This window comes from Pleurodeles waltl, chromosome 3_1, assembly GCF_031143425.1.
Source record: "Pleurodeles waltl isolate 20211129_DDA chromosome 3_1, aPleWal1.hap1.20221129, whole genome shotgun sequence".
NCBI classification, from domain to species: domain Eukaryota; kingdom Metazoa; phylum Chordata; class Amphibia; order Caudata; family Salamandridae; genus Pleurodeles; species Pleurodeles waltl.
In genome coordinates, this window is record NC_090440.1 from 1,255,117,271 (window position 1) to 1,255,261,449 (window position 144,179).

Below are 144,179 nucleotides of genomic sequence, written 5' to 3' on the forward strand. Positions count from 1 at the left end.
GACAGCCTAAGCTGCTAGACACTGCCTACATTTCACTAAGGTGGATCACTGGTCCTGGTATAAGGTGTAAGTACCTCTGGTACCCACTACAAACCAGGGCAGCTTCTCACAACCACTACTCTGAATTAGACACGTGAGGGGTGAGGAAATTCGATTTTTAATACGATCGTATCGACCCGCCATTTTGTGGCCCGCCGCCATTTTATGTTGCCTTCACTCAGGCAGCACAGCGAACGAAGTCCATTCTGCCTTTTCTGCTTATTCTGCAACATGGTGTTCAAAACAGCCTTCTGCCTCTATCTTTACAAGGCTGGTATTAAGGTCTGACCGAGTACACTAATCCCTGTCTGGTTTTCTAATCCTTGTTTCAACTATCTGTAGGCTCACACTATTCTCCGCCGATCTTATCTTATCGTCTGGCCTTCGCTGTCCTTTGCTAGTATTCTCTCATTTCACAACTGTCCTCCAAACGCACACAAACTTATCGCACCACATGCAACTTCGTTGTGGATCGGTTAATGAATTAGTTCAAGGGAGGGGTGACAAACACAGCTGGAGGGGAGGCAACCTTAAGTCACTTGATACTTTGTGCTGTCTTGTTTTCCGACATTTCTATTGGCTCTGTTCTATCTTTACATTATTCTTACTAGCTCCTTTCTATGTGTTCTGAGAGTGTATGTAGTTAATAAATGGTTTTTATACGGTATATAAGATTGTGCGCCACAAAGTAAAGTGGCAGTCTCCTGAGAACATACCTTGTGTACTTCTTGGACAACTGTACTAGCTGCAGCTAATAAAATCTGATCTTTTACGCCTGACAGAGTGTCCCGTGTCTCTGTTAGTTGAGGCAGGTGAATCCAAGGAGATTTCAGGCTTACCCTGCGCCGCCAGGCCCATAAGGTTCTGGTTCTTCAACTGGCGCCCAACGTGGGGCGGCTTCAGCGGTACCGGTTCTGCCTGAAGGTCGTGAGTAACCCCGCAAGAAAATTCTGGAGGAATCGCGAGCCACGTCAAGCGACCCCTGTATGTCGAAGTGGTCCGAAGGTCTTTTTCAGCGCGGTTACTCCTTCCTGACGGCTACTGACGACTGCTGCCCTGACTGCCGCCCTGCCTTGGCCCTTTCTTTGATGATGTATGGTAAAGCGAGACGATAGACGGGCCTCTGTTGGTGTAAGAAGACATCCTTAGTTAAGTATTTGGTGGGTCGCGCCCACAAATTTTGGTCTTTGTTTTGTCCTTAGGTCCTTAGATTTGGCCATTGCAGTGGCCAAAGCCGAGGGGTAAGTGCATTTGTGCTGTGTAAACTGAAAGTTTTACCCCCTTGATGTTTGTGAACAGCCAGTAAAAATCGTGAGATGTCTGGTCTGACTAAGTTTGGAAAACTTTGTTGCTTTGGTTGTAATAGGGACTCCCAGCTTGAGGACTCCTGTCCGATTCCTTCGGTTGGAACTCCCACATATGAGCTCTATTCTAAACATGGTGTTGGTCCTATTGCCTTTAATAAGACATGGTCCCGATATACAAAGAAAGATGGTGTTTTAAAATGGCCAGAAAATGGTAGTTTCGAAACTGATGTGCTAGATAATTTAGAAGCAACGTTATTTAAAAGAAAAGCCCGGCCGGCAATGTTTGACTCTTTTCGCCTTTGGCGTAAGGAAGCCAAACAGAGAGAAATTAAACAAGCGAAACGAGATAGGAAAACACAGGGAATGACGATTATACAGGCTGCTCAGCAATTCAAAGATGATGAAATAGATAATGCAATGGAAATTTCAGACAGACAGCATCGAATGGCAATAGATAAATGCTATCCGACGTTGCCTATCTCTTCCCTTGATAAGAGAAAAGATTTTGAGGAAGATTCCTTAATGTCCCACTTATTGAAATTGCCTCCGCCCTATGTACAAGGTGCTAATGCACCCCCGATGTTACAGCCTGTTCAGCCGCCAGTTGTGCTTCCGCCTGCTCCAGCTTTTCCACATTTGCCTCCTCAAGTATTGCCTATGCCAGCTTTGCCTTTAACTCCTTTGCCTTCTGCTCCTTTGGCAATTCCTAATGCTCCTTTAGTTAATTCACCTAATACCTTGTCCCCTATCCTTATGTCAAATTCTCCATCTATGCGTAAACGATTTGCAGATACTGTCTCTGGTCTCTTATCACCTTTCTTTGAAGCTTTAAATGTGTCTCCAGCTTTTTCTCGAAGACAGTCTCGTAGTCAATTCCCAGACTCCGAAGAGCGAGAAAAATTGGACTCACTTGCTTGTAGATGGATCAAGAAGGGTCCCCAATATAGTACGTCTGATATTATGTCCACCTTTCTGCAATGGAATGCACCTACGCAGAGATATGTTTTTAAAGTTATGTGCGATACTCTCGCTAAAGAATGGGAGGATATGAATTTGGGTTCGGTCCCACAGGATCTGTTAGATGTTCAGGCTGACTTTGACAAAGGACTTATTGTGGGTCCTAAGGTTGAAAACGCTGTCAGAACACTTATTTCTTTCAGATCCCTATTGTTCTCACAGACTTTTCCTGATTCTGATCCTTCAGATAGGACAGCACTGAAAAACTATCCCATGAGAGAGGTTTCTCCAATATGGAAGGAAGAAGTTGCAGCAGCAGGTGCTAATCCAGCTATTCCTGCGCATTTTCAGCGCATATGGATACATGTCCCCTGGAAAAGGTCTGAAGTTTTAGCACTTAAACAGTCACTACCAGATCCACGCAAAAATCCTGCTGGTTACTATAAAGAGTTGTCGCAAACAGTTGATGCATGTACTATGAATCTAGCAGATATTGACATGTTGATGGGAAATGTAGTTCCACAGACAATATGGGCTAAAATTCGTAGAGAGGATTACGCTCAAGAATTAGGCGGCGATTGGAACGCTATTATTGCCGCAGATAGAGGTCAAGTAGGTGGTGCAAAGCCCGATGCTTTGATCTCAGAACTCCCTGGTAGGATTATTACATTAATGAAAACAATGATGCCTGCTTTGAGAGTTAATTGGGATAAGCTAGCAGTATGTAAACAAAAGAAAGATGAAAGTGTTTCCGATTTCTTTACCCGATTCGAGGAGACATTCATTGATCACAGTGGTCAAGATATGGCTACAGAAGGGGGACAGCGATTATTTGTGGATAAGTTCGTATATAACTTGCTTCCTGAACTATCACACAAGCTAAAAGACTCCGAGAGTTCATGGGCAGTTTCTTCTTCCGCCCAGATATTGGCTACTGCACAATATTATGAAAATAGAGACAAAGAAGAAAGGGAAAAACAAGAGAAAAAGACGAAAGAATTAAAAACTAAAGTTCTCTTGCAACAGGCTTATCCTCCTCGTTATGTTCAGCCTCAGTTTCAACAGCCTCCGCAGTTTCAGAGGTTGTATCAAAAGCCTGAACCATTCATTCCAAGACCTTTGCTAGGTCCCAATCAATGTGCTTATTGTAGGGAGGAAGGTCATTTTAAGAACAATTGTCCGGCATTGTTGCAGCGTAATGGAGCAACATCTGCTTCACGAGGTCGTGGTGGTCTTCAGTCAGCAAATAGAGGTAGAGGTCGAGGTGTGTTAACCCAAGGGCAGCGTTCTTTTGTTCCTCCAAATTCCGGAAATTACTTTGACCAGCAAAATGTTAGGTCTACACAGTATTACAGTGAGGATCAGTATATTGAAGGAGGGAATGAAAGTCTTCATTTTGAATAGGACAGCCATGGACAAAGTAAGGGGGTTACGTCAATTCCAGTGGATCAGAATGGACCTTATGTTAATGTCACTACAATGGGTGTTTCAGAGCCATTTCTTTTAGATACTGGTGCCATGAGAAGCTCTATCATTCATTCTAAACTCCCTGGCGCACCTTTGTCTGGCTTAACGAATGTATCTGTAGGATTTTCTGGCGCCCCTGTTCGCAATCCAGTTTCTTGCCCTTTGCCTGTTTCAATAGGCCCTTATGATTTAAAAGCTCCGCTTCTTCTGACGAATGGTTGTGGTGAAAATCTGTTGGGTTTAGATCTATTAAAAAGAATGCATGCTACGATATATTGTTCACCTTCTGGTGTATACCTCACTCTAGGACAGAAAATGACTAGTCCAATGTACTTATCAAAAGATCAATTCCCACCTGAATTGCTTTCTCTTCCCGAAACGCTTTGGGCTACGGGTCCGAATGACGTTGGTTGTCTTGAGATCCCACCTTATGTTGTTACTCTTAAGCCCAATGCTGAAATGCCACGTATTCCGCAATACAGAATCTCTACTGAAGGTGAGAAAGCACTTCTGGAAATTGTCCATGATTTGATTCAGAAGGGTGTGGTTGAGGAAACGAGAGGAAATACATGTAACAGTCCTGTTCTTCCGGTTCTTAAACGCACTGATCCTTCTCAGCCTCCTGTTTATCGTTTTGTAATTGATCTTCGGGAGGTAAACAAGATTGTCGTACCGCAGTTTCCTGTAGTCCCAGATATCACTGCTCTGTTGACGATGATACCTTCTACAGCGACTTGGTTTTCAGTTATTGATTTAAAGAATGCTTTCTTTAGTATTCCCATCGCCGAAGAGAGTAGAGATATTTTTGGTTTTTCCCTCGGAGGCCGAAGCTTCCGGTTTAAACGCGCACCTCAAGGTTATTGTGAAAGTCCCTCTATTTACAGTCAAGCTCTAAAATGTCATCTTGATGCCTTTTCCTTACCGTCCGGTGCCGCTCTCATTCAGTACATGGATGACTTATTAGTTGCCGCTGATTCAGAGGAGATTTGCAAAAACGTGACCGTTGCACTGTTGCGTCATTTGTTTGATCTGAATCACAAGGTTTCTCCTTCTAAATTACAATATGTCTGTCGCGAGGTGACTTATTTGGGTCATCTCTTGTCAAAGGAGGGACGACGATTGACCCCCGAACGAATTCAGGCAATTGCACAAATGTCAGTGCCACCCACACAAAGAGAGGTACGTGCCTTTTTGGGCATTACTTCTTATTGTAGACAGTGGATTCCGAGTTTCTCTTTATTGGCTAAACCGCTGTTGGCACTAACTTTAAAAGATACGCCTCAGCCTCTTCCGTGGACTGACGAGTGTCAGAAGAGTTTTACTGATTTGCGTATTGCTTTGTGTTCTGCTCCTGTATTGGGTACTCCTGATTACAGTAAGCCCTTTACGCTCTATGTCCACGAAAGAGAGGGTTGTGCATTGTCAGTCTTAACGCAGCGTTTTGGAGATCAACAGCGACCATGCGCATATTTCTCAGCTACGTTAGATCCAGTAGCTAAAGCATTGCCTAGTTGTCTTAAGGCGACAGCGGCAGCAGCAATTTCTATTCGACAGTCTGCTGGAGTAGTGCTAGATAATACTCTCATTGTTATGGTGCCACATGCAGTGGATACTTTACTAAATAGGACAAAAACGCAGCATCTTACGAGTGCTCGGTTGTCCGGATATGAGCTGACGCTTTTGGCTAGTCACATACACATCAAACGATGTAATACCCTGAATCCAGCTACTTTGTTGCCTCTTCCAGAAGAGAGAGATGTCTCTGAACAGCATGATTGTTTTCTCCGTACTGAAGAAGAGACTAAGGGTAGAATTGACCTAAAAGACACGCCATTAGTGAATCCAGATGGAACACTATGGGTAGATGGTTCTTGTTTCAAGCTCCCGAATGGAGATACAGTTTCAGCCTACGCTATTACTACTTTGCATACGATTGTGGAGACAGCACGCATTAGACATAATTCAGCTCAGGCAGCTGAATTGATAGCCTTAACTAGAGCGTGTGTGTTATCCAAAGGAAAAAGAGTAAACGTGTACACTGATAGCCAATACGCTTTTGGTGTAGCGTTTAACTTTGGGCGTTTATGGAAGGAAAGAGGATTCTTTACTTCCCATGGTACTAAGATACAACATGGTCAATTAGTGACTGAACTTCTTGAGTCACTTACAATGCCTACTCAGATAGCGATCGTGAAGTGTAGTGCACACAAAAAGATTGTGGACGATGTTGGTCGAGGAAATGCATTTGCAGATGAGGTAGCGAAAAAGACAGCCAGAGACAACACAAGTCGAATGTATGTTGCAAGTCCCGCAAACTGCGTAAGAGAAAAGGGAATGTGTGAAGATACAGTAGAGAGTGTGAAATCAATTCAAGGAGAGGCTACGGAGAATGAGTTGAGAAAGTGGAAGGAAAGTACAGGAATGTTAGATGAGATGGGATGTTGGGTTGAATTATCAGAACATCAACGTTGGCTGTTACCAGATGCTTATGTACTACCTGTAGTTACTATGGCACATGGTCCAGCTCACCTAAGTGCAAAAGGAATCTGTAAACTTCTGGCTCCAGTGTGGCAAAATGAGGGGATCCCAAAGTGTGCAAATAATGTAGTAAAACATTGTATTGCTTGCTTGATGTACAATCCGGGAAAGGGAACCCCAACTCCAGCAGGTCATTTTGCTCCTCCAACATATCCATTTGAGGTGTTGCAGATCGATTATATTCACATGGAACGATGCAACAACCTCAAATATGTTCTGGTGGTAGTATGTGCTTTTTCTAGATGGGTAGAAGCCTACCCTCTGAAGGACAATACTGCTTTATCAACTGCCAAAATACTTCTGAAAGAATTCTTCCCTAGGTTTGGTTTGCCGCGCATTGTCTGGAGTGACAATGGGAGCGAATTTGTGGGTCAAGTCATGCAAAAAGTTTGTGCAGGTCTTGGCATAAAACAGAAGTTCCACGCGGCGAATCACCCACAGTCGGCTGGTTTAGTAGAATGCTACAATGGAACCTTGAAGCTTAAAATTGCTAAGGTGCAAGCTAGCACAGGACTTAATTGGCCTGATGCTTTACCATTGGCTCTTCTGTCCACCAGAACAGCAGTACACTCTCGTTTGGGGCTTAGCCCTTACGAAGTGATATTTGGTCGCCCAGCTAATGTATGGGGAGTTCCTCGCCCTAAGAAATACTCAGACTTGCCATACCCGATGTTGATTGACTACTTGCATGACCTTACAACTAAATTGCGTGTTCTTCATCAACAGGTTCAGAGTGCTCTACCAGAGGCTTCCACAGACCCAGGTCATTCCATCCGACCAGGTGACTGGGTCTGCACGAAAAATTTCCAACGACAGAGAAATTTGGAACCCAGATGGAGAGAGCCACGCCTGGTTCTTTTGACCACAAGAACAGCAGTTAAAGTCGAAGGAAAGAAAAACTGGGTGCATGCCGTGCACTGCAAGAAAGTGCCTTTGCCCTTGCCTTTCGATCAGTGGGTCCGTAGAGGCATCAGTGACTCTGAAAGTGAGAAAGTTCCGCAATTTGTACCATTCAGTGATGCGCATCTAATTGGAACACTTTCTGAGAAAGAGGACGACGACATCCTTCAAGAAGCAATACCATCGCATCGTCGCTTGAACACGACAAATCCAGGAACATTGTTTCAAAACCAGACTGCCTCTGGACAGGAACGCTATAATTTGAGACCAAGACCAAAGAACTTGTAAATTTCTCTCCTATGTAGTACTCTATCCCGGTTGCAGGGTCACGGTAGGAGTCTTAGTTACGACCTGAGTAAGTGGCAATAGGCCTGCAGGACCTCACAGTGTCATAGGACGGTAGATAATCGTGACTACAGTGATTGAGGAAGATTGCCGTGAGCATCCACTTAGAAAGATGGAGGCTACATTAGATAAAAGAGAAAGTAAAAATGTAAAGAATAATTGTAAACAAATATATAGTCGTTGTAGTATTGCTCTATGCGTCATTATATTGTCGTGTATTCTTTTGGCATCTGTAAACTGGATCATTATTACTCTGCAGCAAAAAGTTGTCTCTTCTCCTACCTCTACATCTTCTTCTACTATCTCTCCGCACCTATTTCACACTCTTCCCCAGCATGAACTCATCAGAAGAACTGAATACTTTAACAATTCCTTCGTCCAGTTGTTACATCAACATCAGTTAGTGATCAATACAACTGACTGTTGGGTGTGTGGACTCATACCACATACGGTAGAAAAAGGAATGCCATATTTAGTTCTTCCATTCTCCTATGAAGGTTCCGCTTGGGCTTATTTTGTCATTTTCAATAATGCATATCAAAGTAAAATTAAACAACCTGTCAGTTCACATAGTGTTGGTTCAGATTTCAGTCATAGTTTATTGATAAAGGGAATGGTAGCTATGGCTAAAATCATGGAAAAAAGTGAAGCTTCCATAGATGAAAGAAAAGCATATACCAATTGGAACATAACTAATTACATTTCCAGCCTCAATGATAAGGTTAAGCAAGGAAAATCTCCTCCGATACGGGTCATACCCCAACAAGGAAATTTCTGTCTGCAAATAAATGGTAGAACTCCAAACACCGGACAAAGAGAAAGTTTATGTTCCCATACATATGTTTATTCAGCCCTGAATTCACTGCTGTTAGTACCATCTCAAGGTACATACTTCGTTTGCCACGATAGGGCTTATACATGGTTGCCAGCTGATTTCTCTGGTACTTGTTATATAGCCTTTCTTCTTCCCCCTACATACACCGCTCCTGCGAACCATCATAAAAATAGATATGGCAGAGGGATTGTGGATTCGAAAGACACAGCAGGACAAGAGGGAGGAGATTTCCTCAAAGGATTTCTTCCCTTCTGGGGTCCAATGGCCAACAGCAGAAATATAAGGCAATTGGTTCGTGTCGTAGAAACCACCATAGACATCACTGTAGGAGCTTTAAGTAACATTACAGCTGAACTACAGGCTGATCGTCTTATGACCTTGCAGAACCGTGTTGCCTTAGACTTTGTTCTTGCGGACCGTGGTGGAGTATGCAAATTGATCGGATCAAGTTGCTGTATTTTCATACCTAATGACGCTCCGACAGTATACCAAGCTATCTCTAAGTTACACATAATCTCCGAGTCGATTCATCAGGACGAAGGAGATTGGTCCTTTTCAGAGTGGTTTTGGGGATTACTGTCCAAATGGGGTTGGAAGGTATTGACATTCTTTGGAGTAATTTTAGCTTTTATATTCTCTTGTTGTCTTTGTATGCACTGCGGTCCTGCCATCTGCAACCTATGTGCTACTGCATGTATTCCCAAACCCAAGTCACAAAGAGCAGAGAATATCAAAATGATGGTACAGCAACAGCTTGATGACCTCATGGCCATAGACATCGACTCAGATTAACATGAGTTTGTGTATCTTGCCTGAGTTCTGGCAAAAGGAGGGTCTGAGGAAATTTGATTTTTAATACGATCGTATCGACCCGCCATTTTGTGGCCCGCCGCCATTTTATGTTGCCTTCACTCAGGCAGCACAGCGAACGAAGTCCATTCTGCCTTTTCTGCTTATTCTGCAACATGGTGTTCAAAACAGCCTTCTGCCTCTATCTTTACAAGGCTGGTATTAAGGTCTGACCGAGTACACTAATCCCTGTCTGGTTTTCTAATCCTTGTTTCAACTATCTGTAGGCTCACACTATTCTCCGCCGATCTTATCTTATCGTCTGGCCTTCGCTGTCCTTTGCTAGTATTCTCTCATTTCACAACTGTCCTCCAAACGCACACAAACTTATCGCACCACATGCAACTTCGTTGTGGATCGGTTAATGAATTAGTTCAAGGGAGGGGTGACAAACACAGCTGGAGGGGAGGCAACCTTAAGTCACTTGATACTTTGTGCTGTCTTGTTTTCCGACATTTCTATTGGCTCTGTTCTATCTTTACATTATTCTTACTAGCTCCTTTCTATGTGTTCTGAGAGTGTATGTAGTTAATAAATGGTTTTTATACGGTATATAAGATTGTGCACCACAAAGTAAAGTGGCAGTCTCCTGAGAACATACCTTGTGTACTTCTTGGACAACTGTACTAGCTGCAGCTAATAAAATCTGATCTTTTACGCCTGACAGAGTGTCCCGTGTCTCTGTTAGTTGAGGCAGGTGAATCCAAGGAGATTTCAGGCGTACCCTGCGCCGCCAGGCCCATAAGGTTCTGGTTCTTCAGGGGTCTGTGGTCTGTCTGAACCTGGACGTGAGCACCAAATAGGCATGGTCTCAGCTTTTTCAGTGCCCAGACCACTTTGAAGACTTTCCTCTCTCTTACACTCCAACTCTGTTCCCTAGGAAATAACCCCCTACTGATGAAGGCAGGAAGAAGAACCACCCGATGGCATGTTGCGTGGTGCCATCCGTTCTGATTGTACAGTGCGGAACACTCTCCCAGCACTAAAAATCATTGCAAGTAGCGCAACATACCTAAATTCAGCCACTCGCAGAACTCCATGGAATCTTAAGGATTTTTTCAGGTAATCCCACAGAATTCCACAGAGTGAAACTGAGTGAGTTTGGTAAAGGCCTAGTGCCATGCCTATTAGTGAATCTTCTGTAGTAGTGGGTGAAGATTAGGAAGGCTCTCACCTTTGGCTGAGTCTTGAGGGTTCCCACGCCAGAATTGTTTCGACCTTGGCCTTGAGCGGCTGCACCTTGCTTACTCCCACTTGGTGTCCCAAGTAGATTACGGAACCCTACCCTAAGTGGTACTTACTGGCCTTGATAGTCAGGACTGCCCTCTGCAGAGCCAGAAGCACTTGCACAAGTGGTCCTCCCAGCTAGAACTGACGACCACAATGTTGTCTTGTTAGGCAGTACTGAAGTTCTGTAATCCAACCAGAACCTGGTTGATCGACCTCTGGAAGGTGGCAGAGGTGTTCTTCAACCCGAAAGGCATTATCTGTAACTGGAAGTGTCCATCTGGGATAGGGAACACAGACCTCTCTTTGCCCCCATTTGTTCAAAGCAATCAGCCAGTTCCCAGGCATCAGACCAAATGTACTGAGGAACATAGCAGTTCCCAATCAATCTATGAGAGGATCAATTTCGAGGATGAGGTGTACATCAGTCTTAGTGACTTCATTGATCGCTCAGTAACCCACCCAGAACCTCAGTTCAGGGGTGGTAACTGGAGGGGTTGCATTTGGGACCAGCACTGCTGGGCTGGAGCAAGGATGTTTGAGGGCTTAATGATCTCCTAGATCCAGCATTTTGAAAATGTCCTGCTTTATGAGAAAGCCTGTAGATTTTACTCTTCACAAGCACATTATGCCCAGTATCAGCATCATAGGTGTACCAAAATAGTGAGCCGTGGGGTAAGAAAGAAAAGAGAGGCAAACTACGGTAACAATTAGTGGCAGTCCCTCTGTTGCTCTATGTTCAGGGTAGGTGAGAAGCTGACAATTTCCAACAATCAATTGTTTGACATTTTTCCTTATGCAGGTTCATCCCCAGTCTTTTTGCCTCCTTCCTCCTAATATTTTTTACCTCTCCATGTTGGTTCTAGGACTCCGAGCACTTAATCACTGCTGATCAGTGCTAAAGTGCAAGTGTTCTCCCATCTAAAGTTGGTATGATTGGCTTATACCTAATTGGCATATTTAACTTACCTGTAAGTCCCTTTTACAGGGGTATCTCTATACCTAGGGCCTGTAAATTAAATACTACTAGTGGGCCTGCAGTGCTGCTTGCGCCATACACTGAAGTAAACTTTCAAACCTGTCTCAGGCCTGCTATCACAGGGCCTGTGTGTACAGTTGTCTACCACAGGGACCTGTCATCTAAATGTATTTGCCAGGCCCAGATCTCCCCTTTTACTACATGTAAGTCACCCCTAAGGTACGCCCTAGCTAGCCCTATGGGTAAGGTGCCATGTATGTAGAAGGCAGGACATGTGCCAGTTTGCGTGGCCTGTCCTGGTAGTGTTAAACAGCCTAACTTGGTGTCTCACTGCTGTGAGTGCTGCCTTCTCATAGGATTGCATTAGAAATGCCCTGCGTTGTGTGTAAGGGGTATTGTCTGATTTATGAGGGGTAGCGTAGGCGTGTTTGGTATGGTTGTGATGGTGATAATGAATACTGCTTACTGGTGTAGGTGTATTTTTTATTACTATTACAGAAATGCTGCTTCTAGAAAGTGCGCATTTCTCTGTGCTTATGACTCTGGTGTTTTGCAGCTTGACTCCAATTCACGTCTGGGAAGAGTGACAGTTGGGGCTTTGTGCATACTTTTCAGACAGCCTGTACACAGGGAGGGCGGAGGTGTCACAGAGGTGCATCTGCATACTGAATAGTCTTTCTGGGCCGAGAGAAGGGAGAGGCAGGGCACCCCTATATTTGTAAAGGCTGTGCCCTGGCCTCACACAATATGGTTGTTTACCCCCCACTGATGTTTGGAACCTGTGCTAAAGGAGAGTGGGGGCACCCTCAGAACCAGTTGTAACTGGTTGGAACCTCCTCTCCCCACCATTGTAAAACACTGCAAGGACTGAATATAAGTACAGTGGGAAATTTCCCCACAATTTGTAGAGTCTTGGAATCATCATGGAACTGGACACAAAGGACTGGAAGGACTCACCAGGGACCGCCAAGGACTGCTGCTGTTGTGTTGACCTGTGACCTGCTCGGTCAACGTAAGGGACTTGCCACCTGCTCACATCCTCTGTGCTGTCCTGTTGCTGGGTGCCTCCCCTTTTGGGCCTTTTTCCTAAGACTTTTGTCCCCTCAGGGGCAGGGTCCTGTGGCCCCTGACAACTGCGACGATCTGCAGACACCAGGAGTTTTTCTCCCGATATCTGGAAGTGGCGCTGTGGAGGGCGTTGCTGTTATAATATTGGTAGCGCCTTATAGAGCGCTCTTTCTGATTTGTCGCATGGGTAAATCACCGCTGCAACCCGGGCTTCACTTGCTGTCCAAGCCCTTTTGAGAAAGCGTGTTGAGGTGCTGGGAATCACCGCCGCAGCCCGGGGAGGCTGTTTCATCCAAGCGCGAGTGGAGCGCACTTCCGGGTGCCCCCGGGGCACGAAGAAAACCTTTTCTTGCAGAAACCAGAGCAAGTGTGCTCCTATGGTTGTCCCCGGGGCAAGGTCCGCTCTGTAGAGCACACCCAGGGCACCAGAAGGCCCTGCTTTGGGCCGGAACGTTGACAAAGGCAGGAAGGAGAGGAGGACTCCGCTCCTTCGCCTGCTGATCCCCAGAGGGCTCCTGTTTGATCTGTGGGCGGGTGGCTGCCTCACCGGAGGCTTGCCCACGCCGGAGACCCCACGTTGGCCCTTCGTGGGCCAGTGCCAGTATTGTGGCCACCCTGCTGACTCGGAGGGCCGGTGCAGGCCCGGGGGGACCCCAAGCAATCATGGGCCCCAGGAGGAGCCTGTCACCAAATAGAGGGGGTACGTGGCGCCCCCCTCCTCCTATGCTATTTTGGAGGACTTTGGCCCCCCCTAAGGACAGAGGCTTGAGGCCTGGGGGGGCCAGTAATCGCAGGCCCCTGGAGGGGCCCATCAATAGCATAAAGGAGGCGCGTGCTGCCTTCCTCGACCTCAAAGTACCAGAGACCCCTGTTTGGTGCGGAGGAGAGCCAGAGGCTTCGCACTGGAGGTGCCTTTATCATCAGAACAGGTACTACCTAAAGGGATAATATATATGGGGTTCTTGCTACAGACTTTGTGGATACCCATATTGCTTACCTTCTTTGGATGTGTTTATATGTGTATGAACATGATCCTATTATGGGCACACCATACTAATATGTTTTATGATTTGCCATATGGTTTATAATGTTCCTACTATGGGCGTTTATGATATTCTTATGACAAGTGTTTTGGTGTAGTAACGTGTTTCCTGACTACTACTTATGTTGCAGAATACTGAGTAACCTGTGTGTTATATGTGACTACTGTTAGTTTGCAGAGTAACTAATGTGTAATGTTCTGACAACTGCTAAGGTAGCAGGATACTACTGATATGTGATGTTTGGCCTAATAATTGCGTTGTGTACAATACAGTATATTTTCGTATAACTTGGTGTTGTGTTTCCTTTGAGGTGGGGATATTGCATCACGTGTGTTGTGTGTGTTGTGCAAATGCTTTACACATTGCCTCTGGGATAGGTCTGACTGCTCATGCCAAGCTACAAAGGGGGTGAGCAGGGTTATCTTAGACTTGTAACTCCCTTGCCCTGACTAGAGTGGGTGGGTTCTGTCTGGCTGAGGTGCATACCCTAGCCAACCAGAAACCCCATTTCTAACACCTATCCTGCTACTTGGAAGAAAAGAGGTTGGGGACAGGTTCAGTCTCCTCCAGTCCATCATCCGTGACTAGGAGCATGGATATCTCAGACTTCTCAAAGTAGTGTTTGAGGCAACTGACATGTAAAACTCTTAAAGAGTACCTGGGAGTCTTGAGGTCCACCATGTAGATGAGCTCAATGTTACATTCTTTCACCTCATAGGGCCCAGACCATTGATCTTGTAGACCGGGAGCTCTAGAGGTTCCATCAGACACACTTTAAAGCCAGACTGAAACTCAATCAGAGTGGTCTTCTGGTCATACACTTATTTCATGACCTCCAGGTTGGCTTCTACATTCTCTTTGACCTTCTTTTTAAAGGATTTCATCTGGGTGTAGAGTGCCAGCATTTAGCTGACCACGTGCTAGGGGGCTTTTCTGGGATCTTACTCCAACTCTCCATTACCAGACTAAGAAGTCTTCAAACAAGCTGCCTGCATAGAAGCTCAATGGGCCAAATATAACCCCTTTCTGTGGTACATCCCTGTATGCAAACAACAGACATGGCAAGAGGACATCCCACTTCCTCCTCAAGGGCTCTGGTGGGCCCATGATCATTCCTTTCAAGGTCTTGTTGAACCTTTCATCAAACCTGTTCCTTTTGGGGTGGTAGGTAGGGTGTGTTAAACTTGTGGGTTACTCCATGCACCTTCCACATGGACTTCCTGTATGCACAAATAAAGTTGGTATCCCAGTCAGACACTCCCACCTTGGGGAACCCCAGTTGGGTAAAGATCCCCATCAGTGCCCTGGCCACAGTGGGCACAGTCCCTGTCTGCCAATGACAAGAAATGGCTATAGGAGAGCCTTGTGTTTCTGTCTTGATTTACCACTAGCCTGAGAGGTAGTGCATGACCTGCAGAACACTTCTGAGGCCTTCCTCATCCGGAGGAAATAGAAGTGGGTGACAAGACTTTCAAAGGCATTGTCCTGCCCTAGATGACCTGCCAGGGAAACATTATGAGCCAGCTCCAGTCGGAAGGCCCTGTAGCACATTGGATTTAGATGCCTTAGTCTCACCACACAGGAGCCCATTCTCCCAATAGATCAGGTGATCACCAGAGGTTCTGCCAGCTGCCTTGGCCTCTGCCTGCTGCCAAAGTTCCTTAAGAATAGGGCACTCCATCTAAGTTCTGAAGAACTCCTCCCTTGTAGGATCCACTTCCTTTTATCAGTTTGTCTGTTCAAGAAGGTTACCCTGGGGGGGCAATGTCCTCCCCTGTAGGGTCTGGGACATCACTTTCAGGCTTACCATCCTCCCAGACAGTGGGAGTTTTCAAGGAGTGGGTTTCCAGCACCCCTTGCCCTTTTTGTTTTTGACAGGCACCTGGGCCATTCTTCCATGCTCTGGGTCCTCCTGACTACCCTCCCAAACGTCCATGGAACATTTGGTCAGGCACTCCCACTCCAGCTGTGACCTCAGATCCACCTCTTTCTAGATGGTGTGCTTTTGGTTCATTGCCAAACAGACTATTCACATGCATGGATAAACTCAGAGCTACCCTTAAGGATTCTGAGACCACACCCTCCCACTGAAAGGGAACCACAGCCACTGGAAAGTGACTCTCATTGGTGGAATTCTAATAGGGACTATCTGCTCTGATGTCACCAGATGACACCTGATCATTATCATGCTGACTCCAGTATCTCTCAGAAACTCCACTTGCTGCTCATTTATGATGACCCACTGATAACACTTATTAGTATTACTAGAAATGTCAGTCTTTGGAACCATCTCTCTGTCACCAGAGACACTCTAGAAAACTGCACTATGCCCATAATATCTGGTGCAATATACTACCCAAGCGCTACACTAGCCAGCCCCTGTGTCTGCCCACCAGTGGGGGGCTATATCCTCTTTGGCCTCTTGACATTGTCTTTGAAAAGCCCAACCTGCTGGCACTCATAACACTTAGGGGGTATATTCCCTGAGGACATGTCATCAGGCAACTATTTATTTTTCTTCCCAGGTGGGAATTGGGAGTCCTGACACTTTTAAATACTTTTGTAACTTTTAGAGTACACCTTATTTTTATGTCTATCTCCCTCTCCTTCTTCTGGTGGGTACTGTGTCCACCCTTGTGGTGACACCCCACAAACCGTCTTGTGGACCCTGGTGATGAGCCAGTAGTCTGCCTCCTTAGCAGGCCCCCTGGGGTCAGTGAGCTCCCTATCAATCAGTTGCTGGTGCAGATATGCAAAACAAAGACTGAACATGTGCTCTCTTGCAATCACATTATATAGCCCCTGATAATCCCTTACTTCACTGCCTTTCAGTCAACCATCCAGTGCTTTGGAAAAGGAATTCAACCAATTCACCTAGGACTTATGGGACGGCTTTTGGCTGTCCCTAAACTTGTGCCTATACTTCTCTGAGGTTAGACCTTATTTCCTGACAAGGGTTTCCTTCATTGGGCATACCTCATCCTATCCCCCTTCTCTAGGGACAGTATGGCATCCATACTCTCACTGGGAATATTCTTCTAGAGGCTAGCACAACAATCCTCCTCAGGTATCCTAGGCATGAGCTAAGCTACCTCACAAGCTTCAAACCATTTGTCAATATTGTCCCCAGAACAAAGTCGGGCACCAGACCTTTGGGACCATCTTATTCCCGGAGGGCACTGTAGGTATCCTTCCACCATCACAGCTGGAACCTGCCTGCCTTGCCTTCAGGTCCAGCCCTTCAAGGCTCCTCTCATGGGTCAACCTCTCCAAAGTAATTCTTTTTCCAAGGGCAGTTTCTTTTCCTACATCTGTAACTAGGCTTTCTGAAGCCTAAGCTCCCTTTCAGCATCCTGTCTGCCAGATCCTCTAAGGATACACTGCTCTCTGGCAGGGATTTCCAACTCAGGAGGCAAATCACCCTCCTAAGCTGGAGACTTCATCTCATGATGGTCATCTCCTTGCCTTTCCACCTCGTCATCCCCTTCTGTGACTCTACCCAGTGATTGGTGGACTGCCACCTAGGCACTCAGCGCCTTTTGGAATTCCACTTTCTGGGATTGCTCTTGCCTGGAAGTCCTCTCTTCTTTCAGAACTCCTTCAACTGGGCCACAGTGTAGGCTTCCATGTTGGCCAGCTCAAACTCCATCCTTGTGGGTTGGTTTCAGGCACAACAGTCAAATAACATGAGTCGGAATTTGGAATAAGAAAAATTGGCCAATAAAGGAGAAATGTAAACTTGAATTGGTCCTAGATTTTTTACCTGGGATTTTCAGTGTATTGCAAAGTCACTGTATGGCACTGCACAAACACAAGTCCAAATCCTCACCGCTGATCACCAATATGAGAAAATGGGTTACTGGTTGGGGGGGTGAAACCCTACTGAAGCTGCGACCGCAATCCTTGCCAGAGTGAAGTCACAAGCAAACCACAAATGAACCAATGCTTAACCCACTGGTAGCTTGGCACAGAGAAGTCAGGCTTAACTTAGAGGCAATGTGTAAAGTATTTGTGCAACTCTTCAAGCAGTGGACACAAATTACAAAACAATTTACTCCAATTTAGAAAAATACAGTAAATTGTAATCAGTAAATCAAGAACAACACAAAAACAAAAACAATCAGTATGACTGGAGATATGCAGTTTCAATGATTTAGGTGAAAATTGCTAAAAAAAAACACAAAGAGCCAACTATGAGTATCTGGTCGCACAAGAACGGAACAAAGTCACACATTTACTCTGACTGAAAAGGACTGCCCACCTGCTACAGGGACCCAGTTAGGCCCGCTGAACAAGAGTACCTTAAAACCTGGTTGCAGTGCGTTGTGGAGTCCAGCGTTGAGGATGCGCTGTGCAGCAGACATTACAAGGAAGCTGCGAAGCAAGGGCCTGCATCATCATTGACGATAGCATCAACGAGGGGCTTGTGATGCGAAGTGCTGCGTTGAGATGTGTTGCAATCCAGCTGGCTACTAGAAAGTTGCGGGGCTTATGATGAGGAGTCATGCGTCATCGTTGAGGATGCCATCGATGAGGGGCTTGTGATGCGAAGGCCTGCATTGAAGATGCTTTGCATAGCAGCAGTTTCTGGACGGCTAAAGTCAGCGATACGAACTCCAACATTGAGGAAATCCATGCAGCTGAGGTGATGCCTCAATTCTGTTGAAAGCACTGATGGGCTGGCAGAGCACCTTTAGGTCCACTTCCAAGGGTCCAAGACTGGGGTGGCACCACTAGGCAAGGTAGGATGTACAGATAGCAAAGTCTAGGTGTTGATGTCTAAGTTTTTGGAGCCTTCTGTGCTTGAGGCTCTAGTCAGGTGGCCAGCCAACTAACCACTGGAGTCACTCTTTGGTCCTGAGTTCAACAAATGCAGGGTCAGTCCTTATTACTCTGCCAAGAGTACAACAGGTCAGCACAGCAGAACAGCAGTTCCTCAGAGCAGCAGTCCAGCATAGTGGCAGGCCCTTCAACAGAAAAGCAGTCAAGGTTCAGAAGTGTACTGTGGAGTAGAGGTCTGATGCCCAATATTTATACCTGGTGGCCACTTTGAACTGCAAATGTGCACAGGCATGGCCTTTGTAATGTGCAAGTGTGGTAGGTGAGAGCTCCTCCCTCGTTAACGCAGAGTATTCCATCCTGCTGGCACCTATCTTCCCTTTGTCTCACTGGCTGGGAGCAATACACAAGAATCAACTGTCAGCTACATCTAGTCATGTGGCACAGAATAAGGCTGAAGACAACAATTGTTTAGGACAAGAAGATGGCAACTTTCTATGACTGCATTTTCAGAACTGTGATTACAAATCCAACTTTACCATTAAAGAGTGATTTTAATTACAATTCTTTAGACACTTGCTTCCAATTGAAAGTTACAGCTTATAAACTATAATAAGGTGGTATTCCAATGTTATCCTATTGGAGACATAGGCCTTGCAATAGTGAAAAACAACTTTAGTAGTTTTTCACTACCAGAACTTGTCAAACTTAAAAGTACAGATCCTAGTTTTTAAACACACTGCATCCTGCTCTCTGTGCTGTCCAGGACCTAGCCTAAGGATAACTTATATGTATTAAATTAAATATATGTATATTATATACTAAAAGGAAGTTTTATGAATGACAAAAAGTGTAATTTTCCAAAATGGTACTTAAAAATGGCACACGGAAGCTGAGACGCGTTTCAATGGCTACATAGTGGCACAGTCAGTGCTGCAGGGCCACTAGTAGCATTTATTTTATAAGCACTGGGCATGTGTAGTGGCACTTTATTAGGAACTTACAAGTAAATTAAATACACCAAATACGCCAATTCTGCCATGTTTTAAGGAGCGAGCACAAGCACTCTAGCACTGGTTAGCAGAGGAAAAGGGTGCAGAATCCAGAAGTCAGCAACGCAGGAGAGTTGAAGACCAGATGTTAGGGGAAAACCATGCCACTGATGCCAGGTCTAACATCAACTAATGGATTCCAATCTTCAGAAAAGTCTCTATTTTGAAAGGCAAAATGTAAGAGCAGGAATAGATGAAAAAGGTGTCCAAGGTTGACTCAACCTTGGCTGTTACAATTGCAAAGTTTGTTTCAATGGGAACTGTTTATTGTATAACTTGGAGCACTAAGAGAAAAATACCAAGGCCCTCATTCCAAGGGACAGTGCAAATCCCGATTCCTGCACAAACTCCATTTTGCACTGAATCATAATTTTGAACCTGACTTCAATTGTGCACTCCATTGTTGAATAAGTATGTCGTGCCTGCGCAATTAGCAACTGGTATTACACGTTCTTGCGAATGACGTTCTAATTGCAATAGTAAACACTTTATCAAGGCAAATAGCTAGCTCGCCTTGGAAAGTGCAGTGCCCTATTCCACCTCATAGAATTCCTGCAAATCCTTAGCGCTAAAACATTTAGTTACGAGGAGACAAAATCATAATGCACGTGATGCCACCACATAATATATGTACATTTAGAACGTTTATAGCCATGTGTCTCGTACAAATTAGTAAAACAGAGCTGTCCTCTCCTGAATATTACGTCTGGTAATGTGAAAGAGTGCGTGCAGCTTTGTATGAAGCTTCAAATCTCAGCATTCATGCAAATTTGTTTAGGAACAATGCTCTTTTGAAAATGTATACTTTCCTTTTGAAAGTAGTTAAATAGCAGCTATCGCTTCCGTTTTCAGATGACTGGCTGAAGGATAAGTGTCCAACGACTAGGTAAACGTACTGTTGTACTGTGTGAAAACGTTCTATTTCTCATTCTCGCTGTAAGTGGAAGCTCAAGAGACCCGCCTTTTCAAGGCACGAGGCTCTCCACTTAGCTGGGTTAAAGTCCCTTGCCCAGCGGCGACCGTTCGGCTTTCTCGAAGGCCTTCTCTTAAAGTTGGAGTCAACTCTTCGCAGTCACAGCAAAGGGTTTCTCTTTTTTTCGACCCAATTGCTTCAGTAAAGCGGTGAGTGATTTTCCCAGCGTGGCTTTCATCTAGCGACCAATTTCCGCTCAGTTCGTAGGTTTTAAAAATTCAGCCGCAGAGAGGGCGAACGTTGTGATAAAAGGTTCCAATTTAGCGAAGCAGGAAGAGTTCCTAATCTTCAAGATCACGATTGCCGGAGGTGGCCCGAGATCTGTGCACACTGGCCATGCAGCGTTCATGAGCGAGGCTCGTTTACTCCGCACCATAATAAGATGATTTGTCAGCTTGTTTTAGTGATTATAGCTTTAATTCCTACCGCGATACACTGCAAGGATTTATAGATTCAGCACTTCCTAGGCATCCTTCCTCGTGTTATCTGCTAAGGACAGAAGGTAGACTGAAGTGAGCGTGTTAACTCCTGCATCCTGCTCAGGAGTTACAGCAGCCCTAAATTATACTAGAGGTGGACTGAACTAGAAGTAACTAATTATTATTATAATTATAATAATAATAATTATTATTATTATTACTCTTATGACTAGTATTATTATTCGTTCGAGTTATTAAGATTTTTTGTAAAGCGTTATAATCGTTATACAGATATAAATTGGAGAAAACAAGTCCTTTAAATCAAGCAGGGTGGGATAAACATATCTCTGGCATTCTTCATTTAGGACTCTGGATGATTAAGATGATGATGATTATTATTATTACTACTACTGCAACTATTACTATTACTACTAACATAATAACGATTATCATCAAAAGCAAAGTTTTTGTGGCGCACCTCGTGCCTTATCTCTCTTGCTCTGCAATAGCACATGTCACTATTACACTAATTAGCCCCCAAAACACTTCCATCCTGTGACGTTTACATGAATATGGAAGATTTCAAGTTCACTTTCTTAGGAATGCCAAATGCCACTAGAATGTATGGGGTAATGGTGGGGATGTTCATCACCATCATCTCCATCATTTATTGATAGTTTGAGACATCGGTCTCATCATCAACATACTTTAGCGAAATGTACAAAAACACACTGTAAAAACATTAAAAGCAATGGAACAGCAATACATATTTATAAAAGACATAAGACATCATCACATGATCAAGAGCAACACAAGTTAAAAGAAGATGCATGGATCAGTTTGAGACAAGCCTGCTTATGCCGATCCTAGGCCCATATTCATACTTTTTGCTGCAAAACTGCTCAAACACAGTTTTTTGGCAAAAAGTATAGCAAAAAGTATAGCGCCGGCTTGCACCATTCCACAGTGGCAGCCGGGCACTGTATTTATGTAATGGCGCAAGCCAGCACTAAACTTGGGCTAGAGTCTTAGTTGAAGATAGTAGCCGGGTGGGGGTGGTATTAGGGAAGGAGGGGGTTGTGCGCCAGAAAATGGAGCTAGCCTGGTTTGAGGCAAAAAAAGGCCTCTAACCAGTTCCTGGTGCACAACCACCAAAAACATGACTCCTATCTTAGAAATGATAGGAGTCACGCCCACCACCCCAATGGCCAGCACAGGGGACAAGTGTCTACTGGGCATGGCCATTGCACCCTGTGCCAAGCAGGGGCCGCAAGTTGGGCCCCCGATGGCACTTGAATTAAAAACAAAATAATTTCCAATACTTACCCTACTTGCCTGGGATAGGGTCCCCTATCCTCCAGTGTCCCTCTGGTGTGGGTGGGGGTGTTCCTGGGGCTTGCGGAGGGCACCAGTGGACCCATTCCATGGTGTCTGACCATGGAAATGGGTCCACAGGTCCCCTAACGCCTGGTCTGATCCAGACGTTAAATAATGATGCAAAGCAAGCTTTGCACCATTGTTTAGCCCCTCCTCCCAACCATATGTCATTTTAGCATGGGGATATAAAATGGGGCTATGGGGTAGCACCATTTTTTAGATGGGAACACCTACCTTGCATCTCATTAAAGCAAAAATGAAAATGAAAAAATGATGCAAACTCCAATATTTTTATGTTAGGCAGGTTTAACATCAAAATATAAATATGGAGTTAGTTTTGTGCCGAATTTGCATTAAAAAAATGATGCAAATTCAGTTCAAATGCAGTATGAATATGCACCCTAGTGCTTTAGGGCCAGATGTACAATGCTTTTTCCTGGTCGCAAATGGCCAGATTTGCATATTCAGGCCATTTGCGACCAGAGAAAAGCATTTCTGGAGGTGCGGAACCCATTTTGTTATTCGGTAATCCATTATCAAATCGCAAAATGATTTTGCGAGCTGCTATTACGAAGGGGCATGCCAAGGGCGTTCCTTCATACTAGCAAGCCACAGGGCCATGTAAGATTGTTTTACGACTGTGAATGCAGTTGCAAAACAATCACAGTTACCACCAACTTCAAGTTGGTGGTAACCCATTTGCAAATGTGAATGGTCCCCCACGGGACCCCTTCTCCTTTGTGAATGCAAGCGAAAATATTTTTTACGACAGGTAGTAGTCGCACGAACCACTGCCTACTCTGAAAAAATGAAAAGAAAACTTTTCGTTTTTTTTGTTTGAAATGCATTCCCATTTTCCTCCAAAGAAAATGGGCTGCATTTAAAAGAAAACTGCTTCATTTAAAAACCAGTCTCAGACATGGGTGTCTGCTAGTGCAACAGGCCACCATCCTTGTGCGTGCGGCCATTCCCAATGGGGTCGCAAATTGCGACCTACCTCATGAAATCCTCTGCCTTGGGTACATATTTGTGGAGGAGGGAGGCGCTAGTTAAGGGGTCTAGGGTGGGTGAATGGTCTCTACTTCTAAAAATGCTCTCCTGGGCCAGCGTTTTAGCTTTTAAAGAGTCTCCCAAGAGAAATAACTGGGGCTCAGACCAAAATTTCTCTAGCCCCAGCTTGATCCAGGCACTTTTGAGTGACCCCAGTAATCGAACCTTTCACACCCCATTGTACCCAATAACATCCTGGATGCCCTCCCTGAGATGGCTCAATTCACGTGTACTCTAGATGTGAACCCAAAACAATAGAGGTCTTAATGCTACATGCACCAAAACCTCATTACTCTCCAAATGAAGCCGAAGAGGTACCAATGGTGTTCCTTTCCCTAAGCCCAAAAGGCATCTAGGGAAATAGTTTTCTGATGTGCTCAGAACGCTCATGTTTCAGTAGCCCCAGATTTACACCCCATAAAGCGCAGCCTCCCTTATTTGTGCTTTGAAGACTTCAAGTGCTGGTCAGTCGGGTATCCAGGCTGCTCTTTTGGCAAATTTAGGTATGGGTGCAGATCGATGTTTCACAATTAAGGTACTCTTAGCAATCTACAGGTCCCATGACCCAGTATCGTCCATCCTGATACCTAGATAAACAAAATACCAGACACTTTCCTAGTACTTCAGAGCCCACCTTCATAACCCCTCTTGCTCTGGCCTGCATGGTAAAAATCATATATTTGGTATTGGAAGTATTAATTTTGAGACCAAAGTTGTCACAGAATTGATTGAAGCTATCAATCAAATTTTGGAGGCCCTTTCTAGTGTTAACGCGTCCCTTTATGTTAATTTATTACACATTAGGACTCGTTTTAGGCCAATGAAACTTTTGACCCAGTTGAGAGACATCGTAGGACGAGATAGCTGATCAATATATCAATCAATATATCAACAATGTCATCAATATCTGTCACAACAATACATTTCACTTTAGTCAAAGTAATTAATCAATTGAACGACGCTATCATGGCCTTTCAACCATGAATAACCACACCAGTTTAATAGAATTTTATGAATTTTATTCCCTATTGGTTACAATCTACGAGCAAAAGAGTTAATCTCAAAACCAAGAAGCATAATAGCATAGTCACGATATAGCAGCTGTGATAAGATTTCATTAACACGAGAATCACAAACATCAGAACATAGCACGGCGCAAACATAAATCAAGAATAGCAGAGTTTCAAATACGCGTCAGTTCAACACAGCATAATGTCAGTCGTTTGTCTATTTGCGTCAGTTTTAGTGAACCCCTGCCCTAACCACTGATTAGCATTTGCAAGTTGGGCTTCATGCAAAACAATTTAGAACACCAATTTGGAAAACATCTAGCTATGGTCTCTGTCAAAACAAGCAGTTGGTACCTAGAAAGGAAAAGCAAACAGACAAATTACAATTGCATTGTCATAATTACCCTCCAAAGAATAGGTCAGCGCACAGGATCAGTCTTCGTCTTCAGGACATCAGTCAAAATGCCATCTGTCAGGATTCAACTAAAGGGCAAAAGGGCACTTCCCTCATAAGGAGGAAAGGTGTAAATGGGCAATCTATGGGTGAGGATGGTTTTTTAATAAGTCTCAAGTCACCAATCAGAGTGACAAAGTTTCTGGATAAAATCAATAGCATTCCCTAACTCGCTCTCTTGACCTCTTTGTGACGTGGGTTTTTATCCCTTTTTCATAGTACATTACCCCAAAATTCTATCGGACATTTGCTATACCCCACTATCTTTAACCTATTAAATTTGACATTAGGTAATCTCAATCTTCACCCCATATTATTTTACAAGCTTTTGATTGGTCTTCGGAATTGATGTTGTTACTTCATTTTTGGCAATTCTTTGTACATCTTTTGGTCAGTAGTTCTTTGTCGTCCCCGGTTTGAATTACCTTGTATATTACATTAATCTACACTTGTTTCCATATATTATAGCATTCATTCCAGAGCACCGAAGATGTGCCTGGGAACGGATTTAACATGGTTACATTCATTTTTCAAGCTTGAAGGAAAAGAACATTGCAGGGTCATGGCCCCTTGTGAGTCAGCACACTGAAAAACAGAAAAATGCATTTAATATGAAAGCCGAGCAACTAAGCTGCAGCTCATGCTAACTTAAGGCCTATGAATATATTCAATACGGTTTTAATAACGCAAATGTCAATACAAGCTTAACTGATCATAAGAAAAACATTTCATTCACCATTATAAGTTTTCTTATACATTGGTGGCCACTCATCGTGGTCATAATTCAAGTGCACGTTTAAGCAATATCGCTATTATTATAGTTGCTATGCGGCATCATTACATATTAATATATAAATGTCTCATGTTAATATAGGTTATATAAGCTACGCTCTCTCAGTCCCTCCTCTGATGACGCACGTCATCACAGAAACCTTCCTCTTTGACCTTTCACTTAATTTGTCACTTTACGCATAATGCGCATTTCAACATCTTGTCCCTCGTGTGAACTTTCCCAGATTTCATTAAACATTTTCTCCCTTTCACTTTCTTAATTCCTCCTGGGTCTTTTTGTCCAATTTCTTTTAATTTTATCATTAATTTTGCATGCTCCTCACAGTCCTAATAGACAGGCCAGAACAATTAATAGACCCATTAATATTTTTGCAAGTACCCCATTCCAAATGTTGGTAAACCAGCTCCCTACTCTGGCAATTCCTTTTCCAAATTTCTCCCATTCTCCAGGTTCCTTCAAATCTTTCAAATCTGTACTATCTCTAGTTAGGTTCGTAAGCATACCTCTAATCTTTTTACTATTATCTGGAATGAATGAGCAACAATGACGCTCGTTGAGCATCTTGCAGACCCCTCCACTTTTTGCTAAAAGAATGTCTAAAGCAAGCCGATTTTGAAGATTCATAGCTCTTTCCGCAGCAAGTTCAGTATCCATCAGGAGTATTGCTCCTGTAAAATTTGTCAGCATGTTATCCACAATAGTAGACAACCTTTGAATTTTCATTGAGTTCAATATAACCCCTACTGAAGGCATTATGGCTCCAAATATATCACCAATGACAGCCGCCACTGATTCTCTTTTCTGTCTAATATGTTGTAATTCAGACGTTTTAGGTATTTGCTTTAAGTCATCAATCTGGTAAATCTTTGGAAAAACTATTCCCAAAATAACATGTCCCATATCATCCCTTAGGGAGACGGTAATAAGCATTAAGCCCACAGATGTAATAGATCCCAGAGATCGCTTGATCCTGTCCATTCAACATAAATGTCCATTTACTCTGAAACAAAAACACATCTGCATTCACTCGTTCCCACAAACAAATTGTCCTGCTCAGATTTAGGCCTATATACACAAAGCCTCCCTACATGTAATGCATCTATAGCTAATTTGCCTTGTGTCTTGATTGCGGTATAAGCATAATCATTTGCGTATGTGCGTTTTTCTAACCCCTTTTCTAATCTTTCCTTTAATGCTTTGCGTCTATCATTAGTGTGATCTAAGAAGCTTTTCTCTACAGGTGACAATAAACAAGTCAGATTGTTGCGGTGTGCATAAGCTGTCCCAAATGTAAGCGTCGGTTCAAAGAAACCTCTAACTATTTTTATATTTTGCTCTTTAGCTAGCTTGTTCAAAAACTCAATCACAGGCACAAAAGAAAACACAACATCCAGATTTGAATAAAAGTATTGCACATGCTCTTGATTATAGAATCGTGTTAGTAGCAAGCTACAGCTTATTCCGTGAGTTAACGGAAGGCTGTGATAGGTGACCCATTCTTGCACTGATGAAGGAATCTTTGTACACACATAACAGTCTTTTGCATCCATGGTCTCAACATACTCATTCAGCAAGCGATAGAAGACATTAGTAGAAAGCTCCCCTTTTGAATTAGTTCCCTTATGCAAGTGTCTTGCATCCTGCTCAAACCTTTCCCACGGTGTTAATGTAGTAGTCTCAGGCTTTGAAACAGCATTAGTTGCTTTCTTATCTAACCACGGCATTCCCACAATCACTCTCACAATTATTACTGCACACACAATACCTATTATAAGGCTTAACCAACCACACACCTTACCCTCTAGGACAATATAAAACTTTTTCTTCTTTCTCTCTTTCTGCGTGTATTTATAGCATTTTCATTCACTCTAGGACCCCTTTGTCAAATCAGGTTAGCAGCTTGTCATAATCAGGTTTCTCAAAGTCAAAACAGGTTTTCAGTGTCTCTTCCGGTAGTTTATAAGTCTCTTGTCTTCCGTTTTTCAATTTTTTTTCAATGTTAACAAAGTCTTTTCTCTGAGTTATTTTCTGGTACTGTAGTATTGGCCTGGTACTTCTCGATCAAAACAGAACGCTAAGCATTCTTGTTGCCATTCGGATGTTGTTGCATACGCCCACTCAGGACCTGTGTACCTTCTATTTGCGATTCTTTTTCTTTTCAATCTGCATTCACCTTGCAATTCTCCTTCACTTAGATCTTCTATTCGGGATGTATCAGTCTCTTCTGTTATTGTTTCACCTGGTATGCTTCTTACCCTTGCGACCGGTTTCTCTGGCCAGTTGTCACCTTTGTGCGTCTTCTTCCGACTTGCCTTTTCTGGACGCTGAACAGCACCCTCCTCTTTTAATATGGTGTTTTTGCTTGATGGACCTGCAACTGGCTCAGGGGATGCCGGTACACTTTGGTCTCTTTCTATTATTTCCCCTTCCTCTTCTTCTTCTTCTTGATCTGTAACGGGTTCAAGATCTAACCCGTATCCGTTTACTTCTGGGAGAACCTCTCCTTGATTTAGTTCTCCTGCTGCCTCTACTGAGATAGGCACACTGTCACCTTTCTAAACTCGTTCACTGTTTGAGGGACTAGGCTGTTCTCAGTGGGCTCTCCTGCAGTCTCAGTTCTCTCTTGGCTGTTTTCTGGCCCTGAGACTTCCCTTTCTGGAATTGTTGTGCCGGAAACTTCAAGTTCCTCATCAGTTGGACATGCTACCTGTTTTGTGTGACTGGCATGTATCCAATTCGGAACGCCTGCACATTTCACAGCAGTAGTCGTTGTCAAGATTACTTGATATGGCCCCTTCCAGCGCGGCTCCAAACATGACTTTCTCACGTGCTTCTTGACAACCACCCAGTCACCGGCTTGTAGGGTGTGACCTGGATCCCCAATTGGTGGCATGTGTTAGCTTCTACCTGGTGAGAGAAAGAGCGAATCACGTCAGCCAAACCCTTGCAGTAGTCCAACACCATATCATTCGTGATATTCACTAGAGCATTTGCAGGTACTGCAGGTAATCTCATAGCTCTGCCCATGAGTATCTCATGGGGTGATAGTCCTGTCTTCTTATCAGGGGTGTTTCTCATCGACATCAGCACTAAGGGTAATGCATCTGGCCATTTCATATTGGTAGCTGCGCACATCTTTGCCATTCTCGATTTCAAGGTACCATTCGTTTGCTCAACTAGTCCTGATGCTTCAGGGTGGTAGCTACAATGCAGCTTTTGTTCAATGTCTAATGCGGCACACAGGAGTTTAATCACCTCATTGTCGAAGCGTCTGCCCCTATCTGATTCTATAGAGACTGGAAACCCGAACCTGGGTATTAGTTCCCTAAGCAACAACTTGGCAACTGTGAGACTGTCATTTCTACGTGTGGGGTAGGCTTCGATCCAGTGACTGAAAACACACACAATCACCAACACGTACTTCAATCCTCCACAAATAGGCATCTCAATGAAATCCATTTGCATTTTGCTAAATGGACCACCAGCTCTCCCAATGTGACTCAAAGTTACCACAGTCCCTTTTCCTGCATTCATCTGTTGACAGATGGTGCACCCATGACAGGTAACCTCTGCGGCATGTCTAAATTTTGGGTTGAACCAATCAATTTTGAATGACCTGATCATTGCATCCCTTCCAAGGTGAGCCTGTCCATGATACAGCCTAGCGAACTAGAAGACTGTTTGTCAGAACTAATTTCCCCTCCTCTGAGACCCACAAGTTGTCAGCTCTCTGTACGCACTGCATTCTTTGCCAGGAGCGTTTTTCTTCTTTGCTAGCACGACCCTGTAGTATCTTTAGCTCATCTAGGGTATCAACTACCCTTAATGCAAGGTTCAAGCATGTGTCATTTTCAGTTTGTGGTAACAACTCCCACTGATCCTTGAATGATATACAGTTCAATGCGCAAAACCTTGCGACTTGATCTGCATAGCCGTTTCCCATAGATACAAAGTCTTGTGACTTAACGTGAGCATTGCATTTCACCACGGCAATTTCAAGAGGTAACTGAATTGCATGTAACAAGTCTTTGATTTGTTCACCATTTTTCACAGGAGAACCAGAAGAGGTCATGAAACCTCTCTGCGACCACAATTTCCCAGAATCATGTACAATTCCAAATCCGTATCTGCTGTAAGTATAGATAGTGACTCTAAGATTTACAGCCGCGTGGCATGCCTTGGTAAGGGCAATTAACTCTGCCACTTGTGCAGAAAACACTCTCTCGAGCCAGGAGGCTTCGATGATACCGGCTATGGTACATACAGCGTAACCGGCTCTCAGTTTCCGATGGAATCTCTCAAACAGGACTCATCAACAAACATAATGCAGTCATTTTCTTTCAGCTGTGTGTCTTGAATATCTGGTCGTGGCTTGGTACATAATTCCGTTACCTCAAGACAGTCATGCTCAACCTCTTCCTCATTGTTAACTTCAGTATTTTCAGCAGGAAGTAAAGTTGCTGGGTTCAACACAGTGCATCGTTTCAGCGAAACATTAGGTGACCCCAGTATGATTGTCTCATATTTGGTAAGTCGAGCATTTGTCATGTGCTGTGTTTTGGTTCGAGTCAACAAAATTTCTACTGAATGCGGAACCATTACTGTTAGGGGGTATCCCATGACTATGCCTTCACACTGCGTAAGGCTCTGACCAACTGCTGCAACTGCGCACAAACAACCCGGTAAGGCTGCTGCGACGGGGTCCAAAGTAGCTGAAAAATATGCTACAGGGCGATTTGCACCTCCATGGACCTGTGTCAAGACAGACAAAAAACAAGCATTACGTTCATGACAAAACAGTAGAGAAGGCTTTGTGTAATCAGGCATACCTAAAGCTGGTGCCCTGCACATGCACTCTCTTAGCTCCATAAATGACTCAAGCGCTTCTTTGGACAAAGCTATGGTATATGGCTCATCTTTGATCTCTTTACCTGTCAGCTTTATCAATGGTTTTGATATAATCGAGAAGTTGGGTATCCACTGGCGACAGTAGCCCACCATTCCAAAAAACATCCTGACATCTCTCTTCGTTGTTGGGGGGTTAATTTGCAAAATGGCTGTTATTCTTTCCTTCGATATTCTCCTAGACCCTCTTTCACTCAAATGCCCTAGATATTTCACTTCTTTCTGGCAGTACTGCAGCTTCTTGGGTAACACCTTATGTCAGTTCTTTCCCAAACGATTCAGTAAGGCAATTGTGTCATAATTACAGTTGTCCCTGCTCTTGGATGCGATCAGCAAATCGTCAATGTACTGCACTAGAGTCAAATTAAAAGGCAGTACTAAGGATTCTAAATCCTTTTTCAATATCTGATTAAAGATGGACGGTGACTCAGAAAACCCTTGTGGAATTCTGCACCAACTGTACACCTTATCCAGGAATTTGAAACTGAACAAAAACTGGCTATCCTCGTGAAGAGGTATTGAAAAGAAGGCTTGTGACAGGTCTACAACGGTGAACCACAATCTCATTTATCTTCCTCAAATCCTGCACTATTAGAACCTTCCCACAAGGCTTTTTCAGACCCATTATCGGTGAATTACATGGACTGCTCAACACTTCCTTCAGGACTCCCTGTTTCATAAAGTCTGCAATTATTTGTGACACTTCAATAAGAACATCTTGTGCCATATGATATTGCAGCACCTGGGGAAACACTACATTTGACTTCACTTGTACTTTTACTGGTTCTACACCTTTTATCAGTCCCACTTCTTTTCCTGTCAGATCCCACACTTTCTCTGTCACTGTTCCTTGTAATTCGGCAGGTAGGTCAATTACTGTAAGCACAGGGAATAATGTAATCAAGGGGTAATCCCCATTTGTAATTCCTGTTTCTAATTCCGAGAATTTACCTTCATCCCCTTCATCATCACTGTTTGTTTGTACTTCGATTCCATCATTGGTACATGTAATTGAACATTTTGTCTTGCACAGTAAGTCACTTCCCAGTGGGGATACCGGACACGAATCACAGACTACAAACTTGTGCAGCCCCTGGAAGTTGCCGATCTCAACCTGTACTGGATCTGTAATAGGGTTTGTCAGGTACTGATTTGCTACTCCGACCACCCTTATGGTACGCCCCGAAAGTGGTAATTTCGGAACCTCTGCACTTCTGACTGTAGATCGTGTAGCTCCGGTATCAACCAGGAATGAAACCTTGTGACCCATTACCTTTCACTCTACATAGGGTCCATCCTGATCTACTTCTAAGGACGCTGCAAGCTTGCACTCTTCGCTATCTGAGCTGTCATCTGACCACTCCTCATTCATTCCATCTCCACCTCGCAATGGGAATTGTTGTACTGTGTTATTTTGACTCATTACCTGACCAGTGACCTGCTTCGGAAGCATTACCTGTTGCTGTCCCATTGGAGCCATTGGTAATTGCATTTGCTGTCTAGGTACCACGGGAACCTGCTGTTGTACTTGTTGCATTTGTTCTGGCTGAACACGTGGAATTTGTATCTGTTGCACGGGCTGTACCCCTTGCATTTGTACCATGTTATTTTGAAAATTCGGGTTTTGGTTTCTCATTCGGTTCTCTCATATTTTGGAATGTACCGACATTAGTGCTTTGTTGAACGACACCATCCTGCACCACATTCGGGCACTCCCGTTTCCAATGCCCAACGCCCCCTCACGCGTGACATGGTGACATCTTTTTCATCCCTTGCGTATCGTTTTGGACCACAACAGTATTTAAGCCTGGACCGCGATTCACAAAACCTCGACCTCGGCCTCTCGGTTGCGCATGAAAGACACCATTCATTTGCGGTTGCTGCTGTATCATCTGTTGAACTCCATTTCCCTGTATTCCTGCCTGTGTAGCCCTTATCTGCATCACCATCACTTTCTCTTTCAACTTTTTCTGCTTCAACTCAATTTCGTCGCTACAGTATTTCGCATACTGCAACACCTCATCAATCGGCTTTGCTTGCCAACAAAGCAAATGATTCTTAATCATCTGGCTAACCTCTGGTCTCAGCCTTTCGACAAATTTGAATACAAGATGGTTCATATCTTTCGACTCAATGGTCTCAGTACCACTGTATTGTTTGAATGCCTTTAACAACCTTTCATAGTAAGCATGTATTGATTCCTTAACCTCTTGCGAGGTCCGGTCGATTTTCTGCCAGTCGGTCACTTTCGGTGACACTTTCTGCTTCAAAAACTCAATCACCTTATGATAATACTTCATCACCTCCTCGGAGGGTGCTCCAGTCACCTTATCCCTTGCGGGCTCCTTCGTCGGCCAATCTACCCCTCTCTTGCACTCGAGCCACAAATCAGGCGGAACAATGATCTCAAACAAAGTATTCAAGTCTTCCCAGAGACATTTTGCAAGTTTCACAAACCTATCTGTTTGTTGGTACCACTCGATCGGTTTCTCCCTCAACCTGGGATAATCATTTGTAAAAGATAGGATGTCTCCTCTGGACCACGGCACATGAATCAAAACACCACCAGCTGTTTCTCTCATGGGTAGTATTTTTACCGATTCTATATCGGGTGAAGTTTTAGTCTGACTCGACCCTGGACTGTCTACTTTCTCCTTATCTCTTTTCTTTGCCCATCTGCATTCCCATTTTTCTAGCGCGCCCCAGATTTGTGCGCTTTTCAGTATTTCTTTTAAATGCGCTTTCATTCCAGCTGACCTCATGTGTTCAAAGTCTTTTGAATCAAAGTCTAATCTGTAACTTCTTTTCAAATGTTTGGTGTTCTCAATATCAATGTTGTACTTATCTGCTAAATTCGCTAATCTCTGATGCACCTTGCCCACCTCTTTAGTAATTTTAGGACACAGGTACCTCAGTTCTGCTTCTGTGTAAGACTCTAATCGGTTCACCCCCATTGTTCCGTCCACTAATTCAGCAGCTTCTACTCCCAATCTCATGAAATTCGGGTAGTCATCTTGCCCTATCTTTTCCTGTTCCACAGCAGTCACTGTAGTCTTATGTGAAGCATTGGTCTTTTCCAGCCACTCATTCAACTGTTGTACTGTAAAACCTTGCAGTGAAATGTTCCCTGCACGCATCATTGGTGACTGTGAAGCATTCGTACTTATCGTCTGAGGGGTTAATACCCCTAGCCCTGCCTGATGCATTGCCTCTAATGGTGCTTCTACTGGACTAAGATATATTAAAGATCTCGGCTTTTCAACTGCTTGCTCTCCTGGGGCCATTAACTGGGGAGTTCTTATGGACCCTCCTCTTATTGCATCTTGGGTCATTACTCCCTGATCACACACGCCAGATTTGCCTTGTGCATACAATGGCACCGGTGGACCAACAGTAATTGGTAACGATATTGCAGCAGGTGTCTGACCTGGTCCCAAACTTTGTGGAGCAGTAACTCCACAGGTCTGTTCTAAAGTACCCGGGACAGGTACTAATGGAGGACCAGCTACTGGGTTATATCCTGGTATCAGTTGTGGCTGCGGCTGGGACAGTAATTTCGGTGTCGACTCAATCTGCACTAGCCTCGATTTTGTATATATTGGGTCTGGCGGTACAATCAGATTTGTAGTAGTCTCAGGTACTGGGACATCTGGATAGATTCTCTGTATCTGCGGTGGAGGTTGCAACTGTATCTGCATGTCTGGCGCAGTGGGTACACTGACACCATTCTGTATCGAAGCCGTATCACTGGTCTGAACCGTATCAGTAACTCTCTTCTCCTGCGTCTGGTTCCCAGGACCCATACTAGTGCTCGGAATATTGTCACTCACCGCATAAGGTGGCGGGCGATCATGTAATATTCGGTCCATTAATTCCTCGTCATCTGAATTGTCTTCCTCTTCCCAAGGTCTCTTAGTTTCCTTAGGCTTACCTGAGTCTTTGTCTGTTTTACAGGAGGCTTTCTTTCCCTGCGTCTCTTCTCCCTGTGTTATTGCTGGGAACAATTTTAATCCGTCAACCATTCCCTGTCTCCACATTTTGTTCTCATTATCCCATCTGGCTTCTGCATAAGACTTTTCTGCTCTTTTTAGTCTCCTTTGGAATCTCTCTTGTCTATGTTTAAGGGCCATTAAATCCCAAATCGCTAAAGCCTCGTACTGAGCTGGCCTCGGAGGTGGTTTTTGTGTACTTAACATCCACCTTAAGTTCTCTAGCACCTTCGGATTGAACGTCCCATGTTCTGGGAACGCTAGACATCCCTCTTTCTCTGTTAACTTGCGCCATTGTTTCATCCATAGACAAGGCGTGACACCTTTTTCCTCAATAACCATATAGGCTGGAGTACCTTCAGGCGGTGTAGGCTCCCCTTCAGTCGCCATAATGTATACATCTCCTTTCAGAGCACTCTTAAAAGCTTTGACAAAATTCATCTTTGTGTTTTCTCTTATTTGTATTTTAATCAAAAAATGACTTTAGTTCCCAGGACACTCTTCACCCACCTTTCTCAACCTATTGCCTCTCATGGACGGCAGCCAATCCGTGCGCGACCCCTCTCGACAACTGACCTATCTCAGCGCAGCACCACTGATGTCACACTCACACACTGCAGCTGACAAAGTCTTGCGGCGCATCCGCCCCTCACTGAATTCACACAAACTAATGCAAAATTTACTGCGAGCACCTTTAACAACAACACAAATCTGTTGGTTTACTACAGGAAGGTTAGTACATTCGCTTCAGAACTTTACAGAGATTTCACTTGAAGCCTCGGCCGCTACTCTCTCTTTCTCAGTCCTCGCATACGCAAGCAGAATTCGACCCGCAAATCCTACTCTAGACTTGTCAATGGTTCGTCCTAGTGCACTTTAGAACTTGCCAAATCGCCATCGAAGGTTTCACACATACATTTTGACTCAAACTCGACTTGTCAACCACGCCCGATTGACCTATTAAACCGCACAGATTACAACATAAACCCAAGTGTCTTCTACACTTGTCAATATACTCCAGAGTCTTAGACCACGACGGGTCCGTACAAAACAACCAACCACGTGGATAATTTTTGAGCACAAAGCGCCACACTCATATGAAGTACGCCTACGTCCCTACTCTCAAACTGCGGAGTACGTCCACTCCTTCTAAAACAACATTTACCTGACCTGAATACACACAGTTTTCACAATCACCTGCAAAAAGGCATTAGCTGAGCAAGCGCAAAACCCTATACCACACACATTATGATGCCGAGAACATTCCCAACTCACTTAGGCAGGCTCCGAGATCCCGGGAATGTCATGGTGAATTTAGAAACACATCATACTTCCAATTTGCATTATCTCAAAAAAACAAATTAAACAACAATTCTCCGTCCTAGGGCCCCAAAGGGCCAAACCGTCTCTCTGCTACCAGAACTGTTAACGCGTCCCTTTATGTTAATTTATTACACATTAGGACTCGTTTTAGGCCAATGAAACTTTTGACTCAGTTGAGAGACACCGTAGGACGAGATAGCTGATCAATATATCAACAATGTCATCAATATCACAACAATGCATTTCACTTTAGTCAAAGTCATTAATCAATTCAACAACGCTATCATGGCCTTTCAACCATGAATAACCACACCAGTTTAATAGAATTTTATGAATTTTATTCCCTATTGGTTACAATGTACGAACAAAAGAGTTATTCTCAAAACCAAGAAGCATAATAGCATAGTCACGATATGGCAGCTGTGATAAGATTTCATTAACGCGAGAATCACAAACATCAGAACATAGCACGGCGCAAACATAAATCAAGAATAGCAGAGTGTCAAATACACGTCAATTCAACACAGCATAATGTCAGTCCTTTGTCTATTTGCGTCAGTTTTAGTGAACCCCTGTCCTAACCACTGATTAGCATTCGCATGTTGGGCTTCATGCAAAACAATTTAGAACACCAATTTGGAAAACATCTAGCTATGGTCTCTGTCAAAACAAGCAGTTGGTACCTAGAAAGGAAAAGCAAACAGACAAATTACAATCGCATTGTCATAATTACCCTCCAAAGAATAGGTCAGCGCACAGGATCAGTCTTCGTCTTCAGGACATCAGTCAAAACGCCATCTGTCAGGATTCAACTAAAGGGCAAAGGGGCACTTCCCTCATAAGGAGGAAAGGTGTAAATGGGCAGTCTATGGGTGAGGATGGTTTTTTAATAAGTCTCAAGTCACCAATCAGAGTGACAACGTTTCTGGATAAAATCAATAGCATTACCTAACTCGCTCTCTTGACCTCTTTGTGACATGGGTTTTTATCCCTTTTTCATAGTACATTCCCCCAAAATTCTATTGGATGTTTGCTATACCCCACTATCTTTAACCTATTAAATTTGACAAATAGGTAATCTCAATCGTCACCCCATATAATTTTACAAGCTTTTGACTGACTGGTCTTCGTAATTGACGTCTTCAGAGGTGGCACATCCGGCGTTACTTCATTTCTTGGCAATTCTTTGTACATCTTTTGGTCAGCAGTTCTTTGTCGTCCCCGGTTTGAATGACCTTGTATATTACATAAATCTACACGTGTTTCAATATATTATAACATTCATTCCAGAGCACCAAAGATGTGCCTGGGAACGGATTTAACATGGTTACATTCATTTTTCAAGCTTGAAGGAAAAGAACATTGCAGGGTCATGGCCCCTTGTGAGTCAGCACACTGAAAAACAGAAAAATGCATTTAATATGAAAGCCGAGCAACTAAGCTGCAGCTCACGCTAACTTAAGGCCTCTGAATATGTTCAATACGGTTTTAATAACGCAAATGTTAATACAAGCTTAACTGATCATAATAAAAACATTTCATTCACCATTATTAGTTTGCGTATACATTGGTGGCCACTCATCGTGGTCATAATTCAAGTGCACATTTAAGCAATATCGCTATTATTATAGTTTCTATGTGGCATCATTACATATTAATATATAAACGTCTCATGTTAATATAGATTATATAAGCTACGCTCTCTCACTAGTTTTGGACAGCAACAAGGTGCCACCATTGAAAAGGAGCACTGGTAGCTTTTCCCCTGCCAAAGATGGAGAATCATTGGCACAGTAGAATAAATAGGCCATACAGTTGTTGATATATAGGAGGAATAGAGCTGGGGCAAGGACACATCCCTGAAGCATGCCTTGATTTACGGGGAATGCCTGGGTTAATTCTCCCTGCGCTCCGCATCTTACTTGTGCATAGATCCCCTCATTGAGCACCTAGGTCAATTGTAGGAGATCAATAGGGTCTCTATCCTCCATAGCAACTCCTGTAACCTCCCTCTGGGCACAAGATCAAATGCAGCACAGAGGTCACTGAATGCCAAGTAAACATCACCCGTGGACAAATCTGAGTCTTCCACTTTAACAGAAGAAAGTGGAAGTTCTGGTCTACTGCACTGGTCTTAAAACTAAAACCTGCTTGCAGGCCTGAAAGAATGTTGTTTTCCTCGCACCAATCTAATTGCCCTAGCACCTGTTTGCAAAGATTTCTTGCAAGGTATCAATCAAGCTGATAGTTGAAGGGCAAACTGGGATCCCCTTTTTTAAAGATGGGCATAATCTCTGCCCCTTCCACGATTGAGGGATCATCCCCTCCTTTGTGATAGCATTGGAGACCACATTAATCTAGGCAAGCCACACTACAAGATTGAACTTGAACACACCAGCAGGAATTTTGTTGAGACCCTGACCTTTCCTTGGCTTCAATACAGCCACAGCTTGCTCAGTTTCCTCCAGAGTGAAAAGTACTTGGGGGATATATTGTGGATTGGCTTTGTCGTAACCCACACAGGGAGGGCCAGACACAGAGGTGTGGGTAGTAGGGTACAGGCACCTAAAGTGGGTGATCCAGTCACAGGGTAGAATGGTCGTTTCAGCAGGGCTGCCGTTCCTCCCATTGGCCTTACTGACCAGTGCCCAAAGTTTTCTTTGGTCAGGAGCTATAGCAGCATCCAGTAGATCGGACCAGATGCTGTCTTCCCAGGCACCTTTAGCTTCTCTTAAAGTGGCCCGATAGATTGCCCTGTTTTTCCTTATAACCTGCCTATCTCCCTCTCTAATGGATTGGAGCAAGTTTGCCTTGGCATTATTGCACTGACCATTGAACCAGCCCTTAGACTACTTTATGTTTGGGCATGACATTGACACCTTGGTAAGAAGATTCCTCAGCTTGGCAAATACCATAATTTGCTCTGCCAATGTCACTTTACTGTCCCCAAAACTAGCGTTGATATCACCCATATGCGTGGCCAGGACTGCATATAAGTCTCTAATTCCCTTGGGTAAGGAACACATTGTTTTCCGTTTCATGCTCTTCCTGTTGTTAGTTGCCATAAAATGGATGTGCACAGGCTCAGAGACTACCAAGTAATTTCTTGGATTCTTTGAGTCTTAAAACCAGGGGGTTATGGTCACTTTCCTCTCGCTCCACTATCATTGTGTCATCTAGCTTGCTCCAACACCTTACATCCAAGAAAAAGTAGTTGATTGTACTCAGGTATAGACCTCTTCTGAATGTTAGTGCAAGCTGTTTGTCGGAAGGGGATTGCCCATTGCAGGGCCAAATTCCGCATGATAGGGTAAGATCCACCACCTGGAGTGCCTCTCTGGAAAGGTGACTTCTCACAGGGCAGACAAGGTCCTGGATGTCTCAGGAAGAGTTTTCATATCTAAACAAGTCACATCCCAGGTTATGCAGCTCAAATAAGACTGAAATCCCCTTCTATGGGTACATGGTGAATATTGGAGGGGTCACCTACCATGCTCTCCAATAAGTGCAGCATTTTTAATTCCTGCTTAACCCCTTCTGTGCCTTGGACGAGATGATCTCGTCCATGGCACAGGGGAACTTGGGGGCGCGCTAGCGCGCCCCCCGTGCACCCCCCTTCCCCCCCAAGTCGGGATGGAAGGGGAAGACCTTCCCCTTCCACCCCCGACCCCCCCCCCCCTGTGACGTCAGCGCGCGAGCGCGGGCTGATTTGTCACAGGGGCCTCCCTAGTTGCGCTGGAAGCTCTGCTTCCAGCGCGATTGAAAAAGAAATGCAAAATCATTTCTTTTTCAATCACTTGGGAGGCCCGGAGGGGCTTCAAAGGGAAGGAAAAGTATTTCCTTCCCTTTGAAGTCCCTCCGAGGGTTTCAAAAGTCGGATTGCTTGCAATCCGGCTTTTGAAACCCCACTAGACACCAGGGATTTTTTTTTTTTTTTATTGAAACAGACAAAAGGGAGCGACCCCTTGGGCAAGGGTCGCTCCCAGGGGGGGCATTTTTTTGAGAAGGCCTTTTCTGCCCCCCCTGGGGGCAGAAACCTCTAGGCACCAGGGACCATTTTTTTTTTTTTTTTTTTTTAATGTTTCATTTCTTTTTTTTTTTGGTGGGGAGCGACCCCTTAGGCAAGGGTCGCTCCCCTTGGGGGCAAATTATATTTTGGCCATTTCTGCCCCCCTTGGGGGCAGATTGGCCTATTTTTGATGAGGCCAATCTGCCCCCAAGGGGGGTAGAAACCACTAGACACCAGGGAATTTTTTATTTGCGTGAATTTCACGCAAAGGGAGCGACCCCTTAGGCAAGGGTCGCTCCCTGGGGGGGAGGGCAATTTATTTTAGGCCATTTCTGCCCCCCCTGGGGGCAGATCGGCCTATTATTAGGCCGATCTGCCCCCAGGGGGGGCAGAAACCTGTAGGCGGCAGGGCAAATTTTTTTTTGTGTTTTTTTTTTTTGTTGTTTCTTTTTTTAGAGATGGGGAGCGACCCATCAGGCAAGGGTCGCTCCCCTGGGGGGCAAATTGTATTTAGACCATTTCTGCCCCCCTGGGGGCAGATTGGCCGATTTTAGGTCAATCTGCCCCCAAGGGGGCAGAAACCACTAGGCACCGGGGATTTGTTTTGTGGCGCCAATGTCACGTAGGGGGAGCGACCCCGTAGGCAAGGTTCGCTCCCGGGTGGGGTGGGGGCTGGGGGGGGCAAATTTATTTTAGGCCATTTCTGCCCCCCCGGGGGCAGATCGGCCTAATATTAGGCTGATCTGCCCCCGGGGGGGGGGCAGAAACCTCTAGGCGCCAGGGCAATTTTTTTTTTGTTTGTTTGTTTGTTTTTTTAGAGATGGGGAGCGACCCATCAGGCAAGGGTCGCTCCCCTTGAGGGGCAAATTGTATTTAGGCCATTTCTGCCCCCCTGGGGGGAGATTGGCCGATTTAGGTCAATCTTCCCCCAAGGGGGCAGAAACCACTAGGCACCGGGGATTTGTTTTTTGGCGCCAATGTCACGCAGGGGGAGCGACCCCGTAGGCAAGGGTCGCTCCTGGGGGGGGTCTGGGGGGGGGACAAATTTATTTTAGGCCATTTCTGCCCCCCCTGTGGGCAGATCGGCCTATTATTAGGCCGAACTGCCCCCAGGGGGGGCAGAACCCTCTAGGCACCAGGGAAACATTTTTTGTTGTGTTTTTTTTTTTTGTTTGTTTGTTTTTTTCGAGATGGGGAGCGACCCATCAGGCAAGGGTCGCTCCCCTGGGGGGCAAATTGTATTTAGGCCATTTCTGCCCCCCTACGGGGCAGATTGGCCGATTTTAGGTCAATCTGCCCCCAAGGGGGCAGAAACCACTAGGCACCTGGGATTTGATTTTTGGCACCAATGTCACACAGGGGGAGCGACCCCGTAGGCAAGGGTCGCTCCTGGGGAGGGTCTGGGGGGGGGGGAAATTTATTTTAGGCCATTTCTGCCCCCCCTGAGGGCAGATCGGCCTATTATTAGGCCGAACTGCCCCCGGGGGGGGCAGAACCCTCAGGGCACCAGGGAAATTTTTTTTGTTGTGTTTTTTTTTTTGTTTGTTTGTTTTTTTCGAGATGGGGAGCGACCCATCAGGCAAGGGTCGCTCCCCTGGGGGGCAAATTGTATTTAGGCCATTTCTGCCCCCCTACGGGGCAGATTGGCCGATTTTAGGTCAATCTGCCCCCAAGGGGGCAGAAACCACTAGGCACCGGGGATTTGTTTTTTGGCGCCAATGTCACGCAGGGGGAGCGACCCCGTAGGCAAGGGTCGCTCCCGGGGGGGTGGGGGCTGGGGGGGGACAAATTTATTTTAGGCCATTTCTGCCCCCTCTGGGGGCAGATCGGCCTATTGTTAGGCCGAACTGCCCCCGGGGGGGGGGGCAGAACCCTCAGGGCACCAGGGAAATTTTTTTTGTTGCGTTTTTTTGTTTTTGTTTTTCGAGATGGGGAGCGACCCATCAGGCAAGGGTCGCTCCCCTGGGGGGCAAATTGTATTTAGGCCATTTCTGCCCCCCTTGGGGGCAGATTGGCAGATTTTAGGTCAATCTGCCCCCAAGGGGGCAGAAACCACTAGGCACCTGGGATTTGATTTTTGGCACCAATGTCACACAGGGGGAGCGACCCCGTAGGCAAGGGTCGCTCCCGGGGGGGGTGGGGGCTGGGGGGGCAAATTTATTTTAGGCCATTTCTGCCCCCCCTGAGGGCAGATCGGCCTATTATTAGGCCGAACTGCCCCCGGGGGGGGCAGAACCCTCAGGGCACCAGGGCAAATTTTTTTGTTGTGTTTTTTTTTTTGTTTGTTTGTTTTTTTCGAGATGGGGAGCGACCCATCAGGCAAGGGTCGCTCCCCTGGGGGGCAAATTGTATTTAGGCCATTTCTGCCCCCCTTGGGGGCAGATTGGCAGATTTTAGGTCAATCTGCCCCCAAGGGGGCAGAAACCACTAGGCACCTGGGATTTGTTTTTTGGCGCCAATGTCACGCAGGGGGAGCGACCCCTTAGGCAAGGGTCGCTCCCGGGGGGGTGGGGGCTGGGGGGGGCAAATATATTTTAGGGCATTTCTGCCCCCCCCCTCCCGGGGCCGGCTGAGCTAGAGGCCAAACTCCACAGGTAGGCACTTTGCAAAAAACACCTCTGTTTTCTGTGAAAAAATATGTTCTGTCCAGGTTGTGTTTTGGGCCATTTCCTTTCGTGGGCGCTAGGCCTACCCACAGAAGTGAGGTACCATTTTTATTGAGAGACTTAGGGGAATGCTGGGTGGAAGGAAATTTGTGGCTCCTCTCAGATTCCAGAACTTTCTGCCACAGAAATGTGAGGAACATGTGTTTTTTTAGCCACATTTTGAGGTTTGCAAAGGATTCTGGGTAACAGAACCTGGTCCGAGCCCCGCAAGTCACCCCATCTTGGATTCCCCTAGGTCTCTATTTTTCAGAAATGCACAGGTTTGGTAGGTTTCCCTAGGTGCCGGGTGAGCTACAGGCCAAAATCCACAGGTAGGCACTATTTTCTTCCAAAAAATGGGATGTGTCCACGTTGCGTTTTGGGGCGTTTCCTGTTGCGGGCGCTAGGCCTACCCACGCAAGTGAGGTATCATTTTTATCGGGAGACTTGGGGGAACGCTGGGTGGAAGGAAATTTGTAGCTCCTCTCAGATTCCAGAACTTTCTGCCACAAAAATGTGAGGAGCATGTGTTTTTTTAGCCAAATTTTGAGGTTTGCAAAGGATTCTGGGTAACAGAACCTGGTCCGAGCCCCGCAAGTCACCCCTCCTTGGATTCCCCTAGGTCTCTAGTTTTCAGAAATGCACAGGTTTGGTAGGTTTCCCTAGGTGCCGGCTGAGCTAGAGGCCAAAATCTACAGGTAGGCACTTTGCTAAAAACACCTCTGTTTTCTCCCAAAATTTAGGATGTGTCCACGTTGCGCTTTGGGGTGTTTCCTGTCGCCGGCGCTAGGCCTACCCACGCAAATGAGGTATCATTTTTATCGGGAGACTTGGGGGAACGCTGGGTGGAAGGAAATTTGTAGCTCCTCTCAGATTCCAGAACTTTCTGCCACAGAAATGTGAGGAACATGTGTTTTTTTAGCCAAATTTTGAGGTTTGCAAAGGATTCTGGGTAACAGAACCTGGTCCGAGCCCCGCAAGTCACCCCTCCTTGGATTCCCCTAGGTCTCTAGTTTTCAGAAATGCACAGGTTTGGTAGGTTTCCCTAGGTGCCGGCTGAGCTAGAGGCCAAAATCTACAGGTAGGCACTTCGCAAAAAACACCTCTGTTTTTTTTCAAAATTTAGGATGTGTCCACGTTGCGCTTTGGGGTGTTTCCTGTCGCCAGCGCTAGGCCTACCCACGCAAGTGAGGTATCATTTTTATTGGGAGACTTGGGGGAACGCTGGGTGGAAGGAAATTTGTAGCTCCTCTCAGATTCCAGAACTTTCTGCCACAGAAATGTGAGGAACATGTGTTTTTTTAGCCAAATTTTGAGGTTTGCAAAGGATTCTGGGTAACAGAACCTGGTCCGATCCCCGCAAGTCACCCCTCCTTGGATTCCCCTAGGTCTCTAGTTTTCAGAAATGCACAGGTTTGGTAGGTTTCCCTAGGTACCGGCTGAGCTAGAGGCCAAAATCTACAGGTAGGCACTTCGCAAAAAACACCTCTGTTTTCTCCCAAAATTTAGGATGTGTCCACGTTGCTCTTTGGGGTGTTTCCTGTCGCCGGCGCTAGGCCTACCCACGCAAGTGAGGTATCATTTTTATCGGGAGACTTGGGGGAACGCTGGGTCGAAGGAAATTTGTAGCTCCTCTCAGATTCCAGAACTTTCTGCCACAGAAATGTGAGGAACATGTGTTTTTTTAGCCAAATTTTGAGGTTTGCAAAGGATTCTGGGTAACAGAACCTGGTCCGAGCCCCGCAAGTCACTCCTCCTTGGATTCCCCTAGGTCTCTAGTTTTCAGAAATGCACAGGTTTGGTAGGTTTCCCTAGGTGCCGGCTGAGCTAGAGGCCAAAATCTACAGGTAGGCACTTCGCAAAAAACACCTCTGTTTTCTCCCAAAATTTAGGATGTGTCCATGTTGCGCTTTGGGGTGTTTCCTGTCGCCGGCGCTAGGCCTACCCACGCAAGTGAGGTATCATTTTTATCGGGAGACTTGGGGGAACGCTGGGTGGAAGGAAATTTGTAGCTCCTCTCAGATTCCAGAACTTTCTGCCACAGAAATGTGAGGAACATGTGTTTTTTTGCCAAATTTTGAGGTTTGCAAAGGATTCTGGGTAACAGAACCTGGTCCGAGCCCCGCAAGTCACCCCTCCTTGGATTCCCCTAGGTCCATAGTTTTCAGAAATGCACAGGTTTGGTAGGTTTCCCTAGGTGCCGGCTGAGCTAGAGGCCAAAATCTACAGGTAGGCACTTCGCAAAAAACACCTGTTTTTTTCCAAAATTTAGGATGTGTCCACGTTGTGCTTTGGGGTGTTTCCTGTCGCCGGCGCTAGGCCTACCCACGCAAGTGAGGTATCATTTTTATCGGGAGACTTGGGGGAACGCTGGGTGGAAGGAAATTTGTGGCTCCTCTCAGATTCCAGAACTTTCTGCCACAGAAATGTGAGGAACATGTTTTTTTTTAGCCAAATTTTGAGGTTTGCAAAGGATTCTGGGTAACAGAACCTGGTCCGAGCCCCGCAAGTCACCCCTCCTTGGATTCCCCTAGGTCTCTAGTTTTCAGAAATGCACAGGTTTGGTAGGTTTCCCTAGGTGCCGGCTGAGCAAGAGGCCAAAATCTACAGGTAGGCACTTCGCAAAAAACACCTCTGTTTTCTCCCAAAATTTTGGATGTGTCCACGTTGCGCTTTGGGGCGTTTCCTGTCGCGGGCGCTAGGCCTACCCACACAAGTGAGGTATCATTTTTATCGGGAGACTTGGGGGAACATAGATTAGCAAAACAAGTGCTATTGCCCCTTGTCTTTCTCTACATTTTTTCCTTCCAAATAAAGGAGAGTGTGTAAAAAAGACATCTATTTGAGAAATTCCCTATAATTCACATGCTTGTATGGTCACCCCGGAATTCAGAGATGTGCAAATAACCACTGCTCCTCAGCACCTTATCTTGTGCCCTTTTTGGAAATGCAAAGGTTTTCTTGATAACAATTTTTTACTCTTTATATTTCAGCAAATAAATTGCTGTATACCCGGTATAGAATGAAAACGCACTGCAGGGTGCAGCTCATTTATTGACTCTGGGTTCCTCGGGTTCTTGATGAACCTACAAGCCCTATATATCCCCGCAACCAGAGGAGTCCAGCAGACGTAACAGTATATTGCTTTCCATAATCTAACATTGCAGGGAAAAGTTACAGAGTAAAACGTAGAGAAAAATTGATGTTTTTTTCACCTCAATTTCAATATTTTTCTTTTTCAGCTGTTATTTTCTGTAGGAAACCCTTGTAGGATCTACACAAATGACCCCTTGCTGAATTCAGAATTTTGTCTACTTTTCAGAAATAGTTAGGTTTCTGGGATCCAGCATTGGTTTCATGCCCATTCCTGTCACTGACTGGAAGGAGGCTGAAAGCACAAAAAATTGCAAAAATGGGGTATGCCCCAGTAAAATGCCAAAATTGTGTTGAAAAATTGGGTTTTCTGATTCAAGTCTGCCTGTTCCTGAAAGCTAGGAAGCTGCTGAGTTTAGCACTGCAAACCCTTTGTTGATGCCATTTTCAGGGGGAAATCCACAAGCCTTCTTCTGCAGCCACTTTTTCCAATTTTTTTGAAAAAAATGAAATTTTCACTGTATTTTGGCCAATTTCTTGGCCTCCTTCAAGGGAACCCACAAAGTCTGGGTACCTCTAGAATCCCTAGGATGTTGGAAAAAAAGGACGCAAATTTGGCTTGGTTAGCTTATGTGGACAAAAAGTTATGAGGGCCTAAGCGCGAACTGCCCCAAATAGGCAAAAAAAGGCCTGGCACAGGAGGGGGAAAAGGCCTGGCTAACCTCTGGTCTCAGCCCTTCGACAAATCTGAATACAAGATGGTTCACATCTTTCGGCTCAATGGTCTCAGTACCACTGTATTGTTTAAATGCCTTTAACAACCTTTCATAGTAAGCATGTATTGATTCCTTAACCTCTTGCGAGGTCCGGTCGATTTTCTGCCAGTCGGTCACTTTCGGTGACACTTTCTGCTTCAAAAACTCAATCACCTTATGATAATACTTCATCACCTCCTCGGAGGGTGCTCCAGTCACCTTATCCCTTGCGGGCTCCTTCGTCGGCCAATCTACCCCTCTCTTGCACTCGAGCCACAAATCAGGCGGAACAATGATCTCAAACAAAGTATTTAAGTCTTCCCAGAGACATTTTGCAAGTTTCACAAACCTATCTGTTTCTTGGTACCACTCGATCGGTTTCTCCCTCAACCTGGGATAATCATTTGTAAAAGATAGGATGTCTCCTCTGGACCACGGCACATGAATCAAAACACCACCAGCTGTTTCTCTCATGGATAGTATTTTTACCGATTCTATATCAGGTGAAGTTTTAGTCTGACTCGACCCTGGACTGTCTCCTTTCTCCTTATCTCTTTTCTTTGCCCATCTGCATTCCTATTTTTCTAGCGCGCCCCAGATTTGTGCGCTTTTCAGTATTTCTTTTAAATGCGCTTTCATTCCAGCTGACCTCATGTGTTCAAAGTCTTTTGAATCAAAGTCTAATCTGTAACTTCTTTTCAAATGTTTGGTGTTCTCAATATCAATGTTGTACTTATCTGCTAAATTCGCTAATCTCTGATGCACCTTGCCCACCTCTTTAGTAATTTTAGGACACAGGTACCTCAGTTCTGCTTCTGTGTAAGACTCTAATCGGTTCACCCCCATTGTTCCGTCCACTAATTCAGCAGCTTCTACTCCCAATCTCATGAAATTCGGGTACTCATCTTGCCCTATCTTTTCCTGTTCCACGGCAGTCACTGTAGTCTTATGTGAAGCATTGGTCTTTTCCAGCCACTCATTCAACTGTTGTACTGTAAAACCTTGCAGTGAAATGTTCCCTGCACGCATCATTGGTGACTGTGAAGCATTCGTACTTATCGTCTGAGGGGTTAATACCCCTAGCCCTGCCTGATGCATTGCCTCTAATGGTGCTTCTACTGGACTAAGATATATTAAAGATCTCGGCTTTTCAACTGCTTGCTCTCCTGGGGCCATTAACTGGGGAGTTCTTATGGACCCTCCTCTTATTGCATCTTGGGTCATTACTCCCTGATCACACATGCCAGATTTGCCTTGTGCATACAATGGCACCGGTGGACCAACAGTAATTGGTAACGATATTGCAGCAGGTGTCTGACCTGGTCCCAAACTTTGTGGAGCAGTAACTCCACAGGTCTGTTCTAAAGTACCCGGGACAGGTACTAATGGAGGACCAGCTACTGGGTTATATCCTGGTATCAGTTGTGGCTGCGGCTGGGACAGTAATTTCGGTGTCGACTCAATCTGCACTAGCCTCGATTTTGTATATATTGGGTCTGGCGGTACAATCAGATTTGTAGTAGTCTCAGGTACTGGGACATCTGGATAGATTGTCTGTATCTGCGGTGGAGGTTGCAACTGTATCTGCATGTCTGGCGCAGTGGGTACACTGACACCATTCTGTATCGAAGCCGTATCACTAGTCTGAACCGTATCAGTAACTCTCTTCTCCTGCGTCTGGTTCCCAGGACCCATACTAGTGCTCGGAATATTGTCACTCACCGCATAAGGTGGCGGGCGATCATGTAATATTCGGTCCATTAATTCCTCGTCATCTGAATTGTCTTCCTCTTCCCAAGGTCTCTTAGTTTCCTTAGGCTTACCTGAGTCTTTGTCTGTTTTACAGGAGGCTTTCTTTCCCTGCGTCTCTTCTCCCTGTGTTATTGCTGGGAACAATTTTAATCCGTCAACCATTCCCTGTCTCCACATTTTGTTCTCATTATCCCATCTGGCTTCTGCATAAGACTTTTCTGCTCTTTTTAGTCTCCTTTGGAATCTCTCTTGTCTATGTTTAAGGGCCATTAAATCCCAAATCGCTAAAGCCTCGTACTGAGCTGGCCTCGTAGGTGGTTTTTGTGTACTTAACATCCACCTTAAGTTCTCTAGCACCTTCGGATTGAACGTCCCATGTTCTGGGAATGCTAGACATCCCTCTTTCTCTGTTAACTTGCGCCATTGTTTCATCCATAGACAAGGCGTGACACCTTTTTCCTCAATAACCATATAGGCTGGAGTACCTTCAGGCGGTGTAGGCTCCCCTTCAGTCGCCATAATGTATACATCTCCTTTCAGAGCACTCTTAAAAGCTTTGACAAAATTCATCTTTGTGTTTTCTCTTATTTGTATTTTAATCAAAAAATTACTTTAGTTCCCAGGACACTCTTCACCCACCTTTCTCAACCTATTGCCTCTCATGGACGGCAGCCAATCCGTGCGCGACCCCTCTCGACAACTGACCTATCTCAGCTCAGCACCACTGATGTCACACTCACACACTGCAGCTGACAAAGTCTTGCGGCGCGTCCGCCCCTCACTGAATTCACACAAACTAATGCAAAATTTACTGCGAGCACCTTTAACAACAACACAAATCTGTTGGTTTACTACAGGAAGGTTAGTACATTCGCTTCAGAACTTTACAGAGATTTCACTTGAAGCCTCGGCCGCTACTCTCTCTTTCTCAGTCCCCGCATATGCAAGCAGAATTCGACCCGCAAATCCTACTCTAGACTTGTCAATGGTTCGTCCTAGTGCACTTTAGAACTTGCCAAATCGCCATCGAAGGTTTCACACATACATTTTGACTCAAACTCGACTTGTCAAATACGCCCGATTGACCTATTAAACCGCACAGATTACAACATAAACCCAAGTGTCTTCTACACTTGTCAATATACTCCAGAGTCTTAGACCACGACGGGTCCGTACAAAACAACCAACCACGTGGATAATTTTTGAGCACAAAGCGCCACACTCATATGAAGTACGCCTACTTCCCTACTCTCATACTGCGGAGTACGTCCACTCCTTCTAAAACAACATTTACCTGACCTGAATACACACAGTTTTCACAATCACCTTCAAAAAGGCATTAGCTGAGCAAGCGCAAAACCCTATACCACACACATTATGATGCCGAGAACATTCCCAACTCACTTAGGCAGGCTCCGAGATCCCGGGAAAGTCATGGTGAATTTAGAAACACATCATACTTCCAATTTGCATTATCTCAAAAAAACAAATTAAACAACAATTCTCCGTCCTAGGGCCCCAAAGGGCCAAACCGTCGCTCTGCTACCAGAACTGTTAACGCGTCCCTTTATGTTAATTTATTACACATTAGGACTCGTTTTAGGCCAATGAATCTTTTGACTCAGTTGAGAGACACCGTAGGACGAGATAGCTGATCAATATATCAATCAATATATCAACAATGTCATCAATATCACAACAATGCATTTCACTTTAGTCAAAGTCATTAATCAATTCAACGACGCTATCATGGCCTTTCAACCATGAATAACCACACCAATTTAATAGAATTTTATGAATTTTATTCCCTATTGGTTACAATGTACGAACAAAAGAGTTAATCTCAAAACCAAGAAGCATAATAGCATAGTCACGATATGGCAGCTGTGATAAGATTTCATTAACGCGAGAATCACAAACATCAGAACATAGCACGGCGCAAACATAAAACAAGAATAGCAGAGTGTCAAATACACGTCAATTCAACACAGCATAATGTCAGTCCTTTGTCTATTTGCGTCAGTTTTAGTGAACCCCTGTCCTAACCACTGATTAGCATTCGCATGTTGGGCTTCATGCAAAACAATTTAGAACACCAATTTGGAAAACATCTAGCTATGGTCTCTGTCAAAACAAGCAGTTGGTACCTAGAAAGGAAAAGCAAACAGACAAATTACAATCGCATTGTCATAATTACCCTCCAAAGAATAGGTCAGCGCACAGGATCAGTCTTCGTCTTCAGGACATCAGTCAAAACGCCATCTGTCAGCATTCAACTAAAGGGCAAAGGGGCACTTCCCTCAGAAGGAGGAAAGGTGTAAATGGGCAGTCTGTGGGTGAGGATGGTTTTTTAATAAGTCTCAAGTCACCAATCAGAGTGACAACGTTTCTGGATAAAATCAATAGCATTACCTAACTCGCTCTCTTGACCTCTTTGTGACATGGGTTTTTATCCCCTTTTCATAGTACATTCCCCCAAAATTCTATTGGATGTTTGCTATACCCCACTATCTTTAACCTATTAAATTTGACAAATAGGTAATCTCAATCGTCACCCCATATAATTTTACAAGCTTTTGACTGACTGGTCTTCGTAATTGACGTCTTCAGAGGTGGCACATCCGGCGTTACTTCATTTCTTGGCAATTCTTTGTACATCTTTTGGTCAGCAGTTCTTTGTCGTCCCCGGTTTGAATGACCTTGTATATTACATAAATCTACACGTGTTTCAATATATTATAACATTCATTCCAGAGCACCAAAGATGTGCCTGGGAACGGATTTAACATGGTTACATTCATTTTTCAAGCTTGAAGGAAAAGAACATTGCAGGGTCATGGCCCCTTGTGAGTCAGCACACTGAAAAACAGAAAAATGCATTTAATATGAAAGCCGAGCAACTAAGCTGCAGCTCACGCTAACTTAAGGCCTCTGAATATGTTCAATACGGTTTTAATAACGCAAATGTTAATACAAGCTTAACTGATCATAATAAAAACATTTCATTCACCATTATTAGTTTGCGTATACATTGGTGGCCACTCATCGTGGTCATAATTCAAGTGCACATTTAAGCAATATCGCTATTATTATAGTTTATATGTGGCATCATTACATATTAATATATAAACGTCTCATGTTAATATAGATTATATAAGCTACGCTCTCTCACTAGTTTTGGACAGCAACAAGGTGCCACCATTGAAAAGGAGCACTGGTAGCTTTTCCCCTGCCAAAGATGGAGAATCATTGGCACAGTAGAATAAATAGGCCATACAGTTGTTGATATATAGGAGGAATAGAGCTGGGGCAAGGACACATCCCTGAAGCATGCCTTGATTTACGGGGAATGCCTGGGTTAATTCTCCCTGCGCTCCGCATCTTACTTGTGCATAGATCCCCTCATTGAGCACCTAGGTCAATTGTAGGAGATCAATAGGGTCTCTATCCTCCATAGCCACTCCTGTAACCTCCCTCTGGGCACAAGATCAAATGCAGCACAGAGGTCACTGAATGCCAAGTAAACATCACCCGTGGACAAATCTGAGTCTTCCACTTTAACAGAAGAAAGTGGAAGTTCTGGTCTACTGCACTGGTCTTAAAACTAAAACCTGCTTGCAGGCCTGAAAGAATGTTGTTTTCCTCGCACCAATCTAATTGCCCTAGCACCTGTTTGCAAAGATTTCTTGCAAGGTATCAATCAAGCTGATAGTTGAAGGGCAAACTGGGATCCCCTTTTTTAAAGATGGGCATAATCTCTGCCCCTTCCACGATTGAGGGATCATCCCCTCCTTTGTGATAGCTTTGGAGACCACATTAATCTAGGCAAGCCACACTACAAGATTGAACTTGAACACACCAGCAGGAATTTTGTTGAGACCCAGACTTTTCCTGGGCTTCAATACAGCCACAGCTTGCTCAGTTTCCTCCAGAGTGAAAAGTACTTGGGGGATATATTGTGGATTGGCTTTGTCGTAACCCACACAGGGAGGGCCAGACACAGAGGTGTGGGTAGTAGGGTACAGGCACCTAAAGTGGGTGATCCAGTCACAGGGTAGAATGGTCGTTTCAGCAGGGCTGCCTTTCCTCCCATTAGCCTTACTGACCAGTGCCCAAAGTTTTCTTTGGTCAGGAGCTATAGCGGCATCCAGTAGATCGGACCAGATGCTGTCTTCCCAGGCACCTTTAGCTTCTCTTAAAGTGGCCCGATAGATTGCCCTGTTTTTCCTTATAACCTGCCTATCTCCCTCTGTACTGGATTGGAGCAAGTTTGCCTTGGCATTATTGCACTGACCATTGAACCAGCCCTTAGACTACTTTATGTTTGGGCATGACATTGACACCTTGGTAAGAAGATTCCTCAGCTTGGCAAATACCATATTTTGCTCTGCCAATGTCACTTTACTGTCCCCAAAACTAGCGTTGATATCACCCATATGCGTGGCCAGGACTGCATATAAGTCTCTAATTCCCTTGGGTAAGGAACCCATTGTTTTCCGTTTCATGCTCTTCCTGTTGTTAGTTGCCATAAAATGGATGTGCACAGGCTCAGAGACTACCAAGTAATTTCTTGGATTCTTTGAGTCTTAAATCCAGGGGGTTATGGTCACTTTCCTCTCGCTCCACTATCATCATGTCATCTAGCTTGCTCCAACACCTTACATCCAAGAAAAAGTAGTTGATTGTACTCAGGTATAGACCTCTTCTGAATGTTAGTGCAAGCTGTTTGTCGGAAGGGGATTGCCCATTGCAGGGCCAAATTCCGCATGATAGGGTAAGATCCACCACCTGGAGTGCCTCTCTGGAAAGGTGACTTCTCACAGGGCAGACAAGGTCCTGGATGTCTCAGGAAGAGTTTTCATATCTAAACAAGTCACATCCCAGGTTATTCAGCTCAAATAAGACTGAAATCCCCTTCTATGGGTACATGGTGAATATTGGAGGGGTCACCTACCATGCTCTCCAATAAGTGCAGCATTTTAAATTCCTGCTTAAAGCTTCTACTATGATTGTAGATTTTAATTATCATAAGGGCCTGGGATTTGGGGTGGGAAGTTATTCTACAAACATCTTGGAAATACATGCAAAAGGACCTAACAGATAGGCTATGGTGGAGCAGGCCAATATCACTAATTCACCCGAAGGGCAACCAGGTGGGGAGGTTTGTTTCCTTTGTGAATACAATTTTGAGCTCAGCCTGCATTTGTATTTTGTTTATTTCATGAATAATCCCTAATAGTTTTGTCTGTATAAAGTGGTATTGATATGCAGTTGTGGTGGAACATATTCAGCTTCTTCTACATCACCATCCTCCTCTTGTGTGCCTTGTCTCATATTAATTGGGCGTTGGTATACAAAATCTTACCACTCACTTTATCTGACTTGTAAATGCTTCACTAGTGTAGTGGTGAGACCAGAAACGGAAATTCAGTAGTACACATACAACCATTATGGTGTTTTGGGTTATGAAGTGTGCCCTTTTGTGTGTTTGCTCCTCCGCAGTAGTAGGTGTCTTCAAAGGGTTATAAGCCATGGCATCAGAGGAAATCTTGTGCTGCACAAAAAGTACGACTCTGATGTATAGGATGTATTTGATTTCTTTTTGTAACTTCCAATGTGCTTGTACATACAAAAGAACTAAAGTATATATTTGAACACATTTTTTTTTAATTTCTTTTTATTGAGTTTTTATGAGGATCCACCATAATAACAAGAAAGAAAAATACATTGCAGTTCCAAACTTTATCTTAAAAAATTTCCCCAGCAATTCCCAGAAAAACAAAGCACTCTAAGCACAAACACTGAGATTAGGTAGCTATGCAAATTCATTCAATAGGTGACTCAAGAGCAAATTTCTCCACAATTGTCTAAAAAGAATTTGCCCCAAATCGAGAAAAACCTTTTACCACTTCCTATTCTACTTGCATATCTCATTTCCTGATTTCTGACTAGCACCATTTTGCTCCACCATTCTTGAAGGGTGGGAGATAACTGAGATCGCCAGTTTCTTAACAAGAGAGATCTGGCAACCACAGTGGTGATAAAAATGAGTTTCTCCCACCTGGAAGGGAGTCTTGCCTCAGAGATGAAGCCTAGGCACAACAGCCGGATACTGGGAGTTATAGTAGCCTGAGCCATATTTGTTAACATCTTGAATATTCCCTCCCAGTAGTCCTGTATACATTGACATGTCTCAATCACATGTATCCAACCCACCACCCCTACTGCCTTACAGCAAAAACAGAGATGAGGACAGCTGCGGAGACACGGGACAAGGCTTGCGGAGTTCGATATAATAGCCATTTACTGAAACATATAATTCAATGCCAATTCGCGCCCCTGAGATCTGAGGAATTTAGATGGTTAATTCTCTCCCCACACTCACTTGAGAGTTCAAAGTCCCCCTGACGAGCCCATTTTTTTTTGCCTTTGCCTCCAGTTCGTCCTTATCCCTGTCCATCAATAGCCTTCTCCTTATTCCAGGAAGATCGACCAATTCTGAGACTAACGCCTGGGCATTAATGATTAAATTGATATCCAGATCCTTTAGACTGTTTAGCATAATATTATAGGAACCCACCAAAATAAAATCATTTTTGACAACCATCTGGATCTTTAAGGGAGTTTCCCAATTGTCATTGATACGGAAATCCCCGATTTGACTAAATCCTGCATGCCCCCACATCTCTACTAAGTCTGCATTGAGCTGAGCACCAGAGCGTGACATGAACTGTGTAAGGGGGGTGTTGAAATTCAGATATGGGACTGAATATTTTCTGAAAAAATCTGACTTTCTCTTAAAGAGCCATTTAAGAATCTTATAACAATATTTTTTGGGAGATTTCGCCAAAAGTGCTGGATTCCGAATGTCGTGCTCCCTACATGTTAACTCACGAAAGTCGTTAGGGAATGTTGAACCTACTAATTATTCTGCTTTAAAACTAGTGAGATAATACGCAAAAAAGGCAAAGTAATAGTCTTTAAAATTGGGCAAAGCTACCCCCCCTTTTCTTTATCCCCATATAATGTGCTTAATGCGGCTCAAGCATAGACTCCAGTTTTTGGAAAAAGTTTTGTGTTAAAACACATGGGATGGCCGAAAACAGAAAATTAAATAATGATAAAACTGACATTTTAATAAATGCAATTTGGCCTAGTATAGAGAGGGTGAGAGACCACCATCGGGCAAGTAAAGCCTGAGTTTTAGTGAGCAGCGGAACGTAATTAAGGTTATACAAGTCCCATATATCGGCTGAAAAATAAACCCCAAGATATCACTTTGGCCTGGTACTTACACAGTGTTGTAATTCAGGGAGGAGATTAATAGAAGAGGTACCACACAAAATAATATCGGTCTTGCTCATATTAATCTTGTAGCCACCAATTTGCTCAAATTCGGCAAAAGCACTAAAAGCCGCTGTCTACGAAGTTTGTTCTTCATCCAAAAACATAATAATATCGTCAGCGTAGAGTTTAATCTTTCCCATTGATTTTAAAGGGGGTTGAATCTGACTATTTTGTCTAAATTTAATGGCTAAAGGCTCAATGAAAAGAGCAAAAAGTATAGGAGATAAAGGGCAATCCTGCCGAGTCCCTCGTGGTACTTGAAGTTGACCAACACACACGGAATTAATAATAATATTAGCTTCAGAGTTTGAATACAACCTTTGAATTAGTCCAGAGACCTGAGAGGGCACCTTATAGCTAGCCAACACTGCGAAGAGTGTATCCCATATAACCAAATCAAATGCTTTTTGCGCATCTAATAAAAGAACAATAGCAGAGTCTTATTAGAGGCAAAATATTCAAGAGCCTCGGCCAAAAAATGCATATTAGTTGCAAGCTGCTGACCAGTTATGAACCCATTTTGATTGGGATGCACCAGTTTGTTAACAACCCCATTGAGCCTATTAGCCAAGGGTTTTGTGATAATTTTATAATCTGTATTTAACAAAGAGATTGGACGATAGGCTTTAGGATCTTCCCTGTCCTTATTCGGTTTGGGAAAATTGACCACATTCCCTGAGTGCCAAGAATTGGGAGTCTGTTCACCCCTGAGTAGGCCATTAATCAAAGAGAGAAAGTAATCAATGAATATCTTAATAAAAGTTTTATAAAATTCAGCCGGAAAGCCATCAGGTGCACAAGCCTTCCCCGTAGGGAGGTTTTTAACAACCTCAAGGAGTTCTGACTTTGAAAACGGCTGTATTAGAACATCACTGTCCTCTTCTGTAAGACTAGGAATATCCAATTTCCCCAATAATTCCTTAATTGACCTAGGGTCAATATCCGGAGCATGGCTGTAAATTTGTCTATAATACTCTAACATAATTTCGTCCACGGCTCTGGGGTCAGTATGTCTAACCCCAGTGATAGGGCATCTCAGGGCATGTATGATATTACCCGCTATTCGATCCCTAGCCTGCCATGCCAAAGATTTGCCAGTAAAATTACTCTCCTCATATACCTTTTGTTTATAAGTCTGAAATCCTATATCAACCTTCTTAAGGAAATTGTCGGCCAATGCCTTTTTAGCTAATTCAAAAGACTGTCTATTATTTTCCAAAGGAGCCTGTGGATAGGCAACTAAACACCTTTGCACTGCCTCTTCCAGGTCCCTAGTTTGTTGTCTCTGACAAAATTTGTCTGCTGCCTCAGCAATTACCAAGCCCCGGAAGAAGGCCTTAAACAAATCCCAAATTAAGGCTGGAGTTGAAGATCCCTGATTGCGTTTGAAAAATTCACTAATTTCATTCTTAGAGATCTGGATCCATCCCTCGTCCTGAAGAAGCTGCTGATTGAAAACACACCTTTTAGTTTGAAACTTGGGGACTTCTGAATAAAGAGACACTTCTAGCACCAGGGAGGCATAGTCAGATAAGCCAGAGTGCCGCACGGACTGAGCCTTAAAGCGCAATGTTTTAGATATCAGAAAAAAATCAATGTGAGAGGCACTTTGAACCGGGTCAAGATGCATGTATACTCTCTCTCATGGGGGGGCATTCGTTCTCCAAGGATCACAAAGCATCAACACTTTAACATGGTCTTTAAAGTTTTTTTTTAGTTTTTTGCCCCTAACGGTGGTATCCGAAATTGGATTGTGAAGAAAATTAAAATCTCCAATAATAATTTTACCTGATAATTGCAAAAGGGATTGGAACATTCCTATATAGGGAGCAGGATCATCTAACAAGGGTGCATAAAAACTCACGAAAACAAATCATTCTTTAGCAATTAAACAGTGCACCCAACACCATCATCCTTCGGAATCGCAGCCAAAGTCAAGCGGCCGTGCATTGAGACCTCGCGCTAGAAAGACCGCAACGCCTTTATGGGTTGCTGAGGCTGTGGCAACCACCTTGAAATCAGAGATTTCTTTAAACATATGAAAGCCCGCAATTTTTTTGACTGGCATATGAGTTTCCTGCAAAAGAATAACCAAGGAATTTAGGGCAGCTACCCTTTCTTCGGTTGCAGACCTTTTCCTGCAGTTATTTAACCCATTCACATTCCAGGAAACTATTCTGAATGAGCGATTCAAGCTTGCCATTGAGTTCTCAAGAGAATTGCCAAAAAAATACCTGATCTGAACCTAGTCCAATTAAGATCACTCCCTCTATAACCTTTTCCATTCTGAAATGCACATAGCTACTACTTAGTGTGAAAGTCCAGGATCCTACGTCCCTTACTAACCCTCCCAACACCCAACCCCAACCCACACCCCCACCCTTCGGTGGCCAGAGCCAGGGGCCCTCCCTCCTGAGCAATCTGGGGCCACCCCCCCAACCTTCTTTAATCAGGTGCCTTGACATTGCGCCCTTCACCGTAGACTCGGAAAGGACTACAGTATAAGTACGATAAAGACATTTGATTTTCGCTGAATGAAGGCCACCTTTCTGAAGGAGAAATTCCCCCCCAGTGTCAGGTCCGTCCTCCTATCCCCCCTCTCAATCATCTCCCCCCGTCTCCCCACCCTCTGCCCCGACTGCTTCTGAATTGAATGCAACAAAGTCTTAGCAGCATCAACTGTATGAATTAAATTAGAATGTCCCTGATAAAACACTTTAAGTTTGGATTGCTGTACAAGTCCTGCAGGAGCACCAGCTTTTTTGAAAGTTGGAATCATCCCTTTCAATTCTCTCCTTCGATGTGCAGCCGCCACAGACATATCAGAAAAAAATGTAAAGGCGAAATCGCCAGAAACCTGATATATTTTACTCTTAATTGCTTGTTGAAGAATACGTTCCTTGACCCGAAAATCACCAAAATTAACGAGGATAGTTTGAGGATACTTTGCTTGGGATGACTGCACTGCTGGAACCCGATTGGTCCGCATGATCGTACGATCCAAAGGTTTATCGCCTGGTTCACAGAGAACATGCTTCAGAATAAGGTCAGTGATTAAGTTTGTGACAGTCTGTCCATTTTCTCGCCCTTCAGGAATTCTCGTAAATCTCAAGTTTGATCTGTTTGAGCGATTCTCAGCATCATCTAGCTGGATCTGTAAGTCTAACAAATCAGCTTGACATTTTGCCACTGATGGTTCCTCCGAGATGCGAGCATCCTCCAGGTCGGATACTCGCTGTTCAATCTCCTTGACGCGTGAGTTAAATTGCTGTATATTACGTGAAATTAAATTGAGTTGTGATTCCATTTTCTGATTTGCCTCATTTTGTGAGATTTTAAAGGCTTGTAACTCAGACAAGATCTGATGAAGCAGATTTTCCGAAAGAAAATCGGAGCTTGCCTTGACTCTAGATGCGTGAGAAAACAAGCCCATTTGAGAGTTCAGCTGATCCTAGACCGATTCAGAAGTTCCATCAACGGAGGGGTTCGGAGGGGGCCCACCTGTAACACTTATCCCTGACGCAGCAACTGAGTCACATGACTCGCGAGAGAGATCAAGTAGAGAGCTGGTAGCTTGAAGAGCAGAGGCTGAGTTTGGGTGAGTAGTCAATGCGAGAGCGTCATCTTTTTGACCCTTCACTAGTCCAGAGAACAGAGGATAGAGTATTTTTGAGCCTACGCCCATATCCAGAGCCTGACTGAAAGTGGCATCGACGCTACAGCTTAAGGCCGATTGATTCAGAGGCGGGCTAGCCTTATTCATTGATTGTGAATTTAAATCTGAATCCAGTCCGAGCTCCTAGCCTCTGCCAGAGGAGAATCTGAACCAGCATTTTGCGAGCTAGTCATAGAGGGCGGTAAGCTGTGAGGAGAAGTATTGCTACAATGTAATATGACAGTTGGTGGAGGAACAATATTAGAAGACAAATCCATGTTGAGGTGATTGTCGAGAGTGGCTGGGTGCATTGGTTTAGCAGTGCAGGCGGCTTTAGGAGCCCTAGAAGCAGGGCGTCCTATCCCCTGGAGAGAGTGCAGAGAACGGGGCATTATACAGAGCTGTTCCTTTCCCTTATACACATCCTGCTGCCCCCTTCCTCTCCCTACTAGCGCAACAGGTTTTGGGAAAAAAAGGGAGAAGCAAAAAAGGGATAACAGCCTCGTACCAATTAGTACTTCCTTCCAACCAGCCCCTTTTCCAGTGCAAAAATATACAAAAATGTACTACACCAACACCAAACAGTGCTCACATCCCCGTAGCCTATTCCGTGTCCAATTTAAGAGAGGGAAAACCTCCCTCAGTGGTGGGAAGTCATGCCCTCTATGGGCTCACCTCCATTTCCAGCTCCTCTTTTCCTGAGAGAAGAAAAGTACGACCATGCAGTCTCAGGCCTCTTCAGGACTGCAGCCGAGCTCCCTTGACTGCCAGCTAAGCCCAAGGAGAAATTCCTAAAAAAAAACGACTCAGAAGCAGCAAAAACAGTAAACACGGCAAGCGGTGAGAAACAGGGGGAGCAGGGACCCAGACTGTCTTTTCCCGTGTTGCAGTGGTAAACACGGCAAACACGGCAAGCAGTAATCAGCTGGGGGAGCAGGAATCTGAGTTATCTTTTTTCCGCGCTGTAGCAGACCGACGCCGGCATTAATGCATCTGCCTGCGCACAAGTGTACTTCCGAGCCGGTGTTTCAGCCGCGGGGCATGACGTTAGCTCCTACGCAGCCGACGTCCTATCTTTGAACACATTTAACTTGGAATGCATTACTAAGAAAAGGGAACTGCCATTTCATCAATTACATATTAAAGACATTCACCACACACTTGTGAACATCATACAAATGCACTTCTCAATTTTGTGACATATGACATGCAACAATTGGATTGATAATGGTCATTGTGGGATGTAGTGTTCATCAAAAAGTGATGCACAGAGCAGGTGATGTGTCTCCATAATCTACACTAGTGAGCTGTTTGTGAGAAATATATATATTCTTTGCTGTAATCTCTGCCCTCTCTGCACAGCTCTACCCCAAAACAGCACATTCTGACCTCCAGGGTGTAAGAGAAGATCCATGGGTCTCTTGGACTGAATGATGGGAGGGCTCTTCTAAGTCCCTCTCTTTTAAATGAAAGACGTGTCATGAAACCTATGGGCGAATAAATGTGGTCTAAAATCTGTCTGCACGGACAGGAAAGTGATTGCATTGAGCTAGTGTCTGTTGGTGCCTCAGAAGTGAGGAGAAAAAGACAACCATTACCTCAAACCACAGAACGCTCTCAACGTTTCAGTAGCATTATGAAAAATGTACATAAAAACCTTTTGCATTGCAGGTGACTCAAATAAAATGTGGCCAATGATTTATTTAAGTCTGAGTTTAGCCAAGACCTTTTGATTTTACTAAAATGTATGTATAATTTACCTACTTAAAGGGACTTTCAACTGCCTCTCTTCATCTATTAGTGTGTTCTAGTGTCATTCCCAATTTGCTTCCTACCACTACAGCATACAGTATGAGGCAGTGGGTCAGCCTACTTTTGCCACTGGCTAACTTCACTTTGAATGACTGCTTTTAGCAAACCTGGACACAAGATAGTTCCCGTCAGTGGCAGTGTTTTCATTTTTAATTTATTATTAGTTTAGTGATGCCTTTGTTTGTAGAGTCTGATGTGATAGGAGGAATTTCTATCAGATGAAAGCACATGGCACATTTTGGGCCATATTTATACTTTTTGACGCAAAACTGCGCCGCCGCAGTTTTGCGCCCAAAATGTTACCGCCGGCTAATGCCATTTCGTAGCGCCGTGCGGGCGTCAAATTTATACTTTGACGCACGGCGGCGCAATCAACAGGTGGGAGTCATTTTTTTTTACGCACATCGCGGTGTCAAGCCGTAAAGGAAAACGACGTTAACGCGGCGTAAATGACTGTGGGTCAATTTACGACACCGCAACCCGGATATGCGCCGTTTTTTTTTACGCAATAGCGTCAAAAATACCCGCAAACACTGCCCTTTCAGCAGAGGAGAGCCAAAATGGATCCCAGATGCCACTACCGACCCCAGGAAGATGACAGCAGACCAGGAACCAGCCAGGACGATCCATACAAGAACCAGGACATATATATAAAAAAAAGAAAGTGTCACTTCAGTGCAGAGGAGCAGGAAATCCTGGTTAAAGAGGTGACGGAACACCAGCACCAACTGTTTATCACCTCTAAGTTGCCAATCAGTAGGAGAGAGGCTATATGGCAACAAATTGTTGACAAGATAAACAGTGTGGCTGAAGTACGCATAACAGTCACCGAGTGTAAGAAACGCTGGCATGACTGCAAACATAGGACAAAGGAAAAAATGGCCAGAAACAGGAAGGCAGCACTGCAGACTGGAGGTGGGAGTCCAGCACACCAGGAGGCCCTGGACCACATGGAGGAGATGGTTGCAGCCGTCATCCCCGAGGAGATCGTCACAGGGATTCAAGGACAGGACAGTGCAGACTACCACGAGACAACGCACATGCAGGGTAAGTCGCATGGAGATTAAAAATGTTGACTGTAAGCAGGGGGGGAAATACCTACTACACATTGCATGTAAGTCATCATATACATGGAGTGGCATGGGTAAAGGGGCACGGCAGGGGGGCATGGCGTGCACAAACATAAGCTGGGGCACAACATTACACTACACCAACAACAGTCCCATGGGGGCATCCTGTCATGCCAACAATGGAGCAAAGGGAAAGCCTCGACAGGAGGGAAGGCCACTACGTCAAACTTACATCCTGGCACTCGTCAGCCAAAATATCTCCTACATTAACTAGGGCCCTATCAGCAATCCTCTAGCCAAAACAACAACTGCAATGTAACTGCAACAACAGTTGACACTACCACCTCTGATCTCTGTGCAGCTATAGTAGACAATGGCAGTAACCTCCCCATGGAACATACATACCTAAATTAGGGGGTGAGGATGACATTTGCAACAATCCCCTGAAACAAGACAAAGGCCCCAGTACACTCAAATGTCAATGCCCATAGTTGTCACATACATCAGCCAAACTAAACAGCAATAGGAGCGAAACAGCACTAAGGACACACCCATGCTGCATATGTCAGGATCCTTCCCGTACCTGGCAAACAAGGCAACATCACACAATGTCATACTGCTCAGACAACAGCATTGAGGAAGGGACACATGCAACTGGTCACTGAAATACACATGCACAGTCAGAGGGGGAAATAGGACACTGATACGATAATCAGGGCAATCCAATGTAACACACATTACCCAACATCAGCAGGACACATTAACAATGTCAACATTCGTATCACATCATAACATTGCCATGCATAGGAAATGCCACATGTCAATTACATTTAAGTCAATGTGAACAATCAGGGATTGGGGCAGGTCCTGAGAGGCAATTGTGCTGCCAGGACCATCAGAACACCCACAGCCAGTGAAAGGTCTCACCATGAGAATGGATATACACGGGGGGTGAGTAGGACAAAAAGCTGGCTATTCTCTATTTGGTATAAAGCAACACCTAGAGGCAAGTAGGCAGACAAGTCTGATAACTCAATATCATACATGTGACACACAGGTGGGCCATAGGCCTATAACAATGCCCATATGAAGGACAGCAGATACCAATACCAAACAAGATCACAAAGTGAATTCATCAAAAGGCAGGCATGTTACGTCAAAATTGTCACAACACAGACACACTTATTGTACCCTGTTTCATTGCAGAGGAAGATGGATCTCCTGCCGATATGCCTGTCCCAGATTTCCCTGATGACATGGATGACGAGCCCATAAACATTCCCCAGGAGACCATCCAAAAGGTCCTTGAAACCCTCCAGACCCCACCTTCAGTCACAAGGAGGAGCACAGAACAAGCAGCCATCACAGAAGAACCACCCACCACCCCAATTGCAAGACCTGCCAGCTCCTACACAGCTGAGGACTCTGACGACACTGGCACCAGCTTTGAAAGAACTGTAGTTGGAGTACAGCGGGAGCTGGCCAAGGAGGTGCGGGTGGAGATGCAAAATATGGCAGCCAGCTTTGAGGGGGTGCGCTCGTGCATGATGTCATCTGCAGATCAGGCAGCAGCTATGCAAGCCCTAACATCCATACTGCAAGGACTACAAGAAACGGTCAAGGAATTCACCACTGCAGTAAGGGAGTTGCCACAACATCTCACACCCCAAACTTTCCACTGCATGCACAAATGCAATCATGACTCCCTCAGGGCTGACCTGGCTCCCTACCATCGTGATGTAGCTGCTATTCTCAAAAACCAGCAGGCCCTCCTTGCTGCAGTACTGCCCTTAAGACCTTCACAGGGAGCAGCCAGCGGGATGTCTGACTCCACGTCTTCTAACACTGAGGTGTGTGTTGCCCCTTCACAACCAACAACAACAAGGACAAAGCAGGCAACACACACATCAGAAGAAGACATGGAACAGATCACATTCACACGGAAGAGTACCCGGAAGCACTAGTCCCTGCACCATGGCCTACTTTGACCAAGGTCCTACGTTTTGTCAATTGCCAGTCTCACTACAACTATATTCAATGATTGTTCTGCTAACCACTGTATAACTTGTCAGCATTGCCAGTGAATGTCTCTCTCCTACTAATTAGCAAATCCTGTCCCTCTGCACTGTCGATAACATCACCCCAGCATGTCAGGAGCATCATCCACACCCCTTCTGTAGGATCACCATGTAAGATTTCACTAGAACGGACTCAGCAAACCTGGACAATGTACATATTGCACTACAGCACCTATCAGTAAATAGCATTTGCACACCTAATATGTCTCTGTGTAATTGACACTTCAACTGTGCAGTAGATAACTCAAAAGTGCCTGTGTGACAACCATGTAGCTTGTCAATACAACTGTCCTGACATCATGTAGTCTGATACATCTGCACAGTGGCCAGGATTGCATCATAGCCTGCCCATCCTGAGGAGAATAACTGATGAAGGGAGAAACCACACACAATCATGCTGTGTTGGACAGAATAATGCTCCATCGATAGAAATCAAAGTCAACTAATGGTGGCTGATAAATGTGGTCACCATGCAATACTAATACATTGAATTATGCAGTCTAATCTAAGCAAACACAACTAAACACAGCATCAATCAACCTTTCTGAGTAAACTTCCAAATAGGTACTCATGCTGATTTTTTACACACATGATCTATGTCAGTAATGAAGACAAGAGTGTTAACAACACCTCATCTTCAAAGATGTCCCTGAACATCACACTGCAGTCCGACCTAAAAAATTCCCCACAATACCAAGTCTGGAAGCACACTTTGTGATGTAGAAAACATACTCATCAACACAAATCCTTTGTGATCCATGTAAACTCCAAATGGTGGTTCTAGAAAATGGTGGATACTTACCAAGTTAGCCCAGGTGTAGCTGGCATTTTAAACCTCTTATTTCTTTGGTTTGTAGCATAGGACACAAATGTCATAGAACAACAATCACCTACACTGATGGCAAGGCCATAATCAAGTAGCAGTTAACACATAATGCAAAGGGTTAACCTCTTAGCTGCTGGGCCTTTTCCCCCCCAGTGCTGAGCCCTTTTTTGGCTATTTGGGGTAGTTCGCGCTTAGGGCTTCATAACTTTTTGTCCACATAAGCTAACCACGCCAAATTTGCGTCCTTTTTTTCCAACATCCTAGGGATTCTAATGGTACCCAGAGTTGGTGGTTTCCCCTGGAGGAGACCAAGAAAATAGCCAAAATACAGTGAAAATTTTGTTTTTTCCAAAAAAATGGGAAAAAAGGGCTGCCGAAGAAGGCTTGTGGTTTTTTCCCTGAAAATGCCATCAACCAAGGGTTTCTGGTGCTGAAATCACTATCTTCCCACCTTTCAGGAACGGGCAGACTTGAATCAGAAAACCGAATTTTTCAACACAAATTTGGCATTTTACTGGGACATACCCCATTTCTACTATATTTGGTGCTTTCAGCCTCCTTCCAGTTAGTGACAGGAATGGGTGTGAAACCAATGCTGGATCCCGGAATGCTAAACATTTCTGAAAACTAGACAAAATTCTGAATTCAGCAAGGGGTCATTTGTGTAGATCCTACAAGGTTTTCCTACAGAAAATAACAGCTGAAATAAAAAAATATTGAAATTGAGCTGAAAACAACAGCCATTTTTCTTTATGTTTTACTCTGTAACTTTTTCCTGCGATGTCAGATTTCTGAAAGCAATATACCGTTTTGTCTGCTGGACTCTTCTGGTTGCAGGGATATAAAGGGCTTGTAGGTTCATCAAGAACCCTAGGTACCCAGAGCCAATAAATAAGCTGCACCCTGCAGTTGGTTTTCATTCTATACTGGGTATACAGCAATTCATTTGCTGAAATATGAAGAGTGAAAAAGAGGTATCAAGAAAACCTTTGCATTTCCAAAATGGGATCAAGATAAGGTTTTGAGGAGCAGTGGTTATTTGCACATCGCTGAATTCCGAGGTGCCCATACTAGCATGTGAATTGCAGGGCATTTCTCAAATAGACGTCTTTTTTACACACTCTCTTATATTTGGAAGGAAAAAATGTAGAGAAAGATAAGGGGCAATAACACTTGTTTTGCTATTCTGTGTTCCCCCAAGTCTCCCGATAAAAATGATACCTCACTTGTGTGGGTAGGCCTAGTGCCCGCGACAGGAAATGCCCCAAAACACAACATGGACACATCCTATTTTTTTTATAGAAAACACAGCTGTTTTTTCCAAAGTGCCTACCTGTAGATTTTGGCCTCTAGCTCAGCCGGCACATAGGGAAACCTACCAAACCTGTGCATTTCTGAAAACTAGAGACCTAGGGGAATCCAAGGAGGGGTGACTTGCGGGGCTCGGACCAGGTTCTGTTACCCAGAATCCTTTGCAAACCTCAAAAAGTGGCTAAAAAAACAAGTTTTCCTCAGATTTCGGTGACAGAAAGTTCTGGAATCTGAGAGGAGCCACAAATTTCCTTCCACCCGGCGTTCCCCCAAGTCTCCCGATAAAAATGATACCTCACTTGTGTGGGTAGGCCTAGCGCCCGCGACAGGAAACGCCCCAAAGCGCAACGTGGACACATCAAAATTTTTGGAAGAAAACAGAGGTGTTTTTTGAGAAGTGCCTACCTGTAGATTTTGGCCTCTAGCTCAGCCGGCACCTAGGGAAACCTACCAAACCTGTGCATTTCTGAAAACTAGAGACCTAGGGCAATCCAAGGAGGGGTGACTCGCGGGGCTCGGACCAGGTTCTGTTACCCAGAATCCTTTGCAAACCTCAAAAAGTGGCTAAAAAAACAAGTTTTCCTCAGATTTCGGTGACAGAAAGTTCTGGAATCTGAGAGGAGCCACAAATTTCCTTCCACCCGGCGTTCCCCCAAGTCTCCCGATAAAAATGATACCTCACTTGTGTGGGTAGGCCTAGCGCCCGCGACAGGAAACGCCCCAAAGCGCAACGTGGACACATCAAAATTTTTGGAAGAAAACAGAGGTGTTTTTTGAGAAGTGCCTACCTGTAGATTTTGGCCTCTAGCTCAGCCGGCACCTAGGGAAACCTACCAAACCTGTGCATTTCTGAAAACTAGAGACCTAGGGCAATACAAGGAGGGGTGACTCGCGGGGCTCGGACCAGGTTCTGTTACCCAGAATCCTTTGCAAACCTCAAAAAGTGGCTAAAAAAACAAGTTTTCCTCAGATTTCGGTGACAGAAAGTTCTGGAATCTGAGAGGAGCCACAAATTTCCTTCCACCCGGCGTTCCCCCAAGTCTCCCGATAAAAATGATACCTCACTTGTGTGGGTAGGCCTAGCGCCCGCGACAGGAAACGCCCCAAAGCGCAACGTGGACACATAAAATTTTTTGGAAGAAAACAGAGGTGTTTTTTGAGAAGTGCCTACCTGTAGATTTTGGCCTCTAGCTCAGCCGGCACCTAGGGAAACCTACCAAACCTGTGCATTTCTGAAAACTAGAGACCTAGGGCAATACAAGGAGGGGTGACTCGCGGGGCTCGGACCAGGTTCTGTTACCCAGAATCCTTTGCAAACCTCAAAAAGTGGCTAAAAAAACAAGTTTTCCTCAGATTTCGGTGACAGAAAGTTCTGGAATCTGAGAGGAGCCACAAATTTCCTTCCACCCGGCGTTCCCCCAAGTCTCCCGATAAAAATGATACCTCACTTGTGTGGGTAGGCCTAGCGCCCGCGACAGGAAACGCCCCAAAGCGCAACGTGGACACATCAAAATTTTTGGAAGAAAACAGAGGTGTTTTTTGAGAAGTGCCTACCTGTAGATTTTGGCCTCTAGCTCAGCCGGCACCTAGGGAAACCTACCAAACCTGTGCATTTCTGAAAACTAGAGACCTAGGGCAATACAAGGAGGGGTGACTCGCGGGGCTCGGACCAGGTTCTGTTACCCAGAATCCTTTGCAAACCTCAAAAAGTGGCTAAAAAAACAAGTTTTCCTCAGATTTCGGTGACAGAAAGTTCTGGAATCTGAGAGGAGCCACAAATTTCCTTCCACCCGGCGTTCCCCCAAGTCTCCCGATAAAAATGATACCTCACTTGTGTGGGTAGGCCTAGCGCCCGCGACAGGAAACGCCCCAAAGCGCAACGTGGACACATCAAAATTTTTGGAAGAAAACAGAGGTGTTTTTTGAGAAGTGCCTACCTGTAGATTTTGGCCTCTAGCTCAGCCGGCACCTAGGGAAACCTACCAAACCTGTGCATTTCTGAAAACTAGAGACCTAGGGCAATACAAGGAGGGGTGACTCGCGGGGCTCGGACCAGGTTCTGTTACCCACAATCCTTTGCAAACCTCAAAAAGTGGCTAAAAAAACAAGTTTTCCTCACATTTCGGTGACAGAAAGTTCTGGAATCTGAGAGGAGCCACAAATTTCCTTCCACCCGGCGTTCCCCTAAGTCTCCCGATAAAAATGATACCTCACTTGTGTGGGTAGGCCTAGCGCCCGCGACAGGAAATGCCCCAAAACAGAACGTGGACACATCACATTTTTTCATAGAAAACAGTGCCTACCTGTGGATTTTGGCCTCTAGCTCAGCCGGCACCTGGGGAAACCTAGCAAACCAGCACATTTTTGTAAACTAGAAACCCAGGGGAATCCAAGATGAGGTGACTTGTGGGGCTCGGACCAGGTTCTGTTACCCAGAATCCTTTGCAAACCTCAAAATGTGGCTAAAATACCACGTTTTCCACACATTTCGGTGACAGAAAGTTCTGGAATCTGAGGGGAGCCACAAATTTCCTTCCACCCAGCGTTCCCCCAAGTCTCCCGATAAATATGATACCTCACTTGTGTGGTTAGGCCTGGTGCCTGCGATAGGAATAGATCACACAACGGTCAATGTTGGTCCTTACGTGAGGCAGCTGTTGACCCTGGGGTGATCCATTCCTGACACAGGCACTAGGTGTAGGCACTCAAGTGGGGTAGTGTTTTTATCAGGACAGGTGAGGAGTCACTGGGTGGTAGGAATGTTGTGGATCCCAGCATATTCCTGTAGTTTGTGTGACAGAAATGCGAGAAAAATAGAGTTTTTTCTCAACATTTCAGCTTTGCAGGGTATTCTGGGTAAGAAAACTTTGGGGAATCCACACAAGTCACACCTCTGTGGACTCCCCCGAATGTCTAGTTTCCAGAAATGTTTGGGTTTAGTGTGTTTCTCTATATGGCCGCCGAATCCAGGACCAAAAACACAGGTGCCTGCCTTACAAAACCAGTTTGTTTTGCCATAGACAATTTTGATGTCTCCACAATATGATTTGGGTGGTGGAATTTGGGGCTGAACTAAATTGGTGAGCTCCCAAGAGAGCACTCTCTCTCTGCTTGCCGCCGCATTCACCTGCTCTCTGGGTTGGCCTAACCCACTATTACCCAGTTGCACGAACAGCTTGCGAAGGGACAGCAGGACTGTCCTCATCACCTCCCTCATAATGTACTGGAAGAGGAGTTTTCGAATGGGACTCCTCTGACTGAAAAATCACTCCCAGAGTCTGCGCCATTGTCCTATCCCTCAGATGCTGCCTCAGTATCTGATGTCTCAGTCTCTGATCCTATGTCAGAGCGGTCCTCTATAACCCGAGTGCAGGCAGCAGTCATCCATCAAGATGCCATCTCTGCTATTGGCTAAACTGTTGCTCTAAAACACTAGCCTACGTAGACAGTCACAAAATCGATGGTGTGTGTGAGATACGTGCAACAGTAGAGGCCACCTTACCTGCGCTTCTTCCCTCAATCAGCACGTACTTTCAAGACACTCAAAAAACACCTTGTCACATACCATTCGTCACAGTCTTTAGCACCTCCTGCGCCCAGTCCAACAATCATTATTGGTGCTCCCACTCCCTCCTCCTCGGATTCCCTCATTACCACCCAGCAAAAGTGCCCTTCATCTCTCCATAGACTTTACTAATGTACTCAGCTATTTACATAAAATACAGATGTGCTCTTTGCAGTAGGCATATAAACCTTCTGCGCTTCTTTATGGCACTAAAACTGCCACTAGACAAGTCGGACCCTTTTCCCCCCAGGGAAACCACACACATATTGACAAAAGTGATGTATATATGACAGCCAACCACCTGAAACTCAACTCAAGCAAAACCGAAATAATCCTCTTTGGCCCTCACCAAAAAAACCTGGGACCCCCCATGGTGGCCCACCACGCTAGGCCCTGCACCCACCCCCGCCAACTACGCACGCAACCTCAGCATCATCCTAGACTCCTCCCTCTCTATGACCCAACAAATCAACGCTCTTACCTCCTCATGCTTCAACAAACTCCGTATACTGAAAAACATTCAAATGGATCCCCACAGAGACCAGAAAAACTGTCACTCACGCACTCATCAGCAGCAGGCTTGATTACAGAAACGCCCTCTACGCCGGCACCACTCTAAAACTCAAGTGCAAACTACACGCATCCAGAACTCAGCAGCACGACTCATCCTCGACCTCCACCGACACGAACACATCTCTCCACACCTCAAATCCCTCCACTGGCTCCCCATTGACAAAAGGATCACCTTCAAGATCCTCATCCTCACACACAAATCACTCCACAACACAGGCCCTGCCTACCTCAACGAGAGTCACCTTCCACACCCCCACACGAAACGTCCGTTCAGCTGACCTCTCTCTCGCCTCTGACCCCCGCATCAAACACACCACCACCGGGGCAGATCCTTCTCCTACATTGCACCCAAAACATGGAACGCACTCACAACCCACATTCGCAAGACCCAAAACCTACTTCTTTTCAGGAAGGGCCTCAAAACCTGGCTTTTTGAACAGTGAACCTCCTAGCCCCTTTCCCTCCCCCCCGTCCCCCCCCAGCGCCTTGAGACCCTCACAGGTGAGTAGCGCGCTTTATAAATCTCTTTGATACAGATCTACCTATATATATATATATAAATATATATCTACATAGATATATCTATAGATATATCCATGTACCTAGATATATCTATCTACATAGATATATATATATATAGATATATACATATATTTTTTTTTAGTTGTTGTATGGTTTCCTTGGGGGCCAAAATGGCCCCCAGGGAAACCCTACAACATCTAAAAAAAAAATTGCCCCCACAGGGGGTCACCCTGCCCACGGGCGACCCCCTGTCATTTCATTTTATTTTTTATTTTTATTTTTATTTTATTTTTTTAAAAAATCCCCTGGGGGGGGGGGGGGGGGGGGCGCGATCGCGCCGCCCCCCCTCCCCAGGGGGCACCTACCTTTTTATTTTTTTAGGAAAATTATCCGGGGGGGGGGCGGCCCGTTTTCCGGGGGGGGGGGCTGCCCCCCAAAAGTGAAATCCCTGGTGTCTAGTGGGGTTTCCTGGCCCCCGATCGCAGCTGTGCTGCGATCGGGGGCCAGGAAACCGTTTCAGAAGGCCTCGTAAGAAAGGGGAGAGTCTCCCCTTTCTTACGAGGCCTTTTCAAAATGTTTCCTGACCCCCCCGATCGCAGCTGTGCTGCGATCGGGGGAGCCAGGAAACACTTTCAGGAAGGCCTCGTAAGAAAGGGGAGTGTGCCGACGCCCGCATTTAACGGGTTAACTATATATTTATTCATAAGTAATCACACCAGAGGCAACTAAGGGAAAAGTCATACCTACACTAATCTAACCTGACTACTCCTAAACCACAACTGTCCCTAACTAACCTAAGCTAAACTTACTCTACACATATAACGAATCGATCTAAACATCAACCCCCCACCCACCATTATTAGACAGGACACATGCAGTACAACACATACTAACCTACACACATACTATACTATCCTAAACAATCATATATTTTTTGGGAGATTTTTTTATTTATTTAATTTTTCTTTTCTTTTTTCTAAAGAAAAAGGAAGCCCAACATTGACCCCCACCCACCCACCCCACACTTAATAATGAAAAGTAGAAAGAATAAGGACCCCCCACCCTCCTCCCTAACACTAACTAAGCTAACAACCTATACTAACCTAACACTAATCCCCCAAGCCCACTAATCATGATAAAAAGGAAAGAGGAGGGAGGGGAGGGATAAATTTAAATAGACCATATCAGTCCTAGAGGTTGGCCCTCCAGAGGGTCCGCCTGATGGACCTGACCCCCTTCTTTATGTAGGCCACATCCTGGCTCAGCTTGTCCACCTTCCTAATGAACTTGTCCATTTTCCGGTCCAAAGCCTGGAATGCCGCAGGGTCAATTGGAGGTGCTGCTGCTGTCTGGGTCCCAGCAGAGGTGCTCTGTGTGGGTGTTGAGCGTAGCCCAATGGACTGTCCTGCAGCTCTTATAATGCTGGGTCCTGGTCGTGCTGCAGAGGCAGGGACAACTGTCCCCGCCATTGCTGGGGCCACTTGGGGAGAACTGGTGGTTGTGGTGGTGGTGGCTGTAGTGGGCAACGTTGGGCCACCCTGTGGTGAAGCCCACCATGCTCCGGAGGCCCGATCCGCCTGGTATTTTCGGGCCATCCGTCGGAACCCCGACTGCACCTGCAGGATGTGTCAGTACCTCATGGCCTGCCTCTCAAATTCATGCCTCTGTGCGGCACTCATGTTTGCAGCTGTGAAGAGAAAGGGCAACTATTTACCATAGGAATTGCATTGTGTGGAATAGCACAAAGGGTCAACCGGAAATTACTTTTACTGTAGTTGTAACAGCTCATATCACCATATAGATCATTGAAAGTCTCAGAGGAAGTACATGGGAAGCCTGCATACACAGGTCATCTCACACATAGCATATACAATTATCTACATGATGGGTGACATCAGCCTAAACTTCTCATCATAAAAATTACAAATGCAGCCTACATTCATGCTGCACCTCCTCCGCCTATTGCCTGGACTCCATATGTCAGTGTATGTGATAACAATCACAACCCTCAAGATCTGCAATTTGTAATTGGATTTGCTAGTATAGAACTCATGTGCCATAACCGAGTGTGTACACTAGGTTCAAAACAAAGTTTCAAATGGTCACAAGTATGTGTAACATACTGGTTGCTACAGTCCTAGGTACCCTATTCCCAAACACATGGCTGTCTTTGAGGGGGTGGTGGGAAGAACAACCAACAATCCCAAAATCGATGCACACCCAGGAGTCTATAGAAAGCTCAACATGTTTTTGCCTCCACACACACACCACCAGTGAAGGGCTATCAACAAATCGGAGTCAGCTAAACCTTGTCCTATCCAAGGTCCACACATGTCAAAATGTACTGACCTAGGCCAACATCACATACTTCCAGTGAGGCATATTTTTCTACAGACACAGAGGAGCAAGAACACCCATGATCATGAATAGCATGTACACCTAGGCCATTGCACTGTAGTCCCACACACTTCTAGTACAACTTGAGGAAGTACATGCCCCCGGAAGATCCAACCTACAGTGTACTCAGTACATTGTCTACTAGGAAGCAGCAGATTTCAGACAAGCCATTTGCAGAAGCTATCTGGGAGAATGTCAGTATGACATGCAGACTCAGTCCGAGACGAGTCCCAGAGCAACTCTTACATTAACTAGTGTATTCCACATGACTCAGCCCATTTCCCATAGCGGGCCCTACAGGAATGGCCTACAGACCCAAATTCTGACAAATGCATAAGCATAGGTCAACTCAAAATGAAGTGATAACTGAAATCCCACTAATGGAACAAGACTAATGATTGGGCAGCGCATCAAACCTTGCAATCTGTTCAACACACAGTAGTCCATCACGAATCACCAGCAAACATCATAAAAAAATACCACACATGCAACACTCACTGTAGGTGTCGGGGTCCTCAAAATGAGCCACCTCTCCCATTGTGTACGGTGCATGTCCACCTGTAAAGCATGGAAGGAAGAATATACTCAGATTCCGTGCACTGACAAACAATTGCAAATACAAAGACAATGTGATAATATGACATGAGTAATGAAACACTTTCACACATGCTCATACTGCATGGAATTATTCATGCGCAACATTTACATCGGATGAGTCTCCTGCTACAGTTACACACACTACTACACACATGCAGTGGCCCGGACTGTCATGTGGTGGCAAAGATGCACCTCCATTAGTATGCACCAACAATATAGGTGTGCATTCATCTCATCATCTGCATCCAAGAGAGACATCCAAAAGCTGGTCACTTGAGGACTGCCTGACCTCTCAAACAGCCTATGTGGTACTGACACATTTGTGACTGATAGGTACATGTTACAGAGGGCCAGGTACTTTGGCAATACCTCATGTTGTTACAGTTTCATACATTGATGTGTCCAAACAATGGTGATTGGCACCAAACATAGATGTTTGTACCCTAGTCCATACCTTTGGACTGCAATCCCTATTCTGATTTGGGCACAAGTGACAAGAAATACCTGTCTAAAATGTTAGCTGAGGGCACCTGAGTCCTTAACAAATGTGGTTCATGCTCAGATCAGGCATGTAACAATTAAATGAGAAGGAGCACATTTATCACGACAAGGCATGGCACTTCCAAGTACATTTTCCCTACACACCAGCCAGACACACATGTGACATATGTGTGGACAAGATTGCTAACTTCAAGTGACGTGAAGGCAGCACTCATTTTCAGCATCATGTAGGGTTTACAAATGTCAGTCTAGCTATAGCGTCAACATATGTAGGTATGATGTTTCTACATCCATATTTCACTGGCTATTGTAACCTGTAGAGTCCTAATTGCGTCATTAATATGTCGCTTGTCTTACACAAAGGCGGCACTACATTACATTGTGCTACAGGCAACCGGTATGTGTAGAAAACATGAGCTACCTGACTGCTAGCATTTGTCATCCTTCACATTGTGCATCAATTACCCTGTATGTTTCCCTAGCATTACACACAGTCAGCTACTTATCTGGCAAATTGTGTAACAATCATCACATGTCACAACACAGCTTTACATTGTGCACATTTAAATGATCTGTACTCACCAACAGGTCCACCAATCCTGATTCCCAGGTGGTCCAGCAGATCTTGCTCCCTGGAGATCAGATCAGCCCAGCGGTGCTTCAATTGATGGTCATTCCTTTGGCTACCATATAGACGCACCAAGTGATGGCGCACCTTCCCCCACCGGACTTTACGGGCCTCTGTGTGATACCCCTGTATCACTCTACCCCCAGCCTCCAGCATAAGTGGGAGGAAATGGCAAACAAGCCATATAAACCCCCAATCCCTCCTCACCCATCCCGGAAAGCCGTGGCCTACCAGACATGTCAGCACTGAAAAAGGGGAAAAAGTAGTAGAAAAAAGGAAAAGGGAGAAATGGGGAAAGGTAGAGTGGGGAAATACAAAGAAAACTTAAGAAGAAGAGCCCAACTATCCCCTATATTACAGTACCCACAACAGACTCCCACAGACAATAAATACAACACTGGACTTGACAAATTATCACAACACAGACTCAGACAGTATTCTACAACAAGACAATGATGACAAAAGCACAAGTGAGATGGCACACTGGACACAAAAGCACTAATACACAGGACAACACTTTGCACACAGCCACACAGTCTAGAATAATCTGAGACTGCAAAGTGAAAGTGAAAGTACACCCACTGTACAGATTCTGTAAACAGGATATCCTATTACATCACATCCTGCATAAAATTGCCGCCGTTTTTTTCCACTATGCGTCATATTTTCACACATACAGCTTGTGCGTCATATTTTTTGACGCACAGGAGTGCAAATAATGCAGAGTCAAAAAAATGTCATTATTGGGATATAATATTAGTTTGAGGCATATTTTATAGTTCTAGAGTTGAAAATTATGCCGCAGCAAAATATGATATCTATTTATGAAAATTATATTTGACTCAGCATTATCTGTACTCATGTGCGTCAAAAATAATGGCGCACAAGCTGTATGCGTGGAAATATGTAGCATAATGGTAAATAACTGAGGCCATGTTATGCAGGATATTATGATATCTATTTATGAAATATATTTTTGACTCTGCATTATCTGCACTCATGTGCGTCAAAAATTATGACGCACAAGCTGTATGCGTGGAAATATGACGCATTATGACAAATATGTCTTTCATTTGTCCAATTGAGAAATGAATTTTGTCATGACCAAACGGTGCTAAGTGATAAACTTTGGGGTTAGCTATAGCAAATGTCCCTTATAGGATGTATAGAAGGTATTCACAGTGCAATAGTAATGATTGACCAGAATGGATATTACTCATAATTGTACACATATGTAGGTCATTGCTGATTGCTAATTTCAAAATATGAATGAGATACCAGGATGTATTCCTTAGCAAAATTGTGTCCACATGTATCAAGCTATTCAAAATTGCATAAAGGCCAATTAGGTAGTGCAATTGTCGCCTAAACATTTTTTGAAGGTAACCATGTCCTATTTACAAGTTAATTTATCTAAAATGTGTTTCACTTTTGACATGTAGGGCACACATGCGCCTTATGCATGTGTGTGCTTCACATGTGCATAAAAAATGTATATTTGGGGGGCAGCAGAGGGGGACTTAGGCCCCCAGCACCCTGGGGTTTGCTCTTCCAGACTTGCAACTTTATCCAAGGGTTTCCCAAATTCAGTAATGCTAAACCATCGGCAGCAGGCCCATGGAAGCAAATTGGGTATGATTCACTGTTTGCTAATCTGTAATCCCATTTGCCCATTTGACGTTTGCCCTATTGATTCTTTGGGGAATTCTGACATAATATTTTGCATTGATTTTATAGCAAAATCTCAACGATCCTTATGTCATGATAGCAAATAGGATGTTGATGTATGTGGCCCTTTATGCATTACCTGGTTTAGAGGCATGTTTCATTCTTCCTGCTAGGTTGCAACTGGGACACTACTGTGATGGGCTGCTTGCAACCATTTTGTTGATTGGATGGTACATGTACATGTGTGTGGTCCAATATTGATCCAGTATCAACTGTCAAGGTGTATGTTGTCACTGTAACGTCCAGGTCTCCTCATGAGTTAGTGGCAGCTAATCGTGTATCTAATGAGTATCGTTTGTAGCAAAATTTGAGATTGAGGACATGGTCACCTACACGTGGATGGTCCCACCCTGTCACTGAAGACGTGTAATGAGACTTTCAACTGGGCAACCTTGGTGTGCTGAGTGTGAGAATGTCTCAGGTGTCTGGATCCGGCATGTGTCATTGCAACATTTGTACTCAAGTTGGCCTCTGTGGATGGTAATGTATCAGCCAACATCATAGCCTCTGTGCAGAAGTAAATGGCTGGTATTCAGCACACACGACTCATCTTTATTATTTGAACAATGTAACTCTGCGTGTGAACTGTCAGGGTCCTCATATGTGTTGACTTTTCATGGACATTATCTGAGGTTGCTGGTTCGGCTGGAGGCCACTTACACCATCAAACGCTATGGTCCAGGTACACTGTCACACTTTGTAGTTTAGGCATTAATGAGGGCCAGACAACGGAAGGGCCATGATTTAGCTATTCAAGGGCACTGTCACAAATATGATACAAATAACAGTCAGATGATGCAATACTATGTATTTGAGTATAAATTGATGAGGCTAATGACAAATTAGTGTCTGAGGTACAAGAGGTTTTGGACAGCACGTGTGGTCCATAGGTGGACCCCAGGTATCTTTAGGGTGACCCACGGACAGGTGCCAGTCAGGCTGACAGGATGCTGGGTCAATCAGGAGCCAGTTCTTTCAGAAATTACATGATCAGTGGTCTGACTAGGACTGGTCAGAGGGGGCAGTAGACAGTTGACATGTCACACTGTGTATGTCCTGTGTTGTTTTGAAAGTGACACATGAAACCATATACAGTGTTACACAGGAACATTAGTAGCAATGCTTAATGATGTAATTGCCCAAATGCCAACATCTCTTCTGTAGGAGGCATCAGCAGGGACGGGCATGTACATTTGGGTGGTGTGCATGGAGGGGATCACTGGTGTGGCCTCCATCAGTGTCTCACTGTCAGATGAGATTTGCTGAAAATTAGCCTACTGTACCTTTCACACGAGAATCAAACTACAGGTGATACCAGGCCTTAAAAACTCCAAGCCAGTGTATTATATGAGCTGAGTTCCATGCAGTGAGATGGTACTATGACAATGGTAGGCATAGGAAAGGGTGTGGCACACTGGATGACTCTTGTGAGTGTGTGTGTGTAGATGAGGGAATCTCAGTGTACACATATCAGCATTCCAGGGACCTCTTCAGACAGGTGGGGTGTGACCAGCCGCAGGTGTGTGTAATGTTTTTAGAAAAGGGCTGACATGTAGATGGGTAGTGATGTGCTGGATGCTTGTCATAGGTGTAGCACTTGTGCTGTGTATGTTCTGCTTATGTGTAACTCTAGTGACAGATCGTCATTGCAAAGATAGTAAGTAGTTGGAATTACTGTTGCCAAGAGTCTGGTAATACATTCCTGTTCCTGAAGCATAAGCATGTGAACTGCCTGATGTATGAGGCCTGTTTTCCCCTAGTTGAGTGATGTTTTTTTAGTTGTGTGCCATCTGCTGCGATGATCCATGTTTCCTACATGTATGTGTGTCATATGTGTGGTCCTCAGCTATTGGCCTTCAAAGGTGAACTGTACAGGATGTCAGTCATTTACATTGTGTGTGTATGTGACCATTGTATGGTGGCCATTACATTTGTAGTGTATTTTTCTGTGTCCTGATTGTTATATCATTATTGCTCAATGAGACAACATTCTTCTTCTGATATTTCAAGCTAAAGGTGGTCAGAAATGAATAGTCCAAACCATGATGTGGTGTTTGTTATCAGTGTTTATTTACAATAGTGCATTAAGTGGTGATGGTGATAATTATGAAAATAAATTATTTACAATCTGTTGGCGCGTACGTACTCCAGCAGCCGTGTTTGGTTGTTCCCCCTCCTGTTGCAGGCCAGCATCCTCCTCTTCTTCGTCTTCAGGCATGTATGGGTCTGGTTCGAGGAGGGGAATGTTCCTTTTGACACAAATGTTGTGCAATATTGCACATGTGAGTGTGATCCTACAGACCATCTCGGGGGAATATACTAGGCTACCACCAGTGATGTCGAGGCAGCGGAACCTTGACTTGAGGATGGCGAAAGTCCGCTCGACAATGCTGCGTGTCCTCTTATGGGCGTCGTTGTATGCCCGCTCTGCAGCAGTACTCGGGTTCCCAAATGGTGTCATTAGCCATGGCTGGATGCCATACCTCTGATCAGCTGAAAGAAAAAAACAGAATGGGATCATGTTGATGTAGCTTGCATTATTGAAAAGACCGTCCATGGAGGTAGTTGTCTTGTGTTGTCTGTGACTCTTTTGTGTACTGATGTGACATCCTATACTTGTAGGCTATACCATCTGCATTGTGTTTTTACCTTGTCTGGGCACGTGTTTGTCTGCTAACCGTTTGTCATCAGTATGTTTGGTGATTTTCAGTGCAGTGTGCCCTCCATAGCATTGTGACTTGTGATACAGGTGTCCTTGTGTCTTCACTTTGGGTGAGTAGATAGTTCAATGTAGAGTTTAATTTATAAGTGTTGTTAGCACGTTCATATGGAAGTACCCTGGACATCCCATACCTTTAGACTTAGGCAATGCATTAATGTAAAGGTCATTGTGAGACTTACAATTTGCAAGGTGACATTTAGGCAACCACACTCATTGACGTATTCACATTAGGCTGTACAGTAATTTCCAATGTGTGACAGGTTCAATGGTGAGTTAAGAAACATGGCTAGTGATGTCAGGACCTCTGTATGTTCCTGTCTAGATCTTGCTGTTGTGGTGTATGTGTTGTGTGTCCTAGTGGGTTGCTGTGCAGTGTGTATATAAGTAGGGTTTTGTACTTACCAACAAGTAGTCCATTGCCATACCGTCCATCCTGGAAGTGTTGGTTGATGGTACAGTGACGGAAGATGAATGAGTCATGTACACTCCCAGGATATTTAGCCACGATGTTGGTGATCAGTCCCTGGTGATCGACTATGGCCTGCACGTTGATTGAATGTGTGTGCTTCCTGTTGCGGTAGAGGTGTTCAGTCGCAGCAAGTGGCACAAGGTGTACATGTGTGCCGTCGATTGCACCAAGGACGTGTGGGAAGCCACTGATGGCGTAGAACCCCTGTTTAGTTTCCTGCTGCTTCTGCAGTGTGTTAGGGAAGCAGATGTAGCAGGGTGTCAGTCGAATGATGGCATCCAGTACTTTTGGCAGAAATGCGGAGAATGATGGTTGTGATATTCCGCCAACCAGGGCACCAGTTGTTTGAAATGAGCCACTTGCCAGCATGTGGAGCACGGCAAGCAGCTTTGTTTCTGTTGGTATGGCGCGGGGTGTCACCAAAATGGGGGCCAACTGCTGTTCAATGTTTCGCAGCAGCTGCTGGATGGCCTGCCAGTTCAACCGGTACCTCTGTATGATGTCGTGTTCTCTGAGGCCCTGAAGGGTTGTTCTTGGGCGGAATATCCTCTCCTGCCTTCTGCGCTGCCTTTGGGGTCCCTGCTGGTGTTGTGGTACCTGCTGTTGTTGCTGCTGGGCTCTGCGTCTGCGTGCACGCTGGATAAGAATCACCTCCATGTCTCCCTGTTGCTGCTCTGCTGCTCTGCTGCTCTGCTGTTTGTTCTGTGTGTTCTGATTAAATACAGGTGTGTTTGCCCCATTTTAACGCCTGCCCTGACCCAGGCGTTAAATTTTTACGCAAATCGGGCTGTGCATCATTTTCTGGCTCCGCCTCCCGGCCGAGCGTCATTTTTGCCCGGAAGCATAAATATGATGCACGGCCGTTTGCGTCGTTTTTTGGACGGGAACGCCTACCCTGCATATCATTAACGTAGGGCGGGTTGCCGCATCCAAGAAATGATGCACACAGCAAAATGTTGTCGTCCGCGGGCTCGGGCATCAGAGTTTAAATATGGGCAACGTTTGCGCTGATTGTGCGTCAAAATTGTTGACGCACAATCGGCGCAAACGGAGTATAAATATGCCCCTTTATCTTCATCAGTTCTGGTCTCCTGCCAATGTTGTTGTAAATTAATTTTGAAGTGGCCTTTGTTTATCTCACTGCAGATTTTGCACACCATACCAGTTGCCGTTGTCTATCCGTCATTTCCTTCCTTTCCTTCTTTCTTTCATTCTTTCTTTCCTCTTTTTTCTTTGTTTGTTTTTGTCTTCTTTCCTTCTTTCTTCCCTTCTTAGCTCTTTCTTTTGTTCCTTCTTTCTTTCCTCTTTCTTTTTTCCTCTTCTTTCCTCTTTTTTCCTTCTTTCTTCCATTTTTCTTTCATGCCTTTACCCTTCTTTCTTTCTTTCTTTCTTTCTTTCTTTCTTTCTTTCTTTCTTTCTTTCTTTCTTTTCTAGTTTCCCTCTTTCCCTTTGCTTTTCTGCCTACATATGTCTTTCCGACTTTTTCCCTCTTTCCCTTTTCTTTTTTGCCTTCCTCTTTCTTTCCTTTTTGTTTTGCTCTTTCCCTTTCCTTTTTTGCCTTCCTCTTTCTTTCCTTATTTGATTCTGTCCTATTTCTTTCTTCCCTGCATTCTTTTCTTTCTATTTTGAGCCTTCCTCTTTCTTTCTTTCTTTCTTTCTTTCTTTCTTTCTTTCTTTCTCTCTTTTCCCTTCCTTCCTTTCTATCCAGACTTCATCCATTAGTCTGTGGTTTTGTCATTCACATTTTTTATCCGCCCACTACAGCATACATCAAGGGGAAATGTGTCAGCCCACTTCAGCCATTGACTGATTTCACTATTAACAATGGCTTGCTGCCCTTTCACAAGGAGCCCATCTACACTCCAAGGGGAATATTTAAGAGCCCCTACCGTCATTCTAATGCCATATTAGCATCATTTTTTTATGCTACTGTGGCATTAGAAGGCTAAAATTGTAGTGCCATATTTACAAAGTGGCGCAATGCATGCATTGTGCCACTTTATAAGCCTTTGTAAGCCATTGTTGCAATTGACATAAGGGCAGCAGCCATTTATAGGCCATTTCACCCTAAATACCAGGGATAATTTTTTTTCTTTATTTTTATTTTTTATATGTGGGGAGCGACCCTTGCCCCCGGGGGGGGCAAAATTAATTTTAGGCCATTTCTGCACACCTTGGGGGCAGATCGGCCTATTTTTATTAGGCCAATCTGCCCCCAAGGGGGGCATAAACCACTAGGCACCAGGGAATTGTTCTTTTTTTTTGCAATTGACATGAGGGGAGCTAAATTATTGTTATGCTTTTTCTGCCCCCCAGGGGCAGAAACCCCCAGACACCAGGGATATATATTTTTTTTTATATGTGGGGAGCGACCCCTTAGGCAAGGGTCGCTCCCCGGGGGGCAAAATTCCTTTTATGCCATTTCTGCCCCTCTTGGGGGCAGATGGGCCTATTTTTATGAGGCCAATCTGCCCCCAAGGGGGGCAGAAAACACTAGACACCAGGGATTTTTTTTTTATATTATTCACTGAGGGAAGCGGCCCCTTGGACAAGGGCTGTTCCCCAAGGGGAGGAAATATTTCTAGGCCTTTTCTGGGGACAAATTGGTCTATTATAATTAGGCCGATCTGCCCCCAGGGCAGAAACCCCTAGACACCATGGATATATTTTTGTTCATGTTTATTTTCATTTTTTATATATAGGGAGCGAACCCTTAGGCAAGGGTCGCTCCCCTGGGGGGCAAATGTATTTTAGGCCAATTCTGCTCCCCATGGGGGAAGATCGGCCTATTTCTATTTCTATATGCCAGAGATTGGTGAGTGTGTGTATGTGTGTGTTTTGTTTGGGGGGGCAGCCCTTTGGGCAAGGGTTGCTCCCCAGGGGGGCACATTACTGTTGGCCTATTTTTGGAAGGCCCATCTGCAAAAAAGCCCACCAGAGACCAGGGAATATATATTTTTCAAAATAAGAGGATGGGGGTATGGCCATACCCCGTTCCAAATAAATGGGGCCAAAGTTGTTCTGCCAGTGGGCACATGGGGCAATTACCCCCGATCCCCACCCCGGGGGAGCAGAAAAGTCTACTAAATGCCACAGAATTAAAAAAAGACAAAGAATAGTGTGGTAGGGGCTACCGACCAGTATGGCCCTGGTTATGCCCCCACTCCAACTAAAGGGGGTAACAGTCTTTCAGCTCTCCCCCGCACACTAAAACTTCTTATCCCATGGCAAGCAAGAGGACATTTGGCTTGGCTAACTCTCAAAATTGCCCCACTTGGAATGGTGAGGGCTGCACTTTTTGTACTTTGGGACGCTGCATCGTAAAAAAATCCACAAGACCTAGACACATCTGAAAAGTAAACATCTGGGTGAATCCAGGGTGGTGTGCTTCACATGCACCCACAGCATTTTATTACCCACAATGCCCTGCCAAACTCCTGCTGTACACGTGGTATAGAATGAAAACCCACTGCAAGGTGCAGCTCATTTATTGGCTCTGGGTACCTAGGGTTCTTTATGAACCTACAAGCCCTATATATCCCCACAACCAGAAGAGTCCAGCAGACTCAACGGCATATTGCTGTGTTTTGGCTAATTTCTTGGTCTCCTTCAGGGGAACTCACAACATCTGGGTACCTCTAGAAGGCCTAGGATGTTGGAAAAAAAGGACGTAAATTTGGCGTGGGTAGCTTATGTGGACAAAAAGTTATGAGGGCCTAAGTTTGAACTGCCCCAAACAGCCAAAAAAGGCTTGGCACCTGAGGGTGGAAAGGCCTGGCATCAAAGGGGTTCTCACATGCTGTAGCTTAGTATATATCTTTCAGTCTCAGACTCTTTTATAAAACACTTAGGGCCATATTCATACTTTTCGACGCACAACTGCGCCAACGCAGTTGTGCGTCAAAAAATCTAACGCCATTCTGAAGTGCCATGCGGGCGCCGTATTTATTCAATGACGTTAGCCGGCATTAGCCGGCGGACCTGCCTGGTGTGCGTAAAAAGAAATGACTTACACCAGGCAGCGCCGGCGTAGGGGAATATGGAGCTGGGGAGTCAAAAAATGGGGCAAGTCAGGCTGAGGCAAAATTATCGCCTCAATCCGATTTGGGCCATTTTTTTTTACTCCCAACCCCCATTGAAATGACTCCTGTCTTAGCAAAGACAGGAGTCATGCCCCCTTGCCCAATGGTCATGCCCAGGGGACTTATGTCCCCTGGGCATGGTCAGTGGGCATAGTGGCATGTAGGGGGGCACAAATCAGGCCCCCCTATGCCACAAAAAAAAAATATATATATACTTACCTGAACTTACCTTAAGTTCCCTGGGATGGGTCCCTCCATCCTTAGGCGTCCTCCTGGGGTGGGCAAGGGTGGCAGGGGGTGTCCCTGGGGGCATGGTAGGGCACCTCTGGGCTCCTTCCGAGCCCACAGGTCCCTTAACGCCTGCCCTGACCAGGCGTTAAAAAATGACGCAAAAGCGGCTGGACGTCATTTTTTTTGACCCGCCCACTCCCGGGCGTAATTTTTGCTCGGGAGTGTAAATACGGCGCACATGCCTCGGAGTCATTTTTTAGAAGGGAACGCCTACCTTGCATATCATTAACGCAAAGTAGGTGTCCACGCTAAAAAATTACACAAACTCCATGAACTTTGGCGCTAGACGCGTCTAACGCCAGAGTATAAATATGGAGTTCGTTTTGCGTCAAATTTGCGTAAAAAAAAACAACGCAAATCCGGCGCAAACAGAGTATAAATATGGCCCTTATACTCAGTTATGTCATCAGTGTAACGCCACGCTCTGACGCGGCGTCTCTTTCTGTCCTCGCGGGTGGAACGCTCTACCGATATTCGGAGCGCCGTTCCCCGCGTTTTTTGACTATGCTTTCTGGGAAGCATATATTTCGCTTCCGGACGCGCTACACTTACTTGTAGCCTTTTTTTCTTCTTTTGTTGTTGGTGGTGGGTTTTTTGTTGGTCCTTTTGCCTGTCTCTATCCATGTTGTGTCCATCTTGTCTTCTTCGTGTTTTGTCCCAGCATGCTCTGTTTTTCTTTTATACTACTTCCTTTTTCCTATTCTGGTCTATGGGCTTTTCCCAATCCAAGATGGTGTTACTTCCCTTTCCTGTGATGTCACTTCCCTTTTCTCAGTACATAAGTCAGTCAGTCTTGTTCCTCCTTGCGTTGCAAACACTTCCTTCTGGTTGTGCTGTTCGCTCCTGTTCTTTGTTCCTGCTTTTTTTCCTTGGGAGATTTTTGCCTGTTCTTTGTTCCAGCTTTTGCCTTGGGATATTTTTGCCTGTTCCTTTTTTCCTGCCTTTACCCTGGATACTGCCTATTTTTGTTTCCTGTGGTCAAGCCCTGTTTTTTCTTGTTTTCCTTCCGGAGTTCCAGTTAGAGGTTTTTTCCCCAGTGTTGGGGTTTTTTCCCTCTGGGACTCCTTCTGGAGGGTACGGTCTGCCTTGGCGTAGCCTGTCAAGTGGCACTGTGGCTACTAGAAGGGGTTGCCCTTATCTGGGAGTATCCAGGACCTGTAGAAGACTTGGTGTATTCGCCAATCCGAAATCCAGAGGTGAGAAGTCCAGCGCAGTACGTGACAGATTGCAACGCCAAAAGATTCTGCGTTGCGAAAGCGCCATGGAAGATCCACAGGGAGAGGCGTCAGAAAATGCTCAAGCCATGTTACAGACTGTCCAACAGCAAGCCCAAGAGTTACAACAGTTACGGGCAGAGAACACTGCGCTACGACAGGTCTTGTCTTCCCGATCAATGGACATACCACCCGTATCTACTACTATTCCTCGATATTCCGGAGATCCTTTGAAGATGAAGGAATTTTTGGACGCTCTGACGGTTTTCTTTGCTTTTCGTTCACTCCAGTTTTCTTCGGATAAAGCTAAGGTGGGCTATCTGATCAGCGCCTTGTCTGGTCCAGCGCTTGCTTGGGCGACTCCTCTGGTTTTTGCAGATGACCCAGTCCTGGCTAACTATTCCGCTTTCCTGACTGTTTTCAAACAAATGTTTGAGAGACCTGGGGTAGAAGCAGCAGCTGAAGAAGCCTTATGTGACATTCAGCAGGGTAATCAGGATGTACTGCAGTATATAACCCGCTTCAAACAGCTGGCAGCTGAAACCTCCTGGGTAGAACGCACCTTCGTAACCCTTTTCCGCCGAGGCCTGCGTGAAGAAATTTAAGATGAGCTTGTACACTCTTCTCCAGCTTGTTCTTTGAAAGAATTAATGGATCAATCTATGAACATTGAGTATAGACTTCGAGAGCGCAAGATGGAAAGACGTAGAACTAGAGCTCCATACCAGTCCGGTACCTTACGTGCTAGCAGTCGGCGAATGGAAGATAGTCCATCTGAAGCCTCTCCACCTCCCCAGGAAGAGCCCATGCAGATAGATCTGGTTCGTGGGCCATTGACGGAGTCAGAAAGGGAGGAACGACGACGAAGGAGACTTTGCCTATACTGTGCTAAGGCTGGCCACCTGATCCGTAGTTGTCCGGTACGTCCCTCTAGGCCTGCGGGAAACACCAGCTCCTGTCCCCTGTAAGGAGGAAGGAGACGGGAGGAGCTGAAGTACCATCAATATGTTCCTCCAAAGAAAGCATGTCCACCCTGTTTATCTTGTCGGTCAAGTTACAAAGTTCACAAGATCAAGAAGAACATCTTCTGGCTCTCCTTGACTGTGGAGCCAGTGGACTCTATCTGGATGAGACCTGGGCTACGAGTAAAGGAATTCCCCGCATTCCTAAAGAAACTCCTGAGCAGGTTCACACGGTGGATGGCTCTCCGTTAACCTCAGGACCTGTGGTGGCCTCAACTCCTACTCTTTGTTTGACATTTGGGGGGCATCAAGAACACGTTGCCTTTGATCTCATAGCCTCACCAAATCACATCATGATTTTGGGAATTCCCTGGTTAGCCCGACACAACCCCTATATCAATTGGGAAACACGAACTATATCCCTAGCGTCTTCATTTTGTCAACAGAATTGTTATTCCACTACTTCTTATTGGACTCCAAAAAGGTCCTGTCAGTCAACTAAGGATAACACTAACTCTATCAATATTATTCAGGGGGTTCCAGATTGTTATTAGGAATATATCAGGATTTTTCAGAAACCTAGTAATCCTATTTTGCCACCTCATCGCAGTTATGACTGTGCTATTCCTTTGATTCCTGATGAAGTCGTCCCGTTCGGTCGAATGTATTCTCTGACAGACCATGAAAAGAAGGTGCTAAGGGAATATTTAGACGACAACTTACACAACGGTTTGATTGCTCCTTCCACATCCCCCGCTGGGGCTCCTCTCTTCTTCGTCCCAAAGAAGACTTAGGCCCGTATTTATACTTTTTGACGCTAAACTGCGCTAACGCAGTTTAGCGTCAAAAAATATTGCGCCGGCTAACGTCATTCTGAAGCGCCATGCGGGCGCCGTATTTATTGAATGGCGTTAGCCGGCGCAAGCAGACCGGCGCTGCCTGGTGTGCGTGGAAAAAAACCACGTACACCAGGCAGCGCCGGCGTTGGGAAAAATGGCACTAGGGCGTCTTAAAAATGGTGCAAGTCAGGTTGACGCAAAAAATCGCCTCCACCCGATTTGCGCCATTTTTAACGACGCCCAGACGCCATTTACATGACTCCTGACTTAGTAAAGACAGGAGTCATGCCCCCTTGCCCAATGGCCATGCCCAGGGGACTTATGTCCCCTGGGCATGGTCATTGGGCATTGTGGCATGTAGGGGGGCACAAATCAGGCCCCCCTATGCCCAAAAAAAAATATATAAAAATTTTTTTTTATACTTACCTGAACTTACCTGAATGTCCCTGGGGTGGGTCCCTCCATCCTTGGGTGTCCTCCTGGGGTGGGCAAGGGTGGCAGGGGGGGTTCCTGGGGGCATGGGAGGGCAGCTGTGGGCTCATTTTGAGCCCACAGGTCCCTTAACGCCTGCCCTGACCCAGGCGTTAAAAAGAGGCGCAAATGCGGGGTTTTTTGACCCGACCACTCCCGGGCGTGATTTTTGCCCGGGAGTATAAATACGACGCATTTGCGTCGCAGACATTTTTTTGGATGGGAACGCCTACCTTGCATCTCATTAACGCAAGGAAGGCGTTCACGCAAAAAAATTACGCTCTTTACTCCTACTTTGGCGCTAGACGCGTCTAACGCCAAAGTATAAATATGGCGTTAGTTTTGCGCCGAATTTGCGTCGGAAAAAACGAAGCTAATTCGGCACAAACGGAGTATAAATATGCCCCTCAAGATCTGCGTCCTTGTGTGGACTTTCGTGAACTCAACAGAATAATGATTCAGGATCGATATCCACTGCCTTTAATCAGAGATATATTGGATGCCATTCAAGGAGCCAAGATATTTACTAAATTAGACTTACGGGGTGCCTATCATCTCCTTCGGATCAAGGAAGGAGATGAATGGAAGACTGCGTTCCGTACCCCTTTTGGGCACTATGAGTATCGTGTTATGCCCTTTGGACTGACCAATGCCCCTTCTGTTTTTCAACGATTTATGGATTCAGTGTTCTCTGATGTACTCAATCAATATGTAGTCATTTATTTGGATGATATCTTGATATATTCCCGTGATCCTGAGCACCATGTAGATCATGTCCTGCAAGTCCTGGAAAGACTCAAGAAGAACCAATTGTTTTGTAAACCTGAGAAGTGTGAGTTCCATAAATCTGAAGTAAGGTATCTCGGGTTTTGTATTAATCAACACGGAATATCCATGGATCCTGACAAGGTCAGTGCCATATTAGATTGGCCTTCTCCAACGTCCATTAAAGAAACGCAATGTTTTCTTGGTTTATCAAACTTTTATCGGCAGTTTATTCATAACTTTGCCCACCTACAAAGTTTCATAACACAAACAATTAAGAAAGAGAACCTGAAGAAGGGTTTCATTTGGACCAAGGAGGCTGAACGCGCGTTTCAAGAATTAAAGACAGCCTTTACCCAAGCACCCGTGTTGCGTCATCCTGACAATACCAAGAAATTTATCGTCGTGACTGATGCCTCAGACAGAGCTATTGGAGCAGTTCTGCTGCAGAAACAAGACAATGATGGATTGGAACATCCTATCTTTTATCTGTCTCATATTCTATCAGAGGCTGAACTAAATTATTCTGTATTGGAACGTGAACTACTCGCTCTCAAAGTAGCTTGTAACGAATGGAGGCATTTCCTGATGGGTTCCAGAGAGCCTTTTGAGGCTAGGACTGGTCACCGTAATCTCCAGTGTCTTTGGAGCTTTCAGTGTCGCAACAGTCATCAGGCTCGATGGGCTTTCTTCTTTAGCCAGTACGATTTCGTGATCACGTACATACCTGGTTCCCAGAATTTAGTGGCAGATGCCTTATCCCGAAGATATCCTGACATAGCCCAAAACTCCTCTCCACATCTTATTGAGGCTAGCAGGATCATCGGAGCTACTCAATCTTTTCAAGAACGCATTCAATCTGAGTACCAGTTTCTGTCTGCTTCAGAATGGGATAAAGTGACTCCTTTTTTGCAGAAAAAGGACAACTACTTCTATCATCAACATGCTCTTTTTCTACCTACCAAGAAAGTGCAGACAGAAGCCTTGAAAATGTGCCATGATTCTCCTATAGCCGGTCATCGAGGTATCAGGAAGACCCAGGAGCTGCTTCAGCGATCTTTTTGGTGGCCTTCGCTAAAGACAGACACTGAAACCTATGTGTCAGCATGCCCAGTCTGTGCCCAGACTAAGACACCCCGAACTAAGGTGGCAGGTTTATTAAGACCTTTACCGGTTCCTTCCGCTCCGCTCCTTGGTGTACTCTATCCACGGATTTCATACTCTCTCTACCTACCTCCTCTGGTAACCAAGTAATCATGGTGACCGTAGATTCATTCACCAAGATGGCCCATTTTTCAGCCTTGAAGAAACTACCAACGGCCCCAGAAATTAGTCGCATTTTTCTACGGGATATTTTTCGCCTCCATGGTCTTCCTCAAGAGGTCATTTCGGACAGAGGGCCTCAATATGTGTCACGTTTCTGGAGAGCCTCTTGTGCCTTCTTTAACATTGAGATTTCTGTATCCTCGGGTTTCCATCCACAAACGAATGGGCAAACTGAACGAGTGAATCAAGAACTTCAGCAGTATCTGAGATGTTACTGTAATGCCCCACAAAGCAATTGGTCGGAATATCTTGCTCTTGCCGAGTTCTCATATAACAACACAATACATAGTGCGACCAAGACCACACCCTTTTATTGTACTTATGGATTTCATCCGAAGACTTTCACTACTGTTTCTCGAACATCCTCTTCTGTGCCTGCAGTCACTTCTTTTTCACGACAGATCTGTCGAATCCAGGGCCTACTTCACACAACTCTCCTAGCTTCGAAACAAGCTATGAAGCGAAAGGCGGATCGTTATCGGCAAGCCGCACCTTTGTATCAAGTGGGCCACAAGGTATTGCTTTCTTCCAGATTTCTACCATCCCGGTTTTCCACCAATAAGTTCAAACCACGTTTTTATGGACCCTTTCGAATTTCGCACATCCAGAATCCTGTAGTTGTGTGCCTCTGCTTACCTCATACCTGGAGGGTTCATCCTGTTTTCCATGTTTCCCTGTTAAAACCCTTTGTTCCTGATCCTTACCATCGTCAGTTCCAACGTCCACCTCCTCTGTCTATCAACGGACAGCCTGAGTATGAAGTCCAGGAGATCTGTGATTCCAGAATTTTTCGACGCAAGCTACAGTTTTTGGTCCATTGGAAAGGATACCCCCTCAGTGACTGCTCTTGGGAGGATGCTTCCTCCGTCCATGCTCCCCGTTTGGTTCGCCTATTTTTTGACAATCATCCTGACAAACCTGGTGCCTCGGGGAGGGGACCTACTGTAACGCCGCGCTCTGACGCGGCGTCTCTTTCTGTCCTCGCGGGTGGAACGCGCTACCGATATTCGGAGCGCCGTTCCCCGCGTTTTTTGACTATGCTTTCTGAGAAGCATATATTTCGCTTCCGGACGCGCTACACTTACTTGTAGCCTTTTTTTCTTCTTTTGTTGTTGGTGGTGGGTTTTTTGTTGGTCCTTTTGCCTGTCTCTATCCATGTTGTGTCCATCTTGTCTTCTTCGTGTTTTGTCCCAGCATGCTCTGTTTTTCTTTTATACTACTTCCTTTTTCCTATACTGGTCTATGGGCTTTTCCCAATCCAAGATGGTGTTACTTCCCTTTCCCGTGATGTCACTTCCCTTTTCTCAGTATATAAGTCAGTCAGTCTTGTTCCTCCTTGCGTTGCAAACACTTCCTTCTGGTTGTGCTGTTCGCTCCTGTTCTTTGTTCCTGCTTTTTTGCCTTGGGAGATTTTTGCCTGTTCTTTGTTCCAGCTTTTGCCTTGGGATATTTTTGCCTGTTCCTTTTTTCCTGCCTTTACCCTGGATACTGCCTATTTTTGTTTCCTGTGGTCAAGCCCTTTTTTTTCTTGTTTTCCTTCCGGAGTTCCTGTTAGAGGTTTTTTCCCCATTGTTGTTTTTTTTTCCCTCTGGGACTCCTTCTGGAGGGTACGGTCTGCTTTGGCGTAGCCTGTCAAGCGGCACTGTGGCTACTAGAAGGGGTCGCCCTTATCTAGGAGTATCCAGGACCTGTAGAAGACTTGGGTGGTCATTCTGACCCTGGCGGTCTTTGACCGCCAGGGCGGAGGACCGCGGGAGCACCGCCGACAGGCCGGCGGTGCTCCAATGGGGATTCCGACCGCGGCGGTAAAGAATTACCGCCGCGGTCTTTCGACCGCGGAACGGTAACCTGACGGCGGGACTTTGGCGGGCGGCCTCCGCCGCCCGCCAATGTCAGAATGAGGGCCTTGGTGTATTCGCCAAACCGAAATCCAGAGGTGAGAAGTCCAGCGCAGTACGTGACAATCAGTGATGTTATCAGTGACTTCATTTGAAATGTCACTGGCCATGTCACAAGATCATGTCAGGAGGTGTGATTGGGACACTAAGTTGTTCTGTGGATGATTTAATCAGTGATGTAATTTCAGATGTCATCAGTGATATCATCAGTGATGTTACTGACCATGTCATGAGTGATGTAATATGTGAGTCCATAAGCAGTGCATTGGGGGGACATAAGTAATAGCTAGCTCAGGTAATTATAACTGCTGACTTTTTATGGTTTTGTTTGTATAAAATCTGAGCCTAACTATAACGTCCCTGAAACATGTGTTTTTTAGTGAATTTCAACGTTTTTTTTTAAATTCTACTTCCTACCCATACCATCCCTGTAATTATTAGTTTTTCCAGTGAATTTCAAGGTATTTTTGATTCTATTTCCCAAGGATAGATGGTTAGATGGATAGAGATAGATAGATAGATAGATAGATAGATAGATAGATAGATAGATAGATAGATAGATAGATAGATAGATACTGATTTGTAAAGTGTAATATGATATTAACCAAAAACTAGGATACAAGTAGTTTGAAAATTGTCCGGGCCCCAGGGGATTGTTTTATTTTCCAATTGTGTTGCAGATGTACGGATCCTCTGTAAATTCCCAGAAACATTGAAGGAAACTAATGTTTGGCCCCTGGTGGGGACCCTGTGGGACACCACCACAAGGCCCAGGGAGTCAAGGTATTCCTACCCTGTCCCATTTTGTTTATTTTTGTATTTATTTTGAGGCTCTGGCAGAGTCCTGAGTCCCAAGCTTGCTGCCAATATTTCTTGGTTGAAGTGTTGGCAGCCAGTCAGATCTCACTATGAGATCTATCACATCTGCAGAGGATTTGTGTCCTAAGACATTTATATTTCTTTTTTTTAGATATCACTGGAACTACTGAATAGATTTACACCAAAAAGAATGCTTTATATACCACAATCTAGCTTTCTGACTAATTTGGTTTATTTTGACCCAGCCATTCCTGCTGCACTGGTGTCTGAAATCCCAATGGAAAATTGCATGCGAGTAAGGAGGTTTGTGACCCGCCTTTTTCTCAGCGCCGGCTTCATGAAGCACCCCAAACGTGAAGTAAGTGGCAAACTAGTTTTGAAAATTTCATGAGGATTCATCAAACGCAAAAGAAAAAAAATATTTTCTTATGAAAACTAGGTCCTAACTATTCCTACTTACTAACGCCCCCACCATGCACAGTTTTCTCATCAATACTTTTGTTTCAAATATTGCAATGATATTATTAATCATGTCATAGAAGACGTTATTACTGATGTAATATCTGGGGAAAGTGCCAGTGCATGGCGAGCGTGCACTTTATAGTTACCTTGGAACTCTATAATGTCACTCTAACCTTTGTTTTTAGTGAATTTCTAAGGTTTTTAAAATTTTATTTCCAAACTATAACATCCGTAACCTTGCATTAATGCTCTCAGCTTGTGTGTGCAGAGAAGCTAACTTCCTTATGCGCACACTGTTGATCTCAACTCTTTGGAAGGTGGTCCTCTATATAGTGTGCAAAACACAGTACACTCTACACTGTGCAGAGGGTCTGGGCAACCACATGTTGGCTTCAGAGGTAAAAATTAGACCACCTAATGCACTAATGTTTATGGTAGCTTGGTCAAGCTGTTAGGCTAATCTTAGAGAAGTGCAAAGCAGTTGTTCTACTCACAGTATCAATAAATGAAAACACACACTCAAATAAATAACTCAAGACCAATTTACAAAAATGCTTCAGATGTTTATGACATTTTCAGGACCAAGACATTCAAAATCGGGTTTCTAGTTTTTAAATAATGAATTTTCAAAGTTTAGAAAATTTCAGTTCTGTGCCCATTTACACACCATAGGAATCAAAAGAGAAATATTTATAAAATGTATATTAAATCAGGCAATATGTTTACCAATGTCTCCTTTCAGTTGTAGGTTGAGGTCGTTGGTGGGACCTGTTGACCAGATGGAGAAGTTTAGGTGGCTCCCAGTTTCAGCAGGAGCACCTGCAGTAATTCTTTGGAGCTGGTGCAAGGCCACTGCGGGAGACCACTTGGAAAAACACTGCACAGGTTGACTGCAAAGTGAGTCCAGTGGGTCTCCTTGAAGTGTCAAGGTCGCAAGGGGTAGAGGACCCTTAAAACGCAGCCAAGAGCTGTGTGCAAAAGTGCCCTCGTAAGCAGGAAGTAGGTCACTTTGAAGGACTCTTGCAGGTTAGCAAGGTGACTCTGATGGAAGTTCTTGGGCCCATATTTATACTTTTTTAGCACCACATTTGCTCCGCTTTTTGATGCAAAAGTGGCTCAAATTGACAAAATACAATAGTATTTTGTAAGTTTGCGCCGCTTTTGCGTCAAAAAATTATGCAAATGCGGCACTAAAAAAGTTAAAATATAAGCCCTGGTGTTTTCTGAAGTCCCTCAACTAGGGCTTCTTCCTGGTCCTTTTGCAGTCCAGAGTGGACTGTCCTTCTGGGTGTCTGACTTTGGGGGTCCAGTACCACTGGCTATTGCACGTCCATCCCCTGAAGATTGCAGTGCCTCTAAACTTAGCAGACTTGTATTGGTTCATCCTTCAAGTTGGTTGGGTGAAATTTCGTTTGGCTGTGATGTCCGGTTCCTTGGTCAGCAGCCGGTCAGTGAACAGGACTTCACTGGTTTTTGGGTCTTTGATCCAAAAGGATTATGCCTTCACTCTGAAGGGAGATCTTCAGTGATTTTTAGAACAGTGGAGGTCCACTGGGGGCGTTTAGAGTCCATCCAATGTTCGAGCAACCCCTCAGCAGTGATTGTTGAGTCCTGGGTGCAGCAAGCAGTATTTGGTGTCTTTTTCTTGATGCAGCAGGATTTCAGTTCTCAAGCCTTTGATCTTCTTTGTTGCTGATCTTCTTGTGTCCCTGGAATCTGAATCTCTGGTCTAGGTGTGCCCACTAAAAACTGTATTTTTTGGGCATAAGGGGAGTACCTAGTAGTGACCAATGGGACATCTACATGAGGGTAGCTACACCCACTTTGTGACAAGTTCCTGAGGGCAGAGGTGACTTCCCTATCCCTGATAGGCTATTTACTTACCATGCAAAATGGAGGAAAATGAAATGACAGGGTCACCGCACATGCAACACCTTAGAGGTGGTGCAAGCTGGTGGTGGCCACTCCTCCTGTCCTTTTAGTGTTTTCTCACTGCTGCTCACACTAAAAGTGGGGTTTGTAATGGGGGTGGCCATCTGCTGCTTGCAGCAGGCCTGGGGTTTGAGTTTCAATTGCGGTAGGCCCTTTAAAGCTCGCTAGCAGGACAGTGCACATTTCTGAGGAGGAAGATGTTACACCTCCACCCAGAAAGGGCTTTGTTCTGGGACCCATAGAGCAGTAGCTCTCACCCCTGGGTTTCAGAAATGGCAGGCTGGTTGTGACTGGGCCGCAACAATGCCAGTGTTAGCTGGGTACATTTTGCAATAAATCCAATACTGGTTCCAGATTGGATTTATCATTCTGAGTTGTTTGATACCAAACAACCCAGGGTTTAGAGTAGCCATCATGTAGCTGTGAAACTCATACTGACCAGTGTCCGGTACATGCATTTAAAATGGCTGCTCTGTACACTTACTATGTCCCGGGTTTGGCAAGGACACAGTAGGGGCATAATGCTCATGCATCTATTCCAACACAGACAGTATAGTAGTGCACACTGCCTTAGGGCTGGAAGGCCTGCCAGATGGATGACCTATCTATATTGCATGCAGTGTGTAATGGACAGGGCACACAGTCTATGGGCAATGTTGAGCATCTGGATGCATGGCCCATGAGGGTGGCACAATCTGTGCTGCTGCCTTCAGGTGCCTACCCTTAGTTACTCATGCCCTGGGTACCTAAGTATAATTTACTAGGGACTTATAGTGGTAGCTAAAGATGTTGCCAATTGTATCAATACTTTTGCAATTTTAGGGAACGAACACTGGCACTGGGGACCTGGTTGACAGAATCATAGTGCACTCTAGTCCAGGTTGCATCCAGAAACCAGGCAAAAATTGGTGGGGGAGCAGTGGTATTGCAACTGGATGCCAGTTTCCCACAGGCATGCACTCACCTCATCTGTCTATGCATGCTAACTTCAATTTGTGCACACTTCACATCCTCGCTCTGGATGATGTGCATTGCTATTGGTGTCTGCACTCTGGTAGGTGAACACATAGCTTATGTGTGCATGATCTTTTCTCATGTGTGTTTGAAAGTAACTGACTTTGTGCATACTGATTCTCTCTCTGAAATGGGTGCACACTCCCATGTGCATACACAGCCATTTACCACTCAAGTGTGCACGCTCTTTGTTCAAGTGTATATGCCTTACCTGGATGCAGTTTGGCATGATGAGTGGAGGAGCTGCAGAGACTGCTTTAGGAAGTGAGTAGTTATGGGAGGTGTGAACAAGTGTGCTGCCGATGCTACCTCCTCCTCCCGGTGCTATTGGCCTCCACTCCCCGGCACTTCTTTCAGCCCAGGAGGACCATTATTTCTAGTTATATGCCCCCAGATGTAGTTGCCAAGTTTTCAGATTCCTTATGTGTGACATTCACACAGCTTCAGTGTGTACATGAGTGTCATTCCATTGCCAAATATGTGACACTTCAAGTGACTTCTTAAAGCCAGTAAACCAAGATATGAATACTATGTAAAAAGATAAATATATCAAAGCCAGGGCTGCCAAGGTTTGACTTTGTCAGCATGTAACATTTTCATGTTTGCATTGTGACTGCAAAGTCGTATGTGGGCCAATGAGTGACACTCTATTATAGGTAGAACAAGGCAACTTTGGCAGTCAGAAATTACTTTCTCTTCTGAAATGCAATGTCTAGAAATGGCCTTAAAATAATAACAACTTTGCTGAAATGCTTCAACAAAGTACAAAATAGGCAAAGATGAGATGGAACACACATCCCTACAATGTAGCTCACTGTCCTAGTTTAAAAGTTAGGTGTAAACACTTGGATAATTTAGGCCACAATTGGAATGAGTATGCATAAGTTTCCCACATTTGCTTACTTTCCAGCCAACAATCTCCCTTCGCTCTTTCTGTTTCTCAATCTTTAATTAACCTGCAACTCCATTGTCATCACTCTGTCATCCAACTTCTCCCTCTTGTCTTTACTCCTATTTTCATGCATCACACCATATAGTTAGATTCTTGCTTCAAGATATGCTTCACACAGTGGTGATTGTCTAAAGCATTTCCCACCTGGATTATGGCAATTCTGTATATGTGGACATTTGCAACGCATTTGTGTCGTTTTTTTATGCAAATGCGGCGCAAAGTTACAAAATACAATTATATTTTGTAAGTTTGCACCGTTTTTGCATCAAAAAATGGTGCAAATGTGGCACAAAAAAAGTATAAATATGGGCCCAAGAGAGCAGATTTCATACTATTCACAACCAAGCAACCAGACTTATTTTGAATCAACCTATAAATTTCCACATTGTCCTGTTCCTTCTGGAAAGTCACAGGCATCCTTTGCAATAGAGGATTGCATGTCAAGTGTGCTACATCACCTTTAGGACCCCTAATGATCTAGTCCCCCAACTTTTCCAAACCAGAATCAAGAGTTAAATTCCTTGTCAGCTGCTACACCTCCACCTTATCCAAAATGTTGATTGTTTCTACTTCTAAAAAGAAAAGGATTGGTGGTATGAAATCTTAAGATTCTGGGCAAATCATTTAAACTCCCCATCTTTAAAAAGTAAAGTAACCAGAAAAAGTGTCACCTAGATAGTATTTTGAGCATTAATTTTCAGTTTACGCTCTCGGTCAGAAATAGGGTTTGCAAAGTATGAGCAAATAAATATGCTTGAAGAATCTCAAACATGGGAGTTATAAATTAATGTAAATGTATACCTTTTTGAAAACTCCACTTTTTGTTGGTAGAGTGAGTAAATGGTACAGTTAAGGTTAACTGTGCAGTTAATGGTTAAGTGATCTGTGCTTCAGGGACCAGGAGACACTTAGAAGAACTACTGTTTTGCCCTTGATCCTGAGTGTGCGTCCCTGCATAGAACAACTACCAGCAGTTGTCCCAGGAGAGAAGGCGAAACCTTGTTCTATGGAGATCGATGGGGCAAGAAATTTCACACATGATCCGACAGCTGGCACTTGCCCTCAATCCTGAGAGGGTCCCCGTACAGAGCAGCTACAAGCTGGGGTCCAGCAGAGAAGGCCAAACCTTTTTCTATTTGAGGATGGCGGGGCAAGAAACTTCACATATGATCAGACAACTGGCAGTGATTGTTTTTCCATCACCGTGCTGCAGGCTGCTGAGATGGGCCAGAGCTGAAGACTCTATACAACATTGTGCATGTGACCCACTCACCTCCTCTATCATGATGCCAGTCATATGTGGAGCAGACCTGGGATGATAAAGATGCCACTCTGGTGAGGGGATCATGGCAAGTTAAAGGATAAGATCAGTGGACCACATGAGTGTCTAACTGTGCCAGTCAGTTCCTGCATGGACACCGCAGGGCAGCATCCTTGCTGGAAAATTTTAACAAGTGAGATATCGCCCTCTGCAGACCTGGAATTGTTTACATTCACAGAAAGACACATGTGATATAAGCCCAGGTTCTGCTCTGGGTGATATCAATCATTCCCTCAAACACTGCCAGAGTTCATTTCATCATGTTGTGTAAACTAAATGTGAAGAAGAGTCAAGTACCGCTACTATGTAAACAAGTAAACAGTCACTCACAGGAGACTGAGCTTGTTTTGTTTACATTTTTGCCCAGATTCGTGGATCCTCTGCAATTTCACGGCAACAATTAAATATAATGCCTTTTGGCCCAGACAGGGCCCCCGGGGGACTCCGGCACCAGCCGTGGGGGGGGGCAGGGTGTTCCTACCCTGACCTCTTTTCTTTATTTTTCACTTTTTATGGGAATTCGAGTCCCAAAATGGTTGCCAACACTTCTTGGTTGAAGTGTTGACAGCCAATAAGATAGCACCATGAGACTGTCTGAGCTGAGGAGGATCCACGTCCCTAAATATCTATGTTTTTTTACATTTAATAGCTCCAAAACTGCAGAATGTATTTTACACCAAATCACAAAAAACACGCTTTCTGAATCAATAGCTAGCTTTCTGACAAATTTGGTGTTATTCTGTCCAACAGTTCATATTGTATTCATATCCAAACACCCTACAGGAAATTGCAAGGAAAAAATGTGTGGTGGGACCACCCTTTTTCTACACCCCTTTGGACAAATTACCCCAAAACATTTAGCAGAACAGCTAAAGTGAGATGGACACTAATGTTGAAAAAAAATTGACGATTCGTCAAACAGCCCCAAAGTTATTGGCAAAAAAAGTACTTTTCCTATAAAAACTAAGGCCCGTATTTATATATTTTTTGCACCGCATTTGCGTCGTTTTTTTTCGCAAAAATGGCGCAAACTTGCAAAATGCCATTGTATTTTTTAGGTTTGCGCCGTTTTGCGACAAAAAGCGGCGCAAATGCGGCGCTAAAAAAAGTATAAATACGGGCCTAAGTCATAAATATAACTATCTACTGGTGACCCCAAGTAGGCAATACATATATTAACTACTGGCAACCTCACAGTAAGGAGCCACCTGTGGCCTGGTAACTAAAGACTCAAACTCTCACACAGAAGGTTGCGGGTTCCAGTCTAGGTGTGTCAGTTTTCAATTCTCACCTTAAATTTCTTTCAACTTGAAATATTTAAGGTATATACCAGAAGGTGATCTCAATCATTTTACTTGACAATGCAGGGGCATGAGTTATAGTTCCCTTAGGATATGAGTTATAGTTACTTGTGATAACCATATCCTTAACTGCTGAATTTCTATGGTTTTGTGTGTGTAAATTTAGAACTTAAAAATACAGTGCCTGTAACCTTTGCTTTTTTTAGTGAATTTCTATGTCTTTTTTCAAATTCTATTTCCTAACTATAATGTCCCTGTAAACTTTTATTTTGTCAGTGAATATGTACATATAAGAAGGTTAGGGAGCTCGAGGGATAGGGCTTTCAAACAGACAGTGTATAAATTGAAAAATATGATCAAGGTGATTGTGAAACCTTTAGATAAGTGGGACAATATCATCCTAAAGGATGCACAGCTGTACCTTAAAGAATCATATGTACATCTTAAAGACACTGAATGCTATAAGAGAATCAGTATGGCGGAATACATGAAGGTTAAAGAAGATTTCACTTATTTACTTAATGAGTGGAAAACCCAGGACCTGTTACATGGGATGAGTATGCTTTTTTGAAACAAGTCGATCCGCAACAGCCTATATATTCTATGTGATTATCAGGATGGCCCATTATAGCAGCCTAGGAAAGCTTATTTAAAAATGTATTCAAGTATATTGATTTCTTTCTAATCACTCTGGCCTCTACATTGCTATCATATATCAGAGATACTGCTGACTTTTTGCGCAGAAGTTTTGATGTGCGGTGGGAAGATAGATTATATATGATGACCTTGGACATCACAGTACTTTATACTAGCACTAGACACAGTGATGGGTTGGCAGCTACCAGACATTTTTCAAGGACGAGACCTATAAAGTTTGTGGAGCACAACAAAATGTTACTCACTATGATGGAATGGTGTCTGTCAAAGAATATATTCCTGTTTAGCTGTGCCATTTTTAAGCAATCGGGGGGGGGGGCTGCTATGGGCATCTGCTTTGCCTCCAGCTATGCTAATTTGCATATGGGCTGGAAGGAGGAGCAGGTGCTTGGAAGCAGTAAATTGTCACAATGGAGTGACCACATAATTTTGTGGGTCAGATTAATTGAGGATTTATTTGTACTATGGAAGGGTATGCGTGAAACCATGGAAAGGTTTTCAGAAAACTTAAATTCCAATGATGCACCCCTGAAATTTACCAATAAGTTCAGTCAGACAGTAATAGAGTTCTTGGATGTACTGGTGAAGGTGGAAGGAGCAGATTGGTCACCATGTTGTCTAAGAGGCCCACAGTGTGCAATACCATCATAAACACACAAGGGGCCATATTTCTACTTTTTGACGCAGTTTTGCGTCAAAAATTTTACCGCCGGCTAACGCCATTTCGTAGCGCCGTGCGGGCATCAAATTTATACTTTGGCGCACGGCGGCGCAATCAACAGGTGGGAGTCATTTTTTTTTACGCACATCGCGCGTCAAGTCGTAAAGGAAAACGACGTTAATGCGGCGTAAATGACTGTGGGTCGATTTACGACACCGCAACCCGGATATGCGCCGTTTTTTTTTACGCAATAGCGTCAAAAATACCCGCAAACACTGCCCTTTCAGCAGAGGAGAGCCAAAATGGATCCCAGATGCCACTACAGACCCAAGGAAGATGACAGCAGACCAGGAACCAGCCAGGACGATCCATACAAGAACAAGGACATATATAGAAAAAAAAGAAAGTGTTGCTTCAGTGCAGAGGAGCAGGAAATCCTGGTTAAAGAGTTGACGGAACACCAGCACCAACTGTTTATCACCTCTAAGTTGCCAATCAGTAGGAGAGAGGCCATATGGCAACAAATTGTTGACAAGATCAACAGTGTGGCTGAAGTACGCAGAACAGTCACCGAGTGTAAGAAATGCTGGCATGACTGCAAACGTAGGACAAAGGAAAAAATGGCCAGGAACAGGAAGGCCGCACTGCATACTGGAGGTGGAAGTCCAGCACACCAGGAGGCCCTGGACCACATGGAGGAGATGGTTGCATGCAGCCGTCATCCCCAAGGAGATCGTCACAGGGATTCAAGGACAGGACAGTGCAGACTACCACGAGAGAACGCACATGCAGGGTAAGTCGCATGGGGATTAAAAATACAATAATGTTGACTGTAAGCAGGGGGGGAAATACCTACTACACATTGCATGTAAGTCATCATATACATGGAGTGGCATGGGTAAAGGGGCATGGCAGGGGGGCATGGCCTGCACAAACATAAGCTGGGGCACAACATTACACTACACCAACAACAGTCCCATCGGGGCATGCTGTCATGCCAACAATGGAGCAAAGGGAAAGCCTCGACAGGAGGGAAGGCCACTACGTCAAACTTACATTCTGGCACTCGTCAGCCAAAATATCTCCTACATTAACTAGGGCCCTATCAGCAATCCTCTAGCCAAAACAACAACTGCAATGTAACTGCAACAACAGTTGACACTACCACCTCTGATCTCTGTGCAGCTATAGTAGCCAATGGCAGTAACCTCCCCATGGAACATACATACCTAAATTAGGGGGTGAGGATGACATCTGCAACAATCCCCTGAAACAAGACAAAGGCCCCAGTACACTCAAATGTCAATGCCCATAGTTGTCACATACATCAGCCAAACTAAACAGCAATAGGAGCGACACAGCACAAAGGACACACCCATGCTGCATATGTCAGGGTCCTTCCCGTGCCTGGCAAACAAGGCAACATCACAAATGTCATACTGCTCAGACAACAGCATTGAGGAGGGGACAAATGCAACTGGTCACTGAAATACACCTGCACAGTCAGAGGGGGAAATAGGACACTGATACGATAATCAGGGCAATCCAATGTAACACACATTACCCAACATCAGCAGGACACATTAACAAGGTCAACATCCATATCACATCATAACACTGCCATGCATAGGAAATGCCACATGTCAATTACATTTAAGTCAATGTGAACAATCAGGGATTGGGGCAGGTCCTGAGAGGCAATTGTGCTGCCAGGACCATCAGAACACCCACAGCCAGTGAAAGGTCTCACCATGAGAATGGATATACACGGGGGGTGAGTAGGACAAAAAGCTGGCTATTCTCTATTTGGTATAAAGCAACACCTAGAGGCAAGTAGGCAGACAAGTCTGATTACTCAATATCATACATGTGACACACAGGTGGGCCATAGGCCTATAACAATGCCCATATGAAGGACAGCAGATACCAATACCAAACAAGATCACAAAGTGAATTCATCAAAAGGCAGGCATGTTACGTCAAAATTGTCACAACACAGACACACTAATTGTACCCTGTTTCATTGCAGAGGAAGATGGATCTCCTGCCGATATGCCTGTCACAGATTTCCCTGATGACATGGATGACGAGCCCATAAACATTCCCCAGGAGACCATCAAAAAAGGTCCTTGAAACCCTCCAGACCCCACCTTCAGTCACAAGGAGGAGCACAGAACAAGCAGCCATCACAGAAGAACCACCCCAATTGCAAGACCTGCCAGGACTCTGACGACACTGGCACCAGCTTTGAAAGAACTGTAGTTGGAATACAGCGGGAGCTGGCCAAGGAGGTGCGGGTGGGGATGCAAAATATGGCAGCCGGCCTTGAGGGGGTGCGCTCGTGCATGGTGTCATCTGCAGATCAGGCAGCAGCTATGCAAGCCCTAACATCCATACTGCAAGGACTACAAGAAACTGTCAAGGAATTCACCACTGCAGTAAGGGAGTTGCCACAACACCTCGCACCCCAAACTTTCCACTGCATGTACAAATGCAATCATGACTCCCTCAGATCTGACCTGGCTGCCTACCATCGTGATGTAGCTGCTATTCTCAAAAACCAGCAGGCCCTCCTTGCTGCAGTACTGCCCTTAAGACCTTCACAGGGAGCAGCCACCGGGATGTCTGACTCCACGTCTTCTAACACTGAGGTGTGTGTTGCCCCTTCACAACCAACAACAACAAGGACAAAGCAGGCAACACACACACATCAGAAGAAGAAGACATGGAACAGATCACATTCACATGGAAGAGTACCCGGAAGCATTAGTCCCTGCACCATGGCCTACTTTGACCAAGGTCCTACGTATTGTCAAATGCCAGTCTAAATACAACTATAATCAATGACTGTTCTGCTAACCACTGTATAACTTGTCAGCATTGCCAGTGAATGTCTCTCTCCTACTAATTGGCAAATCCTGTCCCTCTGCACTGTCGGTAACATCACCCCAGCATGTCAGGAGCATCATACACACCCCTTCTGTAGGATCACCATGTAAGATTTCACTAGAACGGACTCAGCAAACCTGGACAATGTACATATTGCACTACAGCACCTATCAATAAATAGCACTTGCACACCTAATATGTCTCTGTGTAATTTGACACATCAACTGTGCAGTAGATAACACAAAAGTGCCTGTGTGACAACCATGTAGCTTGTCAATACAACTGTCCTGACATCATGTAGTCAGATACATCTGTGCAGTGGCCAGGATTGCATCATAGCCTGCCCATCCTGAGGAGAATAACTGATGAAGGGAGAAACCACACACAATCATTCTGTGTTGGACAGAATAATGCTCCATCAATAGAAATCAAAGTCAACTAATGGATGGCTGATAAATGTGGTCACCATGCAATACTAATACATTGAATTATGTAGTCTAATCTAAGCAAACACAACTAAACACAGCATCAATCAACCTTTCTGATAAACTTCCAAATAGGTACTCATGCAAATTTTTTGCACACATGATCTATGTCAGTAATAAAGACAAGAAGACAAGAGTGTTAACAACACCTCATCTTCAAAGATGTCCCTGAACATCACACTGCAGTCCGACCTAAAAAATTCCCCATAATACCAAGTATGGAAGCACACTTTGTGATGTAGAAAACATACTCATCAACACAAATCCTTTGTGATCCATGTAAACTCCAAATGGTGGTTCTATCAAATGGTGGATACTTACCAAGTTAGCACAGGGGTAGCTGCCATTTTAAACCTCTTATTTCTTTGGTTTGTAGCATAGGACACAAATGTCATAGAACAACAATCACCTACACTGATGGTAAGGCCATGATCAAGTAGCAGTTAACACATAACGCAAAGGGTTAACTATATATTTATTCATAAGTAATCACACCAGAGGCAACTAAGGGAAAAGTCATACCTACACTAATCTAACCTGACTACTCCTAACCCACAACTGTCCCTAACTAACCTAAGCTAAACTTATACTTCACGTATAATGAATTGATCTAAACATCAACCCCCCACCCACCATTATGAGACAGGATACATGCAGGACAACACATACTAACCTACACACACACTATACTATCCTAAAAAAGAATATATTTTTTTTGAGATTTTTTTTTTATTTCGATATTTTTTTTTTCCTAAACAGACAGGAAGCCCAACATTGACCCCCACCCACCCACACACTTAATAATGAAAAGTAGAAAGAATAAGGACCCCCCACCCTCCTCCCTAACACTAACTAAGCTAACAACCTATACTAACCTAACACTAATCTCCCAAGCCCACTAATCATGATAAAAAGGAAAGAGAAGAGAGGGGAGGGATACATTTAAATAGACCATATCAGTCCTAGAGGTTGGCCCTCCGGAGGGTCCACCTGATGGACCTGACCCGCTTCTTTATGTAGGCCACATCCTGGCTCAGCTTGTCCACCTTCCTAATGAACTTGTCCATTTTGCGGTCCAAAGCCTGGAATGCCGCAGGGACAATTGGAGGTGCTGCTGCTGTCTGGGTCCCGGCAGAGGTGCTCTGTGTGGGTGTTGAGCGTACACCTGCAGCTCTTATAATGCTGGGTCCTGGTCGTGCTGCAGAGGCAGGGACAACTGTCCCCGCCGTTGCTTGGGCCACTTGGGGAGAACTGGTGGTTGTGGTGGTGGTGGCTATAGTGGGCAACGTTGGGACACCCTGTGGTGAAGCCCACCATGCTCCGGAGGCCCGATTCACCTGGTATTTTCGGGCCATCCGTCGGAACCCCGACTGCACCTGCAGGATGTGTCGGTACCTCATGGCCCGCATCTCAAATTCATGCCTCTGTGCGGCACTCATGTTTGCAGCTGTGAAGAGAAAGGGCAACTATTTACCATAGGAAATGCATTGTGTGGAATAGCACAACGGGTCAATCGCAAATTACTTTTACTGTAGTTGTAAGAGCTCATATCACCATGTAGATCATTGAAAGTCTCAGAGGAAGTAAATGGGAAGCCTGCATACAAAGGTCATCCCACACATAGCATATACAATTATCTACATGATGGGTGACATCAGCCTAAACTTCTCATCATAAAAATTACAAATGCAGCCTACATTCATGCTGCACCTCCTCCGCCTATTGCCTGGGCTCCATATGTCAGTGTATGTGATAACAATCACAACCCTCAAGATCTGCAATTTGTAATTGGATTTGCTAGTATAAAACTCATGTGCCATAACCGAGTGTGTACACTAGGTTTAAAACAAAGTTTCAAATGGTCACAAGTATGTGTAACATACTGGTTACTATAGTCCTCGGTACCCTATTCCCAAACAAATGGCTGTCTTTGAGGGGGGGGAAGAACAACCAACAATCCCAAAATCGATGCACACCCAGGAGTGTATAGAAAGCTCAACATGTTTTTGCCTCCACACACACACCACCAGTGAAGGGCTATCAACAAATCGGAGTCAGCTAAACCTTGTCCTATCCAAGGTCCACACATATCAAAATGTACTGACCTAGGCCAACATCACATACTTCCAGTGAGGAATATTTTTCTACAGAGGAGCAAGAACACCCATGATCATGAATAGCATGTACACCTAGGCCGTGGCACTGTAGTCCCACACACTTCTAGTACAACTTGTGGAAGTACATGCCCCTGGAAGCTCCAACCTACAGTGTACTCAGTACATTGTTTACTAGGGAAGCAGCAGATTTCAGACAAGCCATTTGCAGAAGCTATCTGGGAGAATGTCAGTCTGACATGCAGACTCAGGCCCTCATTCCAACCCTGGCGGTCTAAGACCGCCAGAGTGGAGGGCAACGGAAGCACCGCCAACAGGCTGGCGGTGCTTCCAGGGCCATTCTGACCGCGGCGGTAAAGCCGCGGTCAGAAAAGGGGATCCCGCCGGATTTCCCCTGGCCCGGAGAATCCTCCATGGCGGCACTGCTTGCAGCGCCGCCATGGGGATTCCGACCCCCTTCCCACCAGAACCAGGCTGGCGGGAACGGGTGTCTTGGGGCCCCTGGGGGCCCCTGCACTGCCTATGCCACTGGCATGGGCAGTGCAGGGGCCCCTTAACAGGGCCCCATTAAGATTTTCACTGTCTGCTTTGCAGACAGTGAAAATCCCGACGGGTGCTACTGCACCCGTCGCACCCCTGCAACTCCGCCGGCTCCATTCGGAGCCGGCTTCATTGTTGCAGGGTCTTACCCGCTGGGCCGGCGGGCGCCCTTTTGGCGGTTGCCCGCCGGCCCAGCGGGAAAGTCGAAATGACCCCCGCGGTCTTTTGACCGCGGTGCGGTCTTTCGACGGGGTTACTTTGGCGGGCGGCCTCCGCCGCCCGCCAAAGTTAGAATGACCCCCTTAGTCCGAGACGAGTCCCAGAGCAACTCTTACATTAACTAATGTACTCCACATGACTCACCCCATTTCCCATAGCGGGCCCTACAGGAATGGCCTACAGACCCAAATTCTGACAAATGGATAAGCACAGGTCAACTCAAAATGAAGTGATAACTGAAATCCCACTAATGGAACAAGACTAATGATTGGGCAGCGCATCAAACCTTGCAATCTGTTCAACACACAGTAGTCCATCACGCATCACCAGCAAACATAAATAATACCAAACATGCAACACTCACTGTAGGTGTCGGGGTCCTCAAAATGAGCCACCTCTCCATCTGTGTACAGTGCAGGTCCACCTGTAAAGCATGGAAGGAAGAATATACTCAGAAATCTGTGTACTGACAAACAATTGCAAATACAAAGACAATGTGATAATATGACATGAGTAATGAAACACTTTCACACATGCTCATACTGCATGGAATTATTCATGCGCAACATTTACATCGGATGAGTCTCCTGCTACAGTTACACACACTACTACACACATGCAGTGGCCCGGACTGTCATGTGGTGGCAAAGATGCACCCCCATTAGTATGCACCAACAATATAGGTGTGCATTGAGCTCATCATGTGCATCCAAGAGAGACATCCAAAAGCTGGTTACTTGAGGACTGCCTGACCTCTCAAACAGCCTATGTGGTCATGACACATATGTGACTGATAGGTACATGGTACAGAGGGCCAGGTACTTTGGCAATTCCTCATGTTGTTACAGTTTCATACATTGATGTGTCCAAACAATGGTGATTGGCACCAAACATAGAGGTTTGTATCCTAGTCCATACCTTTGGACTGCAATCCCTATTCTGATTTGGGCACAAGTGACAATAAATACCTGTCTAAAATGTTAGCTGAGGGCACCTGAGTCCTTAACAAATATGGTTCATGCTCAGATCAGGCATGTAACAATTAAATGTGAAGGAGCACATTTATCACGACAAGGCATGGCACTTCCAAGAACATTTTCCCTACTCACCAACCAGACACACATGTGACATATGTGTGGACAACATTGCTAACTTAATTTGACGTGAAGGCAGCACTCATTTTCAGCATCATGTAGGGTTTACAAATGTCAGTCTAGCTATAGCGTCAACATATGTCGGTATGATGTTTCTACATCCATATTTCACTGGCTATTGTGAACTGTAGAGTCCTAATTGCGTCATTAATGTGTTGCTTGTCTGACACAAAGGCGGCACTACATTACATTCTGCTACAGGCAACCGGTATGTGTAGAAAACATGAGCTACCTGACTGCTAGCATTTGTCATCGTTCACATTGTGCATCAATTACCCTGTATGTTTCCCTAGCATTACACACAGTCAGCTACTTATCTGGCAGATTGTGTAACACTCATCACATGTCACAACACAGCTTTAAATTGTGCACATTTAAATGATCTGTACTCACCAACATGTCCACCAATCCTGATTCCCAGGTGGTCCAGCAGATCTTTCTCCCTGGAGATCAGATCAGCCCAGCGGTGCTTCAATTGATGGTTATTCCTTTGGCTACCATATAGACGCACCAAGTGATGGCGCACCTTCCCCCACCGGACTTTACGGGCCTCTGTGTGATACCCCTGTATCACCCTACCCCCAGCCTCCAGCATAAGTGGGAGGAAATGGCAAACAAGCCATATAAACCCCCCCAATTCCTCCTCACCCATCCTGGAAAGCCGTGGCCTACCAGACATGTCAGCACTGAAAAAGGGGAAAAAGTAGTAGAAAAAAGGAAAAGGGGGAAATGGGGAAAAGTAGAGTGGGGAAATACAAAGAAAACTTAAGAAGAAGAGCCCAACTATCCCCTATATTACAGTACCCACAACAGACTCCCACAGACAATAAATACAACACTGGACTTGACAAATCATGACAACACAGACTCAGACAGTATTCTACAACAAGACAATGATGACAAAAGCACAAGTGAGATGGCACACTGGACACAAAAGCAGTAATACACAGGACACCACTTTGCACACAGCCACACAGTCTAGAATAATCTGAGACTGCAAAGTGAAAGTGAAAGTACACCCACTGTACAGATTCTGTAAACAGGATATCCTATTACATCACATCCTGCATAAAATGGCCACCGTTTTTTTCCACTATGCGTCATATTTTCATGCATACAGCTTGTGCGTCATATTTTTTGACGCACAGGAGTGCAAATAATGCAGAGTCAAACATGTTTACATTATTGGGATATAATATTTGTTTTAGGCATATTTTACAGTTCTGGAGTAGAAAATTAAGCTGCAGCAAAATATGATATCTATTTATGAAAACTATATTTGACTCTGCATTATCTGCACTCCTGTGCATCTAAAATTCCTTAGCAAAATTGTGTCCACATGTATCAAGCTATTCAAAATTGCATAAAGGCCAATTAGGTAGTGCAATTGTCGCCTAAACATTTTTTGGGGGTTACTATGTGCTATTTACAAGTTAATTTATCTAAAATGTGTTTTACTTTTGACATGTAGGGCACACATGCGCTTTATGCATGTGTGTGCTTCACATGTGCATAAAAAATTTATATTTGGGGGGCAGCAGAGGGCGACTTAGGCCCCCAGCACCCTGGGGTTTGCTGTTCCAGACTTGCAACTTTATTCAAGGGTTTCCCAAATTCAGTAATGCTAAACCATCGGCAGCAGGCCCATGGAAGCAAATTGGGTACGATTCACTGTTTGCTAATCTGTAATCCCATTTGCCCATTTGACGTTTGCCCTATTGATTCTTTGGAGAATTCTGACATACCATTTTGCATTGATTTTATAGCAAAATCTCAACGTTCCTTATGTCATGATACCAAATAGGTTGTTGATGTAAGTGGCCCTTTATGCATTACCTGGTTTAGAGGCATGTTTCATTCTTCCTGCTAGGTTACAACTGGGACACTACTGTGATGGGCTGCTTGCAACCATTTTGTTGATTGGATGGTACATGTACATGTGTGTGGCCCAATATTGATCCATTATCAACTGTCAAGGTGTATGTTGTCACTGTAACGTCCAGGTCTCCTCATGAGTTAGTGGCAGCTAATCATGTATCTAATGAGTATCGTTTGTAGCAAAATTTGAGAAAAGTCATTGAGGACATGGTCACCTACACATGGATGGTCCCACCCTGTCACTGAAGACGTGTAATGAGACTTTCAACTGGGCAACCTTGGTGTGCTGAGTGAGAGAATGTCTCAGGTGTCTGGATCCGGCATGTGTCATTGCAACATTTGTACTCAAGTTGGCCTCTGTGGATGGTAATGTATCAGCCAACATCATAGCCTCTGTGCAGAAGCAAATGGCTGGTATTCAGCCCACACGACTCATCTTTATTATTTGAACAATGTAACTCTGCGTGTGAACTGTCAGGGTCCTCATATGTGTTGACTTTTCATGGACATTATCTGAGGTTGCTGGTTCGGCTGGAGGCCACTTACACCATCAAACGCTATGGTCCAGGTACACTGTCACACTTTGTAGTTTAGGCATTAATGAGGGCCAGACAACGGAAGGGCCATGATTTAGCTATTCAAGGGCACTGTCACAAATATGATACAAATAACAGTCAGATGATGCAATACTATGTATTTGAGTATAAATTGATGAGGCTAATGACAAATTAGTGTCTGAGGTACAAGAGGTTTTGGACAGCACGTGTGGTCCAAAGGTGGACCCCAGGTATCTTTAGGGTGACCCAAGGACAGGTGCCAGTCAGGCTGACAGGATGCTGGGTCAATCAGGAGCCAGTTCTTTCAGAAATTACATGATCAGTGGTCTGACTAGGACTGGTCAGAGGGAGCAGTAGACAGTTGACATGTCACACTGTGTATGTCCTGTGTTGTTTTGAAGGTGAGACATGAAACCATATACAGTGTTACACGGCAACAATAGTAGCAATGCTTAGTGATGTAATTGCCCAAATGCCAACATCTATGCTGTAGGAGGCATCAGCAGGAACGGGGCATGTACATTTGGGTGGTGTGCATAGAGGGGATCACTGGTGTGGCCTCCATCAGTGTCTCACTAGTCCTGTCAGATGAGATTTGCTGAAAATTAGCCAACAGTACCTTTCACACATGAATCAATCTACAGGTGATACCAGGCCTTAAAAACTCCAAGCCAGTGTATTATATGAGCTGAGTTCCATGCAGTGAGATGGTACTATGACAATGGTAGGCACAGGAAAGGGTGTGGCACACTGGATGACTCTTGTGAGTGTGTGTGTGTAGATGAGGGAATCTCAGTGTACACATATCAGCATTCTAGGGACCTCTTCAGACAGGTGGGGTGTGACCAGCCGCAGGTGTGTGTAATGTTTTTAGAAAAGGGCTGACATGTAGATGGGTAGTGATGTGCTGGATGCTTGTCATAGGTGTAGCACTTGTGCTGTGTATGTTCTGCTTATGTGTAACTATAGTGACAGATAGTCATTGCAAAGATAGTAGGTAGTTGGAATTACTGTTGCCAAGAGTCTGGTAATACATTCCTGTTCCTGAAGCATAAGCATGTGAACTGCCTGATGTATGAGGCCTGTTTTCCCCTAGTTGAGTGATGGTTTTTTAGTTGTATGCCATCTGCTGCGATGATCCATGTTTCCTACATGTTTGTGTGTCATATGTGTGGTCCTCAGCTATTGGCCTTCAAAGGTGAACTGTACAGGATGTCAGTCATTTACATTGTGTGTGTATGTGACCATTGTATGGTGGCCATTACATTTGTAGTGTATTTTTCTGTGTCCTGATTGTTATATCATTATTGCTCAATGAGACGACATTCTTCTTCTGATATTTCAAGCTAAAGGTGGGCAGAAATGAATAGTCCAAACCATGATGTGGTGTTTGTTATCAGTGTTTATTTACAATGGTGCATTAAGTGGTGATGGTGATAATTATGAAAATAAATTATTTACAATCTGTTGGCGCATATGCACTCCAGCAGCTGTGTTTGGTTGTTCCCCCTCCTGTTGCAGGCCAGCATCCTTCTCTTCTTCGTCTTCAAGCATGTATGGGTCTGGTTCGAGGAGGGGAATGTTCCTTTTGACACAAATGTTGTGCAATATTGCACATGTGAGTATGATCCTACAGACCATCTTGGGGGAATATAGTAGGCTACCACCAGTGATGTAGAGGCAGCGGAACCTTGACTTTAGGATGCCGAAGGTCCGCTCGACAATGCTGCATGTCCTCTTATGGGCATCGTTGTATGCCCGCTCTGCAGCAGTACTCGGGTTCCCAAATGGTGTCATTAGCCATGGCTGGATGCCATACCCCTGATCAGCTGAAAGAAAAAAACAGAATGGGATCATGTTGATGTAGCTTGCATTATTGAAAAGACCGTCCATGGAGGTAGTTGTCTTGTGTTGTCTGTGACTCTTTTGTGTACTGATGTGACATCCTATACTTGTAGGTTATACCATCTGCATTGGGTTTTTACCTTGGATGAGCACTTGTTTGTCTGCTAACCGTTTGTCATCAGTATGTTTGGTGATTTTCAGTGCAGTGTGCCCTCCATAGCATTGTGACTTGTGATACAGGTGTCCTTGTGTCTTCACTTGGGATGAGTAGATAGTTCAATGTAGAGTTTAATTTATAAATGTTGTTAGCACGTTCATATGGAAGTACCCTGGACATACCTTTAGACTTAGGCAATGTATTAATGTAAAGGTCATTGTGAGACTTACAATTTGCAAGGTGACATTTAGGCAACCACACTCATTGACGTATTCACATTAGGATGTACAGTAATTTCCGAGGTGTGACAGGTTCAATGGTGAGTTAAGAAACATGGCTAGTGATGTCAGGACCTCTGTATGTTCCTGTTGACATGTTGCTGTTGTGGTGTATGTGTTGTGTGTCCTAGAGGGTTGCTGTGCAGTGTGTATATAAGTAGGTTTTTGTAGTTACCAACAAGTAGTCCATTGCCATACCGTCCATCCTGGAAGTGTTGGTTGATGGTACAGTGACGGAAGATGAATGAGTCATGTACACTCCCAGGATATTTAGCCACGATGTTGGTGATCAATCTCTGGTGATCAACTATGGCCTGCACGTTGATTGAATGTGTGTGCTTCCTGTTGCGGCAGAGGTGTTCAGTCGCAGCAGGTGGCACAAGGCGTACATGTTTGCAGTCGATTGCACCAAGGACGTGTGGGAAGCCACTGATTGCATAGAACCCCTGTTTAGTTTCCTGCTGCTTCTGCAGTGTGTTAGGGAGGCAGATGTGGCGGGGTGTCAGTTGAATGATGGCATCCAGTACTTTTGGCAGAAATGCGGAGAATGATGGTTGTGATATTCCGCCAACCAGGGCACCAGTTGTTTGAAATGAGCCACTCGCCAGCAGGTGAAGTACGGCAAGCAGCTTTGTTTCTGTTGGTATGGTGCGGGGTGTCACCAAAGTGGGGGCCAACTGCTGTTCAATGTTTCGCAGCAGCTGCTGGATGGCCTGCCAGTTCAACCTGTACCTCTCTATGATGTCGTGTTCCCTGAGGCCCTGAAGGGTTGTTCTTGGGCGGAATATCCTCTCCTGCCTTCTGCGCTGCCTTTGGGGTCCCTGCTGGTGTTGTGGTAGCTGCTGTTGTTGCTGCTGGGCTCTACGTGCACGCTGGATAAGAATCACCTCCATGTCTCCCTGTCGCTGCTCTGCTGCTCTGCTGCTCTGCTGCTCTGCTGCTCTGCTGTTTGTTCTGTGTGTTCTGATTAAATACAGGTGTGTTTGCCCCATTTTAACACCTGCCCTGAAACAGGCGTTAAATTTTGACGCAAATCGGGCTGTGCGTCATTTTCTGGCTCCGCCTCCCGGCCGTGCGTCATTTTTGCCCGGAAGCATAAATACGACACGCGGCCATTTGCGTAGTTTTTTGGACGGGAACGCCTACCCTGCATATCATTAACGCAGGGCAGGTTGCCGCATCCAAGAAATGACGCACACTGCGGACTTTTGTCGTCTGCGGGCTCAGGCATCAGAGTTTAAATATGGGGCAACGTTTGCGCTGATTGTGCGTCAAATTTTTTGACGCACAATCGGTGCAAACGGAGTATAAATATGCCCCAAGGTTTCCTTCAGGTTCCCCTAGTAAGAAGTATTCCCTTTGGTGAACTTTATAGAGCTAGATGTGTGTGTCGCACAGAAGAGTACACAAAACTTGAGACACAAATGACAATATGCTTTAAACAAAGGGCTTCTCAGATTGCATTCTGCAGGCAGCATCCAAATGAGCTTGGACCAAAAAAAGAGAGTTGGCCCTATTTGTACATAACACAAGTAAATCCAAGGACAACACAAAAAGATGTGTGAGTGCTCAAAATACCAACTATGAAAGGCTTAGGTTGGCGCTTAAAAAACAGTTGCAAAGTGTAAGGAGCTACCCAGTAACCCTATGACATGGGTATGATAAACAAACAATGAATGGATGGTCCTTAAAGAGAAAGTATGAGCCTAGTCTTCCACAGCAATTTTTACAATCAAATTTTGCATTGAAATGAATTTATTTATAAAAAAGATAATCCTTTTTAAGTAAAACATCCAATCTGAAAGAAATGGTATGCGATCAATAGTGCTCCCAAAAAGTGAGGTGGTACAGTAAAAGTGAGAAAGTGAGATAATGGTGCACAGGTTCTGTGTACAGTGCAGATATATAAAAATAACTGGTATAAATATATAAGTAAAAACTTATCACACTCAAACATGAAAGTGTTGCTATCCTTTAGTTCTAAACAGTCAATGTATCAAAATGTCAACATTTTGACCCATATAGCAATTGAGGGAATGTAATTTGTAGGAGACACCTAAAAATAAATTAAAACTAGCTAGCATTTGAAAAAAGTATGTGCCATAGTACATACTTCTGAAAAAAGACTTACCTACTGAAGCAAGTGGACACCACTGTTGAATTATCTTAGTGAGATTGGGTGTCCCTTGTAGCAGTGGCATAAATAAGCATTCCGTGTGCAGTAACCATAGCATGTGCAGCTGGAGGGAAGACCCAACATCTTATTCCTTTCAGGGATATGTCAAAATAATGTAAATACATTTTGAACAATGTCTAAATCCAATTGTATTAGAAATGTCAAAAGCCAACAAAATATAATGACATGAGGTTCGCAATCACCTCCAAGGGTCTGCACCAAACGCAGTATCATACATTATGGGCTAATAATCGCCATTGATGGGCAAAAGTTGTTCAACACAGGCACAACCAGTAAAATATACTTCAATCAACCAATCGGATTTGTAAAGTGCACTACTCACCCGGGAGGGTCTCAAGGTGCTGAGGGGGGGAAGAAGTCGGGGGGGAGGTGCTGCTACTGCTCAAACAGCTAGGTCTTGAGAAGTTTCCTGAAGGTAAAGAGCTCTTTAGTCTGGGGCAGGTGGGTGGAAAGAGTGTTGCATGTTTTGGTGGCGAGGTGCGAGAATGGTCTACCGCCGGTTGTAGTTCTGCGGACGCGTGGGACGGTTGCGAGGGCGAGGTCGGTGGAGCAGAGATGCCGGGTCGGGGTGTAGAAGGAAAGTCGTCTGTTGAGGTATTCTGGTACGGTGTTGTGCAGTGCTTTGTGAGCGTGGGTGAGGAGTTTGAAGGTGATTCTCTTGTTGGCTGGGAGCTAGAGCCGGTTTTTCAGGTGGTCTGTGATGTGGCAGTGGCTGGGGATGTCCAGGATGAGGCGTGCAGATGCATTGTGGATGCGTTGCAGCCTCTTCTTGAGTTTGGCCGTGGTTCCTGCGTAGAGGGCATTGCCGTAGTCCAGTTTGCTGCTTACGAGTGCTTGGGTGACTGTTCTTCTGGTTTCGGTGGGTATGCATTTGTAAATCATTCGGAGCATGCGGAGGGTGTTGAAGAAGGAGGAGGAGATGAAATTGACTTGCTGGGTCATGGATTTTGAGGGGTCCAAGATGAATCCTAGGTTGCGTGTGTGGTCGGTGGGACTTGGAGCGGTTCTGAGAGTGGCAGGCCACCAGGAGTCATCCCATGCGGAGGGGGTGAAGCCAAAGATGAGGACTTCTGTCTTGTCGGAATTGAGTTTGAGGCAGCTGCTCTTCATCCATTCGTCGATGGCCTTCATTCCTTCGTGGAGGTAGGTCTTGGCGGAGTCCTTGGTGAGGGAGAGGATCAGCTGGGTGAGATGATGTTGAGGTAGTGGGATCGGGCAATGTAAGCGAGCGGGCCATGTAGACATTGAAGAGGGTCGGGCTGAGGGACGAACCCTGGGGTACGCTGCAGATGATTTTGGTGGCCTCCGAGCGGAATGGGGGGAGGCGGACTCTCTGGGTTCTGCTGATGAGAAAGGAGGTGACCCAGTCCAGGGCTCTGCTACGGATTCCAGCATTGCTGAGGTGGTTGAGTACTTGGTTGCTACATGGTCATAAACTAGGTGTCATGTACAGACCCATTGAAGCAACGGGAAAACCTCTTTGTTAGAAATGGGGTTTTTGGTTGGCAGTCAGGTTACCCCCTGTCCAAGCAAAAGCCCTCACTCTAGTCAGGGTAAGTCACACACAATCCAAGATTATCCTGTGCCCACCCTCTGGTAGCTTGGCACGAGCAGTCAGGCTTAACTTAGAAGGCAATGTGTAAAGTATTTGTGCAATAAATCATACAATACCACCATATAGCACCACAAAAATACATCACACAGTGTTTAGAAAAATATATAATATTTATCAGGATAATTGTAGGTCAAAACAAATAAAGTTGCAATGTGAATTTGTAGAGATATCACTGAAAAGTGATATACAGTGTCTTAAGGCTTTAAAAAGCAAACAAAGGGGGTCATTCTAACCCTGGCGGTCCAAGACCGCCAGGGCTAAAATGACGGGGGCACCGCCAACAGGCTGGCGGTGCCCCGCTGGGCATTCTGACCACGGCGGTTCGGCCGCGGTCAGAAGTGGAAAACCGGCGGTCTCCCGCCGGTTTTCCGCTGCCCAAATGAATCCTCCATGGCGGCGCAGAAAGCTGCGCCGCCATGGAGGATTCTGACACCCCATACCGCCATCCTGTTCCTGGCGGTTCTCCCGGCAAGCGTCGCATCAATTTCTCCTCTGGAGGTCGGGCGCCGTTGTCCTTGCGAGGCCGTGCGTCGAAGTTCCCGTCGTCCCGAAGGCGTTGCGTCGGTGTGCGGCATTTTTCTTGCCACGGAACAAGCTGTGCGTCGAAAATTTCAGCGCATGAAGCATCCAAGTGAAAAAGAGAAGTCTTTTTGGTCCTGAGACTTCAGGGACCAGGAGGCAATCTCCATCCAAGCCCTTGGAGAGCACTTTTACAGCCAGACAAGAGTTCAGCAAGGCATCAGGGCAACAGCAAGGCAGCAGTCCTTTGTAGAAAGCAGTCAAGTGAGTCCTTTAGGCAGCCAGGCAGTTCTTCTTGGCAGGATGCAGGTTCTGGTTCAGGTTTCTTCTCCAGCAAGTGTCTGATGAGGTACGGCAGAGGCCCTGTTTTATACCCAAATGTACCTTTGAAATGGGGGAGACTTCAAAGAGTGGCTAAGAAGTGCACCAGGTCCCCTTTCAGTTCAATCCTGTCTGCCAGGGTCCCAGTAGGGGGTGTGGCAGTCCTTAGTGTGAGAGCAGGCCCTCCACCCTCCCAGCCCAGGAAGACCCATTCAAAATGCAGATGTTTGCAAGTGAGGCTGAGTACCCTGTGTTTGGGGTGTGTCTGAGTGAATAATCAAGGAGCTGTCAACTAAGCCCAGCCAGACGTGGATTGTAAGGCACAGAAAGATTTAAGTGCAAAGAAATGCTCACTTTCTAAAAGTGGCATTTCTAGAATAGTAATATTAAATCCAACTTCACCAGTCAGCAGGATTTTATATTACCATTCTGGCCATACTAAATATGACCTTCCTACTCCTTTCAGATCAGCAGCTACCACTTCAATACTGTATGAGGGCAGCCCCAATGTTAGACTATGAAGGGAGCAGGCCTCACAGTAGTGCAAAAACAAATTTTGGAGTTTTACACTACCAGGACATTTAAACTACACAGGTACATGTCTTGTCTTTCACCCACACATCACCCTGCTCTAGGGGTTACCTAGGGCACACATTAGAGGTGTCTTACATGTGGAGAAAGGGGAGGTTTAGACTTGGCAAGTACTTTTAAATGCCAAGTCGGGGTGACAGTGAAACTGCACACACAGGCCTTGCAGTGGCAGGCCTGAGACAAGGAAAAGGGGCTCGTTAAGTGGTTGGCACAACCAGTGCTGCAGGCCCACTAGTAGCATTTAATCTACAGGCCCTAGGCACATAGAGTGCACATTACTAGGGACTTATAAGTAAATTAAATAGTCCAATCAGGTATGATTCAAGGTTACCATGTTTTAAGAGAGAGAGCATATGCACTATAGCACTGGTTAGCAGTGGTAAAGTGTGCAGAGTCTAAAAGACAGCAAAAACAGTGTCCAAAAAGTTAAGGGAGGCAGGCAAAAAGTTAGAGTTGACCACCCTGAGGCTGTCAGGTCTAACACTCTTCATTAACCACAGGGCATATCAGAGAAGCCTACAGGGAGAGCCTTTTGTAGAAACTGTGTGTATAAACATCACACTCACAGTAAAAAGCAATGCTCCAGGAATGCACCATACCCGCAGAGGATTAAGGTGGACCAAGCTGTGGAAAAACTGATGTAGTGGCATGTGAAAGAGGGAACAAAGCCACAGCATCCTAATGAATTAAGACAATGAGGGCCAAGAGCCTGCAAACTCAAAGGAGACAATGTGACAGGAATGTAAATGCTGCCCGTGGACAAGAGCAAAGCTGCAGGATTGCGGCATCACACAGTTCTGCACATCGGCATGATAAGGAAAAATAAGCTGCAGGGTTGTGCGCGGACAAGAGTAAAGCCACAGGATCACCGCATTGTGCAATAAAATAAATTGTAGCAAGCAGACCATTAGCAAGGGGTTTTGTATATCAGAAAAATAAGAGGGTCCAAGTCGCAGGGACACAGCGTTAGTATGAAATACTATGGGCAAGGAGCTTACCTCCTTGGGCCAGCTATCGGAAACTGCATTCCCTGAAAAAATGATCATCTTGAAACTTCAACCGCACCTAAGGTCTCCCGTTTAGAATGCTGCACCCTGGCCTCTCTCTCAGAAAAAAAACAATGTGCATATTATCGTATTTAAATGACTATGCCCATGTTGTGGTGTTTACATGTAAAAGGTCTTCCTTCTTTGCCTGAGGCACACGGGGACCGGAAGGAAGATAACTGCGTCCAGTAAAGCAGAGGAGGAGAAGGGGAGGCTAAAGACTTGTTCTCTGAGGAGAGTACATAGCAGAATCGGATTCCTACTCAAGTGTGTATTTGTATGCATCATAGGCAAATCATGCTTTGAGTGTAGTATCTCTAAAATATTCAATAGAATATATCTTCATGCAAATGGTTACGTCCATAACACATATAAATACAGTCATGTAATGAAAGCAAAACATGTGTCAGATGTGCCTTCATCCATTCCAGGTTGGCTTGGATGGTATGTTACCATTCCAAAGCACTAGTACTGTGCCTGGAGTGGTAAGTAACTTTTGTTCTTTTACAACTTGTCATGGATGGCACTGGCTAATCCTTTGTTTTTAAGACTTTACTGTGAGAATGGCAAATTATGTTATCCCTTTCTAGCTTAGTGTGGATGGCACTGTGCTGATCCTAAGCTTAAAACCTTGCTAGAAAGATAAACATTTGAGGTGAGCAAATTTAGAGTGTCGCTGGTGTTGTAGGGTACTCCTTATGAGTGCTGCTCTCCCCCTAAATCTGGAGACTATCCAGGGTTCTCTGCTACTTTTGTCATAATTTTGTTTTCAGTCCAAGCCAAAAACTGTATTATTTTTAGGTTTTGTTTATATTCTTTTTGTTTTGATATATACAGCATATAGCCCCCCCCCCCCCAGCAGGCCTAAAGTGGCAGGGTATCTCTACCCTGTACCCCTATATGTTACTTTTAACCTTTCTTAAGAACCAGAGACTGAGCCCCTATGTCCTAAGAAATGTCTGCCATCACATCCATGTTTATGTGGTGTCAGCCAAACAGTAATTATACCAAGATCTGCTGGAGGCTCAGATCCTCCACAGTGCTAAATATCTATAAATATGAAGCCCTTGTTTCTCAAAAGTTACTGAATGAATTTACAATAAATCACAAAAAATATTCCTTCTGGGTGATGATCTAGCTTTTTGTGAACCTGTGTAATTCCATTCATTAATTTTTGATTTATTACTGTTCTATTTTCCTATGGAAAAAGGAATGTGAAAAATGCATTTTAGGGCCACCTCTTTTTTCAGCCTCCACTTGTTGTATCACTGTGAAACTTTCCAGGAAGAAGTTTAGATGTATGGGACTTTAAAATATATATATTTTGTGAAGCAGGCCATAGTTATAAGCAAACCAAGAAATACTTTTTGTATGGAAACACAGACCTATACATGCCAATCTCCTCTTTAATAAAAAAGGCTACAAGTGGCTTTCGGAGAAGGGTGAGCCAGTGGTTGAGGTTTGCTGCCTGTGGGGGTTGGCTGTAGAGCACAACTGCAGGTGAAGCCATGTGGCCAAACTCACATGGATGATGGCCTTGTGTGGCTTGAAGTTTGCTGTCAGGGGAGGGGTGGTCACAGGCCCTGAGTGCGGCCAACTTCCCGGCAATGTGCAGCTGGGGGATTTGTTTTACGTATGGTAATAAAATATACTTTAGATTAAAAACATCCTGGACTTTCACTGAAAAAATCAAATATTGAAGATATGTTATAGTTAGGTGAAATTGTCATGCCATGCACTGCTAATTATTTCATCACTCATGACATCTTCTATGACATCATTGATATCATCACTGTAGAGTTTCCAATGATATTAATAATTTGAAAACTTCACAGTTGGAGGAGTGAGTTATAGCTACCCAAGGGTATGATGTCTACTTACTTGAGATAACTATAACTGGGAAATTTCAGTGGTTTTGTACATTTAAAAGATAATGTTGACATCAACATTTTCATCTAGTTATAACTTTATGTTAACATTTGTCTTTTTATATGCATATGAACCTAGTATATATTCACTGAAAACAACAAAGGCTTGCAGGAATGTTATAGTCAGGATAAGAATTAAAAAAACATTGAAATTCACTGAAACAACCTAAGGTTACAGGGACCTTATAGTTTGGTTCTGAAACCATATGAATTAAGTATTTATAGAGTTATTTCAAGTAACTATAACTAGTGCCCTGAGGTAAATATAACTTGCACTCCCACCATACACAGTTTTTTCTTTCAATAATTTGTCTGCTAATGTTTCATTTATATGTTGAATGTTGCTATAGAGGTTGTCATGAATGAAGAAATATTTTTAATTAGCAGTGCATGTCGAGGGCGTGAGTTATAGTTACCTTAGGATGAGAGTTATAGTTATTGAAAATACCTCTTACTGTACCTGCCGAATTTATCCGGTTTTGTGCAAGTAAATTCAGAACCTAACAATAATGTCCCTGTAACGTCCCTGTAACCATTGTTTTTCTTAAGTGAATATCTATGTTTTTTCTTAAATTCTATTCCCTAACTGTAACGTCCCTGTAACCTTTGTATTTCTATGAATACGTTATTCCAACCACATGCAGCCAAGTTCTGAGTTCAACCCCCATAACCACCCAAGCCTGTGCCGTGTGTGGCCTTCGGCTATGAGCAGTGGAGGTTGGCCACAGGGCCTGTCTCTCTGGGTGTGAAGAAAGATGTGAAACGCTGTCTCTGAGTGTGAGAGGGAGTTTGGCAGTGTCTGGGTGTGAGAGGGTCTATGTGGATATGAGAGTGAGTGTGAGAGTGTCTGGGTGTGAGAGTAGGTGTGAGAAGGAGTTTCTGGGTGTGAGAGTGGGTGTGAGAGTGTCTCTGTGAGTGGCTGTGTGAGTGCCTGTCTGGGTCTGTGAGTGTGTGTGTGTGACAGTCTGGGTGGGTCTGTGAATGGGTGCATGATTGACTGAGTGGGTCTGTGAGTGGATGCATGAGTGTCTAAGTGGGTCTGTGAGTGGGTGCATAATTGTCTGAGTGGGTCTGTGAGTGGGTGCATTAATGTCTGAGTGAGTGTCTGAGTGCTCCTGTGAGTGGCTGTGTGTGTGTGTTACTGGCTGTGGGAGTGAACTGGCCCCAATAGAACCTCACCTCCCCTTTTATCCAACAGGAGCACACAATTTTGCAAACAACATCTACCCAAGTAGAGTTCTTTTTGACTTGTTGGGTAAATGTCCATTGTGTATTCTACAGTAGAGGTGCTTTGTGGACCACAAGGCAATGTCTCCAGTCATGTTGGGTGCATTTGGCAATGTTATTGTGACTCATGCGTCTTTCTCCATAATTCTGTAATGACATGAATCCTCCTATCGAGAGTGCAACGAGACTACAAACTCATACATCTCCACCACACTAGAGTCCTTCCATCTAGCTATATGATGTAATTGCTTCTTTTCTTTGAGATTTCCTCATATTATTTCATATTAGGGATGCCCCCCGACTGATTTCAGCCCCAGGCACCCCATCTCCAGGCCTTAAAATATATCCTTTTTTTATGGAGGGGACTGCATGGCCCCCATCCCTGGACCGATGTTGGTGCTGGGGACCCCATCCCCTGTGGCCTGGTCATGTCATGGGTGCCCCCAGGGCACTCAGTCACCACCCTTGGGGGCCAATGGGGGAGCCTGAATGCCCTTGCAGTCCCAGCTGGCTCCTTGCATCCTGCAGCATCTCTCCAAGTAGGGAAACAGAAAAAAACTCTGCTCCAAGCAAATGAGAACTGTTTGACAGCTCTCACTTGCTGGGTGAAGAGTTGTGTTTGCTCTGACTTGGTGGGAGTTGTCAAAGCTCCTGCCAAATCAGAGTAAACAGCTATGTCCCAGGGGTGGGCATCCTGGGACTTAGAAGGAGCCAGCCCTGGTGGGTTGCAGTCCCCAGTGCCATTACGAGCTGCACAAGGGGCTCTGCATGGCACCCCTCCTTCTGTTTTCATGGATCCGCACTGGGGAGGAGGTGGGCCCGAGGCTGTATAGGGCTGGGGAGGGAGGCCCTGTGGTGCTCCTCTCACTTCCAAAGCTTATTGCGGCCCTGGGGAGGTGGTAGTCCCCAGCGCCAATGGGGGCCTGAGAGGCACACCCATGATTTTTAACTAAGCTCCAAGGAGGTGGTGGTGCCTGGGGCACAGGGGAGTCTGCAAGGTCCCCCATTACTGCTCAAATGTCTTCAGGGAGGTAGTAGGTCCTCAGACCCAAAGGGGATCAATGTGGCCCTACAATAGACTGTTTTAGCCCTGGGGAAGTGGTGGTCCCCAGAGCTCGGTGAGGTTTGTGTGTCCCCCCATTACAGCTATTTAGCCCCAGAGGGTAGTTCCCCCTGGGGCACAATGAGCCTCAGGAGGGGCCCATGGTGCCCCATTCTTTTTTTAAGCAATGCCCCTGGGACCTGACCCACCCAGGGGTCTTTTCTAAAACAAGAGAGAGAGTCTTTGGTTTTTTCTTTTTTTTTTTGCCAGATCCCCTGATCTGCTCCAACTCTCTGCAACATTTTTTTTAAAAAAAGGCTTTTTTTTCCTGGCAGGGTCCCTCTGGGACCCCCAGCACCAGAGCTAAAGGGTCAGGAAGTCCCTACTCTTGCCTCTTGCCTCTTTTCTTATTTTTTATCTTTTTCTTAGAGACTCGGCTGAAGCCGAGTCCCAAGATGGCTGCAAAAACTTCCTCGTTGGAATGTTGGCAGCCAATCAGATCTCAGCACTAGATCTGGAGGATTTGCAGAGCCTTTGCATTCCTATATATACAAATATGAATCTTCTTTAATATCTCAAAAACTATTGAACAGATTTATACCAAACAACAAAAAGGCTGCTTTCTGGACCAAGAGGTACCTTTCTGACAAAGTTGTCCCCTGGGGCAAAATATTCCTGGGGGACCGTTACCTCCCCAGGGGAAAGCAAGTTAAAAAATAGGATGGCTCGCCTGCCCCCTGCAGCCCCAGGGACCACCACCCCCTCAGGGCACTGGTAATTGTTTTTTTGCGTGATGGCAGCATGACACCCCCATGCCCCAGGGACAGGCACCTCCCCAAGGCTAATTGCAGTAAAATATTGTGGAAAGACCCGCACTGCCCCCCTGCAGCCCCAGGTACTGCCACTTCTCTGGGCTGCAAATAAAATGCTTGGGGGGGCGTGCAGGCCCCTGCAACCTGGAGGCCACCACCACCCTGGTACTTTCTTTTTGTTAAAAAAGGAGGGCCACCCACTTCCTGACCGTTCTCCTCCCCAGGGACCACCACCCCCAGGGTGGCCTGTGCAAATAGAAGGGGTGGGCATATGGTCTCCCACTCTTGCAGACAAATAATAGCCCTGGGGACCGCCACCTCCCAGGGCTGGCTCCTGCTATGTCCTAGGGAGCCCACCCCAGGACATAGTTGTTTGCTTTTGCTTGGCAGGAGCTTTGAAAGCCCTCACCAAGCAAAAGCAAACACTCCGGTTCCAGAGGCCAGGAGCTGTCAAAGAGCTCACATCTGCTGAAAGTGGAGGTTTCATCTCTCTCCCTTCCTGTCATTGATCTACTGAAGCTTAATCTGTATGTGACTGTGACAAGTGGGTTATATCTTGTCCTCTTCTGGTAAGAGCAGAGGCCATGGTTTCAATTGCTATGAGTATGCAAATGTGAAATTCACCTGGGAATTAGTCCCGCTTGACCCCGCACCGAACCGTCCACCACTGAAGTATTCAGAGGTCTTCCCACCTTTTCCTAGTATGATGGACAGCTTCCCAAATGACCCCCAATGGGTTACTTCTGATTTTGGTGGTGCTTTCCTAACTCCCAGGAATATGAGGAAATCTTCACAAAACAAAGAAACATTTATGTCATATAGATAACAGGAAGGACACTTGTTGGGTGGACATTTACCTCTTTGTAACCTAATTGGCCTCTCTATAGGAGGATTCATGTTATCACATATTTATGGATAAAGATACTCCAGGAACAATCATATTTCGAATACGCACACCAGGTCACTGGTGACATTTTTCTTGTGCTCCATTACGCAGCTGTAGAATGGAATGCGTACTGGACACTAACCCAAGGAGAAAGAGAGAACTCCACCTGGGGAGATATTTCATGCAAAACTGTAGACTCTTGTTGGATAAAAGTACAAGTTAGGTTCCTTTGTAGCCGAATCAATCACACAGCTGCTGACACACCCACCCGAACACTCAAACACCAACTCACAGACACACTCACACACTCGCTCAGACATTCATGCACCTACTCACAGACCCACTCAGAGGCTCACACACCAAACTCACTGACCCACTCAGAGACTCATGCACTCACTCACAGACTAAGAAACTCACAAATTCATCCTTAGATTCACTGAGAGTCTCATGTGACCACTGACAGACCTACTCAGACATTTGTGCACCTACTCACAGACCCACTTAGACACTCACACAACCACTCAGAGTCACACATCCACTCACAGGCCCACTCAGAGACTTATGCACTTACTCACACAACCCCCAGACACTCGTACACCCATCACTGACCCACTCAGACAAAATCAGGTACCCACTCACAGACTTACTTAGACAGTCATGCACCAACTCACAGACCTACTCAAAGAGCCAAGAATCTACTCAGAGACTAATGCACCCACTCTCAGACTCACTCAGAGACCCATGCACTCACTCACAGACTCATTGTGTACTCATGCACATACTAACAGACCTACTCAGAGACTTATGCATGGGAAGTTGGGTGGTTATAGGGGGTTGGCTGCAGGGCGACGACCAACCCCTGGGGTTGGGGGTGGCGGTTGGGTGGTATAGGGGGCTGGTTGCAGGACCTGGTCACAGGCCAAGCCTTGTGGCCAACCCTCTCCACTCACAGGTAAAAGCTGTGTGTGTGTGGCGCAGGCTTGTGTATTTATAGCAGGTTAGCTGAGAGGCCAGGCCACAGGCCAAGCTTTGTGGCCAATCCCTGCCATGCATGGCGGTGGTTTGATTAACATATAGTAATGAAAATTATGTTAAAAACAAAGGTTACAGGGACATTATAGCTAGGAAATAGAATTAAAAAAATATAGAAATTCACTTACAAAACCAAAGGTTACAGGGATGTTAGTTAGGACCTGAATTTACTCAAACAAAACCATAAAAATGAAACAGTCATTATAGGAGTCATAGTTACAGTAAAGTAACTATAATGTGTCCCCTAACGTAACTATAACTTGGGCCCTCGCCATACAACACAAACTACCCCACATTTTACATAACTCATGGCATCTTTGATAACATCATTGATAATATCAATCAAAATTTTGCAACAAAATTATTTAGGAGAAAACTGTGCCTGGTGGGGGCACGAGTTATAGTCACTTTATAGCACAAGTTATACTTACTTGAGCTGACCATAATTAAAACTGCTGAATTACTATGTTTTTGTGCAAGCAAATTCACATCTACAACTAACACACCCCTGTAACCTTTGTTTTTTTAAGTGAATATATATATATATATATACATATATAAATATATATTGTGTGTGGCACAATATCACCTCACAAGCCACACAGAGGTCACAGATGATGCCGGCACTCTGGTTCATTTCCACATTTTTATTTACTTTTGTGCTCAACAGAATTTCCTTTACATGTCATAGCAATGCCTTTGACCATAGCCTTCAACTGGCCATGAAAACAGACAAAGTGCAAGTGCAATGTTAAAAAGAGGCATATCGCCCCTCTTATTCTTTCACTTCAAAGAAACACACACAGGTGCATTTATTCCTCTTGGAGTATAGACCATCCTATTAGCTCTCCAATTAATCATTGGATTTACAAAAACATTCATCAACCAGTAATATTAACATATATATATATCTATCTATATATATATATATATACATATGATATATAGATAGATAGATAGATAGATAGATAGATAGATAGATAGATAGATAGATAGATAGATAGATAGATAGATAGATAGATAGATGTTACAGCTAAATCCACAAAAGCATATCACATCCAAAATCAATTGTGCTGGTGCCTGAAAGACAATTTGTGGTGCCCATATCCATGTCTGCCATGTCTGTATACGAAAAAAGGACTGTGAGGGCAGTCCTCTGTGAAATTTCTTATTTTTTGTGATGGCAACAACAATGCGTTTCAGCTGAGGCAAAACACGTTGTTGTTGACAAAGCAATTATTATTACATTTCACCATGAGGTCCTTATATATATATATATATATATATACAGTAAGGAGCACCTTGTCTGTTTTCCTAGCAAAGTTTTTAAGCATGGGATTGGCACAGTGCCATCCATGCCGAGCTAGAAAGTGACAAAGTGTTTTGCCATTTGTGCAGCAAAATCTTACATTTTATAGCTCGCCATGGATGGCACTGGGCCAATCCTATGCTTAAACCTTTTGCTGTACAAATGGCAAAAGACTTTGTGACTATTCCCTTAAAAATACAAAGGTTATAAGGACAGTTTAGTTAGGTTCTGAGTTTAGTCGCACATAACCAGAGTAATTGAGCAGTAAGAGTTATTTCAAGTAACTACAGCACGCAGCCTAAAGTAACTATAAGTCCCGTTCCCGCCATGCACAGTTTTTTCTTCAATAATTTGACTTGTAATATTTCATTGATATTTCTGTTGACGTTATAAAAGTTGTCATGAGTGCTCTAACATCTGGGGTAATTCGCAGTGCATGGTGAGGACACGACTTATAGTTAACTTAGGGAGAGAGTTATAGCTACTTGAAATAACTCTAACTATAACTGCTGAATTCCTCTGGTGTGTATTAATTCAGAACCTAACTATAACGTCCCTGTATCCTTTGGCTTTTAAAGTGAATTACTATGTTTTTTAAATTCTATCTCCTAACAATGACATCCCTGCAACCATGTTTTTTTTTCAGTGAATTTCCATGTTTTTTTTAACGTTAAGTAATTCTCATCACTATATGTTAATCCATCCACAACCAACCAGGCCCTGCGGCCAGCCCCCATTACCACCCAAACCTATGCTGTGTGTCACCTTCTGCTGTGAGCAACGGGAGTTGGCCGCAGAGCCTGCATCTCTGGATATCTCTAGGAATGACAGTGGTTGTAAGAGTGTCTGGGTGTGAGAGTGGATGTGAGAGGGTCTATGTGGATGTGAGAGTGGATGTGAGAGTGGATGTGACAGTAGGTGTAAGAGGGTGTCTCTTGCAGTGACAGTGGATGTGAGAGTGTCTCTGTGGGTGAGTGTGTGAGTGTCTGTGTGAGTCTGTGAGTGGGTGCATGAGTGCCTATGTGGGTCTGTGAGTGAATGCATGAGTCTGAGTGGGTCTATAAGTGGGTGCGTGAATAATTGATCGGGTATGTTAATGGGTTCATGAGTCTCTCAGTGGGTCTGTGAGTGGGTGCGTGAATGGCTGATTGGGTCTGTGAGCCGGTGAATGAGTGTCTATGTGGGTCTGTGAGTCAGTGCGTGAGTCCGAGTGGGTTTGTGAGTGGGTGCATGAGTGAATGAGTGGGTCTGTGAGTCAGTGCATGAGTTTTCCAGTGGGTCTGTGAGTGGGTGCATTAATGTCTAAGTGGGTCTGTGAGTGGGTGCTTGAGTCACTGAGTGGATCTGTGAGTGGGTGTGTGAGTCTATGAGCGGGTCTATGAGCTGCTGGGTGAATCTCTGAGTGGGTCTGTGAGTGGGTGAATGAGTGCCTGACTGAGTGTTTGAGTGAGTATGTGAGTGTGCATGTGAGTGTCTGTGTGGGTGTGTCAGTACTTGTTTGAGTGCCACTGCCACAAAGGAACCTCACCTGCCCTTTTACCCAACAAGTTCCTTGTGCATCTTTCTTCAGAATTCTGTGAAGAAGAATCTTCCTATATAGACACCAACAAGACTACAAAGAAGTAAATCTCTTCCAAACCAGGGTCTTTCCTCTTATCTATATGAAGTAGGTGCTTCTCTGTTTTGTGGAGATGTCCTTATATTACTCGGCATGAAGAATGCACCATGCATTTCAGAGGGAAACACACTCAGGGGACCTTTATGAAGATGTCCGTCATCTGGACAAAAAGGGGGAAGACATATGCATACTAGTATGGTAGACGGTGCAGGCCCAGTGGGCACAGCTTTCAGGTGATTTTCGCATTTGCATACTCGTAGGAATTTAAAGGGAGAACCATGGGGAGGGACACATCCCACCGGTGCCAAGGCTTCACTAATGGAGGAGGGGGTCTGCGCGGCCCCCCTCCTCATCCTGATTTTCGCCTCAGAAACCCAATCCCCTGGGGCCTGGCCATCTCTCCTGGGTACCCTCCAGGGCACTTTGTGTGCAGTAGGACCACGGGGGAGCCTCAAGGCTTAATCTTTTTGTATCTGCCCCAGGGAGATGGGGGTCTACAAGGCTGCAGGGGGCCTTGTGGGCCCCCCTGCATACATTTCAGAACTAACCATGGGAGGTGTGCTATAGGTAATTAGGAGTCTCCAGTCTCATATAGAATGTTAGATACAATACCTTTTTCATTAAATAGTTATCTGTCGTTAGAAAGATTTTAAGTGCAGTGGTCTTAATTTTTTTTTAAGGAATGTTTATATGTTTGATTTGTTTCACAGATGGTTGCACTCTGGGTGAGAAATTGATGGACTTTTATGATGAACAGGATTCAGAATTCGGATCATAAATACGAGAGCAAAAGAGTTATTATATCCTTTGTACTGGATTGTTCAGTGGGGATTAATATGTTTCCTTTTTACCATTTTGAGGATGTTGAAATCTGAATCAAAGTACCAGTTGTGTGCAATTTGCCCACCAGGGCTTTATTTTGGCGATTAGATTATTTGGTTACTAAAGTGGTTTTCTCTTTGTCTTATTGGATATGTTACTTGGAATGAATTTGCATTTGCATTTGCATTATGATTTATATCATAATTTATTGTAGTTAGATTCAATGAATGACAGACATATATTGGAACACTGTTTCTCCAATCGAGTGGCTTAGAATAGAAATTTAAAGATGGCCGACACTGTTCTGCTAAATTTGGTACTTTCTAACATGTAGTCCATTTTCAATGCCAATTGTCTTGTTTGCACTTAGTATTAAAAATGTAAATAGTCAATGAGTCCATTACCCGTGAACAAGAAATCAGTGGTTTCCGAAACGCGTTGGGTTTTCTGGATGCCCATTAAATTCTTCACTTCAGTAGGGTTTCTGTGACTAAGACACATTTTTCTTTGACCATGGCGAAATGTGAAGATCAGCCTGGCTGGATTAATTTGTCAGTTGAATACAACCCTGTTTTGGTCTGCCGAGCTTTTGGCGAAGGACACAGCAATTAATGTATATATATATATATATATATATATATATATATAAATATATATATATACATACATATGTGTTTAGCAATTTTCCCATTGTAATTTGCATATAATATTTGCTCTCCGTTGCAGCAGAACTGGCTGATCAGAATTACATGAGACTTGGCAGGGAAGTACAACTAGACTCAAAGAAATGTCTTTACCTGGCGTAAATCCATTCAGTAGTTCTCAAAAATTAGCTTTTGAGTGTCCATAAAAGGATTAAAAAGTTAGAGAAATCTGGTCCATTAGCTTGTGCTTTTGAAAAATGAATTAAATCAGATTGAATGAGAGCTTTTTTCCCTGTCGCCCAGTTAGGTTTCATGGATACAAAGCTGGGTTTTCTGACAAGAATGTTTAGCATCAACCATTACAACAATCTGGAGATCACATCTGAGGTCCAGAAAAATCAGAAAGGTTCCATAAGGGGGTGAGGCTGCATCCCAGGACTGCCTGGCTCATCTAAAGGCATCTGAGAGGGACCTCCATGTAGAATAAAAAAGCTATTCTTTTTGCAAATGTCAGTAAACCCTAGCAGGTCTATGGACTCTTAGTGGAACTGTCTAGAGTTTGTAAAGCTGGTACTGGGTCCACATATTTGTGAGAGGCTCATCAAGGATCCAAAAAGATGTGTGGATTATTGGGTACCAGGACTGACTGTCAGTTATGCACTCCGAACCACAGAGCTTTTGGTAAGAAAGGGTTGAGGGTCCATGCACACAGTGACTGGCCACTAGTGGCATTTTGGTGATCCATGTAAGGCTGGGCAAAAATCTGCAATAGGACCAGACCCTGATGTGAAACACCACTGTGCATGGCCTTCAGTCATGCACACTGCAGTAGAGATGCGGAAGGAAGCTGGTTGCAGTACCTGTTTGTATGCCATGCTTTATTTTGAACCGCCACTACTCCAGGCCTATGGTCATGTGCAACAGTTTGAATATAGGACCTGACCATAGACTGCGGCACATGGCCAAAACCCATAAGCAGGCAGGTAGGGTATACCTTCGAAGAAGTTAATGTAGCATTGTCAAAAGCAGGTCCTTTACAGTACATCTTCTGGACTTTCTAGCTCAGACAAAATGGTCTTTCATCACAAAAAGCAACTTCGGGCATTTGCATAGAAGAGAAAAGTCTGAAAATAGGTCTGCAAGTAGACAAATAGTCTAGAAAACAGTTGGTGCCCAGGAAAAATTGGTCTACTGGAAACAAAATAAGAAGCTAAAAAATGTGCAGGAGCACATTGAAAAAAGTATTCCAAACAGGTCCAGAGAGCAATCAACAAGCCATACAAGCAAAATGTCAATGTATCAAGACTCAGTTCAAGCTGCCTTAAACACTGTTCTCATAGGAAGTGAACCTTGGGGGAAGCAGGAGGTAATTTTTCTCCATTGTATCCTGGGAAGAATAAGGTCCAACCTAAAATGATTGCCCCTATAGCAAAGTGAAAAAATGGGGTGTAATCTAATTTTAACAAAGGAAAAATAAAGTGGACAAAATAAGCAAAAATGCCTTGATATCTGCAACATTACAAAGGTGGCACTGTTATCTAGTTTGTTCCAAAGCTTTTCCACACACACAGAGTTACAGAGACACTGCATGCATGCAAAAATTAGACTTGCCCCATAATGCTTTGCCTGACTCCTGCAGAAAAATACAGAACCACAAGTCTAGTACTGAGGAAGAGTATGTGAATACTCTCAAGGAAACCCTTGATCAAGTTCTTGCTGCCATGACCAGAAGGAAACATACAGGAGCCACTGAGACAGCCCTCGCCCACTGTGAAGAGTGTGGCCCAGTAAAGATTTCATTCTGACGAGAAAAACTCTAAAACTTCACTGAAAACAAAACAATGTTAAAGGTGAAGGTGAAGTTATGGTTAGTTTTGGTTTTAACGCCTTAGCCTAAAACCCGCAAAAAGTAACTGAAAAAACACAGATAACATGCAGTTACTGTTCTGAAAGAAAACCCAAAGACCAGTGAAATGCCTGATATGGTTTGTGCCACAATCCATACCTCATTCAACAGCCCTATAAACCATAATTTACACCACATGCAATTCTTCTAACAACACAATATTCATACAATAGGCAAACATCTAACAGCTCAACACAGTTAAATAACAACACACACTCAAACCAAGAGGTCAGCACTAGTGAATCCATAGTTATGGGAAGGTTTGACATTCCATGGAAAAGGCCTTTATTTTTTCTCATAAGCACCATTTATCGAACCCACATAAACGTTCCTAAAAATTATATCAGGTTTAGGTTTGAAGTGTTCAGTTTCATGCAAACCTGTTTCTGGAATAATACATGTGAAGTGAAATAATACTTTTTGTCACTTTAATTCCCCCAAAAAATCACACCAAAATTGCATGAATCTAAATGTTTTTTTTCAAAGAAATGTCTATGCTTGGTTTGAAGCAAATCTGTTTAGTGGTATTTGAGATATAGTTCTATAATAAAATGCTGGACCACCTTCAAACTGGTAAAATTTAGAATGATCTTAATAGATGAAAAGATTTCCTATGATGTGCCAACATTACATGAAAGTTGGGAGGAATTTAGCTTATTTAGGATGTTACATTTTCAGGTTTGTGGAGATCCACAAAGAGAAGGCATAGGTAAAAGGGTCGTTGAAAAGGTGTTCATTTACTAACACCTGTGAGGCTGATTGACGACTCAGCAAGAAACTTGGAAAACTTTTGTTTTTATTTGCAATTATGTCAAGTTTGATGCAACTCAATCAAGAGAGGGGTAATGCTAAAAGGGATGAAAAGGTATTCATTTACTAGTATCTCTGACACAGTTTAATGCATTTGAATGAACCTGGCAAGCTTTTACCAACATAAGCCCAGTCTAGGAGTCTCAGGTTTAACACAGATCTAACAAGGGCTGCAAGGATAAGGGGGTGGTGGACAGGGCTGACATTAGCACTAGTGGCGCCCTGTGTGACTGTCTGTTTTGGTGCCCCCCACCATATGACCACCTCCTCTGATTCCCTCACTACCACCCGGCAAACATACCCCTCATCTCTCCATAGCACCCTTTTCAGATAGATTCATTTATTTTAAAGCCTTGAAAAAGGCTGGCTTTACTAATCCACTCAGCTATACATATAAAATATAATTCTGTTCCTTGCAGCAGGCATATTAACCCTCTACTCTACTTTATGGCGAGTCAAAGCTGGCCCTAGACAAAACTCCCATCCCTCTCCCTAGTAGAAACATTAATCACAAAAGGTATCTTGAAATTTTAATTGCTTCCTGAAGGCTGGACGCACAAGTAACTTTTGAGCAGGTGCTTTCAAATCACAAGTTTCATAAGTTCTTGCTAAACACAGCAGCCCCCTGAGATCATTGCCCCTAAATCCAGGTCAGCACCCAGTGCAGCCACACTGCTTTCACCACCCTAAAGCCAGCCCTGGTGGTGGATAAAAAGAATGCTTGATTTTCTAATAACATTAGTGCAACATCATATGTCTACACCATAATGTATGGGGCAAGTTTAGCTTACTCTTGATATATTGTTGTTTTATGCAATTCCATTGGGACAGATTTGAAAGGGATTTACAAAAGTGTTAATATGCTATAATTGCTGACACTGTTCAATGTATCTACATGAAATGTGTAGGCTGTTAGCAAGTTAGCCCTGATTCAGGGATATCAGATTTTAACAAGATCTAACCATTGGATAAAAGGGGACCAAAATGATTGACATGCTACTAACCTTACAGGCATTTCACAGATCTTCGCAGAATTTGACTTACATATGTCATATTTAGCTCCCGACAACAGGAAGGGGACGGATAAATGGGGCAAAAATAATTTTCTTGCTATTAACTTTTGACAGAGCCACATAAAATTAGACAGACATGTATATGTGTTTAGGTTTATTGGAATGCCAATTCAAGACCTGTGAATGGATCATGGTTTCTCCAGTTCAACAAAGAAGAAGCAAATGTAAAAGGGAGGTTCAATGAAGTATTCACTTCCTAATAACTTTGGTTTACTTTAACAAATAAACATGAAGTTCCACACACAAGCACTTGTTTAGTTTTGTTGGCACTGTCTTTCTAATCTGATTGAAAATGACAGACTGTTTGGAAATTAGGCCTTTAAAGTGTGTCGATTTGAACTAGAGTCTGTGGACATTCTGGAAACTTTAAAAACATTTTGATGCTTTCATAGGGGGCAAAATGAAATATCCTTTCACCATATGTATTTTTCTTAGCAATTGGAGCAATACCCATCATTTACAGAAGAAATGTGGGCCTTAAAATTGCTGCTGTGTTTCAAAGTCGCATTTTCTATCTGAGCCATAGCAGATAAAGCTGAAGAGGAGGTCCCAGAGCCTTCATGGCTTCTGCTAGCCACAAAGAGGAAGAAAAACGGTTAATAAGGCAGACTTTGAAAACAAAATAAAAGATTATGGGCTGAATTTAAGAAAAGTGGTGGTGCTTGATTAAGATAAATATTATTTATTTTTCTAAACTGGTGTGGTGTCAATTGTGTAGTGTGTTCGCTGTATTACTGCGTGTGTTGGTACAAATACTTTACAAATTGCCTCTGAGATAAGCCTGACTGCTTGTGCCAAGCTACAAAGGGGGTGACCAGGGGTTATCTAGAGTGTGTATCTCCCTTGTCCTGACTAGAGTGAGGGGCCCTGCTTGGAGTGCAAACTGATTGCCAACCAGAGACCCCATTTCTAACAGGTATACTGTTCTGCCTTCAATCAAACAACAAGACCTAGCCTGTCTGCAGATAGCAGATTTATATTAATGCAACATATAGTTGACTGTGATGGAGAATGGGCCATAACTATGATGTCGGAACAAAATAGCTAAAGAAAATAGACTTCGCCCTGGATCCAATATGTTGAAAACTGCTGTGACTCACCCATCATTAAACTTCTTAAATGCATGGAAGAATTGCAAGGGTGTCAGGATTTGAAATGTCTGCTCTAAATATACTGTGCCGTCTGCAAATGGTTGAATCTTCAGCCCAAGGGACTGGATGATGTTAGAGATTGATGAAGTTAGAAAAATGTTAAACAAACAGTGAGACAATAAAAAGACATGTGGAACCAAGATGGATATTTAAAAGAGGTTGGAGGAAGAAATGACAGTTAGATTTTAAGTGTTGTATTTTTTGAAGTGTTGGAAAGTGGGTTATTGGTAAAGGCAGATAAGTAGCTACACTTAGCAACAGGCAACTAACCTCCACTTAGGTCCAGTTAGGTCTCAATAAATTAAACCCAGCTCAACCCTTGGTAGCTTGGCAACGAGCGACAAGGCTTAACTTAGACTAGTGTATAAAGCATTTAAAAATCACAAAACAGTAAATAAGTAAAACACAAAATACAATAAAAATCCAACACCAATTTATAAGAATAGATTTTATTTTTATCTTAAAAATGACACCAACAGATTAAAACCAGATACGGGGAACCGGAGATATACATTTTTAAAAAAAAAATGTTTTCTAGCGCATAGAAGCAACTAGAGCTGAAAGGGTTATAAAAGGTCACACTGGAAAAGGTCAAAGTCCAGAATTCAGGCCTCCCATGAGGTAAGAATGTCACACTAACTTTCAGAAATGTTTCTTGATTCAGGAAAGTGGTCCACAGCTCAAGGCAAGGGTTCAGAAGCTCTGGTTTGTCTCTTAGGCTCTGGAACTACAACTCCCACAATGCATCTCTTCTACTATGGAGTTGTTCCAAACGTCTCCAAACCTCTCGATTTTCTTCCACAGGTCCTTTTTGGGTCCTTGAAGTATCCACAACTTGATCCAGGTTCCAGAAGCTCTGAGTTGCTCCTTGGGAGCTTGGACTACAATCCCCTGAACGCACCTGGTCAGAATCCTCAGATTGCCACTGGACTCTGGTCCGGTGGGCTCTGCCTACAGGACTTAACGCAGGGGACTCTGGGCAGCTTCTTTGTACCTGTTGCAAATAGGGAGTCCCTTCTTGAAGCAGTAGAATACAGGTCAAGTCCTTTTAGTGGTGAAGCTCAAGTATGCAGCTGCAGTGTCCAGGTGCAGGTCAGGGGTCCAGCAGGTCAGTCCTTCTTCTTTGTCTTGTTCCTTCTAGGCATCTGAGGTGTGGGTGCAGCTCTGCCATATTTATCCTTGCTCCTGGGTGAAAAACAGGGGGGTCCTGGGGGTCCAATCAAAGGCAGGGTTCTTCCCCCTGTGATGATCACTTCCTGGGAAGTGTGGCAAAAATCAATCCCAGGGAGCAACATTCTTCAAAAATCCAACATGGTTGAAAATGATTTTTGGGGATTAGATCTGGCTGCACCCACCCACTGGTGTGGCTACAAATCCTAAACACATCCCTCTCCTGCCCTCTCCTAAACTAATCAAGAGGGCACCTAATTATATGGGATTGCAGGATGTGAGGGAGGTGCTGGGTTGCTCCAAATGTCCTTCCCTGACTTTGAAGACCAGTTTGGCAGCCCTCCCGCCTTCCTGCTTCCCCCTCTGCTGAGGCAGATCTCCTCCCCCACGCACATCCTTTGTGTTAAACCCAGGCCACTTCACACCTCATCAAGGCAGCCTGGCCAATCAGAGAAGGACACTACAGATTTGAAGCTGGCAACTTTTCAGGTACAGTTTAAAACTCTTTACCTGAACTAGTTATATTAAATCCAACACTCGTAAGTTATGGGATTTATTATAACAACTAATTTGATACCAAACTCGAGGTATCTGACACTTAAGGGAACTTTGTTAACTAAAACAAAGTCTCCCCATGGGGCACACCTTAGGGGTGACTTACATGTAAAAAATAAGGTAGTTTAAGACTTTTGAAGTACTTTTAATTGCAAAGTCAAATTTGCATATAACTTTAGTTGAAAAGCAGCGAGCAAGGCTGCCTCCTTTTAAAATGACACTGGGCACCTCAGCCGTGCACCTATGGGTGCACTACCTATCCTGGGGTCCCTAAACCTATGTGCTTTGTGATTAGCTTTCAAAGACTTATTTTTCCTGAAAATTAGTGGAGGTGGCGCACATTCGACTTCCTTTGCGCCAAAAGGAAATTGCTACTTTTTCAGAGAAAAAGAAAAGCAGGGTATCTGTAGATAGACATATCTTCTCAAACTGTTTACACAAATAAAAGTATTGGCATCTTGTAACAGAAAAATAACTATTCTACTAGGATTAATAGGAATAATAATTATTAACATTAATATTAGTAACTGAGCAAACAAAATGATTAAAACATGAACACTTAGATACACTCAAATCATAGTTGATTTCACAGTCCTCATCAATTGATGCAATTCCCATCTTTGTTATAACTGGCTAGTAGACATCTTAGGGCCTGATTTAGAACTTGGAGAATGAGTTCTAAATCAGGCCCTTAGTTGATTTTAGTATATCTGTGCAATAATTTACCTCGCTGAAGACCTTTATGCCTTAGGGCCTAAAGTTGAAGATTCGGCTCTAAGCAACCTCCAACAATCAGCTAATACTGCCTTCATCTTTTTCACCCTGTTCATGCATGGGAGACTGTGGAGCAAGGATGAATCAGCTCATGCTGGACTCATGTTTTGATTACATTGGATGATGAACAATACTTTCCTTCATATTTGCATACATATACGGATGCCAGCTATTGTAGTCAGTTCCTCCTGTATACAACTGAACAAAACAGTTTAAACCTGTAAAAGGTAGCTGCAACAGACAGTGGAAAAAGACCTTCTCTTGTTTGCTAAGGTGAGCAACAGAAAATATATGACAATTCAGCACACATAATTTAGTATTTGAATGCCCATGCTAGTATTAAACTGGAATGTTTTTAGGCCCAATCCACTCTCATGCAATATAGTACACTCTATGGCAAAAACAGAGGTCATGTTACCATGCTGCAAGACTTGTACCCGCATGTAATAGTACAATTACTACCTGTTATAATGCAGCAAGACTTGTTCCACATGTAATAGCACACTTACATTTAATACAACCTAAGCACATATAAGGCTGATGGTCTCTTGAATGTAGACATTTTGTATAGGATTAGACTAATCAGGTGGAAATGCTGCTCATCATGCAACAAACCAGATGATGCATTTAGTGGCCACTCAAATATAATAGGATAACAAATACAACTTAAAAAGGCATGCATCTTCCATCAGGACACCAGCTTTAATCTAATCACAAAAACAACTTTTGATATTGATGAATGAAATTCCATAGCTGTGTTTATGTCAGTTGCTATAATAAAGCTGGACATGACTTTTTTGGCCTCTGGTCATACATGTTTTAGGCTTGTGATAGGTTTTGTGACCAATTCTGCACAGATTGTTATACTAATACACTATAGTAATACACAGTTGTTTTCCTAGGATTGTAAAATGTTTTGTAAGAAATCTGAATATTGATTGAGGGGGTTGTTAACCCTACTCAAGAAACAACCAAAGTCCTTGTCAGGATGAACTACAAAAGTCACAAAACTACCCTGTGCTTAACCCTCTGGTAGCTTGGCACAAAAGCCAACTTAACTTAGATTCTTAGATTCAATGTGTAAAGTATTTTTGCAGCACACAACCAGAAATAATATGAAAACAAAAGACAAGAAGAAATTGCATTAAATTGAATTAAATCCAATAGGCAGAACCAAAGTTATATATTTTTTCCCATTTTTTGTGAAAAGGAGAACCTAAAAGATCAAAGCACCAACCACGGGTATATGGTCATGCGAGACTGGGGCAAAGTCAAAAGTTAAGGTCAACTGTGATGGAGGGCAGGTCGGATACATAAGGTACATCGGTAAGTCAACTTACCTTCGGACTTTAAATACATTGAAGAGAAGTTCCAGAGAAGGTAAAGTTCAGCTGGGCAAAGCAGCCTGTAGTGGAGGAGGCGTGATTACTGGGGAGCCGCTGGACAGAGTCGCTGGGAGCTTTGTACCTTTGGATTTTGTTACTTTTTTGGAAGCTGAAAATCCCCAGCAGTGTGAATTTGCAGTCTATAGCCTACAAGGGCTCCCTGAGGCCAGACACCTTTGCTGTGAGGTCCCACTGAACAGGATTTGCTGTTGTAGAGAACAACATAGCAAGAGCTACCCTGGAGTCAGGACTACCCTAGATGGACCAGCCAGAAAGTAGGTCTTGGTCTTCTGTCAGTTCCCAGGTCAGTTTTTGGTGAAAACGTTTTCAAATGTTAACATTTAGGGCTAGGCAAGAGCAGCACTTTTGATAACACAATGATGAGTCCAGGACTTGGGGGCACCTCTTGGAGGGTTAGGACTCACTCCATCAGAAGCCAGGTGCATGGTTCAGCTTTCTGGAGCTTGTTATGTCCCTCTAGTTCACATAGGAGAGAAGCCAAGTAGCCCTTTGAGTCCCTCTGGTAGTCCTAGGATCAAGGATCAAAACAGATCTTAAGCATCAGTGCAGTCCTCCAGGCACTTCATGTGATGCAGGACACTGACAGCAGTCACCAAATGGTTAGTGCAAGAATATACCAACTTTCTAAAAGTGGCATTTTCAGAATTGTGACTTAAAATCTAATTTTACCATTAAAGAGGATATTTCTACCTGCTCTCAAACAAACATTAGCACTTATTAAAAGTAATGAGGTGACCCAGTGTTATACAAAGGTAGAGAGAGGCCATACACCAGTGAAAAACAAATTGAGGGGTTTCTCACTACCAGGACATGTAAATCTTAAAAATGCATGTCCTACTTTTAAATAAAATGCACACTGCACTGTAGACATTTTAGGCCTTACCTTAGCTGTGACTTATATGTATCAAAAAAAGAAAGGGTTTAGGTCTAGCTAAGGGTGGATTTTGCCAGTTTTAATTCGCAGTTTTAAAACATCCCTACAGGCTGCAATGGCAGGCCTGGGAGATGTTTTTAAATGTTACCTAGGTAGGTGGCACTATTAGTGCACACTGGACACTTTATAGGCCCTTGTTCATGCTGTGCTATATACCAGGAACGTATACAGTAAATTAAATATACCAATCAGGCGTAAGTCAATTGTACCATGTTTAAGGAAGAGAGCATATGCATTTTGTTACTGGTTAGCAAAAATGAACTTCAGAAAACAGGAGGTTGAAGGAAAAAGGTTTGACCTGGCACTTAAGTATCACTGACTCCTTCAGAACAACCAGCTGTTTATCATGCTTTTGTGCTTTGAGGACACCATAACCATTCACCTTTTCCCTTAACCCTTTTGCTGCTAGGCCTTTCTCCCCAAGTGCTAAGCCTTTTTTTTAACTACTTGGGATAGTTTGCGCTTAAGCCTCCATAACTTTACAGGGGACTGAGAAATTAGGCAAAATTTAGCTAAATTCTTTTTTGTTCTTTGGGAAAGGAGTGCTGCAGATGAAAGTGTCTAGTTATTTGTCTGCAAATGGCATCAATTAATGGTTTGCAGAGCTACATTCACATTCTTCCCAGCTTTCAGGAATAGGCAGATTTGATTCAGAAAACCAATGTTTAACACAGTTATGGCATTTTATTGGGAGATAGCCCATTTTCCCCATTTGTAGAGCTTTCAACCTCTTATCAGTTTGAGTGGAAATGGGTGTGAAGCCCATGGTGGATCCCAGAAAGCTATACACTCCTGAAAGCTAGATAATATTCTGAATTCAGCAAGGGGTCATTTGTGTAGATCCTTCAAGGTTTTCCTAAAGAAACGAAGGGACATGTTTATGAGAGGCTTGCATTACCGTTGCATCACTTGTAGTAATGAAGTGGTGGCACAAACCTCTCAACCATATCTATGAGGCCACTTGATTGGACTGAATTGCATCGCCCTATGACAAATCCCTATATACCTGGCCCCAAGTGTTGAAATAAATAAATTATTGTCTAAAAAAAAAGTTTCCCTCACATTTTTATGATGCAAATCTCTGGAATCCACAGGGAGTCACAGACTCCCTTCCATTAAACATTCTCCTAAGTCTTCTGATAAAAATGGTAGCGCACTTGTGTGGGTAGACCTAGTCCCTGTGACAGGAAATTACCCAAAACGCAAATAGCTGTATCAAACATTTCCACACAAAACTGACTCGTTTTTTGCAAAGTGGGTAGCTGTGGTTTTAAGGTGCACCTAAGGAAACCTAGAAAACCTGTGCATTTTGTTAAACTAGATACTTTGGAGAATCTAGAATGGGGTGACTTGCTTGTCTCTCACCAGGCTGTTTTACATAGAATCCTGTGCAATCCTCAAACTTTGACAAAAAAAGCACATATTTCATATATTTTGTGGATGGCAAAATCTGGAATCTTCAAGGAGCTTTAATTGTCCTTCCATCTAGCATTCCCCTAAGTCTTGTGATAAAAATAGTAACTCACTAGTGTGGGTAGGCCTCGTTTTTGCAACAGGAAATGTCCCAAAACACAAGTTGGAACATCACATTTTTCCACTTAAAACGGACTAGTTTTTTGCAGTGTAGGTAGCTGTGCTTTTTGGTCCGTAGCTTTGTTATCACCTAAGGAAACCTAGCAAACCTGTATATTTTTTAAAACTAGACACCCATGGGAATCGAGGATGGGATGACTTGCTAAGATCCCACAAGGCTGTTTTTACCCACAATGCCATACGAACCTCAAACTCTGCCTGAAATCACACATTTTTCTTACATTTCAGTGATGGAAACTTCTAGAATCAGCAGGAATCCACCAATTTCCCACCATCCAGCATTGCCCTACTTGTGCTGATAAAAATGCTACACCACTTGTGTGGCTGGGCCTAGTGCCAATGACACAAATGGATCAAACCAAGGACAATAGCAGCCTTTGTGTGGGGACTTCCATTGACTATGGTTAGCCCAACCACACAACTTGTGCAACAGTACTGGGTGGTAGGCATTGTGTGGGTTCCTGTGGATTCCGTCAGTTTCCATCACAGAAATGTGAGGAAAAAGTTGTGTTTTTAGTCGACATTTGATATTTTCAGGGCATTGTGGGTAATAAAATGGTGTGGGATGCATGCAAAGCAAACCACCCTGGACTCCCCCAGTTGTCTAGTTTTCAGAACTGTTTGGGTCTTGTTGGTTTATCCAGGTGCTAGCCTAGCCAAGCCTGAAAATTGCAGATGTTCACCATTGCAAGCGGAATGATACTGGGAGTTACCCAAACTCTCCTGGCCCATTTGTAAAAACCTCAAAGAATTACAAATCCTCTTGCTTGCCATTGGGACGAGGTGCCTTAGTCATAAGGGTAGCAGAAAGATTATTTCCCCATTGTTCCCCCATTTTTTGGGGGGTGGGGCATGGTCATGCACATGCTGGGCAGCCCCACTCCTACAAATAAAAAAACCTAAAAGTAATCCCTAGTGTCTAGTGGGCTTTCAGCCCCTCAGGGGGCAGTTCGGGGAAAGTGCCCCCATCTGCCCCAGGGGGTGGGGGACAGAAAGTCTGTTTTCTTTTTTGTGGGAGGTGGGGGCACGGCCATGCCCATGCTGTTGAGACGGGGCCACTCACCTGAAAAGCAGGATGTCTGCAGGGGTGATGGTATGCCCCCCGACATCCCGGAACACCTCTCAGCACTTCTTGGTGGACATAGAAAGAGACAAAACACTGCCACATCTTGCGGGTCCAGCCAGGCACCCTGTATCTTCGGGGGCAGGTCGTTGTTGACAGAGTGATAGTAGAGTTAGTGCGCTCAACTTCCTTGAAACTGAATCTCTCTTTCTGATATGGGCACGGGAGCGGTAGAAGAACACTGGGATGCTCCAGCACTTTTCTTGGATAATAATAACTGTTTGCACAATTACTAACATTGCAATACCAAAAACCCAAGCTGAGTACCATAACAATAAGTGCTGCAACACTAGGGCTGGTTTCACAGAGATTCACTGTTGCACACTACAATTAGAACTGTGGTTGCACTTATCATGCACAAGAAAGACAAACAAGGGCATTAATTATATCACATATAACTTTCCTGCATGCACAGGGTTAAACTAAAAAGAACAAAAACAATCCAAGAAATACAAATGTCCAATCTGAGTTTAAACAGTTAGGGTGGCACGGTTTGGTTTGGTTTCGCTGTGTGTGTGAAAAACCCTTCAAAAGCAAATTCCTCAAACCTGAAACAGAGGCATGAATGACACAATTTATATCCAAGAGTTATGCTATTAGAGAAAGAAAAGTCACATAATGCTCTTTTAAAATTGCACTGTCACTTTTTGTAGTACTTGAGCTCAAGCAGATTTCCTGAAGCACATTTAGGCAAGTAACTACAATAATAATGTGGAATGCTCAGAAATGCATTTGTATCTTGAAGAGAAGCACTCTGCCAAAATACGAGGTCTGAAATACACCAGCTGTTCTAGGAAAGCGCGGGGCTCAAAGAACAAACTCCCTGGAGAATACTAGTCACTTATCTGCAGTCTTTTCCGGAGTGCTGGAAGAATACCTGGTGTCAGCTGGTACAGGAAAAAATAAAATTAATTTCCTCAAATGTCCTGAATACGAGGATGACAGCAGGGGATGGACTGCCAAATCAGATGCTGAGATCAGGAAGCAAAACAAAGCCAAGCAGGGAGGCTTGCTTCACTCTGCTAGCTATAGCCAATCAGGAAAGCAGTTGAGTTTCCACATGTGGATAAGTCACCCAATTAGAAGCACATGTCTACACCACACCCAATTAGAAGCACATGCCTACACCTGCTCACATTAGCAAACAAGCATTGGTAAAACAAGCACTGATAAATCCAATTGTGTAACACAGCACATTATGTTTACTTAGAAACATGAAGGTTTAACTAAGAACAGAGATATGATTTAACCCTAATCCC